General features: G+C 38.2%; 1 pseudogene; it reads right to left on the reverse strand.

Moving 5' to 3' along the window:
• Positions 1 to 18,164: 18,164 nt before the first annotated feature.
• On the reverse strand, positions 18,165 to 99,432 carry LOC149173954 (putative pentatricopeptide repeat-containing protein At1g26500; annotated as a pseudogene).
• Between the last annotated feature and the right edge of the window lie 44,747 nt (positions 99,433 to 144,179).

A 144,179-nucleotide genomic window follows, 5' to 3' on the forward strand; every position in this document is an offset into this window, starting at 1 on the left:
ATAGCAGCACCTAAATCTACCAGAACTCGTGAGATGATAGTTTTTCCAATCTGAACTGTAACAGTAGGATGTCTAGGGTCACCATATTTAACAGGGGGAGCTTTTCCGGTCATTAAGGCTGATAGATCACCCATAACATGAACTGTAAGGGGATCTTTAGCTTTCCTACCAGGTTTCTTGATACAAATATCCCTCATAGTTCTGGCATAGATTGGTACATCTCTTAATGCTTGTAAAAGTGGAATTTTAACATAAAGATTCTGTAATTCCCCCAAAAGGTTAAAAGAAGGTGGCTCAGGGGTTTTAGTTAAAGCTAAACGCTCAGGGAATGGTGGTTCAACAGTTTTAGCACCCTTGTTAGAGGGTGACTGTTCCTCCTTACGAGAATTATTTTTCTCAGTCTCTTCCTTATTAGAATCAGAAGAGGTAATGTCATCAATAATAGGTTCAACTATTTTCCTAGATCGTAAGTGGATATCATTGCACTACATAGGCTGGTTTTGAATATCAATAACTTGTACGGCTTTATTATTTGTGTTAGGATTCAGTTGTACTGGTAGCTGGGGTCTCATTGTTTGATTATTATGTGGAGCTCCTGATGGTAGGAGTGGTTGCTGAAACTAAGGAAATTGGTTTGGAAACGGGAGTTGCTGAACCCTCCAATTTGGATTCCATTGATTGAAATAAGGTTGCTATTGTGGGGGCCAAGAAGTCCACATTGTTGGATCTACAAAGGGAGGGTTTGGTTGTTGCATGGGTGGGTAACCCATTTGATTAAAGGGTGGGTATTGCATCTGGTTAAAGGGAGGGTAATTTGCTTGATTAAAAGAAGGGTAATTATTCAAATTATTATAAAATGGCATATTAGAGTTCATACCTTGTCCTCGTGGTTGCCATTGCCTTCTCTGTGTCAGCAAATAAACTGCTTCAGCTTCTTCTTCAGTTGGTTGCAATGCTGCCTTTATTCCTGGTAAAGAAGGGCATTGTTGTGTTTCATGATCCCTCTCACAAATGGTACAAATTGTTACTTTGTCCAATAGGCATTCCCTTAGTGGATGTTTTTCTCTGCATTTAGAACAGAAAATGGCCAAAGCAGCTTCTGCTTCTGCCTGTTTCTTCTTAGCCTGCAAGGTGTCAATCTGTGAAGCAAAAGAACTTAACATTTCAGTTTTAAATTCCTCAAGTAAATTACCTATTTCAACTCTTGTTTCTCCTCCACTAGCTGATTTTTGAACTCTTGAATATGTATTATCCTTGTTATTTGATATGTTCCTTGTAGCTCCTCTTGAACATCTTTTGCAAAGGTTAACAATTTCATCATATGATTCTTTAGATATGTCCCCTTTACCAAGCATGTTTAACATGTCTAGACAATCATCCCTCACCCCTTTCAATAATATTGTTTTAAGAATATCTTTACTTACATTAGGGTGATTGGATCTTTGCAAGTTATATTGCATCCTTTCCACAAAGTCCTCCAGATGCTCATCCTCCTTCTACACCATCTTAAATAATTCCTCCCTTTTTTCTCTTATCCGGTAGTAGTCTTGATATTTAGTCAAGAACTTCTCTTTCATTTATTTCCATGTCGTGATTACATGACCTCCCAGACTCATAAACCATATTAGTGCATTTCATTTTAATGTTGCTGGAAATAGCTTCAATTTCTAAGCATTAGTAACATAATCATAACTTCTACACAATATATCAAACTCAAAAAGAAACTCATCAGGATCTTTAGAAGATAAGCCATGGAAGTTAGATAAGGCTAAGAGTGGGATATTCTTCATGGGAGTTGCCCCTCTAGGAAGATCCCCAATAGGAAATCCCAAGGTAGAGAGAGAATTCTCCCCTCTTCCTTCCTATCTTCCATTATAGAATCCTTCATTATTCTCTTCCATTGGTTGTTCTCCTACTGCACTTGCTCTGTCTTCAATGTTTTCTGTTAGCTCCTCAACGTCTTTAATTGGTTCCTCAATGTCCTTAATGTCTTCAATTAGTTCCTCAATGTCCTCAACCGGCTCCTTAAAATCTTCTGCTGGTTTTTCAATTTCTTCTACAGTTTCCTCAACTTTTTCAGGACCCACAACTTCCTCTGTTTCGTAGTTTGTTCAGAGGGAGAATTGAGGCTTGGGCTTCCGAGAGCTCAGCATCTGAGAAGTTTCATACTTTGATATGATATCATCAATAAAGGTCTTTCTTCCTCCTCCTTTACCTTTGCCACTTGTATGGTTATTTTTCTTGCGTCCTCTCATGCATTTTTCATATTTAAAAGAAAAACATTAATGCTTTTAAAATCTACAATTGCCTTCCCCAGCAATGACGTCAAAATGTTGGTCACTTTAATTGTTGATTAATTCATACAACTAAGTGCTACATAAATTTTCAACCCAGGGAAGTCTGTTATTTCAAAGGCAACTATGCACTGTATGTGCTCAATCTCAAAAGCAGTAAAAGTTGTAGTAATAAGTATACTAGTCACACCTTGTTCTAAGCAAACTGAAGCTCTACTCTGAGTTACAGCAAAAACAATCTAATTATCAAAGAATGATTGATTTCATTAAAAAGAGAAATCTAATAAAAGGAGTCACTCTGCAAAAGAAAGCACTAGCTATGCTGTAACAAAGAATAGGACCCTATTCCCCAAGCAGGAACCTTCAGCACCTGTTTCTGATTACCATGCTTACCAACTCACTCTATAAACTTAATTGCCAATAAAACACTCACAGATTAACTGTAAATGAGTTCAAGAAAGTAATGTAGCAATCAATTGGAAAAACAGAGTTTAGCAATAACGCATGAGAAACATTCAGTAAACAAAACTTTAACAAGGTATGGATAGAAAACACACTTAACACACTGCAGAAATGTAATGGGTGAATCTTGTGATGAAGGTGGGCCCTGTCCTTCTCACAAGATTCCCTAGGAAACAGGAACTAGAAATAAATATTCAAAACAATATTTTATTCATCCATCAGTATGTCATGTTACAAAAAGATTCCAGTTCTTCAGCTAAAAACCTTCCCGCAGTCTGTCGATCCCCTTCTAATGTAGATGTCTCCTCTTTTTAAAGAGGAGACATCTATTACAATTGATTACATTATAAGTCCTATCTTTAACCCAATATACCAAAATAGGGTAATCAGTTTTCCCATTAACAAAATGTTGTTACAATGGTTATGGTAATGCTGACTTTGGAATGTGGTTGTTACAACCAGTGTAGCAGCTCCTTCGATGATATTCTTCTGTTGTTGTCAAATCTAGAATGCAAATCACGGTTGTTTTAGCAACGGGATTTGCACATTGTTCTAACTGTTACAGCAACATAACCTGTAATGATAACCCTGCAGTCTCCAGGCTGTTTCAGCAACATAGACTACAATGATAACTATTTCAGCAACTATCCAATTCAACGATTAACTATGAAGGTAATGTAATTATATGTAAAATAAATTAAACGTATAGTAATGAGAAGAAATATTGTATACCTTAGGAAAAATGGATTAAAGTCATAACATGGACTTTAGATATAGGTTGAAAAAGGATGACATAATAGCAAAATATATGGTCAAAAAGGGACAATGTAGGGTCCTAACAGTGTCGTTGATGTGGGATACATCAAGGCCCTCCTGCAACGAGTCGCTTCTTGTCAACATCAGCACATCATCCAAGAATTTGACTTAGAAACACCCCTTCAATACCTTGAGGCTTGCATACATCAATGGAAGGTTTCTTGCTTCCGACGATAGGTTGACATCACTAGCCTTCAATCGAAAGACTTTGTATGGTGTTCAACATCAAATCATTTATTCACACCGTGTGAAATTTACTATAGTACCTTGAGGGTCATTATCATTATCGGTGATTCCTCTCGCGTCTGTTAACGGCTTACATCATTGGCTGGTAATCAGATGATTTCTTTCCATGTTCAACTTCAGATCATCTCTTCACATGGATAGACTGTACTTGAGCGAAAGACTGAATGAGAATGAAGACCCCGGATCTAGTGTCATCCATCCAGGCTGCGATGTTTTCAGGAGTACTAAATCAAATGTATAATGGCCTTACATTCATGGTCATCCATTCATGGGTCTATATCTGTAGACGACTATATTTGTACATGTAATGAAAATTTATAAGTTGAGCATGGGTATGCCTTCCCTCAGCTAGCTCATGAGAAAAAATAAAATTATCATGATATTTGTATTGTAATTGATGCAGGTCACCTGCCGCTTTGAAACCTCCTCTCCACATGATAAAGCATTTCACTCGACATACATATTATCACTTCATTCTTTAGGGGGAAACTGTTATAGATCCATTTTGGCACATCAACCCCAATCTACAGATCAATACTATTAAAGCCCATTAAACCCTAATTCAGTTGTTGCATGCCCTAAAGAATTCAACCATCAGAATGCCTAGCTTCTTAAGAAGTTTCATGACCAAAATCATCCATAAACTACCTCTAAGAAGATCAGCGCAAGTATGCCTTCATTAAGGTGCGTTGTTGTTGGCTTGTTGGGGCCTGACCGAGGTTCAGAAGAGTTATTAGCCAAACGAATCCCACACTACCGGCCCTTTCAGCAACAGTCCGCAGAGCGCAGACTAAAGTCTCACCCAAGGTAGTAGGGGAGGGTGCTGGAACCAGGTTTCCGCACCCTTAGGATGTCTTGATGTGGTCTGGAGGGTTTGCGAATAGTTCTGTGGCCTCACGCCACTCTGTACTACCATCGAGATTCTGCATAGCTCCGCACAAATGCTCTTTCTTATTAATGAATTTATTACAGATCTGATCTCCTTCTTACAGCCTTTAAGCAAACATTTAATAATAAAACCCAGTGCGCACTATCAAAATTAAAAAAAAGGCAGTGCATAAATTCAGAACATAAGCAATAGATAGATTCGCAATAAAGCACACAATGTTTCAAAACTTCTTATCTTTATTTATCTTCTGTTGATACAACCAGATCTGCACTGCGCACTCAGCTGCAGGGGTTCGTGCACACAACTGCGGACTCTACCAAGCCTTTGCACACACAGCTGTAGAGCCTCTATCTATCTACCAACACCCTGGACTCGAACTTACAGACGCAGAAAGAGAATATTGCCTTCATAAACCCATAATCTTTAAGATCAAGACCAAAAACTGACTTCTACCCTTAGAGCCTCACTCTATTTATACACTTCCATGGTCTACGTACCATGGGCAGGCCGACTCACTTTCTATTTTCTTACATTATTTTTGGGCGGGAAACCCTTTGACTTGACTCATTACATTTCATGCTCCATGCACCTCACGAAGCTTTTACCATACTTTTACCCAAAATTATGGGCTTTGAACCACAAAACTGTTACGCAGGCCCTCCGCTACCCAACAGCTGCAATGCAAACCATACACTAATAGGGTGCTATGCAGCACACTTGGTCCCTCTTTGCCTGCACTGGGCAACTTTGAGAGAATTTCCATGAGGGTTTGAAATATTCCTTATCCATTGGATGCCTCTAGAAGTTTCTCAAGGCTATATGCTCCTTTGAGCTCGTATTTGGATGAGGAAGGGAGTTAAGGAACATCAATCCCTTATCCCTTCCTCCATGGAACTAAATTCTAAGTTTGGGAGGGCATTCATTATCACTATTTATGGCATAAATTCCTTCATTCACCTATAAAGAGACCACTCATCTAAGTGATCAGGGGCTGGAAATTATTGAATTATAGTGAGATGCTGTCCGTATGAGACTTGAGTTGATTTCAAGTATTGTAATGATGTCAAAATGTCTTTCTTGTTATGAGGAGAGGATGGGATTGAACTAGAGGAGTGATGTTGAATCGAGCAATGGGTTGTAACTCTTCCTTTTACTAATAAAGTGTTCAATGCTTTTTCCATATGCTTGTGTTACTCATTTATGCTTTCTTATGTGTGTCATGTACTTGATTCCATGCTATGTTTAATCAATAGATCATTATCATATGCTGTTATCAGTTGTTGTCCTCTGTCTGTGTGCAGGTACTCTTCAAGCGGATTAAGTACGAAGAGAAGAAACATAATTGATCAAGGGAGATAAGGAGTAAGCGAAAGCTACAAGTACTCTTCAAGCAGATTAAGTACGAAGAGGAGCGACAAAATTGATCAAGGGAGATAAGGAGTAAGTGAAAGCTACAAGTAGGCTTCTTTACCTCTTATTTAATCTGTTGATCATAGAAGAAGTAGAGAATGCTTTGCACTGTTGTTCTAGACTTAGCTACTAGTCTAGGGGTTTAAGCGTTTATCTATAGACACTAGAACTTTCCAAAACAGATATGGCCAAGGATCAGTCTACGGCCATGAATAGTTCGCACCTTATTATAGCCATCAGCTTAATTTTGTAATTTTGGTTGTTATTTTGTTTCAACCAAAAGGCTTGATTTGGAACGACTGTAATTTTTGGTTACATCCATAGGCCGAAGGGTTGTATAAAATGTATATTTCATATAGAACTAAGCTAGCAAGCGATAATGATAGCAGATCGTTGTAATTTCTGGTTTATTTGTAATTTCATTGTCATCCTCGTTCTGGGTTAGACTCGAGCTCAAATGTATATATTCTAATTAGAATTAATACACGGAATTGCATCATGATTTTCTCATTCTACGTTATAATTCTTCATTGATGTGTTGATAATGTGCTAAAGGTTTCTGTTTCCCAAAATGGGAAATGAGATGGTTGGCTAGGGCCCAGCCAACCCAGCTCGTTAAACCTCTTGCTTTGTTATCTTAAAGGTGTGTTAACTTTATTTATTTACAGAAGCATGGTTTGAATCTTGATTTCGTGCTTGCCTATGAATTTTGATTTATTTCATTAAAACAGTCAAGTGTGAATGGATCCGTTGTGTGAAAGTTAAATTAAATTGCTTCATATAATTTTTCTACTGGTTTGCTTTCACTTGGATCATGCAGATGAGATCCTTCCTGCACTAGTGCATGCAGGATCTTGCACCCTGGTTCGCTAGTTCATTTACAACAAATGTTTCATTCTTTTCCTTTTACATGATTTAATCCATTTCTGTGAAGCAAGCGTTTTTCATCTGAAGAAGGCATCTCTAATACTAAAAGTCAAATTCTTAAAGATTAAGGATAACTTTAGGAAATAGAAAAGGACATTGCTGCATATCTCAGTTTGTATTTTCACTTCATGAATTAAGGAAAAAGACTAGAAGTAATCTGGAATATTACAGTGAACCATTTTGAGTTATATTTGTTTACATGAAAAATCCCTTTGACTGAAGAAAGTTTGCTTTACTTTCATCTTAAGAGTTTATTTCTATTTTTGAGATTCAGTTGATTAAAGCATTCTTTTTGTGTGCAAGATTATTTCAGATTCTTCTCGCACTTGCAATTCTTTTTATAGTTAACATGCTCTTTTATTTTCCCAAAAGAAAATTGGAATATTTAGTGTAGGAAGCTTTGTTCTAGTACAAGGACTAGTGTCTTGTTATAGGAATAGAGTGCTCCAAGCCTTGAGGCTTAGAGTCCCTACAGGAAAATATAAGTCTTCAATATAAGTGAAAGTTATACTTCTCACATAAGTTTTGTACGTACACTAGTGCAAGCAGATTGCAACAGTACAAGAACGACCACTTAGTGTGAGAAGGAAAATCATTTAGAAGGCAGATCTTTTTAAGGGCCCACTTGTTAATCTTCCATCACCTACACTGACGATAAACATAGAGTTTCACTTTAGCAATTAAGATTGTTTACAGAAGTGTGAAAGTTCCTTTATTTTATTTCTTTTCAAATACATCCTTTTACATTCCAACACTAGAATTACTTTGGTGTTAATTGCCTTTGAGATTTTTCTGTTTAATTCTGCAAAGTTCCAATTGAGAAGTAGGAATAGAAATATGAAACGTTCATACAACTTCTGGAATTACTTGTGCTTCGTCTCTAAGTTTACAAAACCCCCGGATTGACAATTAAGTGTTGAAGGAGCTTTCTTAAGTGCAATTCCTACAACCAACATTTTGGCATTGTTGCCAGGGAGGCGATTTGAATTGGTAATAATTTTCCATTTTTGCAATAGGGGTAAGTCTACTATTATTTTTTTCTGCAGTGTGCTTCTATTGCTTGAAGGAATTTCTAGGTGTTAATTTATTTTTTGAATTGCAACATTTTATTGGAATTTTGTTTTGTCATTTTTTTGAAATGAATGCCTAAAAGAGGTAGGGGTCTAAAGCTCACTAGGGGACAAAGAAATACGGATAAATATAAAATCAAATCTCATATTGGGCCTTCTTTTACATGCAGAAAGTCCAAACAAACCTAGACTCATAATGCAGGAACAATATACTTGGCCTCTGGTAGGAGCGGTCCAAGTGTGACACAGCCCACAAAGGGAAAGAAGGGGACTATTGAAACCCATAGTCAGCCTTCTCATCCTATTGAGAGTGGTTCGCGTGGAGGAGAAACAATGGCATATCAGGAAGACCATGCAAAAGGAACTGGTGAACATCAGGTAAATGAGGAACAATCCACTTTTGGATTCCCAATTGTGGATCCTGATACACAAGTGCAAATGAAAAATAGTTCAACATCAGCTTTTCCTCATTTCTATGGTAAGGTACATGAAGACCCAGACTCTTTCTTCTTTGAGTTTGATATTTTGTGTAGAAGTTATGATTATTCATCTGATGCACAGAAGTTAAAGCTATTTCCTGCAACTCTCAAGAACACAACACTCCACTGGTTCATGGGACTAGGAGGAAACGATATATCTTCTTGGGAACAAATGAAGAGAGTGTTCTTGTCAAAATATTAGGAATATTGTAAAACTAGAGATATTCAAGATGAAATCTTTACTATTGTGCAAAATGATGATGAGACTCTAGAGGACTACTTGGAGAGATTCCTGTACATCCTCCAAAGGTCAAAGCACAAATTTGATCTAAGTACCATTAGAACCTTGTTCTTGCGTGGGATTACTGATGATGCTAGGAATAATCTAAATCTATTAGGACAAGGGATATTGCTCAAAAATATTTTGATCAAATCTGTGACTTGTGCAGGAAATTATCGAGGAACCAATATAGATCCGGTAAAGGAATTCGGAATAGAAATAAGAAAACTGAATCTATTGATGTTATGATTATTGGATTAGAAAACAAAATGAACAATATGAAAATTGAAATAATGAATATTATTAGTAAACAAATAGAATCTTGGAAGTTTAAGCAAAAAATTGTAGAGGAACAAGAGTCATTGTCAATTTTTTTGTCCAAAATGTAGAAAAAAACATCTTTTAAGAGAATGTCCTCTCAATGTTCAAGGAACTAATAAATGTGCAATTTGTATAGATAACCATGCCAAGGAAAAATGTCCCTCCATACATGGGCTGAAAGTTGTACTTGAAGGAGGACAACCTGAAGCCGAATCATTGCATGCTATGGGAGCATGAAGAAACTGGCCTCAGGAGAGTGTAGGTATGGCTATTGAACCTCCACTGCATTTTTTTGGTTATAATGAACATCCATATTCCTATCCTAACGCTAGTCACTCTCAACATTGGCAACATGGGAACCAATATCATTATGGACAACCCTCCCAATCTTTGCAACAAGGATGGAGAGGGCCAAACCATTCACACCATTTCTATCTTACACCTATGTAGTCATACCCACCTACATATGCACCTCACCCAATGCCACAACCATCATTAACTCAGCTAAGTCATCGAATGCCACCATTGCCTTTACCTCCGCCGTTTTGACCTCCTTAGCTACCTGACCAACCTTTACCCAATCCCAATAACAAAGTGGTACAAATGATCCACTCTGTAAACCCACTTTCCTCATCCAGATATCAGTCCATGCCATTTGGAGTCAATGATCTCCAATTGAGATTAGGGAAGATAGTAGCCTCAGAAAATCAAAAGTAGAAAGGGGATTACCAATGGGAAAGGTGAGGAGGAAACTCCTGGCCATTCTAAAAAATATGTCACCATCCAGGCTATCCCCATACCTTCTGAGCCTTTTCCATCTTCTTCCAACCAACCTCCCTATCCGGAGAGGTTAGTTGTGGAGAAGAATGACCCCATTCCTGAGTCTAGCCTGGCCTTTGAGCTTAGAAACCTTTTCATAAAGGTACCTTTGCTCAAATCTATTAAAGAGATCCTTATTTGCACAAAAATTATTAGGGAACTTTGTCTCAAGAAGCCAGGAAGGAGAAGATTAGAACCGCAAACCATCCAATTTGTTGTTAGAGCAACAGAGTTAATGATGGGATGTATGCACATGGAGAAATATATTGACCCCGAAAACCCTATTGTATTTGTTCAGATAGGTGATGTCCTTGTCTACAATGTAGTTATAGACCTGGGGGCGGCAATTAATGTTATGACTAAGAAAACCATGGATCAACTTGGATTGGTCCATATTCGTCCTACTTCCACTATGCTTGAACTAGCAGATAGATCTAAAATGAAGCTGGAAGGGGTGTTGGATGATGTAGTTGTTTCTTTAAACTCTTCGGAATACCCCGCAGACTTCATTGTGCTTCAACCAAATGATGCAGGAGCATCTAGACCTAGCCAACAATGTGATGGTGTGGTCACATGTTGTGGCTAATGAAAGTTTGGAGGAAGAATTGGTTATTTAAATTTTATTAATTTCAAATTATGTAAGTGGTTAATTTGTTGCCTAATTCTAAACAGAATTGGGAATAAAATGGCAAGTAATCCTCCCTGCGTGGAGATCAAGCCAATTAGCTATATTGATTAGTTAGAGTAGGATTTGGTTTCTTAAAATAAAGTGAACTCCTTCATTTGTGGAAGGAAACTGTTAGATAGAACATATATGTAATTTCCTTTCTTTTCTGAAAAGGAGAGTCGAGAGAGTCGAGAGAGACAGAGCGAGAGGATTCATGATGGAATTGTAAGCCTACGGGTAGATTAGGAATAGAGGCCACTAATTGAAGAATTAGGCCAAATAGGAAGGATTCAGGAGAGCAAAATAGTGTGTGGATTGTAATTGAAAAAAAGGTCTTTTAATTTGAGTAACCGGGCCAAGGCGATAATATGTAAGTATCTTATTATGAATGAATGATTGCTGTGTTTATGATTGATTATCGGGCCTGCGGAAACCCTTGTATGTTTTTAGATTCTTTGTGTTCAGGCCGACTGATTATTCCTTTGGTTTGTTGTGTTTAAATGCCTAAATCATGCGATTGATAGAATTCATGGCTTTATTTCAAATATCATTGTTTGATGTGGGTTGGCAAAGTCTTTTTACATAGATTTGGTCTCGCAAGCTAAAAACCTAAATTATACTAAGAATTGGCGCAAAACACAGTCGGATTTGAAATTTTATAAAGGGTGGCTTGTATATATATCGGGTCTAAAGACTGATCGAATCAGCGCATTGGAGTGGAAGGAGCTTGGCAAGTGAAGATTTCGATTGGCGACCGCGCGATTAAATCGTGTCCGTTAGATTGCGATCATCCGTGGTTGTTGGATTGCGGAAGCGGTTTTGTAACAATGTATGGTATTTCGGATGGCGGAAGGACTCTAAATGGTATTGAAGGTTAGACCCCCGATGCCATTCACCATTCGACACTGTAAACGGTATTGAAGGTTAGACCCCCAATCCCATTCACCATTCGACACGTGGCACGAGGGTGAATAGGGAAACTGCTTTATCGGATGGTTAATCCCCATGCTAATTGTCCACCTGAAATATGATATGGACCGTCAGATCCACTACGTGCAAATCGACGATGGAGAATTGATGACAGTTTAAATATTTGAATCAATGCTAACCGTTGGATCAGAGAAGGATTGAACGGTGGAGATCAGCCGATCGGAGATCGGTGATCGGAGCGCGCAATAGTAAGGTGATGGACCAAAGGAAAAACCCACCGATATATAGAAGTAGGCTTATAAATATGTGAGAACCGGTTATTTGTGTGGAGCGGGGTTTCCCAAGTATTTCATACATTTCTATGTATTTCAATAAAAAGTGTTGCCAGGGGTTTTTTTTAAAGGCTAAAAGCGATATAAACCATTCTCAATAGTGTAATGGTTCCAATAGTTCAAGTGGTCCCGATTTTAAAGAAAAAGCACCAAAATTATGCTTCTGATATATATATGTGGGCATGAAATTTAAAGGCTTATAAGGGTGAAATAGTCCTGATAAGGTGTGAGGGTGTAGTAGCCTTATGGTTGCATCATTTTTGGTATCAGAGCAGGAAAAGGGAAGAAAATTTCTTGCAAGAAGGATGTCTTGCTTATGAAATTTATGATATAAAAGGTATGAAAGTTGTAGCAGTTGAATGAATGGCAATGTTAGGCACAAGACTACAGCAATAAGACTGTAGAAGAACTTTTGGAATAGATAGGGACAAAGGAGTCCTTAAGAGAAGTAAGTGGAGCAACCAGAGAGGGAGGAAGAATGCTCAGTGCAAGTTCTAAAGAAAGAGGACTTGGAGACCAGGTAGAGGAGAAGCTTGGTGGGAAGATCAACTTAGAACAAATTTGATTGGTTGCAGGTGTAGAGCTCACATAGAAGAGAAGATGACTATGGAGAGTCATATGGAAGGTTCAGAAGAAGGCTACAAGATGGAGGAGAATAGTGCTCAAACAATTCATAGGAAACAAATGAGTCAAGTAGAGTTTGACAAGGAAATGGTTGAAATAAGAAAAGAACTCGATGTGTTAGTAATGTTGCTAGAGGAGAACTAAAGACAAGGTTGGTTCTTGAAGAGGAAGCCAGTGAAGTGGCCTAAGTTGCAAAGAAGGCTATAACAAGAACAAGTAAAGTGGTTGATGAAAAACCTCAGAGAAGTAGAGGCAGAAATGGAAGTTTCCATTTGTAGACTAGAACAAGGTGAAATGTTCGATGAAGGAGATCAACTAAAGATCCCATGAACTATTGGCATAGTTCAGAACAATTAGGAGATATGTTGACAAGGGAAGCAAATGAGGCAATGGAGCCTTGTGACTCTTATTCTCATAGTTTGTGTATGTTTGCAGGATATTTAGAGGATGATGGACAGTCTGGTGAAACTATCACAAATAGGAATGAAGCTCTTGAGGTGAAGTATGATGGAGGATGCCTTTTAGAGGAAGAAGGTGTTGATTTATTGCAACAGAAAGAGTTCATAGATGAAGTTCTGTTTGGGGTAAGACAATCAAATGAAGTTGATATGGACCAGAAGTCTAATGACAATGCCATAGTGGTATTACAAGGAGTTAAGAAAATTAATTTGTCTGATGAAATTGATGAAAGAACTTTGCAGTAGGACAGTGCATAAAACATGATAACTCAAGAGGATTGCTAGAAAAAGAATGAAGCTAAGAATGGAAGTTGTGATGAACTACTGGAGAGATTTCACATGGAATTATAATTCTTGGAAAGATTGCTCAAGGAACCTGAAGGAGAAATGAAGCTTTCAGAACTTGATAAAGAAAAGGATATGGTTACTATGCATGATAAGGATGGAATTTTTCTAACATTTATAGAGTTAAGTAAATGTTTAGACTCTTCAGTTAATGATGTGACTGCAGGTATGGAAGACAACATTAATAAATATGATGCTGAAATCAGAGAAATTGAGCTGAGATTATTTGAAGGTGAAATGGGAGATTAGTGACAACAAGGAAGTTATGTCCTTAGAGACATGAAGGAGACAGAAGAATTAATCCAGCAAGATAAAGATTGAAGGAACCAACAATTTAAAAGGGATGATTAGCAACATGACAATGAATTTGAGGAAGGCATTAGATTGTAGAAGTATAGCAATTGGCAGTAGAATGAAGAACAAGAGATTAGTCTGGCAGTACAAAGAAAGACAAGTGAAGACCAAAGATACAAATGGGGAATGAAGAAAAGAGTCAAGTGGAAGCTATTGCAATAGAGGTGGAATGACAAGTTTATGAATGAGTTCAGGGAAATTGAACAAATTCATATTGATTTGTTAGAGAAGGAGAGACTTAAAGGAATGGAGTCACAACAAAAAGGATCTGCTGCAATCCAGAAGATCTATGATCGAAGTTTGGTGCTTGGAGCATCAAAAGAGGATGAAAGGTATTGTATTTTGAAAACTAAAAGTTGTTGTGTGTTTACAGGTCATGTAAACTTGAGGGAAAATAAGCAATTGTTGGAAACTGTTATATTAACAGGTGAAGAGATGTTGAGGAGGATGGAGTGCGCAGGCACCGCAGGACTGTGCAAGGGTTTTAGATAACACTCTTTTATCACCGCAGGGAACCGGATAACTGCAAGCCATCACTGTAGCCCGATACCGTTACTGCCCGCGTACTCTTTGCCGACAATTATCTGTTCCTATCCCGTTTCCCAGCCATCTGTTGTTTTCGGGATGTCTTCCTCTGCAGGTATATTGGGAGAAACAATGGATTTGGAGGAGGTAGACTACACCAAAGACCCCCATCCCGACCGCATTATATTTGGTGGCCCTAACTTCGCATTTTCGGAAGCCGGCCCTGGTTACCAGTTAGATCTATTTCCGCCTAACACCTCTCTGGTGGTTACCTTGTCGGAGCACCAATCAGCATCCCTCCCAGGTGGGCACACTCAGTCTTCCTTGGCTCTAGATACACCCCCTCTTACACCTGGAACCCTACACATCCTATCTACTATTGCGCCTCCGTCGCTCCCTTTCGACCCCAATCCGCCCGGCATCTCCCTCCTCGCGGAGCCTACTGCAATCCCCCTTCCCCCGGCGGCCCCTAATCCAGTGGTTTCATTACTCTCGCCATCAAGATGTTTTGAGTCTCCGGTAGTTAGGGTTAGATCTACTCCCCCAGCCAACACACCGGATCCTCTTGCAGACCACCCATCTGCACCTCGTTTGCGGAAAAGGAAATCAAAGTGCATAAAATCAACCTCAAGGGACATCTCAATCTGGTTTGGAGAAACCTCTGCCATCGGGGAAGCAACAACCATGGCTCGCACCATACTGGTTGGCCATGTTCGTGGAAGGGTGTATTCGGCTGTTCGACTCACGCAATGGGTCAAGGAAATCTGGGGAGGGGTACTCCACGAACTACCAGAGGTACAAGTGTTACTTAGAGGCTGGTTTGCTCTACACTTTGCAAAGGAGGCCTACACTGACTTGGTGCTCGGCAAATACTGGCACATTGAGATGGCACCAGTCCTCCTAAAGAGATGGAGCCCTCTCTTTGATCCCAAGAGAGAACAAATCGAGGCTGGTCCATTATAGGTATGCTTGCCTGGTCTCCCTCTTCAATACTGGTGTGAGGAGGTATTCATTTGGATAGGAAATGCTCTGGGGACATATCTTGATCATGATAAAACCTTCGTGGAATTAAGGAACAGAACCCTCGCTCGCATACTAGTACACTTGGATACTCGCAAGGGGCTGGAGAAGAAAATTACTTTTCATTGGGGAAACTACACCAAGGTTCAAATATTGGACTATGAGGGGGTTCCCTTTCGATGCTGCTAATGCCACAAGGTTGGGCACCTATTTAAGGAATACCCCCTCAACAAGAAGGCAGATGATACCCCCACTGCACCTACTGTACTCTCCAAGATTGCTGTACAGGAAAATCAGCGCACTCCTGCACCTGGTCTGGCGCCCTCAGCCTAACAAGCAGTGGTTGCAACTCACTGCTCGCCCTCGCCACCAGTCACCAAATCATGGGCAGCAGCAGAAGCCGCAAAAGCTTCGGGTACATCTCTATCCTCTCCTTTCTCTTGTAATTCTCTTTGCTCCTCCTTGAATGTACCATCTATATCTGTTGCACATTTCTCATTTCCATTCTCTCCTGTCATGGCTCCACCTGCCCCATCCTTGCACTCCCTACCTTTGCCCTCTTCATCTCCCTCCTCACCTCGGGAGTCAAAGGCTCATCACTATAACCTTTGTCCTCGCATATTAACCCGTGATCCCCCTCTGCATTCTGGTTTGGGACTTGTCATCCCTGAATCTACCCACTTGACATCTCTGGGGAGAAAATCTGACCTTTCTAAGGCTATCCGATGTGCTGGAGCTGAAGTAGCCTCCGGCTGTCAATCTACTCTAGATGGGGTTCTTAGAGCAGCGAACACCCCTGCCAGCTTTCCCCCATGAAGTGCCTCTCCTTTAACTGCAGAGGTTTGGCTAGTGCCTCAAAGAACTAGCCTTGCGAAGACTTTTCGAGATTATTCCTATTGAAATCATTCTACCTCAAGAGACTCTTGGCCCGACTGATCTCATCTCTGATTCCTTAACCTCTATGTGCCCGGGGTGGATATTTTTGTCCATAGACTCCACTGGACGATCTGGAGGTCTGGCTATTGGGTACAACCCAAAATCCATTAATGTTACAACATCCTGGGGAGGCTGAGGGTATATGGATATTGACCTTTATTCTGCAGAGCTGGGAACCAGCCTTCAGGTAATTAACATATATGGTCCTTGTCAGCAAAGGGAACAGTTCTGGCAACATCTGCTTGGACTTTCTATATTATCAAAGGAGAATATCATCATTGGAGGAGACCTTAATTTCTCACTAGGCTTTGGTGAATCCTGGGGATCCATGGCACATGTCGACTCAATCACTGGCTATATGACTGATCTACTGGAAAGGCACAATCTGATAGATGTCCCTATGAACAAACCTCTACCCACATGGCGGAATAGAAGGGTGGGCGAGGCGGCCCTAGCTCACAGACTGGATAGATTCATCATGAAAGGATCCCTTATCCAGCAACTGCATCAATATAAAAAATGGGTTGGAGCTGGTGGCATATCGGACCACTCCCCGGTATACTTGGAGATCTCGGGCCCTATTCAAAAACCAAAAGCCCCCTACAAATTTAATCACATATGGCTATAGGACCCATCTTATATTCGAATAGTCTCGAACTTCTGGGCTATGAATCCGATTGACAGATCAGACTCATTAGCAAAAGGATTTTTCTCCAATCTAGCCTAGCTAAAGCATCTGTCCATTAAATGGGCCAAAGAGAAGTATCAGAAGGAAAATACAGCTCTACTAAACATAGAAAACAAGCTTTGCACACTAATGGATGAAAAAGGTCTGGGGTTTGCTATGGCAGAAGATAAATCCCACCTGGTGGAACTCGAAAGACAAAAGTCTCAGATATTAAAAGATAGAGAGGAATCTATCCGTTTGCACAGCATAGCTATATGGTTAAAGGCAAGGGATGATAACACATGGTTTTTCACAATTACGCACAAGGCAGGAAGGTCACCAATACTATATGGAGCATGTCGAATCCAGAAGGAGGTGTGGCTGATACATTTAGCAAGCTCTCTCACCTGGGATCAACACACTTCAGGAATCTTTATAAAAACCCTCCAGGCTCGACACTTGCTGACATTATAAATATTGCTGGTCATTTCCCCAGATTTGTAAATGGGGACGAAGCAGAGACTCTCTTTGATCCTGTGACTTCTGGGGAGCTTGAGGGCACTTTAAAATGGTTCAAAAAGGATAAAATCCCAGGTCTGGATGGTTGGACCATCGAATTCTACCTTGCATTCTACGAGCTGCTCAGCCATGATCTGCTAAGGGTAGTGGAGGAATGTCGGGTATCCGTAACAATGTATAATGCTATCAACTCGACATTTATAGCCCTCATTCCCAAATCGGACTCCCCATCCTCTTTCGATGATTACAGACCCATCTCACTTATACTTGGGATACTGGATTAAGCCTGTCAATCAGAAGATTGCTGATTGGACATGGCTAGTATCAAAACTGGAGAAGAGGCTAAAAATTTGGAGTCACAGATACCTATCAAGAGCTGGCAGGCTTTTTCTGGTTAAATCTGTCCTTGAGGCCACTCCCGTATATTGGATGGCACTTACCTGGATACCTAAAAACATCTTGACCAGGCTTCACCAAATATGCAACAGATTTCTATGGAATGGGAACCAAGAAAAGAGGATATTTGCCTGGGTGGCCTAGAAAAGGATAGTTGTTCCAAAGAAATGGGGAGGCTGGGGTTTGAAAGACCTGCCTCTCTTCGCTCAGGCACTTGCTGCCAAAATGGGGTGGACATTGATCACAGGACAAAATCTTTGGACAAGCATCACATATCATAAATATATTTGGCCAATGAATATCATGGAATGGATTCGACTCCCAAATTGGCCCAAAACTGGCATCTCAACAGTCTGGAAGGCGCTTCTTTATAACAGATTACAATGATGTGCCAGAACCACTCAACCTCGAGCCAGAAGGCCCCGTGACCCACCTCTCATAGATAAGAATACCCCATGGGCATTCTTTGACGGCGTAGCCCAAGAGCAGGGATGCGGGGACGGATTTATTCTATACATAAACGAACAGCACTATTATAAAGTCTGAATGGGTTTGGGGACTGGCTCAAACAATTATGCTGAGCTCATTACACTCCGTCACCTCATGCATTTCTCATTGGGTCATAACTGCATGAACATTCATATTTTCGGCGATTCAAAGATCATCATAGACTGGTTTAATGCTACAACTGCATGCCACACTCACACACTCACCATAATACTGGATGAAATGAATATCATGAAGGTACATTTTAATGATATTACTTGTAATCATATTTACAGGGAACACAACAGCAGTGCTGACGAACTATCCAAGGCGGCCACGACACCACCCCGAGGAGAGTGGATGATCCAGGAGCAGTGAGGGTCTAATGCTTTTCAATATTATCATCGGCCATACATAGACCCTCAATACTACAAGGTGGAAAGCCCATGAACTGAATATCTGATATAAATTGTACAATTTTTTTTATTACATTTTGACGAAAAGTATAAAATTGGCCCTGCGTGGCAATATGTATATAAAACAAAAGGAACAAAATGATCATCCTGTGTAATGAACTGGTTATCTATGCTGATATATCTGTTATCTATTTTGCTGAGCCATTAGGCTAACAGACTATAACATATGCATCTTGATGCATCTACAATATGTAATTTTTCAAAGTTTAATGAAAGATTACGATTTTTCCAGGGGAAAAAAAAACAGGTGAAGAGATGCTACTCACAGTCATATGTGGAATAATGAGAGAAGTTACAGCCAAGTGAAGGAAGATGTCCAGTCATATGGCATTCAAAGGATAAGTCAAAACGAGGATGGCAAAGGAATGTTTGGAAAGCAAGAGATCCATTCATATGAACATAGAACAAAGAGTTTTCTCAGGAAAACTAATAAAGCTAATACAAACCCAGTGGAGAATCTTATGGTGTATTCAGGAAGTGGAAGTCAACTAGAAGAATTGATGATGAAATTATTTGAGGAGATCTTGGTGTTTCATAGTTTTGAAACTAATATTTTGTGTGTAAATGTAGGATACACTGAAGTAAGGCAACTGTTTAGTGTTGTCATAAGTAAAGGGAAAAGCAAAGATATGAATTTTGAGAAGTTAAAGGAAGGAAATTCAAATACAGAGGAAAGAGTAGCTATTAAACATAGTTGTAGTGAATTATGCAGATATTGGACAACTATTGAGGATTAACGTCAAAGGAGAACAACTACTGAAGGTTGATATAGAAGAATTTGTAGATATTAAATAGTTATTGAAGATTATTGACGTTGAAGAAAGCCAGAGTAAAGGACTATATGGAAAAGAACTTGCCAGAAATGTTGGCATAATGAGGAAATGAGGTAAAGCATTTGTGATTAATGAATTGATTGATTCTGGTAAAGATTTATATGAAGGAACAAGGCAATATGAAGTCAATTTGAAACAAGGAGTTGATTCTGAAGATTAGATTGAAGTAAGGAAGGATGAGATTAGAATGTCTCAGAAAGATGGAATGATGTTGAAATTACAGTATGAAACTGTTGAACTAGAGATGAGCTCAAGAGATGATAGTAACAAGAATACTATTGTACAACAGGGGGTTATTGATAAGAAGAGGTTGAAGATGACATTTTAGAAGCAAGAAAATATGATGCCATGATACTTAAGGGTGCAGAGATTAAGTTACTAGAAGAAGAGGTATTCCAAATACCTAAGCAAGAAGGAACAATTCTTAGTTTTAAAGAAATCTGTGGAGTTGCAGGTATACTGAGAATTGAAGTAAGAAGTGGTGAATCCATGAATGAGAAACCAGACGAAGGAACTAGAATTATTGCAAGGGATCAATGGAGAAAGAAAGAATTTGTACGTTTTAGAAATGTATTGGTATAGGGATTATGATGTTCTTATGCAAGAACACATCCAGTTGCAGGAGGATAGTATTCATCATGTGAGAAGTGAAGTGGAAAAAGAAATTAATGAGTTGTAGGAACTCATACAACAACATTCCAATAAACTAAATAGAGGACAAAAGAAGGAAGGAATATTGGCTGGAAAGAATGACACAGGTGAAGGTAATGATAAGATGCAAATTAAATTGTGGAAGTCTGACAAGATGATGAACAAAAAGCAGTAAGATATATGAAAAAGACAGCAGCAGACAGTGAGAGCATATCTAATGGGACAATACAACATAAAGTATGGAGATCGAGAGAACAACAAACAACAACAGTAACCAAGGACAGACTACTGAACAAAGTATGGGATCTAGGAGGACACAGATCAGAAGCACATGATCAGGAGATCATGATTATTTTTAACCTTGGGAGTTTGATGTAGGAGCATCTAGACCTAGCTAGCAATGTGATGGTGTGGTCACATGTTGTGGCTAATGAAAGTTTGGAGGAATTTAAATTGTATTAATTTCAAATTATGTAAGTGGTCAATTTGTTGCCTAATTCTGAACATAAGTGGGAATAAAATGGAAAGTGATCCTCCCTACATGGAGATCAAGTCAATTATCTATATTGATTAGTTAGAGTAGGATTTGGTTTCTTAAAATATAGTGAACTCCTTTATTTTTGGAAGGAAACTGTTAGATAGAAAATATATGTAATTTCCTTTCTTTTCTGAAAAGGAGAGTCAAGAGAGTCGAGAGAGACAAAGAGAGAGGATTCATGATGGAATTGTAAGCCTACGGGTAGATTAGGAACATAGGCCACTAATTGAAGAATCAGGGCAAAGAGGAAGGATTCAAGAGAGCATAATAGTGTGTGGATTGTAATTGAAATAAAGGTCTTTTAATTTGTGTAACCGGGCCAAGGAAAGACTCTGTAAGTATCTTATTATGAATGAATGATTGTTGTGTTTATGATTGATTATTGGGCCTGTAGAAACCCTTGTATGTTTTCAGATTATTTGTGTTCAGGCTGGGTGATTATTCCTTTGGTTTGTTATGTTTAAATGCCTAAATCACGTGATTCATAGAAGTCATGGCTTTATTTTAAATATCACTGTTTGATGCAAGTCGGCGAAGTCTTTTTACATAGTTTTGGTCTCACAATCTAAAAACCCGAATTACACTAAGAATTGGTGCGAAACATAGTCGGATTTGAAATCTGGACTTGAAGTTTTATAAATGGTGGCTTATATCCATATCGGGTCTGAAAGACTAATCGGATCGACACATTGGAGCAAAAGGAGCCTACCAAGTGGACATTGCGATTGGCAATTGTGCGATTAAATCATGTCTGTTAGATTGCGATCATCTGTTGCTGTTGGATCGTGAAAGCGATTTTGTAACAGTGATCAGGGGCTCATGTCCCAAGTGTCGTAAAATTATCAAAAATGAAAGTGATTAGAACTAGTTCAAACCTGAATGACTGGAAAGAGCTCGTCCTCTTGATTCTGGCGCCATGAACGGTTCGAAAAATGGTCTCTGCATGAGGAAGTTATACCAAAAAGAAGAATTGCCCAATAGCATTGAAATTTTGAATTTTTTCAAAAAATTTAAAATAGAATATTCCTTGGAATAATCCTTTTGGGCATCCAATTGGAGGGCACCACGTGGCCCCAATTTCACAAGACTTTGGCATATTTAAATGGTTTTTAGAGGCACGGGGAATCAAACCCACCACTTCCTGTAAAACAATACACAGCTTTACCAATGCACCAACGCAGAAGGACTTGAAAGGCTTGCGGGGCAAAGTTTATAAGAAGTTTAAATAATGTTTAAAGGTGGGCCAAAATGGGGCTAGCCCTTAATGGCCAGCCCCCACTCATGAAACCATAGCCCTGAACCAAGGGCTTAACACCTTCCGTTGGCGGTTAATACATAACCGAAAATTTAATGCTAAAGCTAGAGTTTGGTCACATTTATGCAGAAACCAATGGTAAACAAACAGTTCAACCGAAAGTTCAGGCTCAAACTCCGAGATAAACCCAAAACCGTTGGGAAACAGTCACATGCACTTAAATGGAACTAACAGTTAGCGCTCAATTCACGGTTAGTCTGGTGGAGATTTTGGCGGAGGCGACAAATTTGGCGGTCCCACCATATTTGGTGGGCCTATCTGGCCCTCTGACTTTAGCTAATTGGATTCTTTTCAGGGGAAATAGGCAGTGCAATGAATGAGCCATAACTTTGGCTAGGAAAGTCCTTTTTGGAAGATTTTTTTACTTTTATTTTGACTATTCATATGATTTTTAAGCCATTGGCACAGGTTAGAGAGCAATCAAAGGTCGCTTGTAGGTTTTTTGCTGCGTGGAAGTTCCAGGAGCCACTAGGGTCCAACATATGGGAGCTGTATAGGGTTGCAGGTACCCATTGGATGAGAACCAGTAGCCATTCCTGACTGATTTGAGCGTTCCGAATCCATTTTTATAATCCATTTCATCTGTTAAGGCTTGTATTCAGTTGTACAATCATTTTGAGCTTTTAATCAAATCGAGGACATGCCCATTTGGGAGCCTTGGACCCGATAGATGTAGCCCAGGAGGGTTGAACTATGTCGTCATATGCTATTGCATCTGTGGTTGAGTTTTTTTTCTTCAGAACAAATCTGTTTTAGTATGTTAAATAGATAAATGAATTAATTCTACTACACATAAAAGGGTCATAAACAGCTGAAAAACTCATTGGTTTTTAACTGCAAGACATGTACATCATTTAAATATGTATGTTTACTGAATTGAATACCTTGCTAAGCATTTACAAGTAGTTCCATATTCAAATCAAGTTGGTATTAGAGCTATGTTGTTGTTTATTTGTATCAAAAGTAGTCAAATAAACTATAGACAGAGCGTGAAATGAGCCAGGTAGCCTTCGAAATGCTCTTTTTATACAATTGCAAAGTAGATAAACTCTCTTTCAGTCAATCTTTGGTGTAGTTGTCTTTTAATTGTTTTGTGCAAATATCTTCTAATTGTCTTGCAAGTATTGATGCTTACCAGGCTGAGACTTAAGAGAGGAGAAGGACATTTGACTAGAGCATGAGAGAATCCTCATTCAAGGAGGACCAGAGAGCCATCACCTCCACCTTCAATTTCACCCTCAAGAGTCTCAGCAAAAGCTTCAAGAATTTCTGAACAAGAAGGAGAAATTCCTGCAGACATGGATCCAAAAGAAGAAGAAAGCGTCTTCAGAAAGGCTTTCTTGGACCTTACTGAAATGGTGAGAATATTGTATCAAGAAAGAAATGAGAAACTGGCTAGAGAAGGGTCCAAACATCCACATGAAGGAGAGGGCTCTTTAGGAGGTAAGAAGGATGATGATCATTCCAAGAAAGGACATGGAGGAAATGGTGATCCACCACCCCCATCATCACCTTCTTCTTCTTCATCCTCATCTTCTTCTTCAACGCATAAGCATAGATCCTTTGGAAAAGGTCCCTTTTTGAAGCTTGATGTGAAATTCGAATTACCTATGTTTAATGGTGAAGTGAATGTAGAAAAGCTTGACAACTGGATTAGGCAGTTGGAAGTTTACTTGAGGATCCAGAATATGCATGATGATGCCACAAAGATTCAGTTGGCTTCTTTGAGAATGGATGGAGCAACATTAGTTTGGTGGGAGGCCAAGACCAAAGAGGAAATCAAGAAATTTGGTAAGGTTACCTTAACATGGACTGAGTTTCTTTTAGCCATTAAGGAACAATTCTATCCTCTTGCTCACATGCAGTAAGCCATCATGAACTGGCAAAATTTCAGATAGCTCAAGGGTCAGAGTGTACAAGACTATACCCAAGAATTTAGGAGAAGAGCTCTCTTGTTAGGGGTAGATTTACAGACCCAAGAAACTCTGCTGAAATACATAGGTGGCTTGCATAGCTACCTTAAACACACTATCTTGATGTTTAATCCTACTAGCCTGGATGAGGCTTGTGTCCAAGCTACCCATTTAGAGGCTAGAAACAAGCCCCCCAAGGGGAAAACTAAAGAGAAAACCTCTAAGGGAAAGGTTTAAAAGAATGCATCTGTCAAATAGGAGAGTGAGAAAGTGATCTGTAAACATTGTTCTAAACCAGGCGATGAGGAGAAAAACTGTTGGAAATTACATACTAAGAAAAGACCTCAATTTAACAAATCCAAAGGGAAACAGAAAACTGTTGCTACTACATCTACACCACAAGATTTAGGGGATGATTCAGGTGATGAGACCAAAATTGCAGCCATGGGTTTGAAAAACTTGAAGGGAAAAGAAATTGAAACTCAAGCCAGCACTAGTACCTCAAACTATCATGTAAAAGCTCCTAGTGAGGAAGAAAGAATAGAACTGTTTCATGTGAGGGTAATTTCAAAACATACTAAAATTGACACACTATTTGATAGTGGGTCACAAGCAAACCTTATATCAGAGGACTTGGTCAAGCAGCTTAAACTTGAGACCATTCCACATCCGAAGCCATATCCACTTGGATGGATTTGCAAGGATGAAAATTTACAAGTTTCAAGAAAATGCACATTGCGCTTTGCAATTACTGCACATTTTATTGACACAGTTGAACTTGATGTGGTACCTTTTGATATAGCAGGAATTGTTTTGGGAAGTCCTTACCTGTTTGATAGGAAAGCTATCTTTCATCGCCATGAAAACAAATATCATCTTTTCAAAGATGGCAAGGATTTCATTGTTAGAGCTCATCGCAAGAAGAAAAATATAGCGATGGTGAAAACAAGACAGGTAAAAAGGTTGGTCAATTCAAGTAAGATTTTTTTTCTTCTTATGATTAAGCCCAAGGTTGACATGCATCAAGAGTCATTTGACAATTGTGATCCAAAACTTAAATCAGATTTGTGATGTAGTTGATGCATATCATGAGATGTTTTAGGAGCCAACAGGTTTTCCTCCTAAGAGGGAGATTCAGCATGAAATCCATTTGCATCCAGATTGTCCTCTTCCAAACACAGGCATGTACTGCATATCTGTCATGGAGAATGCTGAAATCAAGAAGCAAATCAAGGACTTGTTGGACAAGGGTTTCATAAGGCCAAGTACTTCGCCATGTGGGTCACCGATTGTATGTTAGGTAAACTTGACTCAGGATAGAGTAAAAGTTGACCAGGTTAAACAATGATGGTTTTGGGGCACATGGTATTGTGCACCCATGGTATTCTACTCATGGTATTATATGTAATGGAGCTTATAAAAGGCTGGAAGGACTTCATTGTAATGCAAGACCTAGAGGTGAGCGGTGAAGGGTCACTTGGTTGGATTGGCCAGGGTTTTGGCCAATGCTAATGAGATCTTATTAGGTTGGGTTTTTCCCTGGATTTGGGGTTTTCCCGGATAAACATTTGTGTGTATGTGTTTATGATTGTTGCTAGTTATTTCTTATATATATTCCTCTCGGTAATTATTTATGTTATGTAGTAAATTTCTTAACATTGTATTGATTGGAAAGAAAGATGACACTTGGCATATGTGTGTTGATTTCAGGGCCTTGAACAAGATAACGGTAAAGAACCCCACTCCCAAGGATAGATTATTTGATAGATCAGCTGAAAGATGCTCGATATTTCACTAAGTTAGACTTGTACAGTGGATATCATTAAGTAAGAATTGAAGAAAGCGACATATGGAAGACAACCTTTAAAACCAAACAAGGACTCTTTGAGTGGCTTGTGATTCCATTTGGTTTGTGCAATGCACCTGTAACTTTCATGCGGGTAACGGATGATGTCTTGCGTCCTTTTCTTGATGATTTTGTTATTGTCTACTTAGATGACATCTTAATTTTCAGCAAGTCTAGAGAAGATCATGTCATGCATGTTAGGAAAGTACTTGATGTTTTGAAGAAGAATCAGTTGTTTCTTAAAATGTCAAAGTGGGAATTTGGAAAGACTTCTTTGGTTTATTTGGGACACATGGTAGGAGGAAGTGCTTTGAGGATAGATCTTACTAAAATAGAGGCTATTGTGAATTGGCCTACTCCCAAATCCATTACAGAGGTAAGAAATGTTTTGGGTGCAGCTCAATATTGGAGTTAGTTCATCTCTAACTTCTCTTCTATAACAGCTCCTATGCATGGAGTGACAAGTGTGAAGCGTGCTTTCCAATGGGGAGGCAAGCAGAAAAAATCTTTTAAATCTTTGAAAGAGAAGATTAGTTCAGCTCTGATCCTTACATTACTAGATTTGAGACAACCATTTGAGATACAAACCGATGCTAGTGATTATGCCATGGGTGCAGTTCTTCTACAACATGGTAAGCCTATTGCTTTTCATTTTGAAACTTTTAATGGTGTTGTTGTAAACTATCCAACTTATGATAAGGAGTTGTATGCGTTGGTACAAAGCGTCAAAAAGTGGAAACACTATTTGATGGGCAAAGAAACTGTTATACATATTGACCATCAGCCCTTACAGTACTTGCAATAACAAAGCAAGTTACAACAATCACGACACTTCAGATGGATGGGCTTCTTGCAAAAGTTCCATTTGGTAATAAGGTACAAGAAAGGTACTTTGAATAACGTTGTTGATATGCTTTCAAGGCCTATTATTGGTGTTGTTACTTTACTTAATAATGATTCCATTGTACATGATAGTTACATAGAACAGTATGCATCTGATGATGACTTTAAAGATGTGTATGCTAACTTGAGTAAAGGGAATCATGTAGAGGAAAATGACTATCACATGCATAAAAATTTGTTTCATTTGGGCAAGTTGTGTATACCACAGGGGGAGAGAATAAGTGTCATAAGAGAAGCTCATTCTTCTCTTATTGCCGGCCATTTTGGTGTAATCAAAACAGTTGCACATCTATAGAGGTATTGCTATTGGCCTCGCATGGTAGATTCTATTTCAAGGTTCATAAGAGGATGTTCATTATGTGCTACAAGCAAGCCTAGTAATAGGAAGCTTGGTTTGTATACTCCTTTGCCGGTACCTTCTAGACCATGGGAGAGTATCTCTATGGATTTTGTAGGAGGTTTTCCAAAATCTAGAAAGCAGCATGATTATCTATATGTAGTAGTTGATTGTTTCAGAAAAATGTGTATACTTATGCCTTGTAAGAAAACTATAACTGCTGAACAAACTGCTGAATTATTTTTTCATCATCTATGGATTCACTTTGGTTTGCCTACTTCCATTATTAGTGACAGGGATTCCAGATTTGTGGGGAATTTTTGGTCCAACCTATGGGAGATAATGGACACAAAGTTGAAGAAATGTACTGCTTTCCATCTGCAAACAGATGGACAAACCAAAGTTGTGAACAAAACCATTGTGAACCTCTTGAGAGGATATTGCAGCAAGCATCCCAAGCTTTGGGATGAACATTTTCACTACATACAACATGCTTACAACCATGCCAAGCACTCTTCCACAAACACCTCACCATTTGAAGCTTGTTTTGGTTACTTGCCAAAATCACCTCTTGATTTCATTCTTAAGAAAGATGTCGCCATTGAGGGACATAGTGATATTGAAAAAGCTCGTTCATTCATTGAAAGAATTTAGCAAGTACATCAGAAAATTCAAGAACAACTTGAGAAGAGTCAAGGCAAGTACAAGGAAAGACACGACAAGCATAGAGTCGATCACAAGTTTCAAGAAGGGGATGAGGTATGGCTGTACATTAGTAAGGAAAGAATGCAAGGAGAAGGTAAAATGCTGAAGCCTATCCATTATGGTCGATTCAAAATCCTCAAGAAAGTTGGAAATAATGCTTTTCAATTAGATTTGCCTTCCTACATGCAAATGTATTTTGTTGTCAATGTGGAGAACTTACATTTGTTTGAACCTCCTTTGATTGCTAATCATGAGAGTGTTGTTCAGTTGCCATCTATAGAAGATTTCTCACCAAAATTCTTAGATGAGCTTAAAGAATATACAATCCTTGACAGAAGGACATGCACTTCAAGGAGGGGCAATGTAGATTATGTTCGGGTTGGTCTCAAAGGTAGCAAACCAAACAAGGCAAAGTGGATGGAGGTGGACAGAATGAGGGAGTTATACCCTCACCTCTTTAATAGGTAATTAAAGGCTTTTGGGGTCCAAAAGCTTCCCAATGAGGAGGCATGATCAAGGGTTCATGTCCCAAGTGTCATAAAATGCTCATAAATGAAAGTTCTTAGAACTGGTTCAAACCTAAACGACTGGAAAGAGCTCATCCTCCTAATTTCGGTTCTATGAATGGTTCGAAAAACTGTCTCCGTATGAGGAAGTTATGCCAAAAAGAAGAATTTCCCAATAACACCGAAATTTTGAATTTTTTCAAAAAAATTTAAAATAGAATATTCCCAGGAATATTTCTTTTGGGCATCTAATGGGAGGGAACCACATGGCAAGCTTGAAGGCCGCCACATGGCCCGAAGTTCACAAGACTTTGCCATATATAAAAGGTTTGTGGAGGTGAGGGAATCGAACCCACAACCTCCCATGAAACAATACACAACTTTACCAATGCACCAATGTGGAAGGACTTGAAAGGCTTGCGGGACAAAGTGTATATGAAGTTTAAATAATGTTTAAAGGCGGGCCCAAAGGGGGCTAGCCCCCACTCATGAGACCATAGCCCTGAACCAAGGGCTTAACACCTTCCGTTGGCGGTTAATACATAACAGAAAATTTAATGCTAAAGCTAGAGTTTGGTCAAATTTATGTGGAAACCAATGGTAAACAAACAGTTCAACCGAAAGTTCGGGCTCAAACTCTGAGATAAACCCAAAACCACCGGGAAACGGTCAAATGCACTTAAATGGAACTAACAGTTAGTGATAAAGTCACAGTTATTTTGGCGGATATTTTGGCGGAGGTGACAAATTTGGCAGGCCTATCTGGCCCTCTAACTTTAGCTAACTGGAGTCTTTTCAGGGGAAACAGGTAGTTCAACGAATGAGCCATAACTTTGGCTAGGAAAGTCCTTTTTGGACGAATGTTTTTTTGATTTTGACTATTCAAATGATTTTGAAGCCATTGGCATAGGTTAGAGAGCAACCAGAGATCGTTTGCAAGTGTTTTTGCTCCATTGAAGTTCTAGGAGCCACTAGGGCCCAACATTGTGGGAGCTGTATAGGGTTGCAAGTACCCATTGGATGAGAACCAGTAGTCATTCCTAACTGATTTGAGCTTTCTGAATCCATTTTTATAGTCCATTTCACCTATTAAGGCTTGTATTCAGTTGTACAATCATTTTGAGCTTTTAATCAATTCAAGGACATGCCCATTTAGAAGCCTTGGACTCGACAGATGTATCCCAAGAGGGGTGACCTGTGACATCATATGCTATTGCATCTGTGGTTGAGTTTTTTTTTCAGAACAAATCTATTTTAGTATGTTAAACAGAGAAATGAATTAATTCTACTACTCATAAAAGGTCATAAACAACTGAAAAAATCATTGGTTTTTAACTGCAAGACATGTACATAATTTAAATATGTATGTTTACTGAATTTAATACCTTGATAAGCATTTACAAGTAGTTCCATATTTAGATCAAACAGTGTATGGTATTTCAGATGGCATAAGGACTATAAACGGTATTGAAGGTTAGACCCCCGATCCCATTCACTATTCGACACGTGGCACAAGGGTGAATAGGGAAATTGCTTTGTTGGATGGTTAATCCCCATGTTAATTGTCCACCTGAAATACGATATGGACCATCAGATCTGCTATGCGCAGATTGACGGTGGAGAATTGGCGACAGTTTAAATATTCGAATTGATGATGACCATTGGATCAGAGATGTATGGAATGGTGGAGATCAGCCGATTAGAGATCGATGATCGGAGTGTCCAATGGGAAGGTGATGGACCAAAGGATGGACCTGCCGATATAGAGAAGCGGGCTTATAAATATTTGAGATCCGATTATTTGTGTGGAGTGGGGTTTCCTGGGTATTTCCTGCATTTCTATGTATTTCAATAAAAATTGTTTCCGGGGTTTTTTTTTAAGGATAAAAGTGATATAAACCATTCCCAAGAGTGTAATGGTTCTGATAGTTCAAGTGGTCTCGATTTTAATGAAAAAGTACCAAAATTACGCTTCCGATATAGATATGTGGGCATGAAATTTAAAGGCTTATAAGGGTGAAATAGTCCTGATAAGGTGTGAGGGTGTAGCAACCTTATGGTTGCATCACCAAAGAATCCTGTGGTAGGACATCCCTTGATCTTGGGATGACCATGGCTTTCTACGGCCGATGCTTATATTGGATGTCGTTCTGGGGACATGTATATTTCCCATGGAGATTCTAGGAAGAAGGTCACCTTGTATCCACCCACTATATCCATTCAGGAGCTCTGAGACACTTTATTCTTAGACTACAGTAGTGATGAGGAGACTTAGCCTGTTTCCTTGATACATCAGAATGTTGAGTTCTCGCAGGAGGATGAGATTCAAGACTTCCTGAACAATCTAGACACCATGCCCAATTTTGAGTCATTTAGTCAGATTTTTAGTCTATATTTTCAGGAAAGTCATGAATCTCTACCTCCATTTCCACCATCTATAGAAACACCTCTGTGTACTCTTGAGCCTAATACCACTCTTGTTGAGATTAGTCCAGGCAAATCCTTGCATATCAATTCAAACTTGGATTCATTCCAACAAGAGAAACTTGTGAATTTGTTGCAAAACCATCTTGATTCCTTTGCATAGGGCTATGAAGATATGAAATACATCCCTCCTGAAACTTGTATCCACTGTTATCACTCCAAAATTTCCTTTGAAAAATTAGCAAAAAAAGGAAATAACAGAGGTAACCACAAACCACTTTTGGACATCAAGACCTAGCCTTCCTGATGCTCAGAGAGGGCTCTCTTTATTATTTAACTTTGTTTTAGTTAATAAATTTTAGGCTAGTTATGGTTGCAATTGAGTTTTGCTTTGAATTTGGGTGGTGGGATCACTTACTTAGATGAACATAGGTTTTCTTTTGCCATTGGGCTATGGAGTCATAGGTCAGACAAACAAGACTGGATCAAGGTTCTAAAAGACAGTGTCTGTAAGGTAAGATATGTGAGTTTTTTTAGATATCAAGGGTTGGATGGTGAAGTGGCTTTAATCTGATCCAGGGAGAAATTAAGGGTTCCCTAGGCCGGATTATGGAAGGAATGAAAGAGGTCAACGGGGATGGGAGAGCAATTAAGGATTCTCAGATCTGGGTATCAGAGGAAAACATGTAAATGATTAACTATGAAAAACAAAGTGTACTTAAACAAATTATGAGTGATATTTCCAGTTAATATATTCAAATTTAGAAATAGTTAAGTTTATGTAAAACATAAGAAAGGTAACAAAATCACATAAAGAAGATACTTCACTACAAATAACTCATCTCATGAATCCTGCAGTTCAATGCTTTTATTACTTGCTCTAGTATGTTGATTTGAAAATGGTATAATCACCCTTAGGTTCAATATCAAAATAACTCTACAAATGTATACAAATCCACACAAAATACTTCAAATGAAGAAGAATTTATACAAATTCTAAACTGAAATATCTTTAAAAAAATATCAAGATTGGTTTTACAAATATCTCAAACTGTTTTACATTAATAAAACTTAAATTAAGGACACTCAAAACTAATGAATCTATTTGGCACTATATTTATGGATTTATGGTGAGAAATAAGAGAAATTCAAATTTGATAGCAACTCTTAATTGATGATGAGGCTTCCAAGTCACTAACTACCTCCTTCCTTTGTGCATTCTGCCCCAGAAATTCTGCAAACGTAGGGTCCAATGATACCTTTGTATATCTCAATTCGAAATAGATATATAAAACTAAAAAGATGTTATTGTAGATAAGTATTTTATTGATATAAACCTCTTTCCGTTTCCAAAAATTTAGCTCCAGCTGTTCACAATATTCTTCGCAAAAAGTTGTCAAAAACAGGACTTCACATAGTTCGAAAAATAGGTTGTGACGATATGCATGTATCTCCGTTTTTATAATACCTGTGTAAAAAGTGAGATACGTTTTTGTAGATTAGCCTTTTAGGAACACCAAGCTCCTCTAGTTTCTCAAAATTAATCTTGGATGGGCCACAATTATTTCTGCAAGATTATGACTTAAACATGAAATTTATGGAAAATGTACCATTCCTGCTCTGATTTCATATTTTAACCTTAATTTTCTTTTAACTATTTTTACCTTTACTTTGGATAAACTTCATTATTTCTGGTGAATGTGTCTTCATCTCTATTTAACCCTTACTTCCTCCATGTTTACTTTTATTGTTTACCTTGATTGCTCTGTTTTTCATCTATCTTCACTTTGACATGAATTTATTTTATCTGTATGCTTTGTAACTGTCTTCCATGCTATTTGTCTTCTCACTGATTGCTTTTATTCACTGATGATTTATCTTTTTCCTTTTACTGTGCTTTTTTGACTTTCACTGTAACCTTTTCACTTTTACTATACATTTTCAAATGAGAGGGCCATTCTGGTTTTTTCTCAAAATACCCAGAAATTGGTAAATTGGCTTGCAAATTGGTTTGAATTGTGATTGCAGAGGGTACAGTGGCTGCAGACATGAACTGGATGCTCAAATTGGGTGTCCAAAGCTTCTTCGGGCGGTAGACGGCAGTGAATTTTGGTCACGATGCTCAAGGTGTCGCAAACGTATTGTTGAGGTCTTACAAAAAAATAAGCGAAAGAGGACGAAATGGGGCTTCTTGGCCTTTTAAATGGCAACAGTTATATTTTGGCAGGGAAAGTATTTTATGAACAATGAACATTTTCACATTGGGCGGGGAGGCAGTTTTGGAGACCATCGCACCACTTTTGGCAGGCGGGCAGTATTTCCCCAAGGGAATCTCACGTGCTCTCGGGCTGATAAAGGTCGGAGAGGGAGTGAGCGCGATATGGATGCGCATCGTCAGATCTAGGGGTGAGATATTTGACGGGTGTCACACTGTGAAGCTGCACAGAGGGAAATCAGGGTGAAGATTTGCAGGGTTTTCTTTAACGGCACCAAGGGTTGGTGGGTTAATAGGTTTATGTTGGGGAAATATGAAGTGGGGAGTTAATTTAAACAATGCGGGGGATGAAACTATAGTTTATAATTAAATTGGGGTTTGGATATTATATATGAAGGAGTTATTTAATATGGGAAAAAGGTATATCGGGGAGCTAATACATTAGGTTAGTACGTTAATATGAAATGAATGCGCGGAATGTAAAATATAGTAAGCATAATGTAAAATATGATGCTTGGCTTGAATTTATTCATTGCGGTGGCCCAATATCAACATTTAACACTTATACTTAGGATAAAAGCATTTTTTGTGGGTTTTTGAGTATTTTGAATGAGAGAGGAATGAGTTAAGGGGGTTTTACCTTTCCTAGGTAAAATGTGTTTTAAACTTAGGAAAAGGGGATTTTGTAGGGTAAAATGAGTGATGTAAAGGGAAAAAGGTTGTTTTCATGAATGAGAACGGTTTCAATAAGGTGGAATCCACTACTTGATGTCCATGAGTCATTAAGTCGAGGGTCCGGTCCCACCAAAAGTTAGAGAAATGCTCTGAGTCTTTATGACTGAAGGATTTTAGTACTCAAGCACATTGTGGGGAGGGAAAATAGTAATATGCCAAATGATGTTTATCCATGATTGTAAAAATTCCTTGTACCTACCCATCTGCTATTTTAACATTTTATTCCTTATTTACATGCGTGCATTTGAGCTTGCAAACCCGTATCCATTTTTCTTTGAAACGGGAAACTAACTAATTCAAACCTTATTTCATCCAAGAGCTCAGGTTAAATTGTTGAGCTCCCTATCATTCTCTATTTTAACTATTGATCTACCAAGATTAAACTGTTTGGCTAAATCTTTATTCTCTATCTATCAACATTAAATTTAAAGCATGAAAAGTCAAGATTAAGTTGTTTGACTTATTATGGATTATGGTATTTTAAACAAGGTACACATAATCATTATTTGCGGAAAAATTAAAATAGTAGTGCCATTTGAATTTGCACACTCTCATGATCTATTTTTATCTTTTCTTGCGCGGTTCATATTTTTCACTTTTTTTTTTTTATCTTTGTTTCTTTTTGTCCTTTGATTGCTCTTTTAGGACATACCCTCTTTATATTTTTTAATTTGGGAATACATTTGCAGAAAGCAAAGGTATGTACAATATTATAATACTGACCATAGTCAATTCAAATTATGAATCCTATTATTATAGGACCCTAATAGTGGCTCCACATGGGGATGTCATTTCCTTGTGAGATGTTAAGAACATCATCGAATAGTAGCTTGATCCATTGGGCCAATCACAAGCATGTATATTCTTTGTTGTATAATCTCCATGACTGAAACTCTTGAACTAAAAATACACCCTTTTCTGCAAACTGAAATTTGATCTGAAACTGAAAGAAGGTATTGCAATTCTCAAACCAAACTAATAGATCATCAAGATCTTTAGGACCTTCTTTTCAAGCTTCAACTTCTAATGAATTATTTCATAACTTGTTGAAAACTGAAAACTAAAATAAACTGAATTCCTACCTACTTACTCTAATCAGTTGTTCAACTGCTGGTTAGGTAAAATGAAATAGCCAATGCAACCATTCAAGCATTATGTAATTTGATGTATTTTGCTACATTTGCTTGTTTGTGATCAAAACTGAGATTCTAAAACCAATTATAACCTTGTCAACAAATGAGAAGATAAGGAAATACTTGATTTCCTTTGTTGACTCTAGAAACTGTACAAAAGGATATTCCAAGATATATACACTAATGTTTAACTAATCTAAGCAATTGTACTATTGTTCTGGATGGCCTCCATGTCATGAAAGTGAAATGTCATTTTCATCTTTATCACCCTATAGATTTTCAGATAAGCTTTGTGATGATATTTCTACTGATTGAAATGTCTATCTGGTGAAACCTTTATCATCTTGATTTTGAATCTCATAGTTAGTTAATGGAGAAAAATTTTGATTGCATTCATCATCTAACATATCAGCTATTAGATCATAAAATGCATGGAAGGATTGCTGCATGCTATTCATCCTTTTGTTTGGAGATATTATACCATATTTCCTTTAAAAACTGAAATGATTCAAAACATACTGGTAGAGAACTTTCTTATGTCATCTGATTAAATGTCTCAATAGAAGTTAATAACTACACTTGTGAAACTGAAGAATCCTGATTAAGATTTTCGTTGTCTTCTTTGTCGTTAATATCAATACCTAAAGACTACTAAATTTTTATTCCTTTAAAGTTTTCTCTGATGAACTGAAATGAAGCAAAACAAAGAGGCAAAAAAGCTTCACTTATTTCCAAATTTGCTACACTTTCTTCCTCACTTTCATAGTTGATATGAATAAGATGATAATTATTTTCAAGCTGCTGAAACTGAATTTCTTTATTTCCCAAACTAGTTTCTGATTTCTCTGTAAAGTTAGTTTGGATGTGAATAACATAATTATCATCATACTGATCATATTTAGGAAAATCATTAAAAGAAGTAATGTCATCAAACATACACATTAGATCAGTAGATTGCTCCTCCACATATTGCTCTATAAATCTATCTTCTGATCTATGGTAGTTGGAATTAGTAGGAATTTGTTCATGGCTATCAACCTCTTATTTTTGTGAAATAAATCTGTCATGGTGATTTTGAACAAAAAAATTATCTTTCATGATGATCTTCTATATCCTTTCCTCTATTTTTCTTACCAAAATGTCGAGTTTTACCTCTGCAATGTTGTTCTTCTCCACTCCTGCTTTCAACTTTTCTCTTCTAATTTGCAGATTAACTTCTACATCTACTGCAATGTTCTGCATCTGTTCTAGTGTTGATGGGTTTCTTTCTCTTAGACGAAATTATATCTCTGGATCAAATGCTTTTGGATAATGAAAGAGAGCTAAATTAGGAGGAGGTCTTATATTTGATGGCATTGAATAATAGATTTGATTAAATCTGTTAGAAAATTGTTGTATTGTTTCATTTGGCTATCTTTTTAACTGATTATATTCTTCTATGATCACAAAAAGATTGACTTTGATTATCCATCTATCAAGGAAAAATTTGACAAACTGTTGGAAATTTGAGATGCTTGCAATAGGTAGATTCTTGAACCAACTCTTTACTCTACTTTGCAAAGAGAGAGAAAAAAGTCTGATTCTAACATCATCTTCATCAATCTCAAATAAGTCCAGATAATTCTCAAAACCTTGAATATGTTTTTGGGCAGTGATTTTACCATCTTCTCCATCAAACTTAGGGAGATACTTGTAATAATTGTTACGGAAAACATGGAGTGTAGGAGGTAAGATGAGTGGCTTATACCTATCAAGAACTTTCCAAGGTACAGGAATATGTACAGGGATTGTAAGATCATTCTTAATTATTTGAGATTTCTTGATTGGAAAATGATCATCATAAGATTCAGAAGAATGTTGCTCAAATGTGTAAGGAGATTTTATATTTACAATTTTCAAAGGAAAATAATTAAAAACTAATCTAAGATCTTCTCTAAAATACAATATACATTGAAAAACCTTCTTGATGAGAAAAAACATGATGTCTTGGATAACAATCCAAGTTAGAAACCTGATCTTCCCATATTTTTATTTCAGGTTCATTCCTCTAGTGGACTCTTGATTGTCAAATTGATTTGGAGTCACCAGGTGGATGATTTTAACCTTTGTGTGTCTGATCACTGTCCACCATCATAGATCAAATCTGAACTTGTAAAATATTTCTGAAGATAATGTTAGTCATCCCCAGTATGGTCACCATTATGTTATCACTCCAAAATTTCCTTTGTAAAATTAGAAAAATAAGGAAATAATAGAGGTAACCACAAACCACTTTTGGAGATCAGGACCTAGCCTTCCTGATGCTCAGAGAGGGATCTCTCTTTATAATTTAACTTTGTTTTAGTTAATAAATTTTAGGCTAGTTATGGTTGCACTTAAGTTTTGTTTTGAATTTGGGTGGTGGGATCACTTACTTAGATGAACAAAGGTTTGCTTTTGCCATTGGGCTATGGAGTCATAGGTCAGACAACCAAGACTAGATGAAGGTTCTAAAAGATAGTGTCTGCAGGGCAAGATAGGTGAGTTTTTGCAGATCTCAAGGGCTGGATGGTGAAGTGGCTTCTAATCAGATCCAGGGAGCAATTAAGGGTTCCCTAGTCCAGATTATCTAAGGAATGAAAGAGCTCAACCGAGATGGGAGAGCAATTAAGGATTCTCAGATCCGGGTATTAGAGGAAAGCATGTAAATGACTAGCTGTGCAAAGCAGAGTGTACTTAAAGAAATTCTGAGTGATATTTCCAATTAATACATTCAAATTTAGAAACAGTTAAGTTTATGAGAAACATAAGAAAGGTAACAAAATCACATAAAGAAGATACTTCACTGCAAATAGCTCATCTCATGAATCCTGCAGTTCAATGCTTTTATTACTTGCTCCAGTATGTTGAATTGAAAATGTTACAATCACCCTTAGGTTCAATATCAAAATAACTCTGCAAATGTATAGAAATCCACACAAAACACTTCAAATGAAGAAGTATTTATACAAATTTTAAACTGAAATATCTTGAAAAAATATCAAGATTGGTTTTACAAATATCTCAAACTGTTTTACATTAATAGAACTTAAATAAAGGACACTCAAAACTAATGAATCTATTTGGCACTATATTTATGGATTTATGGTGACAAATAAGATAAATTCGAATTTGATAGCAACTCTTAATTGATGATGAGGCTTCCAAGTCACTAACTACCTCCTTCCTTTGTGCATTCTGCCCTAGAAATTCTACAAAAGTAGGGTCTAGTGATACCTTTGTATATCTCAATTCGAAATAGATATGTAAAAAGTAAAAGAGGTTATTGTAGATAAGTATGTTATTGAGATAAATCTATTTCAGTTTCCCAAAATTCAGCTCCATATGTTCACAATATTCTCTGCAAAAAGATGTCAAAAATAGGACTTCCCACAATCCGAAAACTAGGATGTAAAGATATGCATTTATCTCCCTTTTTGTAATACCTGTGTAAATAGTGATATAGGTTTTTGGATATTGGAATTTTAGGAGCACAAACCTCCTCCCATTTCTCAAAATTCATCTTGGATTGGCCGCAACAGTTTTTGCAAAATTATGACTTAAACAAGAAATTTCTAGAAAATGTACCATTCCTGCTCTGATTTCATCTTTTAACCTTAATTTTATTTTAACTGTTTTTACCTTTACTTTGGATAAGCTTCATTATTGCTGGTGTAAGTGTCTTCATCTTTGTTTAACCCTTACTACCTTCATCTTTACTTTTATTTTTTACCTTGATTCCTCTGTTTTTTCATCTATCTTCACTTTGACATGAATTTATTTTATTTGTATCCTTTGTAACTGTCTTCCATGCTATTTGTCTTCCCGCTGGCTGCTTTTATTCAATTTGATTTTTCAATCTAATACTCTTTCATCTGGCTGATTTATCTTTTTCCTTTTACTGTTCTTTTTTTACTTTCACTATAACCTTTTGACTTTTACTGTACATTTTCAAATGAGATGGCCATTCTGATTTTTTCTCTATATATCTGGAAATTGGTGAATTAGCGTGCAAATTGGTTTGAATGGCGATTGCAAAGGGTACGGTGGCTACAAAAATGAACTGGATGCTCAAATAGGGTGTCCAGAGCTTCTTCAGGCGGTAGATGGCAGTGAATTTTGGTCGCAGAGGCTCAGGGTGTCGCAAACGTATTGCTGAGGTCTTACAGAAAAAAACAAGCGAAAAAGGATGAAATGGAGCTTCTCGGCCTTTTAAAGGGAAACAGTTATATTTTGGTGGGGAAAGTATTTTATGAACAGTGGATGTTTTTCGCATTTGGCCGGGAGGCAGTTTTGGAGGCCATCGCACTGCTTTTAGTAGGCGGGCAATATTTCCCTGAGGGAACGTGATCTATGCCAGAGGCTGACACATAGCAAAATCGGGCCTGAGAAAACCACGAATATCACGTGCTCTTGAGCTAATAAAGTTCGAAGAGGGAGTGAGCGCGATATGGATGTGCGTCATCAGATCTGGGGGTGAGAGATCTAACGACTGTCGCGCGGTGAAGCTGCATGGAGGGAAATCAGGGTGAATATTTGCGGGGTTTTCTTTAACGGCACCAAAGGTTGGTGGGTTAATAGGTTTATGTTGGGGAAATATGAAGTGGGGAGTTAATTTAAACAATGCGAGGGATGAAATTATAGTTTATAATTAAATCAGGGTTTGGATATAATATATGAAGGAGTTATTTAATACGAGAAAAAGGTATATCGAGGAGCTAATACATTAGGTTAGTACGTTAATATGAAATGAATGCGCGGAATGTAAAATATAGTAAGCATAATGTAAAATATGATGTTTGGCTTGAATTTCTTCACTGTGGTGGCCCAATATCAACATTTAACACTTATACTTAGGATAAAAGCTTTTTTTGTGGGTTTTTGAGTATTTTGAATGAGAAGGGAATATGTTAAGGGGGTTTTACCTTTCCTAGGTAAAATGTGTTTTAAACTTATGAAAAGGGGATTTTGTAGGGTAAAATGAGTTATGTAAAGGGAAAAGGGTCTTTTCATGAATGAGAAGGGTTTCAATAAGGTGGAATCCAATACTTGATGTCCATGAGCCATTAAGCTGAGGGTTCGGTCCCACCAAAAGTCAGAGAAATGCTCTGAGCCTTTATGGCTGAAGGATTTTAGTACTGGAACACATTGTGGGGAGGGAAAATAGTAATATTCTAGATGATGTTTATCCATGATTGTAGAAATTGCTTGTACCTACCCATCTACTATTTTAACATTTTATTCCTTATTTACATGGGTGCATTTGAGCTTGCAAACCCTTATTCATTTTTGTTTGAAACAAGAAACTAACTAATTGATCTAGACTTAACCAGGAATGCAACAAATTACAGAGATAACCATAAACACAGATATGCAGTAGAAATAATACTTCACTTCATTAATGTAAAATACTGAAATATGCTTACAAACAGTAATGGAAATAAACCAGCTAGGGCAATGGTAGCTTATCTCTGAGAAGAGATGTGGTGGCTACATGCCTCTGAACTGTCTTACAATGAGGCTCGAAGGCCTATTTATTGTTGAGAAACAATGGAAAACCCTTAACATTCCAAAACCTAACCCTAGAAGATGAAACGCCAAACTGTGGGCCCCGTTTCGGTAAATTGGTACATCAACTTCCCGGGGTCGTAACTTTGGCATACGATCTCCGTTTGATGTGTACAATAGCTCGTTAGAAAGATCTATCCGAGCACTACCACTTTGGGAGGCAACATTGATTTGTGGACCCATGTTTCCCCAGATTTCCCAAAAAACGTCGTTTAGGGGCTCAAAATGGCTCTGGAAGTTTAGGACCCGAAAAACTGCTAAAAATAGTAAGTTGTGCTACAATTAAGGAAACTGAAAATGCTGAGAGAAACAATGGTGGGGGTCCAGGTGGACTTGGCAGGTGGCCACCAAGATCCACCTGGATCACTAATTCAAACCTTATTTCATCCAATAGCTCAGGTTAAACTGTTAAGCTCCCTATCATTCTCTATTTTAACTATTGATCTGCCAAGATTAAACTATTTGGCTAGATCTTTATTCTCTATCTATCAACATTAAATTTAAAGCATGAAAAGTCAAGATTAAGCTATTTGACTTATCATGGATTATGGTATCTTAAACAAGCTACACATAATCATTATTTGCTGAAAACGTAAAATAGTAGTGGCATTTGAATTTGCACACTTTCACTTTCATGGAGAGCGACTTGTTCGACAACCCCAAAGGTGTATGAACCCAACTCTAAGAGATGTTGTAAAGGAATAATTGAAAAAGCTCTTAGATGTTGATTTTATCTATCCTATTTCTTACAACCAGTGGGTCTCTCCATTGGTATTAGTCCCGAAAAAAGATGGGAGATGGTGCATTTGTATTGACTATAGAGAATTGAACAAAGCCACTCTCAAGCATTACATCCCCCTTCCTTTCATCGACCAGGTACTCGATACCCTTGCTGGTAAGGAGTACTTTTCTTTCCTAGATGGATTTAGCGGTTATAACCAGATACAGATTGCACCTGAGGATCAAGAAAAACCAACTTTTACATGTCCATGGGGTACCTGTCCATTTTTACTAACCATGAGTGTGTGGAAATCTATATGGATGACTTTTCTGTGTTTGGTGATTCATTTCAGGAAGCCCTCAAAAGTCTAGAAAAGGTGCTTCTTCACTGCCAAGAATCTCATCTTGCCTTGAGTGACAAAAAATGTAGATTAATGTGTAAGGAGGGAGTGGTTCTTGGCCATGTTATTTCTGACAAAGGTATCCAGGTTGACCCTGCAAAAATAGAAATTATTTTGAGTCTTCTTGTACCCAAAACTCAAAGGGAAGTGAGAGGTTCTATAGGACATGTGGGCTACTATAGGATATTCATTGAGAATTATCAAGGATATCTACCCCCATTTTCCAACTTTTGGCTAAATATAGTGAGTTTTCTTTGTCCACAACTTTCCAATAGTCCTTTAAGACATTGAAGGAAAAACTAGTTTAGGCACCAGTTTTGAGAGGACCAAACTAGTCCCTACCATTTCATATTTCCTCTGATGCCTTAGATACTACTATTGGCATAGCTTTAGGACAAGAAGAAGACAAATAATCTTATGCTATTTATTTCATTAGTAAAAACTTGTCACCCGCTGAACTAAATTATACGGTTACTGAGAAAGAGTTTTTGGCTATAATTTTTTCCATTAATAAATTTAGACATTATATTATAGGATATGAAGTCTTTGTGCATACTGACCATTCCACAATAAGATATTTGATGAATAAACCATTTACTAGTGGTAGAGTGACTAGGTGGTTATTATTGTTACAGGAATTTAATATTACCATTATTAATATACTAAGAAAATCTAATGTAGTAGCAGATTATCTTTTAAGATTAAATAATCCCGGTGAAGCAATTCTTGCTGATGATGATTTTCCTAATGAACATCTTTTTGTTGTGTCGACAAAATCCCCATGGTTTTCTGACATAGCTAGCTATTTATTCACTAGAAAATTACCACCGCACTTATCTGGTCGTGAAAAGCGAAATATCATACAGAAAAGTGTTTTATATTCCTAGATTCAAGGAGACCTCTTTTACACTAGAGTGGATCTTATTATCTGTAGATATGTAAGAGAGGAAGAAGTGTTTGATATTTTAAAATCTACCCATGATTAACCTTGCGAAGGTCACTTCACTGATAAGCGGACTGCATACAAAGTGTTACGAGTTGGCTATTTTTGGCCCTCCTTGTTGAAGGATGCCAAACAATATGTCAAGCAATGTGACAGCTGTTAGCGAATTGGCCAACCAAATCAAACCAATGAAATGCCTTTTGAAAAATGGGCCACTGATTTTGTAGGACCAATAAATCCAACATCATTAAATAAAAAACATATCTAGGATTGTACATATTTCGTTACGAAATGGGTAGAGGCTAAAGTTGTTTCTTTTGCTACTGAAAGAGTTGTTGTTGATTTTCTTTTTACTAAAATATTTACTAGATTTGGTGTGCGTAGAGAAATTTTTTCTAACAATGGACCACAGTTTATTTCGTATCTGGTACAGGGTGTGATGGAGCAGTACGAAATTTGGCACAGGAAATCTACATCGTATCACCCGCAAGCAAATGGTCAGGTGGAGTCCACAAACAAAGTGATTGAGTCCATCCTCACAAAGATAGTAAATATTCATAGAAAGGATTGGGCTGACAAATTACCAGAAGCCTTGTGGGCATACTAAACCACTTGGAGGAACAACACAGGACACACACCATATGAGTTGGTGTACGGGAAACAAGTCCTCTTGCTGCTAGAATTCCATATCAAGACTTTCAGGACTGCAGTCCAATTGGGGATAGATCTTTCTAAAGCACAACAGCAGCTTATTCTACAGTTGAATGAGTTAGATGAATTCCAAAGGGATGTTGTTCAGCAGAACATCTTGGTTCAACAACATCGCTATTAGAAAATTATATATTACGGAGCAATGGAATGCATAAAATATTGCAGAAATATAAACACAGAAAACGCACAAAACAAGAGAGACACAGATATATGTGGTTCACCCAGTTTGGGCTACGTCCACCCCGAACAGCCAGTCCTTCCTTTCTATTATCCAGCAAAATGAAGAGACACAACCTACAGCAAATCTGCTGTAATATCCTCTGTTTTCTCTCACAGTCTCACCTCTCTGTTTCTCGCTCATAGAATACACATCTATCACACAACCTCAAATACAATACCCTCATACAAAGAGAGGGGTTGCCTTCTAGGGAAAAAAACCCTAAACTAAACATAAGTTCTACCGTCAGATCATCCGCCTAATGAACGGCCCAGATTGACTAGAAATTACTATACTTTTACAAGGCAATTTTACAGTTTTTTTTAGCTTCGGGGGCACTGCGCCCGAAATCCCTCGCCAGGGGGGGGCTCCCAAAGGTCGCAGCCGCCCCCCCTGGACCCCCCCTGCAGCGAATATTTTACGGGCGGCGTTGCCGCCCCCATTTCGAACTGGGGTCCTATGTGGCGATACCTTTGAATATAGAAGATAATCAGGCTCCACACCCAACAATCGCAAGAAGTGGCATGGAAAGTCTATCCATAAGAAGCAATTCCAACCAGGTGATTGAGTACTCCTTTACGATTCTAGATTCAAATATTTTAAAGGGAAATTCCGTACACGCTGGATGGGACCTTACGAGGTGGTCAAAGTGTTTGAAAATGGAGCGGTAGAAATTAAAACTATTAATGAATGGAATTTTCTGTTCCTGGTAAATGGGCATAGATTGAAGGTGTATTTTCAGCCCCTTACTAAAGGAGATCCTATGTAGCAAGTACAAAAAAAATATGAAAAGGAGTTGGCAGGTGGCAACAACAACCTGTTGAAGATTTGATTCTTTCTTTCTTTTCCTCATGGGATTAAAATAAAATTGACAAAAATAAAAAGTATAAATTTTTTCCTGTAAATGAAAATTAGTTGAGTGACATGATTGTAGAAGGATCAACCTGAAAACCAACATGCTAGTAGGAAGATCAAAATTTCAATAAAAAGGGAATGTTACTTGATTTTTAGATATGCTAGCTGTCACCAAGAAGAAGCAGGTTCAAGGAACCCAACCCTTACCCAAGTTTGGGATAACTAGCATGGAATTTTTTACCCAAGGAATGCTTAATTCCTGTTGCAATTACTTTTTTTGGCACCAATGCAAGCAGATCTTGAAGATAAAATTCTGCCTTTCTTCTATTTTCCTGTTTCGTAATTCCCACTATTTTTATTTTCTGAATCCCATAATGAATTACCCTCCTTTTTCTTCTAAGAGAATTATCCCTATCCGATTTCATAAAATCCCTCTTTTCCCCTTGAAATTTTTTCCCACATCCCATTCTCATTTATCCCCCTTGGTAGTATTATTCTTGGAATCCCTGTTATGACATTCCTTCCCATTCTGAAAATTACCCCTTCCCACTTCTTTGTTCCCTCATGGATCGATTTCAGGATCTGATATAGTTAGATCAAAAGGTATGCTCAAGAAACACCAAAGAATGGTGAATAAAACTTCTCTTGTATGTTCAGGAAATTTTAAAAGAAAAGTCCAACCAAAGAACTAAATTTTATCTGAATTTTTAATTATTATCCCCTCTTTCTTCGATGCTACATAAATCCCTCGTGCAGGAATACACATGATTGGTGCAGGCATGTTCAGTGCAAGCATGTTGCAATGCAGGTAGGATCAGTCCAAGCATGATTAGTGAAGGCACACAAACATAGTGCAAAGAATTGTTTAAACATAGTACATAAGCACTTGATGCAGAACGTTTATTGAGAAATTTCCATTTTTATTCCTGCTGATGAATAACTACCACAATGATAGATCATAGCCAAAGTACACCTTATGTGAATTATGAAGCAACCATGGATAGTACAAACCCACCTGAAAACATACACTCACCTCTATTGAAAAGATCCTCCATCACTCGCTCATGATAGCCTTACCTCATAATCCGATCCCCCAAGACCGTTACACTGCCATCGCAAAAATTGCAGCCTCCAATTATCATTGCCTGTCATATTAGATTGACACATGTGTGCATCCGTCTTGAAGGGGATATGTTAATGTTTGAATGTGATTGGATGGAAGTGATCAACAAGACAGTGGAACAGCAGAATCCCCATCATAAAATTCTCGGCAGCTCCATTGCACTCTGCAGTGTGAAATATTTCTAGGAATGTGACAGAGAATTGAGGTGAATTCAACACAGAGATGGTGCCCGTGAGACATGAACCGTAATTTGTGAAGGAGATAAATCAGAAAACCGAGTATCGAGGCAATCTTGCACTATTGCAAGAATTAGGATTTCTCCCATTTTTGTAGAAAGTTGACAGGTTCGATACAGTCGTGGCTCTGGGATTTGCATGGATATTTGAGGAAGGCCCGAGCTAAAGTAGGATCACTAAAATTTGAGGTCACGGAGGAATATATAGCAAGAGCTATAGGCTTGTCAACCACTGGTGAAAAATGGTTCAAAAAGGAGAGGATCGAAAGGAAAAGATGCACCGATTTGTGGTCGATCGAGAGCTCAAAGTCAATTGGGAGAAAGGGCTTCTGCAAAGCGCCATGATTGGAAAATGGTGAGACCTCCTATACATATTACAAAAAATTTTGACCCGCGAGGGATGTTACACATTAAAGTTCGTGTACCATATCAGGTTGTTGCTACATTTTGAATCAGGGAAATGCATCAATTTCCCTTATTACCTACTCTGAAATTTAGAGAAAATGGCGAAAGGAGTGTAGGATGGGATTGCCAGTTAGGTCACAGATAAACTATACCATCACGAGCTCATTGCAATCCTGGTCAAGAAGGAGCTAGAGGCTAAGGGAATAACCTAGGAGGCGTTCTTGAAAGAATTTTGGGAAAGACGTGTAGGGGAGTCAGCTAGAAAAAGTGTAGGCAAGAAGAGAAAAGCTGAGACGAAAAGTAAGGACAAAAGGGTGCAAGTAGAGGAGAAATTTCTTGAAGAAACCTCATCCTCAAAAAAAATAAGAACAACCAGGACCTCGACGAGGAGAAGGAATGTCTCTTTGGGGACAAGTTAGGCTCAATCGAGCTCCCCGATTTTGATTGACGAGACACCCCAGGCTTCACCTGGAGATCATAACCTCTCAGTTCTCACAGATGCAGTAGCCCACACAGTGGGGAATGAAGAAGATGTAGAGAAGGAGGATGACATACCCTTGTCGACCTTCATTCATAAATTGAAGAAGAAAAGAATGACAACAAGTGCAAGTAAAAATCTTGCAGAGGGTTAGGTAGATGACGAGCCACAGCACATAGAATCCCTTGAGAATTTTGATGAACAAGGTAATAAAGCCCTCGACAATTTTGATGAAGAGGGTACTAAAGCCCTCGACAATTTTGATGAACACGGTACTGAAGCCCCTAGAAAATTGAAGGAATAGGGTACTAAAGCCCTTAACGAGGTGAAAGAATAGGGTACTAAATCTCCTACGAAGTTGGATGTATAGGGCATTGAAACCCCTGATGAGTTAGATGCATAGGGGGATGAAACCCTCGATGACCTGGAAGCCCCTGGAACTAAAACCCTTCATGATATTATAATGTAGACACTAGATGGCCAAGATGACTTTGATCTTGGCAAAAATGGTACATGTTTTGAATCAGTTGCAAAGAAAGTGCTCGCACTAAATAAGATGGAAACAAAGACCTCTACCCTCTATCTCAATAACTGGATTGTAGAGCTCGAGCAACAATTCACAACTTGGAGGCATTAAACCAAGTCATGAAGGAGCAGACCTGGCAGAAGCAAGGCAAGATAGAGTTGCAAGAATAGGTCAAAGAACAGAAACATCAAGTGAAGATATGGAAGTTTCAGGCTTCTAAATGCTACAAGTGCCTCAAGAAAGTGACCAAACAACTTAAGAAAGCCCGAGGAAAGAAGACGAAGGTAGTGAAGGCAGGAATCAGTATCCAAGTGCAGGATTGAAAGATGGCTTCCTATGTGAAGATTTTTGCAGCAGCTAAAGGTTGTTTGAGGACACACAACAGCTTAGGGATGGGAGGATGTTGGTAGGCCAAAATGCCCCATTTTTATCCCCTTCCTATCACAAAACCACAATCATTAACCTTTGTTTTTCTACATAAACCTCCTCATTGCCGCACTAGTCTAAGAATACTATCTATTCCTACATAAACTTCATATTTCATGTTTAAGGATTATTAGGTGCTTAATTAATCATTTTAAATATATTTCATGCCTTTAAATATTTCTTGTAACTTATATTTACTTTCCTAAAGTATTTGATAAGTTAAAGTATTAATCGTTATGCTAGCTTGATCTAGTGCAGGTAGATTATTGCATCGCTAACAACTATTTGTTCCGTGATCTCTGTAACAGTTTGATCACTTCAAGTGGGGATATTGGTCCATGTCGTCCAGTTCAGTTGCGGTCATACGAAGTTGAACTCAAAGTGAAGGACAATTAGGAATATGGCCGAGGATTAGTCTACGGCCACGAATAGTTCGCACCTTATTATAACCATTGGCTTAATTTTGTAATTTTGGTTGTTATTTTGTTTCAGCCAGAAGGCTTGATTTGGAACAACTATAATTTTTGGTTATGGCCATAGGCCAAAGGGTTGTATAAAATGTAGATTTCATATATAAATAAGCTAGAAAGCAATAGCAATAGAAGATCGTTGTAATTTCGTTGTTGCCCTTGTTCTAGGCTAGACTCGAGCTCAAATGTATATTTGCTAATCATAATTAATACAAGGAACCACACCATGATTTTCTCATTCTATGTTATAATTCTTCATTGATGTGTTGATAACGTGCTGAAGGTTTTTGTTTCCTAAAACGGGAAACGAGATGGTTGGCTAGGGCCTAGCCAACCCAATTCATTTACCCTCTTTCTTTGTTATCTTAAAAGTCTGTTAACTTTATTTATTTATAGAAGCGTGGTATGAACCTTGATTTCGTGCTTGCCTATGAATTTTGATTTATTTCATTAAAACAGTCAAGAGTGAACGAATCTGTTGTGTGAAAGTTACATTAAATTGCTTCATATAATGTTTTTGTTGGTTTTCTTTCTCTTGGATCGTGCAGATGAAATCCTTCCTGCTCTAGTGCATGTAGGATCTTGCCTGGTTCACTAGTTCATTTACAACAAATGTTTCATTCTTTTCCTTTTACATGATTTAATCCATTTCTGTGAAGCAAGCGTTTATCATCTGAAGAAGGCATCGCTAATACTAAAATTCAAATTCTTGAAGATTAAGGATAACTTAAGGAAATAGAAAAGGGCATTGCTGCATATCTCAATTTGTATTTTCACTTCACGAATTAAGGAAAAAGACTAGAATTAATCTGGAATATTATAGTGAACCATTTCGAGTTATATATGTTTACATGCAAAACCCCTTTGACTGAAGAAAGTTTTCCTTACTTTCATCATAAGAGTTTATTTCTGTTTTTGAGATTAATTCAGTTAAAACATTCTTTTCGTGTGTAATATTATTTCAGATTCTACTCGCACTTTCAATTCTTTTTTTTTATAGTTAACATGCTCTTTTATTTTCCCAAAAGAAAATTGGAATATTTGGTGTAGGAAGCTTTGTTTTGGTATGAGGACTAGTGTCTTGTTATAGGAATAGAGTGCTCCAAGCCTTGAGGCTTAGAGCCCCTACAGGGAAATATAAGTCTTTAGTATAAGTGCAAGTTATACTTCTCACATAAGTTTTGTACCTGCACTAGTGCAAGAGTACAGGAACGACCACTTAGTGTGAGAAGGAAAATCATTTAGAAGGCAGATATTTTCAAGGGACCACTTGTTAAACTGTCATCACCTATACTGAGGATAAACATAGAGTTTCACTTCAGAAATTAAGATTTTTTATAGCTGTGTCAAAGTTCCTTCATTTGATTTCTTCACAAATGCATTCTTTTACATTCCAGCCCTATAATTACTTTGGTGTTAATTTCCTTTGAGATTTTTCTGTTTAATTCTGCAAAGTTCTAGTTGAGAAGTAGGAATATAAATAGGAAAAGTTCATACCACTTTTGGCATTTTGCTTCGTCTCTAATTTTACGAAACCCCCGGGTTGACAATTAAGTGTTGAAGGAGCTTGCTTAAGTACAGTTCCTACACTCAACAGTCTTTTTGAGTGATTCCACTTGGAATGGGGACCTAAGACATCCTAGTTAATAAAAAAATTTGTCCCATCCAATTTGGATTTTATTTTCTTGGTCATTCCATGAATTATAATTTCTTATAGTAAATTTGTAACATCTTGTAGTAAATTAGGGGATCTTGTAGGAAATCCTATAGCATCCTATAGGAAAGCCTATTTTGAGCCCAAATTGAGAAAAATAATCATTGAAGTTGGGATTAGGCCTCTACTTGACCTCCATGCCATCAAGCCCATTTTAACCATCTTGCTTCAGACTTGCCTCCCCTGCTAGATGTCAAGGAAATATTAGCATTTGCATTTATAAAGCAAAAAGATTTAAAAAATGAGTTCTTTTATATTTACACATGCACACAGAAGTTAGTACTCTCTAGATCAGATTTCATGCTCAGTTAGTTTAAATCATCACATGTGATAAATAGGGTTAAGCTAGGTTTCTTTCACATTTAATTCATGATCTTTATGCAATTAGAATAGGTTTCTTTCCTTGTACTTTCTTTCTTGCAATAGGTTAAGGTTCCATTTCGAACATTTCATTTTTTGCAATTAGTTTAGGATTTGACTTCAGTACATGCACTCCATTACATCATGACAACAAAGGAAGGACACATTGTATGCTGAACATATAGTCTTGATACCTCTTAAGTTTGTACAAACCTCAGGTTGATAATTAAAGTTGGTAGCCTTGGGAGTTGCAACATTCTTGTTGCAATACCGAGGCTCATCACCCATTGTGGGACATTTTTACCCAATAGTGTCCTTTGATTACCATGAGAATTCTATGATCAGTATGACGATTTTGAGGCAGGAATATGCCTTGGTTTTTTGGACCTGCCGATGTGAGGAAACCTTACCAAGGGAAGGGTTGCCCAAGGGACTATGTAGAAGAGAAGGGGATGCCTGTGGAACCTATAAGGCATGTGACTACATGGAAGGGGGTGACCGGATTACCTATATGACTGTGTAGAGGATAACAAAAGGTTAGGGATGGATTTGTTTTATTCAATTAGAATTTCCATATGGAATTAGATGCATATTGGGAGTGTGCCATGGAACAATGAGTCGGTAACTATTCACTAACAGACAAGTAGCGTAGGATCATAACACTGGAAATTGGATGAAGATTTGATTTTGGAAGTGGATTATGGACTTCTTGAGAAGGAGGTGAATCCTGGTACTACTTTTGAGGGTGGAGGTGTGAGCCTCTGGATTCCCTTGTTGATTAATATGGGCATCATATCCTTTTATTTGTTGGTTAAAGTAAATGTGCATATGTGTATATGTGTATATTATTGTAAATATTGTATTGAGATGGATTTATAAATCTCCATAGGTAGTATGCATATTTGTTGGTTGAATAAAATGTGCATAAGTATATGCATTTGTTGTTGTAAATACCGAAATGAGCTATGTTATAAAGATCTAGTATGCAGCATGTTGTCATGGATTTCAGCAGATGTCATTGTGAATATTGCAACAAGTTGTGTTATAAAGCTCCATGGGCAGTATGTTTTTCTTTCTAGTGCGCTTGCTGGTTGTAGGTATCATTGGACATCGAGGACAATGTTCCCCCAAGGGGTAGGGTTCTATAACAACCCCAGTTAAAAATTAGGATGAATGGTGGGAAAAACATCCTAGTGGGTGTCCATTTGGTTCATTATGGCTAAAGGAAATTGGGAAAGGAAATGGAAAGGAAAGAGGCATTATTTGTCATTTATTTATGAAAATAATGGAAATTAGGAGAAAATGAAGGTGAAAGGTCACAGGTTTCATGTGAGGAGGAAAATGAAGGAAGATAATGGAAAATGAAGAAAATAGAGGCCTCATTAATAAAAATTCTTTTGAGGATGAGTTCACAAGTTGTTTTTAGTGTTAAATTTTGTGAATTCAATTTTTGGAGCTCTCATTATATTCTCTCTCATACTCTTCGAAATGGAGTTTTCTTGGAGCACTCTTGGAGGAGTGTGGCATACTTATGATTTGGAACAAGAAGGTAAAGGAAAAGTAGGAAAGCACAATGGGACATCGAGATCAACAACTACAATAGGTTTTTCTTGTAGATACCGAGTTGCATGTATAATTTCCTTGCTATTTTTGGCATGAATGTCACATGCATGTGGTTTCTTGGTTGTGGTCTATCATTGAAATTGAGGATTTCCTAGATTGATAAAGGTTTTCCCTAGCTTTTTCATTTCCTAGATAGTAATGGTCTTGTGGGTTTATCTTTTATTTATGGTTGGTGCTCATGTTCCTTAGTTGTGGGTTGAGTTACTAGTTCTCGGAGACTTGGTTGGACAAACGCTCTGGAAGCCCTGTAACAGCTGGGGTTGAGTTACTAGTTCTAGAAGCCTTGGTTGTAAAAATGCTCCAAAGGTTGAGTTACTAGTCCTCAAAGGCCTAGTTGGAAAAACTCTCTGGAACCCGACAACAAGTGTGGGTTGAGTTACTAGTACTAGAATCCTTGGTTGGAACAAACTCTTTAGAGCCCTAAACGACCTGGGTAGAGACCAATATGGTCATAGTTAGTGATGCCGACCATGAAGTGGAATCATTGGTTGAGGGTTGAGGTGGATTGGCCTCTAGAAGCCTTGTTTTGGTTTTGCTTGGTTTATTCCACAAGATCCCACATTCATGCTTGGAATATGGCACGGGGGTGACTGGTTGAAAAAATTATTTGGTTCAACCTAGTCTATGGTAGGGTGCTACATGGAAGTCCCTAACTTGGTTGGCATTTTCATATATTAAGAAGAGGTATTTTCTATTGTGATCTATGAGCATATGTATTGATTATGATGGTGACATGATGGTGGAGTTTCCATGGTTTATATGTTGGTTAGTAGTGGTTTATATGTTGTATATTGTTTATGGCTCTCCACATGTTTGATGAATATGTGATTGGTTATTGAATGCATAAAATAATAGATGTTATTTTAGCTAATATGAGATGGAATTACACCTTCTTGATGATTCTCAGATAAGTATGAGACCCATATGTTCATATGTGTATTTATGACATGTAGATTTCATGTTCATGATATGTTTGACAAAATAACTGTCATGGATAGGCATTTTTAGGTCAAGTTATTGTCTAAGATTTTTATGGAAGGAGTTGTCCTTGTGTCATTCATGGTTCTAAAAAATTTCATTAAGTTCTAGGCAGAGTTATGGATCCTAGCCTTAAAAGTGTCTTAAATCCCGAGGTCAAAGCATAAAAATGGGTGAAAAATACTACAATCGCTCCCTTGTAGGCATCATGCGTGCGACTAGAGGGTTTCAGTCGAAATCAAGCAGTGTAGTGCCACCCTCTGGAATATTACGAAACTAAAAAAAAAGATGTTTAACTCAAGGTTTGGGCACCTAGAAGAGTGGTCTAGCCATTAGTGGTCCTGTAGCACCTAATAGGTAAGTTATTAAGGTGTTTGGTTTGTCGATTCCACTTCCTTAAGGTGATCTAGGAGGCTGAATCATATAATAGTTACTCTTTATCACATTTTTACCCTAGTAGGTCAGTAACTTGGGTAGGTGTGGGAGGAGGGTGTTGTTAGGTTCCTATACCAATAGGAGTCATAATTTTGAATGACTATGGTGAAAACTTGTAATATTGTACACACATTTGCTTTTTGCAAATGTTTTCCATATTAAAAAATAGAAAAATGTAAAGAGGGTATGTCCTAAAAGTATAATCAATGGACAAAAAGAATGAAAAAGGTCAAAAAATGAAAATATATGAACGCCAAAAGATAAAAAGAGACCATGAAAGTGTGCAAGTCAAAATGCCACTACTATTTACTTTTTATGCATAATAAATGAGTGTGTGAAGCTTGTTACTCATGCCACAATCCATGATAGTCAAAATGTTTAAACTTGGCTATTTCATGTTTTAAATTTTATGTTTATAGTTAGAGAATAAAATCTGACCAAATAGTATAATCTTGGCAAATCATTAGATAGATAGAGTAAATAAAAGGAGCTCGTTAGGTTAATCTGAGCCCTTGCATGATATAAGGTTAGAATTAGATAGTTTACTTTGTAAAGAAAGGGAAAATATTGATAAGGGTTTTCTAGCCTAAACGCACCCTAATAAAGTGAAGAAAAAATGGTAGGATGAGTAAGTGGGTAAGTAGTAGAAAGGTTGCAGAAATATCATGCGATTATGCAAAAACACTTATGTCATTATCTTAAATACAAATTTCAAAAATGTGTAAGTAGTGGACAAAGTAAAAACAATGGTTCACAATATGGTTTATTTAACACCACCATCATTCATTTTAACCCCTATAACACTCAGTAATTTTCCTTTCATAAATAAAACTATAGTTCTTTAAGTCAAAGAGGCTCATATCATTTCTCTGACTTCTGGTGGGACCGGAACCTCGGCTTGATGACTTAAGAAGGAAAGGTGTTAAATTCCCTTCCAATTCATTCATCCCCCTCACAAAACCCCTTTTCCTAAGGTTAAAATTCTTTTTGCCTAGGAAAACCCCATGATAAACATATTTTATGCAAAAAACCCATCAAATGCATTTATCCTAAGTACTAAGTGTATGGAAAGCACATAATGTGCATATACCTAAGTACAACACCCCTTCTGCTCATTTCACCTCGTATTAACTTTTTTGATTAAATATATAAAATCCCCAAAAAACCCATTAACCTGTATATATTTAACCCATTTATATAAAATAACCCATCCCCTTAGTTTAGTTATAAACTATATGATTACCCCATATCCCAAAAAAAATATTTAAATCCTGCCCACAGTCCTTAATCCTGTATTAAGGCACCCCGATGAGATTAAGTGTTAATCTAATCCTATAAAATCGGTGATTAGACCCATAGGCCCTCCGCAAACGTTATGTGTAAATCACCGTGCGACTTCATCTCCCGGCCACAGTTGATCGTCCTTTCCCCACATCCAATAGCCCAAGTCCGAATTGACCTGGCCTGATGTCTGCCCTTTACCCGCCTAATAAGGTGGTTTTCCTCCCGACCCCTATTTCTACGTGTCAAACGATGAATGGAATCGGGCGACCTCTCCCGAAAACCACTTCCCTCTCAAAAGCGGTGTAATGCCCCCATTAAACCACCTTCCCATATAACGAAAAAAACTGCCCACTGTTCATCAATTAATGAACCCGCCAAAATCAACGATTTTCCTATATAAGCCCAATTACCCCTCTTTTCACTCTTTTTGCACATTTTCCATCTGAGAACTTAGAAAGCTATTGTGCCCCTGCAAACGGCAAATTTGCTCACAAACCTCCACCATTGCTCCAGAAATGCTGCAGACAGCCCAGCTCATTCATCTGTTCGCACTAGAACTGTACGGACCTCTGTAGCCTCCATCAACCACCATTTATAGTCAATTTGGCCTAATTCCAAGTATTTAACCGTGGAAAACCAACTTCATTGTCAAATTCCAAGTAAATTCACCCTCGTAACATTGTTAATTAAGTGAAAAAACATCAAATTTAATTTGATTTTTACACTCTAAGCCATAACCAATCTGCAAAACCGTCATTGCCCTAAAAACTTTGAATTACCTACCACACTCAAATCCACAAGAACTGAATATGGCTCCCCCAGTTGCAATGGACGTAAGGCCCATCTCTACACCTCACTTAGACCTGGACCACCTTCCTTTAGCTCATAAATATTTCCAAATAAAAGATACCACTACAATAGAGCCCCTGCTCAAAGTACATTGCCAAAGTATGGACATATACCTTATCCATGCTGATGAAATTGGCCTATGGGAGTCAAATTTTCCCAAGTACCAGTTCCCCCAAGTTCACATATTTCCAAAAATTGTCCATATGTGTTATGCATGCTACGTCCCCAGCCACAAAAACATAATGTCTATGACCATAAGGTCCTCTTCACCATCACAGCTAAGTCCATAAATGAAATTTTGCAACTCCAACCAGGGCCAAACCTAACTCCCCTCTCAATTGGAGACCTATTGGACCAATATCCCAAGCTTAGTTCAACAAAATTGGCCCAATTGTTCCAAACCTTCATAAGAGAAGAAAAACACATCCCTAAGGATTCCCCTCCATATGTAGCTACTATTTTTTCCCCATGGGGACAAAACATTGTAGCCATGATATCCTGTTTTTTGGGGTACACCACTAGTGAATACATTGACGAGTTAATCCTTGCCTTCATGTCCATCAACACTCCAGGACAATCTCCTGCTGTCATTTATGACTATGCCCAATTTATAGTTGATAGGATGCATGAACAATTCCTTAGAATAAGCAATGAAAGAGTTTTCAACTATTCATCAGTATTATATCATATGTTCTTGTATTATCAACATGATAAGTTCCCATTTACCCTTCAGAAGCTTGACACCAAGGGCCAACCCAGATCTATAATCTTTTGGACCCCACTTTTTCATGAGTCTGGATCACCATATACTTTCTCAGACTTTATAGATTCTTTTGTACATCCCATCATGACTATACTCACTGGTAATCCTCCACTTAGGATAAGCCTAGAAATAAAGAGAGTCCTCCAACTTTCCAAGCAGTCCAAAGTGGGTGATTGGTACCTTTATCAGAACCATACAGTAATCAAAATATATGGTTTCATTCTTGCACCATACAAGCTACCAAGATACCTCCCAATGAGGTTTTTGCATTAGAATACTATAGACAAATAATCAATGCAGATGAAGTAAACTTTTTCAATCCTAAGGAGGCATTTTCAAAATAAAAGATCAATATGGTCCCTTCATATGCAATTCCATAGAGGCAGGCAAAGAGGCCCTAATTCTGTAGAGAATGAAGTTTCAAAGGAGTTTTGTTTGGAGATATGACTCTTTGGAATTCATTACCAAGAAGAGACAAAAGGTCAAGCTAGTACCCTTCATTCACCATCCCATACCTAAAATAGAAGCCTATGCCAACCAAACAGAATGGGTAGAAGGTACCCTAATGAACCAAGACAGCACCAGGGTAGACATAGAGAATACTCTCATTGATCTAGAAAGACAACTTGATGAGGGTTCTTTCCTGTAGGTATCAGAGCAATGAGACCAGCTAGAGACAACCATGAGTACCCCTCCAGTTATGCAGACTCCTCAAAATGAAGATAAGAACCTAAAGAGAAGTAGGGAGGAGGCCACTACATCATCAATAGAAACCTGATACACTCAGCCAGAAACAAGCCGAGAAAAAAGGCAGAAAATGGATCCTGTCTTTGAACAAGAGGATATAGAGGGCTTGGCTGAGGTCACAAACACAAAAGGAAACAGAAGCAGGACTACCACTCCATCTGAATGCATGCAAGAGCCTTCCACATCACAAACTCATATGTTGGAAAGGTAGCTTAGTGTGGAAGTCTCTTCATTTAGCAGGCCTGCTGACAAGGACTAGGACATCAAGGAAAGATACAAAGAAATCAAAGCAAGAAATGAGAGGCTTAAGGCCCAAAATTATGCTCAATATCTAAAGTTGACTCCTACCAATAAAAAAAGTCTAATGTTAGCCTTCGACATTAAAGAGGGGAAGCTAGAGATGTCATTCATCAAACCTATAGCATCAACAGCCAAAGACAACCTCTGATTTCAAAAAGGTAGACTTTGAAGTGTTGGTAAGGGATATCCATCCCATAGACCAGGTTGAACTACATAAACAAGCTGGAGAAATGATATACCCCACCCTGACAGGTAAATCCATAACTGCTCACTAGCTACAAAACTCTGTAAACAACATTTCAGCACAATTTTAGTTAGAGAAGGCCTCCTCACAGGCCAAAGGTACCACGATCAAGTCCTTAGAGGACTTAGTGATTGAATTGGGACATGATACCAAGGATATAAATTCCATAGAATAGCTTATTAAAAAGAAGAACGATGATATAGTTGCATTGAAGAAACATCTAAAAACAACTTAGCTGCAACATCCATAAACATTGGAAGTCCTGGAAGCCCAGCAGGGGCACGAAGAACTCATGGACTTAGTCTTAACGCTGAACGATCAACTAAAAGAGACAGAAAAGGAATTGGATGCTTTAATCTAATTAAAATAAGAAGATGTGGCCACTTCTTCAACAAATATTATCCCTACAGTCTCCACAACAGTGCCATCCACACTAGCAGCATCTTTGGCACCTACAGCTCCACTTGCAATAGCCTTGCCAACAACAACAAAACCTACATCAGCAGCAGGTGCATCAGGAGAGAAAGCAACAGAACTAGTCAAAGCCATGGAAGAGATGTCTATCCAGGCTACATAAATGAACAGGCTGAGAGAAAAGGTGGCAAGTTTGGAAACTGACTACAAACTTGCCCAACTTAAACAAAAGGAAGAAGCACAAAAGGCCCAAAGGATGAGTGAAAGGATTAAAATCTTAGAGAAAGACTTGACACTGGAGAAACCCCTAGGGCAAACCAAGGAAATGTTGTGGGCCAATATCATTGACTTCGTCAAGGATATTTGGCCCTCAATTCAAGTTATTTTTGAACAAATAGAGTTAGTAAAGATAGCTACAGAAGCTATCCAGAAAGTGAAGGAGGAGTTGGGAGATAAGCCAGAGGATGCCAATAGACTCATCCACTTTCTTAATAGCAAGAATAGATATGAGCTCCATGAGCTAAATATAGAAGATAGGACTGCAACCATTTTAGAAATAAGGAAGGTCCTTTCCAAAAGGAACCTTATGCTTAACTTAGAAGAAAAGTGCCACAATATGCAAGTAGCCATTGATAGGTTCATGGCTAAATTCCAGATTTTGAGGGAGAAAGGTTTGCCCAGTCCTATGGTTATCAATGACAAACTCATGATACGGTTGGACTATGATACCAGACTCAACAATTGGAAAAGGAACAAGCAAGAACTTCATCCATAAAAGCATTGCCAATAGGCAAAGTTTTGTACAAAACATTTGAAAACTTGCTTTTCCTAGAGCATGAGATCAAGCATTTATTCCTCACCAAGCCTAATTTTTCTAAATATACTGAAGCTGATGAAATATACAAGAGAATGATGAATGTAAAATTACTTAATGCAGAATGGTGGGAGACAATAACTAATTTACTGTGATAAATTTATAGCAAAAAGTTAATGCACAGTAAAAACAGAACGACCAGGTAAAACAGGTAAAAACAAAACATCAGGGTCAAAGAGTATCAGCTGAAAGGTAAAATTTAAAGAAGACTCCAGCGTGAAACACTACAACAACAAGCCAGCATAAAAGATTACACTTCAACGATAAAGGCCAACACAACCATAATAAAAAGGACAGCATGAAACAGTTCAATAGCTGTCTCTATCTTCTTGCAAGAAGATATTTGTATTTCCTAGATTAAATCTCAAGTTGTTTTTAGATATTTTGTAGTAATTTTTTGTATAAATACTTCATCAATCGAAGTATGTAGGGTGGATTCCGAAACATTTCTATAGACTTCTTCTTCTTAAGTATGAAATTCTATTGTATCAATCACTGGATCAGCTAGCTGGATCAAGGAATAAAGATCAAATATTTCATTGGATTCTTGTGTAAAGAAAAGTTCAAATAAGTATTCTCTCACATTCAATGTTATTTTTCTTTAAGTTTTTCCACAACCTTACTTGTATCTCTAAAAATCTGAATGCTATAGCATGGAATGATATCTCAGAAATTTCTTAGCTGCACTCTGTTTTGACTGTTATACATACTGAATGTTTTCTTCACTAATCTAAGTTAAGGAATTCTTGATTGCTCCTTAGTTTAGGTAGTTCCTTGTGGTCTATAGTAAAGGATTCTTAATTTCCCTTTATTCATGATTATCCTCTGTTCTTCATTTTAACCCTGGTCTGAGAATTCCTAAGTGCTCTCTCACCCTGGTTAGGATCATTTCACCCATTTGACCTAAAGATTTGCACTTCACTTTGCTAGCCTACCGTGTGAACATTCCCTTTAATGAATTGATCTGGTTCTACTATCCATTTGTTGACTCCATAGCCCAATGGCTTAAAGACCTTTCTCTATCCATATGTTCCAAGAATTCCACCGCCCAAACTTCAATTCAAAACCAAAACCCCATTGAACATTAAGAACTAGCCTAAAATCCCAGTAAAACAAAGCTAAATTTTATAGAGAGAGCCCTCTCTGAGTCATAGGTTGGCTAGAGCCTATACTTAAAAGATTGGTTTTTGGTTACCTCAGTCTCTTCCTTCTTCTAATAACTTCTAAGGAAAATTCTGAGTGATAACAGGTGTTACAATTTTGGGGATCATCTTCATCCTCTCCTTGTTTCGCTACGTTGTAGCACTCTTAGAACTCCCGCTCTTGCTATAGATGTCAATGTGAAGAGCATAATGGACCGTTCCCCAACATTAGTGTTTCCTTGTAGTGAATTTATTTTGTCACAACACCTTTAATGCTTCACCCAACATTTGATCTTCAGCTTCAAAACTAAATGTGGTCCTGAAATTTTGTGTCATTTCATTATAATCATGTGTTCCTTTGCGTACTTTCAACTCAATATACTAGTTAGCTGGAATGGTGTCCCAAGTGTGTATGAATTCATGCACCCACTCCTTCTGTGGCACTCCCCTTGGTCCATGCTACAAGACACTACTTTAGGTGTGTCTAGGGGCAGTCCATGCATGAATAACTATCCCAAGGGACCTTAGAGTTGGTATTGAATGTAACCTTGAGTAGTTTCTTACAATCTTCCATCTCGTGACTTGTTCTTTATGTGTTACTCACCATCTGGTCAGGGTTGCATACAATTCAATTGATAGTGTGGGAATCCTCTAACACTCATGTATCTATTCCTCATATTCTTGTACAAAAATATCTTCTTAGGTCAACCCATCAAAGTGAGGTAGGTTATGAACCTCATTTCCTATCCAGCGCACCATCCTCATGATGTGTGTGCATCTCCACATACTAACCTCATGCAGTTGGTTCTTCCAATTTTCCAAGGCTTCCTCTAAATCAAAGGCAAGATATCTAATGTTACACCGGCTCATCACTCCACCAGTTATGGGATTTACATATTCTTCCCATCAAGCGGTAACATTATAAATGTTATCTAGCTCCTCTTGACAAATCTCAACCCTAACTAATTTGACGTCTCAATCTCCTTCACATGGGTCCAATGGTGTTATAACTCAAATATCTCCACCCTAAAAAATAATTTGTCTTTTATTTAAATTAATAATTACCTGGTTATCAAAACCCCAATCGATCCCTAACACAATAGGATATGGATCATTGTCGTCAATGATCTCAATGACTTCAAAATATATGGTGCTTGACACCCCGTCAATGTCTATCATCACTCCTATCATTCACCCAACAAGAAATATCTAAATTTGGTTCGCAAACTGAAGTCGAATTAGAGACCAAGTCGATTTTGGCTTCCCCATCATCTCCCACATGCTTTTTGGTAAGATATTTACATCTGACCCCAATTTGAAGATGATGTTATCCATCTCGTATTCCCTGATATGTGCACCAAATTGAAACTATTGACTGGTTCTCTTCCTATGAACCACTTGGTTTATTGTGCATGGCGAAGTTCATGCAATTTTCACCTCAAGCCTATTAGCACACTGCTCCACCATCTTCTTGAATGTTTCCAGAGCTTGGGGATCTCTTTCCAACTCTAAACAACTTTGCAGTAGAATTTGAACTAGATCGATTATTGTCCACTTCTATTTGCTTATCACATCATCATATATCTTTGATGAATGCTTCGCACCTAACCTCCATCCTATCCCATTCCAACACAACCATATCTTGTCTGGCCTCCTTATATGAAGTTTTCTCCTCAAAAAGGTCGAATTTCAGAGGTGGTTTAGGTGATCTCCTTACCCATTATGGTTGTGATGTCTAGGGTTTTGTATAATCTAATCCTTTCTTGACACCTCCCTAAGTCACTGCACCAACCCATTGTTGGGTCTTGTGAGGTTCAATAACTATCATTTGCACATTGGGTCCCTTGTTTTCCTGCCACTTAGCCATCAAATATGGGCAGTTCTTAGTCAGATGGTTTAATGATTTGCAATAGATGCAACCGCAGTAGGATTTATTGTAGTCTCGCGCCATATGCCCCTATTTCCCACAACTATAACAAACTATTTTCTTTTTCCTTGGCCACATCCTCCTCTTCCCTTACCAATTACTCTAGTTCCTTTAATCGCCATGCCTCGTCCTCAACCTCGTTGATTGTACTTTCCACCCTAGTTATACCCATTTTGGTTGAATCCAATTGTCATAGCCTCTATCACTTTAGTTCCCTGCTCCCAAAACAAGTCAAAAGTGTGTTCATGCATTAACTCTAGTTCGTGAAAATGATGAATATCATGCCCTACATATTTACAAAAGTTGCAAAAAAGGTGTGGGTTATAGCCTTATATTTTTTCATCATCGCACAACTCGCTGGTATGTGGCCCCACACTCAACAGATCTCACATCACATTCCTCTTCCTTGCACAAGTGTATTCACTATGTTAGTCGCCATGTAATTGGTCAATAACTTGCATTCATTTCTGTGGTGACCCTTTGTCTAAAATATTGCACCTCTATCTCATGCTGACAACTAAAGCCAAGGCATACCTTTAAGTAAATGGGAATGGGGTCGTATTCAGGATGGTAATCCTACACCAAATGGTGTGAGGTCTAGTTGGGACCTTATATCAGGGAGATCCCCTGTATGTTGGTGGTATTCAACGCCATAAAAAATTTCTTAAGAACCAATCCATATATACATGGTCTTCATACTCAAGAGCTCTACACATGATCCTCCTTCTCTGCCATTCTTGTACATGGTCAGAAAGGAAGGTGGCAGAAGTTTGAATAAAATAGGTCAAGCATTCAGTACTTTTATGTCATATAGGAGATGTAACTAGAAATATGAAAGAAAATCTTTTGCGAGAGTCACAAAGGTAGAATGAGAGACATGCAGTTGGTCCACATACCATTTGACAACCACTCCAGTTAGGGTGTGTTGGAAGAGACGAAGGCAAGTGGAGTCTTTGATAATGGAATTTGATGAAAACCTCATGTGAAAAGAGAAAACATGATTGGTGGGTTGTTATAGACCATTTTGTCACATCTCATCAATAGGCCTACAAACTAGATCAATCAACATCCATGAACACCTTTTCATAATTCCTATGCCAAGCCTTAAGGATGACTCTCCCAAATCCTTGAGTTTATGGGTTTAACCCTCAAATTAGTTCTTTTAAGGCCTAGCACACCCTAGCCCTTTAGAGACATGCGTTTAGTAGTAGGTTGCCTAGTTTTGCACCAATGTTGATCAACAACAGGTTTTCCCTTGTTGGGCATGCACTAATTCTAGAAATTCAGGAAAATTAAAAAAAACCTAAAGCTTCCTCTTCCATAAGATTTCAGGTGTTGTTTCAACCATTTACCTTGGATATGAATTTTGAATCCTATCTGATCCTACCTTGGAGATTTATACACTTATCCCTTGAACTCATCCTCCCCTCCTAAGTGGATCTCAAATATATATTAGGAAATGGATAATAATTCCTAAACTACCACACTCTCCTATAAATATATAGCCATCTACAACATCATGGTTGTCTTTTGGAGACTGGTCATGCCCTCATGCTACTGCCTTGGACCTAAGAGAGTCATCATCTTCATGCATTAGGGTGAAATTGAGGTGTGCTTTGTGACAAGGAAGGAAAACTCAAGCTCAGAAGATCTCTACAAGATAAACTTCTATTTTGGTTGTAAAATCTCTCCTTTTCATATTAATACAAAGAGTATATCGTTTTCCTATATGTGTTATGTTATGTTTACATTAATATGTTTCAATGCTTTACTAGTCCATTGAATAGAATGATTGGATAATAATACATAGATGTCGTAGGTATTTGGCTTTTGGTTTCTTGTATGTGTAGGTTCTAATTATAGTGATCGAAGCTATGATTGGAGCTTACAGGCCAAGAGGAGAGAAGAGCTTGCGACGAATCCCAAGTAAACCTCTTTCCATTTTCCAATTTCTCCAACGAGAACTTTATATTATTTTGTTTTTGTTGTTCTAGACCAGTCCAGTAGGTCTACGAAAGATACTTTTGTCCAAAATTGTAAATTATGCATAACAAATTAGTGACTCCACTCGGGATGATTTATTTCCCTTATTTGTTTCCTTGACCTTAGCGCTTGTTACACCTCTTGAATAGACCTCCAATGCCCCACTCAATATGAATTGACACTAGGAAGACCTTTCATTGAGCTTCATTTGATTTTTTATGTCAGAAATTGGCTTTTCCTTAATCAAAACTCCCATTGGTTGGCTGACGAAGTGTTCGAGTGCACCCTAGCACTCTTTGCACCTATGTTGTAGAGCATTAGTAGCCTATCTGCACCTGAACTGACACTTGTTTCACTCAAAAAATTTCCTTTTCATGTGTTTCTCTCTAATTAACTTTGTTCTAGTTGGTCCTCCTTATGTCCCTAAGTGTGTCTTGGTCTCTTAGAAACCTCCATCTTGTTTTGTTTTTGTTTTTAGTGCCTTTGATAAGACTTTTTTTAGATTTTATTTCGTTCTTATCAATTAGGTCATGAGAAAATTGATTGCTTAATCATTGGATTACTTGAAGGAATTGGTGTTTTAGTCATCATTTTGAATAGTTTCTTTTATCGGTTATTAGACAAATATCTTATTTTTCATCTAAAAATTAAGTGGAATCGAAAAGAAAAATCTTATGCATCATGCATTACATCTAAGGTTTTGAGTGTGAAATTGAAAATAGGAACAATTGAATTAGGGAAATTGTTTCACGTATTGTTTATTTCATCTTTTATGTTCCATATTATTTGTTCTCTTCCCTCCCATATATAGATTTTCATTGAAAAGAAAAGCTTCATTTCATCATGCTAGCTTTCATTTTTAGTATATTCAGGTGAAATTTGTGGTGAGCCTTGAAAATTGAAACTTAAATCAAGATAAACTTTAAAATTTACTGAATCAATCTTAAGGAGAATTTGTAACATTAACACAAACATCAAGAGGTCTGGGCTAGATATGTGTTCTAGCATCTATAAACATAGGAGTTGTCGTTTTCTGTTAGTGTTTCATTCTGGGGGTGATATCCCATTCCACATATGTAAGCATATTAGAATATTCTCCACATACCTCTAGGTATATTGGATGTCTCTCCACACATTAAATGTGTATGGGAATGCTCTCATCATGCGGCTACACATTAGACAACACTAACATGGACTACACTTCCATGCACTATCGAGTATATTTTAGAAGTCCACCATATGTTGCTATCCTCACCATAGGTAACTGAGTCAGACGCCTTGTACACTGTGATACACTGAACACAACATTTGAGGAGATTGTCTGCCCGTACATAAATCATTGGTTCTCCAAGGTTGTATTTGTAGTTCACAGTTGCTTGGTAAACCTTTATTCCTAGTTTACCCTCTTTGATTTTTTTTTTGTATTAATTGTTAAAAATTATTATTCCGACATGGAAGAACAAAACCCTTTACTCTTTCGTTCACGTAGAATGAAAAATATGCATCCTCTTCCACCAAAGGCAACTCCTGGCCATCTTCAGAAGCATAAGAAGGAGCTGACTACTGAATCTAGTACTTCAGGAGCTATTACTTTTGGTTCTCCATCCAAGATATATCCCAAAGAATCATCTTTTCCTGTGAGTACAAAGCTTGGTATTACCTCTCCATTGCCTTGTGAGTCCAACACAGTCGAAACAGAAGTACCAAAAATCTTATTACCTGAGGTCATTTAACCTGACTATATTGAATCAGAGACAACACAACCTGATGTTATACAACCTAAGGTACCTCAGTTATGTACAACTATTACTTTAGGACCTTCCTCTTCTTTTCCTCTGTCTCATATTAAACCTAAAATTATATATCTTGGACTTTACGGTGAACCATTTCCACCTATTCTTGTGAGTATCAAAGAGATTCCATAGGAAGAGCCTCGGTCGTCCTCTCCTATTCAAGTATGGGCTCATTTTTATCAGGTCCATCCTTTTCCTTATCCTAATAATCCATTTCAACCTAGTTTGTCTGGTTCTTTTCCTTTCAACTCACCCTTCACTTTCCCTTGACAATATTATTTGGGACAGATAACCATGACTGAATCTAGTATGGTTTCTCAACCTGTACCTACTACCATGGCTGAGGCAACCCAAGTTGAAACCTCATCCATGTTTGAAACATCACCAGAGATAATTTGTATGGTGGCCCATTTGTCTCGCCTAGTTACCAATATTTATCTAGTACCTTCTCTAGTGCAACATCTAGTCCATGGACCTCAGCCATGTCATCTACATCTAGAATTCCATCTAACACTTCTTTAATGAGCGTTACAAAGTCTACTCATATTCCTCCATCTACACCTAAAATTCTGCAACAAGATGGTCCTTATGTTAGTGGGTATAGACACCTACAATAGGTCAATCCACCTCTTGGGAACCCTCCTCTTAGAGGGTGGTTTCCTCCGTATTATCCTCCTTTTTCGGTAGGGGGGGGAACATATTGTAGGGACATTTCCATCCTCTAAAGTTATTTCTCAACCTCATATGAGCCCCCCACCTTCGAGAATGGATGCTAATGTTTGGCAACCTACCACACCTATACAACCTGGTTCGGTTGTGGCTTCATCTTTAGTCTCTCAACCTGTTCCACCTACATCTTAGATCCATGTACAACAACCTATATCTCAACCAATTCTATCTCAACCTATCTTAGGTTTCACATCTATATTAACCTATTATGTCGGTATCTGGAACATCTCAAGACATTTATAGCCAACCTTTTCAAGGTACCCTACAATCACAATAGTTTGGATAGGCCATTCCTAAAACTCAAATGGGTCAGAGTCTGTATGGTATGGCACAAGAACAACCTAACCAACCTTATGTTGGGATGATGAAAAATCCCACATGGAAATAATATAAACTGTATCAACGTATCCCTCAAATGTTTTGTTAGTGTCAGTATCTTCATCCCTCCATCGGTGATCAAATTCTCTTGTTGCATTGCATGTTAGGTGTCTCACTCGATCATCTGCATTCCATTAGGGTCATGGATCATCTGATGGTAGTGGCATATTATACATTTTCCCTCATGTTATTTACCTGTTGGATCATTTTCATACATTGATCCGGATCTTGGGAGGAGGCCCCCAAGATTTGAAATATTGAAATGGATCTTGGGGTAGAGACCCCCAAGATCTGAAAAAACTTGAATTTCCATAAGAAAAATAGGAGAATTCCCAATAAACAAAACCACAAACAAACTTTTATTTAAAATAGTAATGCTTGATAAACCAGCTAGGGCGATGGTAGCTTATCTCTGAGAAGAGATGTGCAGCTATATGCCTCTGAACTGTAAAGGCTACATTGTGGCGGACAATCTAACCTTTTACAAAATGTGATTTGTTACTTATAGTATTTTTTAGTTACAATACCATGGGTCAATTCCATGGGTGAATGAATACCATGGGTGGATTTTACAATACCACGGGCGAATGCCATTTACAATACCATGGGTAAATTCCATGGGTCGATGAAAAATATGGGTGGATGAGTACCATGGGTTGATGCCATTTTCCATTCAGATCATTCCTCCCTCCTTAAGAAGCAATGGTTCCCATTGCGTAAAGTTCCCTTCTGCGAAGCCTTTGTTGAATATGAAGAGCCACTGAAGATAAGGGTTTTATGTGGTTAACCCAAAACCCTAATAAACGAAGATCCGAGGATAGAGATACCCTGTAATGCTTGTGACCAACTGTGATTCTGATAGTGTGTGGCCTAGCAAATGGACTTCGATGACAAGGATTTTATGCGGTTGACCCATAACCATGATGTTGGTTGCTGATGAAGTAGCAGGTGCCTACATAGCCTAGGGTGGGAGGGCACGTCTCCAAATAACCTAAGCCGAATGCTGCTATGTTGAAACTGATGAATGTGAAGTAGGTGTCTAATAAGTGGAGTGGGAGGGCACATCTCTAATGGAACCAGCTCCGAATGCACATTATTAAAATGGACATAATTCAGCCAATATAACTTAGAATATTTATTATAACCTATTTTTGGAAGTAGAAGGATCATTTTTCATCTTCCCATGAGTTGGAAATCCTTATCTGGATACTCTGAGATCACAGATTCGCGCTGCAACAGTTCTGACGTCACAAAAATTCTGATAAAATAACTGATTTTAAATCAGCGATATCTCCCACATCCGAACTCCGATACGACCCATTTTTTTTTGAAATTGGGTGATTTTTTGAGAGGAATCTAGATATGGTATTTGTTTTTGTAAATTTTCTACAAAAATTTCAGATCTGATCTGCAAAGTCGCCACCCAAAAAAAAATCCTGCAAAAAAATGAAAAAAGAAAATTTCTTCCTGCTTGACCCAAGAAAATGCTTTGTGGAGGTTGTAGCACATGCCTGAAGTTTGTTGAAAATTTTGAAACTGAAATATGCATCAAACCCTCATTCCCATGAAATTATAACCTGCTCTGATACCACTAATCCAGATCTTGGGAGGAGGCCTCCAAGATCTGAAAGATTGAAATGGATCTTGGGGTAGAGACCCCCAAGATCTGAAAAACTTGAATTTCCATAAGAAAAATAGGAGAATGCCCAATAAACAAAACCACAAAGAAACTTTTATTTAAAATAGTAATGCTTGATAAACCAGCTAGGGCGATGGTAGCTTATCTCTGAGAAGAGATGTGCAGCTACATGCCTCTGAACTGTAAAGGCTACATTGTGGCAGACAATCTGTCCTTTTACAAAATGTGACTTGTTACTTATAGTATTTTTTAGTTACAATACCACGAGTCAATTCCATGGGTGAATGAATACGATGGGTGGATTTTACAATACCACGGGCGAATGCCATTTACAATACCATGGGTAAATTCCACGGGTCGATGAACAATATGGGTGGATGAGTACCATGGGTTTATGCCATTTTCCATTTGGATCATACATCTAGATCATCTGCAGTCATTTTTTGTCTTTAAATCTGTAAAAGCCATTTTTAGGGTTTTAGGTCTCATTAGGTCTAGGGTTTTGTCAATAAGGTCTTGTCAACACTCAATAACGGTTAGCAGGCGCATGAGGAGGTCAAATAAATTCCCAGCAACAATAATTTCCATTATCACATTCTCAGTGATTGATTTTTCCTCAAAACCCTGTTTTGAGGAAAAACATAGTTTTTTATGTTTCATATACAAATTTGATGTAATTTCATTTTTTCCATATGTAATAATTTCAGAGCAGTGCTAGTCACTTTGCCAAGTCTCTGCAACTCCACCACCTACAAAAGAAACAAAAAATCAAAGCATTCATTCCATCAAAGGAAAAAAGTAAAGCAAACTGCTCAAACACAGAGTTTTTAAAGCAAGTGAAAATCAAACATTAGGAAAGTGGGTTTTCTTGAATGAAAAAATAAAAGCCATGGCTATATAAAGTTTTTTCAAATGAAAGGAGGCTCATTTGTGTCCACAAAGTGAAGAGAGCAAGTGCATTTCAATTTTTAAAGGCCAAGAGAGAGATTTTATGTTTGAAGGGTGAAAATCAGTGGCGCGGCACACCTGGGTTAGAGCGCGGCACACACATCCAGCGTGGCACACCTACCAGTATTTCACAGCGTATATTTACAACGCACCGAGACAGCGTAGCGCACCTGTGAGGTGGCGCGGCGCATAGGACTACAGCACTCAAAATCACTCACAACTTCCTCCAAATGTTCAAAATTGCTAAATTCCTCATTATCCAAGTAAGTTAACACTCCTTCATGGCCAATGAATGAGTTTGTCTTAGTTTTTATGATGATTTAATGGGAAAAAATTGAAACCATAGCTCCTTGCATTGCTTGTTAAAACAATTGCATAGGGTTTACATATTGTATTTTTTGGTGCTAAATCCCACCCTTGCCATTTTCATTCCCTCACTTCATTTTCTCCCTCCCTTTTCATTCATATTTACCCATTCCATATTCCCCATATCCCTAAACTACTAACCCTAAATCCCTAATCCCACTATCCCAAACCCTAGTCAAATATCCCCAAACCCTAATTGCTATCCCAAACCCTAAATATCATCCCCTAAACCCTTCTATTCCCTAAAAACCTATCAGCAACATTCCCAAACCCCTCATACACATTCCCTCCACAGTCCCTCATACATTCATATCTTTGGTAGCAAAAACCTATTGACACCATAAAATCTCTTCATACTCATCTAAGAAAACTCAAACATTGGCAAACATGGAGTCAGATTCTTCCTATGACAGAAATGAGGAAACAGTCAGTGACTCTTCTAGAGAAATTCATGCACCAAGGAGGCCTCATAAGAGTGGAAAACATAACCAGGAGGAGCCTACTTCACTTGCCGAGCTTTTGGCATGTCCTCTTGCTGTCACATGATTCCAATACCAATCTTGTTATCAATTTTGTGAGATGGTGGAGAGAGTCAAATACCACCATGAGCTGGCCAGACTGTTTATGTTCCATCTTCATAATGGCCAAGTCACTTTGGCAGGTGTGACATTCACCTTGACACCTGAGACTATTGCTCAAGCAACCGATATTCCAAATGTAGGTGAGCAGTGGCATAAGGGGTAGCTGGTAGAAAGAGATCATTATGAGCCTTACATCAAGGCTGGTTTTCAGAGACAAATCAGTAGAGTCTTCCCATTCAGATGCCTACATCACACATATTCTCCCTTGATGAAACTCATAATTAAATATTTCAGCTGTGAGGGCAGATTTTCTCGTCTGTACACCTATCATATCAGATTGTTGATGCACTTTACTAGGGTGAGGATGATGAACCTCCCCTATTTCATTTGCCGAAATATTGAGAATATAACCACATTAGTGCAAAGTAAGCCTCATCATCAGTAGTATAACAACATCTATCACTTTTCACTAATCAAAATTGTGGTTTTGCATCAGCTTGGTTTACTGAATGTGTCATGGGATGATTTCATTTCGCATGAGGTATTTACAGGTCCTCAAGTTCCCTCGGTAGTTTTTCATGAGGCAGGAGAGCCTTCACATCAGCAGGAGGTTCATGAGACACAAACCACTAGTGTGCCAATGTTTGTCACATACCAAAAGGGCACTAGGAGATTGTTTGCAGCAGCAAACGAGTACTATCTCCACCTATGGTGGAAGGGGTCTCATTTCCTCCATCAGCAGAGCAGGTACAGGACAAGGTTAAGAAGCCCTTGCATGATGAGGGACCTTTAGGAGGTCAAAAGGAAAATTTCATCCTCATTCAGGATTATGACACCGATTTGAGCTCAAAGCTCAAAGAGATCATTCGAGAGCAGCGAGATGACATTCAGCATTTGTCTCTCAATCTGGAAAGAGCCAAGTGGATAATCAACTATTTGGAGTAGAGGAACAAGTAGCTAGAGGATCAGCAAACCATCATGGAGCTCAAAAACATGAAGGCAAAACGACAAGCTGCCAAGAGGAGGAAAACCAAGTTGACAACACTTGAACAAGAAATTCAAGCTGATCGTGAATCTTGGCTCGAAATGACAAACACACACTTAGAGAATATGCTGGAGAAGGCCAACAGAGAGAAAAACATGTTTAGGAACATGGCATACCACTACTTGTCAAGAAACATGGTGTGCAAAGCGAGAATCAAGATTTTGAAGGCCAAGTTGAAGAAAGCCACGAGGAAGAGAAAAGAGCAAGATAGACTCCAGATCTTGGCTAAGGCTTCCTTAGCCCAACACAGCACCTGATGAGGAACACTCAGCCCAAATTTCAAGAAATTTGGGAAATGTTTTGCAAATTTTGAAAATTTGGCCTAAAAAACAGGTTTTTCTACCTGGTGCGCTGCGCCACCTGGTGTGCGCTTTTTCTAGAGACCTCATTTTGAGGAAAACTCAGCATTTTTGGATTCCTCATGGAAAAATATGAATGCCCTCACATGGCCAAGAAATTTTGATAGATTTTGAGCTTTCAAAAAGGTAAAAAACACCTCAAAAATTACCTTTCTGCCCCTTTTTGGACACACAGGAAGCAATGTTTGGAGAACTCATATTTGGAGGGGCAAATTGAGACCAAATTCAGAAATTCCACTTGTTCTGGAAAGTAGATAGACAAACCTTTCCAACGAGCCCACTTGGAGAAAATCTGGTGAATGGGAAGGCCTCCAAAAGTAGATCCAACGTAGTGTGGCGCACAAGATCAGGAGTGCGGTGCACAGGATAAAATTTTCTCATTTTGGCCAAAAAACTCTGTTTTTCACCTAGTTTCTTCACAATTTGACTTTTCTCTTGCTAATAGTCAAACTAATGATGTAATTTAATGTGACTTGATGGATTTTGATGTAATTATGCTAAATTTTCACTCATAGAGGTAGATTCATCATGAAAAAGTAGTTTGCAACTGAATGAATCAACTTCCTAGGTTTTAGAGGCATGCGGTTCCACTGCCTACTTTTCAGTTCTTAGTTTAGATCTTGTTGAAACAGCTCCTAAACTCATGAATTCGACCCCTAAAGCCTAGCATGAGTTGTTTGATGCCTATATCTATTATTTTCTCAGTCATTTGTAAAGGTTAGACTCTTGTGAATGCTTTGAGCATTATTGTACACTCATTTCAGCAGTTTGGCTAAGGAATAGACCAGGGTTTGCAGCACTTTACAGGATTCTTGTGGAAACTTGATTTGGTATTCTGTTTCCTTCTATAATTACAATTTTACATGTGTTTTATGTATTCCACCATCTCTCTTTGCTCATCTTAACTAAATCAAACAAGGATAAAGGTAGAATTCATTGGAGTTGCAGTGCTCTACCTATGGTTTGTTTAGTTATTTATGTTTTCAATTGTTTGAAGAGGATCCTTGAGACTTTCATGCCCTCTGCAACTTCTCACCAGTCTAAAATCTCTCCATCTCACTCAATTTGAAGTACTAGACCATTTTCCTACCTCGCCCCATAGAGATCTCTGCAAGACTGTGTCCATTCCCTGGATCCAAATCTGTCTTTCACAATTGAGCCAGCAAAAAAAAAATTAAATTCATTCAAACTCCTTAGTTTACATATCTAGCCTAAAATCAGTCTTTACATTAGTCATCTCAAGCTTTATTGGCCATCTTTTCCTTAGATTGACAAGGAGAGAGTCCTCTTCCGACCTAGTAGGGCTAGCTACCAGGTTAAGCGTGGTTTGATGTTACCCTAGATCTTGCCTTTCTCAGCCTGAGGTAGATTTAGGTCATAACATGTTTTACAATCAAAAAATCCAAACTCATACATTTCAACCTTTACTAAGGTTATGTGTATATTGGTTATGAAAATCCTCCCTATCCTAAGACACGTATACCTATTGCTCAAGCTATCCCATCTTATCTAGGGTATCCTCCATCAAACCTCAACAGGTAATTGTGATTTGTAGAAACAATTGAAATACTAGATCTGACTAGGCTCATCAATGATCTTATAGCCCAATCTCCTTGGTCGTTAGTTATTCCTATGAAGTTTCCCAGTGATATTCCTAAATTCAATGGAAGTCCTAGAGAATACCCATCCAAGCACGTGATGATTTATCATTTGTGGTGTTCTTCAAACTCCCTCAATGATGACTCTATTAATTTTGATATTTTTCAATGTACAGTAACCGGTACGATAGAAAAATGGTATATTCAATTACCATATAAGACAACTGAAAGAGGCCCATAGAGAGATCTTTGAACTCAAGCAACAAGATGAAATGATGAGAATGAAATGGAGTGATCTTATGAACATCTATCAACCAGCCATGAATGATGTCAAATATATGTTGAGAAGATCCCTTCCACTTCACAGGAAAATGAAGAATGTATGTAGGAGAAACCTATTGAGGAAAGAACTAAGAGCCACCAAACAAAGGTTAAAGGAATTGCAAGAGAAATATAGGGGAATATTAGACCTATTGGTTGAGGCAGCCAAAATCTGAATGTTGGAAGGGGTGAAGTAACACAGTTTTGTTTTTTGGATTTTACCTAAAAAGTATGCTTGTTTATAGGGTTGGGGTTCTAGGTGATATTGTTTTGCACAAATTTCCCCTAGTGGCCACATCTAGTCAGAACTCTGAAGCTATTTTGAAGAAGCAGCTTTGTAGCATTTTGTGCCCTAGCTAGCATTAGGGTTTTTGATGTGAAGTTGGACATTTTACATTTTTGGTCAAAGGATGATGGAATGGGGTATATAGCATGGTCATTACAGTGTCAACATCATCATAAGTGGGTGAAACTTGTCTACAAACATCCTTGACCACTTAAACTATAAAAAGAAGATGGTGTTGTGCTTCTGAGACAGGCGCTGCATTTTTGGCTACATGAGGATTTGTCAGAGTTTGAGGTTTTGTATGGTAAAGGAAAGCTTATAAAGGGGAAGGTGTCCATATGCAGGTTTATTTGCAGGTGTTGGAGCTATCAATCAGCTCAGGAACCGATCGGAAGCATCTCAACCATCAAGTGTTGCACTGCGTTTTTGTAGTTCTGTAAGTTTAGGAGTTTGTGCAGCGCTAGGCACTGCGTTTCTAGACATAGTTACTTTTGAGCAACTTATCTTAGTCTAAACATGATGTAATTTGTTTTTTTAGGTGTTATTAATTGTAATAAAACATTTTCACACTCACAAGCTCAATTTGGGGCTGAGGAATTAATGTAAAGTGCTTAGAAAAGATTTAGTTATGTAGTCCCTAGTTTTAGGCAGTTAGTTCTATTTTCCTTGCAGAAGTTAGAAACAACAATCCAAATGAGGAATTTGACCCCTAGAGGTCAAAACTAACTCATTTTTGTCTATTTATGATGTGAATGTAATTGAGAAAATGGTTGGTAATATTGGAGAGAAAGAGACTTGTGTATGTGATATCTTTTCTGAAATTTTTGCTAGTGAATGAAAGACAAAAGGTGATTTGCAGGGATTCTTGTGTCAGATCTTGATGGTGTTGTGATTCTTTCATGTTGTAAGTTTGTCTTATGTTTTTTACATCTCTTGAATGTATGTATTCATGCTTGGAAGAACCAGATCTTTAGCTTAGAATTCATCTAAAAGGTGCTCTGACTTAGTTTTACCAAGTGATCTATGTTTTCTTCTTAAAACAACATTCAAAATTTATCTACAGTTTGATACTCTTTGTGTTGTTTCCATTTTTTCTCACACTCACCCTCATACAATGAATGAATTTCAACACCAATATTGCCTACCTTGCCTCTATGGAAAATCCCTTTCTCTCTTCATCTTATCACTGGAAAAATAAACAATTTGACATGACTCCATGCCCATTAGATTTGTCGCCTTTCTTACCAGCAAACCTTTCAAAATCAGACCTTATTGAGCAATATACCTAGACTCATATCATATTATTTGAACAACCCATGTGAGAGAGCCCTATCCAAGGCTAGAAGGGCTAGATTCTAGCCTAAAAGTGGTCTGTGGTTACCTCTGTTATCCTTTTTTAACCCTAGAATGTGGAGTGACCTCTCTGCTATCTATCATTTTCGTTTTCTTTGCAATAATTTTCTTCTTATTCCAATGCATACAAGAAAATGTCATGTACAAAAAGTAGTTCCAACATTGTCATCTCAACTTGGATCTGAAAATGCATCCCATCCAGGTGTTTGGTTAAAAATTATTCTTTTGACCGATGCATTTTCATAGTAACAAACCCAATCCCCTATCCTAACATTGAGGTAACAAGGTACTCCAAACACTTTCCAAAGTTCTCTGATACTATATTGTAATTATTAATGTACTTAATTCCATAATTAAATTGTAATCAACATCATAACATAGAATTTATAGTCAAATAGGGTCTAGCTACAGAAGATACATTTCCTATCACAAATTTGTCCACTACCCATGGGCACATTCGGAAATTTCAACACATACACCATATTTCTTGCTCATATAGGAAATACTAACAGTTGATTCATGGAAAACACAACAAAATTTGTATCTACTAGTTTTCCATGGAAATTAATTACATGTTTTCATGGTTTGGGTATCTTCTGTGATACCCACAATGTCTATTACATCCATATGGAATAGCTAGAGATCAAATTAGATAACATATCCATAATCATGCCACCATCATTAGAAATCATAGTTGTAACAACCTCAAAATATTCATATAAATATTTGTGATCTATCCTAGAGTGCACTCTTGAATCTAATGCTAATTCTAGACTTGTAATTTCCCTATTAAACACATAATATTTTAACAAAGTAGAGCCACATGTATTAATATTCAACAACTAAATTACTTATTTGATTTAATGGATATAGTTCAAAAAATAGGTCTAGGGAAGTTTTGTCCTCCTAGCCATAGGCACTAACTCATATTGTTGAAACCTCCACGCTAAGCAATGCAAAAACAAGAGTGAATTGACTGGATATGGCTTCCCCATTTAGCTCAACATCTAAACAAATCATAAGCAAATAATTAACCTGTTATCCCATTATTGCTATAGAAGTTCGATTTACGAGTCTCTTTTCCTGCTCCACCCTGAACAACACATGGAATAGGATCCCCTTATTTGATAAACAGATCCTTAGGCTATCCCATTTCTCTCCAATGCCTCAGTATAGGTTGGTGTTGAAGCCTCGAAATTCACCACAACAACATTGGGGGATGACCACCCGGTCTGGAACTTAAAGCAGCTCCTTTTGCCATTTGAAATGGTTGTTCTGATTGGTTCAATTAGGTTCAGTTACCTTCTCTCAATTCCCAATGGCTTAAAATATGACTTTCATCCACCAATGGAGAAGAGACATTAGATCATCCCTCTTGCTGATCAGGCAAGAAAGTGATCCTTAAAATGATCTAGGGCTCAATCAAGCCACAATTAAAGTTTGTCTCTTTGGGAAGACGATTTATAAGAATGAAAAATTAAATCTAAATGCAAACTTTTTCTATAATTCAAGCAAAAGGAACTAAATCCTAATCCTACCTCAATTAGGTAGATATAGCTCTAACCCAACTAAGAGCAAAATATTTGAATGATTGAGATTTAAATATGTATGGCCTATGATGAATATCAAGTTAACGAAATAGTTCAATTAACTGACATTATGAATACCAAGTGACATTCTATTAAGAGACCTATTGACTGAAATAATCAACCAACAAAATTTAGAAAGTAGTTCACAAAATGATATTGATTGTTAAATCAGTAATTCGAATAATTAAACAATAATATGAGGAAATAGTTCACAACATATCATTATTTGTTAAATAAATATTAAAAGACAGATTTATGAGTAAATAGTTACTCAGAAATCATAATTCAACCCATAAGAGGAGAGATAAATAATAACATATGATTGAGAAAAATTACTCATACCAACAATAGTGCACAAATATGAATAGAATGACACATTCCCGCCATCATAAAATGAAACTAGTATTTGAAATAGTAGTATTAGAAATACCAATTTATTGAATCCATTTCTCTGGCTTTGGTCTCCAACAGTCCTTTACATAACTTGAACTTTTGTTGTTACAACAAGAGCTACAGAAGTGAAAACTCTGCCTATCATGCATAATTCAGAATGCAAAAGAAAAATCCTCAATAATCCATAGATCTGAGATTTTCTCTCCTCCCACCTACAATTTTAAATTCTTATTACACAAGTTCTTTTAGATTTCCATAATTGCAGAGGAGAGAAGCCCTATATTACATTCTATAATCTGTTATTTATAATAGTTTCCAAAGAATTCTTAACAAGAAAGTTTGTTGAAGAAGAAATCTGTTTAATCAATTTTCATTGGCTCAAACTTCCATTCTTCTATTTTTGGAGCCTTCTCATTGATTGAGATTCTTTTCTCTTCATCTCTTCAACTGCTTTCCTGCAAAACAAATCAAAATAAAATAAAAATACAAAAATAAAATCAAAATGATAAATCTAGAATTAAAAGAAATCCAATCAAATTCAATTAAATAAATAATTGAAAAGGAAATCTTATATTTCTATTAATGTATATGATGATTTAATTATCCAATAATCTTATTGACAAATGAGTCTGCACTCAGAAGAAGTCGTGGGAAAATAAGAATGTAGAAAATAAAACTCAGAAAATTGATTTAGTTAAAGATTCGGAGCCTAATCTTATGCTGGATTTTAGACCCAATAAATGATCAAATATGGGAATAAAACCACTTCACAAATATTCTCCACAATTTTATCTTTCCAATGAGTCATCCTGGGCCTCATTTGGTCAAGTAAAACTCCATTTATGAGCTTCTGAGGTTGGTATATTAAAATTGTCAGAATTCTGGAAATTCTATTACTTCAACTAAAAATATGAATTTTTTTATTAAATTTTAATCATAAATTAGATTAAAGTTATTCTTTAATTAATGCTAATTTAATTGAAAAATTAATTAAGTTGCAAAATTTAATTAATACATTAAAATTTTAATTAAAATATAATTATATTATATTAATAGTATAATCCAATTATATTAACATTATAACATAATATAATATAATATTATAATTAAAATATATTATATTATAATAAAAATATAATATATTAATTATATTATTCATAAATTATATTAACATTTCATATTAATCATACATGAAATGGGAATGGAGGGATAAGGTAATGGAGGTGAGTGGAGTGTGAGGTGGGGTGACGTGAGGGTGAGCGAGATGGAGGAGAAACAAAAATTTTATATTAAAAAAATTTAACCCCACATAATCTCAAATCGCACCATGGAAATTTTTTTAATACAAGCACATAAAAAAACAATTTTATTTCCGATATGTGATTTGTGATGTATCGCATCACAGATTTTGATTGCAATTTTTGGATTTCTAAAATCGCAATTTTTGGATCACATTTCTTTCTTAGATCGGGATTTTGGAAGGAAGGAAGTGATATGAAGTGGGGCCCACATGGAATTAATAATCCTACAAATTTTTCTATAAACACTTTGCAATTTTGAGAATTTGGTCTTGGCAATTTGTTTTAAAATAATAAATTGGAGTAAATTACCAAGATTCTAAAACACGTTTTCATCCGTTGTATGATTTAACTGGGTCATTTTGTAGGACCGATAGTGAAAAAATGAAAGAATATTAGTAAAACTAAATAAGAGTTAATATTTACAATTAATGACTATTGAACTTAATTACCTATGAAAAATCAAAATTTTATACATTTATTTACATTTTTAGTCCACGCGAGAAAATGATCAAACTTCAAAGGAGTGTCATTTACAAGCCAGTTGGCCAAATGAGTCGAAACAAGTATCGATGGAAAGCTTGTGAAAAATCAGATTCAATGAAACAATCAAAACATAAATTTGATGAAAATGATAAAATGATAAAATTGTAAGACAATTAATTTAAATGAAAATCATAAAAGATACTTAGCCAAAAATTAATGGAAATGGTCCCTATTATTTGAAATAATGGGGGATTGTTGGGTTTTCCCTACAACAATGGCGACATGGTGGGAAGAACCAATTATCTTTGGTTAAATATAACGAAATTTGATTTACCAAAAGGTTAAAAATAATGGAAATCACAAAATCGTCTAACATTAAAACATTTCCATAGGTCCCACATATAGATTAAGCAATATGAGTTTGTACAGATAAGTACTTAGAACAGAGTCATGTAAAATTCATGAATCCAAATTTAGGAAAATTTATTTTAAAACTACCTCAAATGAAAAATAGAAGAAGGTACAGATAGGAGTTTTTGATAAAGCATATATCCATTTTATGATTGTCTCTAACATCTCTTCACTGCTAGCGAGTCTAAACAGTACCCCAACGAAGTTGTCTTTTATGCCATACAAGCCTAGTCCCACTGCTAGCATGCGTCCATAACCCCGAGGAGTTTACTTGTATTTCCTATGCTTCCTCGTTTATCACTATTTTGATAAGCGCATTTTGCAAGCTTGTAGTTTACATTGTATTTGAGTGAAATATGTGGATGGTAATAAAGATTTATGTTTAATGGACATAATATTTTCATAATGTTTACTCTAAATTCTTTCCTTGAAACTATCAATCAAATTTTTTTATATGGAGATGTGGGAGGGATTCATTGTATTAAACTCAAATCAATTCTTTCCTTGAAAAAGTAAACTCAACCACCTAAAAGGAATGTGTGTTCCTCCATGAAAAGGATTTAAAGCTAGAGGAATTATGGTTCCATAAGGATATGTCTTTAATGATAAATGAAATTCAATGATATAGGCACAGTTAAGATTTCCCCATGTATTTCAACCGTTGTTGAACAAGAAAGTTCCTTTCCCATATATCATGGTAGAGTCATCAAAATAAAAACAAAACCAAAAAAAAAGAAAAAGAATTCCTACGCTGAAGTAAGAAAAAAAATCAACAATCAAAAATAAAAATGAAGAAGGTGAAAGGTGAAAGAAAAATCCAAATTTTTAAAAGATAAACTCCAACAAGACAGTTTATACCAATGTCTCAACAAGACGAAATAAAAGAAAATAATTATGTGAATGTTCATTCTTTTGTTGAGATTTAGGTAAATTTTATCTTGCAAAGTTATAAGCATTTTGGCTTCCAATAACAATGATGATTAAATTCAGATACAACAAAAAAATTTATGTCTGGTGTCAATTGTTTTGTTTCAAAGAATCATCTTAACCATTTTCTAACAAAAGAAATTCTTAAAGAAACAAACTAAAGGTTCAGAAACTCCCTAGTGTAGTTGATTTGATGAGGATCATCACTGAACAAAGGAGATTGAATTCCAAATCTGATTTGGTGGAAGCGTGAGAAGTTTTATGAAGAGCTACAAAATAGAGTTTTATATTAGCAAAAATGAAAAAAAAAACTAAAACCAAAAGTAAATAAATGAAAGTGGGCACATGGAACTTACCATTTGGATAATTGCATTCAGTCTTACCTGAGAGGTATAATTTTATCCAACAAAAGATAACTTCTTCCTTTAATTAGAATTAAAATGATGAAGTTGAATTGACTCAAATATTATTGACCCACAATCATCACTTATTAAATCTAAACTAAAACAAGCAAAAAATAGAACAAAACAATGTTTCATGTTCCAGGAATCTGAAGTGAACTGAATTTATCAGAGATGAGAATGTAAATTTGCTCTTTAATAAATCATAGTGATAAATTCTCTCTTTCATTTCGTTGTTTTGATTTTGTATTAGCCCCATTATTTTGAAGTTGATTTGAAATCCGAAATAATATATCAATTATATATATGAATATCATTTGAATCTTTAAATGATAAGTATGGAGTGAATATCAAAATTTGAAATAAAAGAGATTTCCAAATGAATTAATCATGATCTATTACTTTTACCTATTCCAGATTTTCCACGAATTGCTACATTACCATAGTGGATGCTCAAGAGTGCCTTTGTAATAAATGAAGATGTTTTATAAAATATGGTTGATATAATAAAATTTGCATCCAATAACGAGTCATAGGAAAAAATTTAAATGAACCACAAGTGATAAATTATTTCATTAGCCAAGAAAATTGTCGAGAAGAGTAAAAGAGGTCCATGTGCGTATATCATGAAGAATATATATCCCTTTAGTCAGAAAGTCATCCATATGATTGAATTCTTGGATTTCACAAAGTTATGATTGAAACGCATCTAAGTTGTTGGTCATCATGATAACATTAAAGTAGCATACATTTTCAAATATAATGGAACAAGACGTCACGTCATCATAGTGAATTTTTCCTTTGATAGATGTAATGGATATGATAGTGGTAAAAGGAAATGTGAGGCTCAAAGAAGTAAATCTTGGAATTTGTTTTTAAATGCTTCTGATATAATACAAATCCAAGAGTCTACAAATTTGAAATCCTGAGAAAAGTCTAGAAAAATGTTAAGTAGCAGATTAGGATTTCAAATTTCATCAGTTAGAGGCTCTGAGTCCCTTTGGAAGAAATGAATATGACTAAAGGGAAACAATTTGGTAATTGTGATGCAATGGTTCAACTTTATCTTCGCAATTTGAATATTTGGAACACACATATATAAACTCATAGATAAGATCATTTTTTGTAAGTGTTTTGTGAAAAAATTTCCTCCATTTGTAGCAAATTCAAATTTTGTAATAAGCGTAAGAATTTGATTCCATTTTTAACGATGAGAGACATAATATGATCATTTACCCATAACATAAATTTCTGAGTTTCTGCGCATATGAGAGTTATCAGAGAAAAGTATCGACAAAATATTATAGCTGTATTTTTTGAGACATACGATATTATGAATTTATGATAGGCCTTGATTAAAGATACGAGAAAAAATGTATATTGTAGGTCTTTTATCGGAGTTTCAATATTGGGTTTACAAAAGGAGAAGAACTGATTGAATTTCGCGATATGAAAATTGCGATATGACAAGTGGGAAGTTATATGGGGGATCTTCTATCGCAGGTTACCTACGAGGAATGCTTATGATAAAATGCTATGAGATGGGTGATACGGTATGGAGGATGCGATATCATTAAAAGTTTTATCGGAGATCGGAGGTAATGGGGTTATCGCAAGATCGAAGATATTTGGTCCAATTTTATTTGAAAACCTCCAATATGCAATTTGCGATATGTGACGTGGAATCTTTGTGGGACCGACTTTGGGCTTGATAAGAGATCAGTGAATGGATGATTTAAATCGTTGATACGCCAGTGTGCGATGTAAAATGGATGCGATAGTTTTATTAAATGAATTCAATCTCTTATCGGATCCAGGATATCAGAACTTTTAAATGTATGTCCCAATTGAAATTGTGATTTTATAAGCAGATGCGATATATTTTGAAATTGAATTTAAATGTGGTATTGGGTCCAGGATGTCAGAAATTTTAAAATATGTGCTTCAACTAAAATTGTGATTTATAAACAGATGCGATATCTTTTAGCACTAGAATTAAATGTGGCATCGAGTCCAGAATTTTGTGGATATCGCAATACTTCAGTTGATGTTTTATATGAAATGTCCCGACATTAGGATGCTCTAATAATGACATATGGCAATATGAAGAGATTGGGACATTTTACTCTATCGAAAATAGAAGTGTCCAACTCAATTTTTACTTTCTATAAAAACTTCATTCAATAATTTGATTAACCATCGGATTATTCGATCGAAGGAAGATGTTATCGTGGTTTTCTCATGAGGAGATTTGTGATATTATAATGATCCAACATGAATTTCCCAATAATGTATTTAAAAGTCTAAACGGAATTTTAATGAAATATAAGGAAAATTAATGAAGCCTCAAATTTTGACAAGACAACTAATACTTCCTTGAGCATCCTGTAGATTTGAAATAGTTACATGCTTGTTTCAAGTCTCCAAAATCAAAGTGATCAAGACCTACAAAAATAAACAGAACATAAATAGGCAATAAATCATGAAAAATAAAATCAAACAATAGATGAAGATGAACCTTTAATATTCATGCCTGGAAGAAAATTGACTATAAATTTTACCTCATGAATCTTCAATTTCTCCCATGTTCAGTATCATCTACTTAATTGATTTTAAAAAATATTAAGTAATGAGTTTTCATTAAATTTTATCCACCTCCAATTTACATAAGAATACAGGAGTGGTGAAAATGAGCTTCTTTTCAGAAATACTTATGAATCCAAAATTGTTAAGATGTAGAAAATTCTTGGAATTTCTTCATGTATGATCATCGTGATAATTTTTTTGCGAAGTAAGACAATGAAGTGCTTTTCACAAATGTGTATGATCAAAGAGATTCTAAAATATTATAAGCTTCTTTTTCAGAAAATGAAAGGGAATGCTTGTAAGAAGTCAGATTCATTACTTGCTTTATTGAAATCTGAAATAATGAAATAGGTGCTAACAGAAAAGAAATCTAATCTAAATTAATCTATTCTTACTTCTAACTTAATTAAGGAAACATGACTGACTTCCAATGTAACCACTCTCTCATGTTAATTCCTTCATGTATGTACAGATCAATCATTAGTAACAAAAATATAAATAAAATTACACTAAGGAAAATAAATCTGAAAGCATAATGTACAGTTATTGCTAATATATTATTTACAATTAATTTCTCTTGAAATGTCCTTCCCAGTTGAATTTCAATTGGATCATAGAAATATGAATGGATTTCCACTATTGATTGGGAGATGTTCAAAAGAGAATATGACAGGCCATATCATGAGAATGAGTTTTTAGATATAATGGCATACATAAAATTGTTAGTGTTATGTACAAGTGTTAAACTATTAATAATCTTCTTGTTATCACTCAGGTTGTCCCTTTTGACTCCTAAATGGATACGGCCGAGGTAACCACAAACCAACTTTGGACTGCAGGCCCTAGCCTACCTGCAGTCAGAGAGGGCTCTCTCTTTATGATTTAGCTTTGTTGAAAAGGGATGATTTTAGGCTAGATATGATGCATAGGGGTTTTGATTGAGTTTTGGTGGGAAAACTGACACTTTCAGGTAGAGAGGCAGAGTATAGTCTGAATCTTTCAAGCCATTGGGCGTGGAGTCGAGGAGGGGAACTGCCGGTGTATTTCCTTAATAACAGTGAGGGAACATGGAGCAAGATAGGTGAGGTTGAAACAATTTTCAGGTTTAAGGGATGGACTGAATGCTAAAGAAAGAGAGGCAGTTAAGAATCTCTCCAACAGATTAGCAGAGAAAATAACAGGGCGCTACCTAGGGGCAGTTAAGAATCCCTAGACAATTGGCCAACACAGGTGAATTGGGGTAAACATGAGCCGGGAGGAATTCAATGTTCATAACCAATTCTTTTAGAGGAAAACATCAAGAAACAACAGAGATTGAGCATAGAGAGTATTTAAACTAATTCTAGGCTATTCCTTTTTTCTGCTATTTAGATAATGGCAAACACATAAACAGAGATAAGAGGCACTTATTGCTTCAGGCCACAGCGCAGGAATTCCATCTTCAACTCTTCAACATTCATCAACAACAGACAGTTCGCTCTCCAAGCTTTAAGCAATCTTTGATTACAGAAAAATTCAGGTATACACAACTAGTCTCTAGTGAAAATTATCAATTAACCAACCCTTAAAACTATACAGAGGGTGGTATATATAGGGAAAAAATTCTCTGCAGAGTTCCTTTATTACATCTTGACCTAATTAGGTCATAAAAAATGACTACTTGACCTAATCCTATCCTGAAATAAATACAAAAAATATCTCGGGCCGTGCTCAGGGCCGATGTATCAAAACTGAATAAATGATGATGTCCTTGGTGGCTTGCTGCAGTGTTTTCTGCAATAAATGAGTATGGGTTTCTGCTTCCTTTTTGTCCTGGTGCTTTGAATGCCTTAATGGTGATTTGAAGGCAAGGATGGGCTGATGCTTATTGATTTGAATTTCTGGGGGCTTCATCAATGTTCAGGTGCCTCGAGCCCCTAAAAAATCTCAACTGATACTCTCTGGCGTCTTTTCTTCCATTGATACTCTTTGACAAAATCTGGATTGCTGATCTGATATGCTACGGGTCTAATCACCAGTAAATGGCCGATGTTCGGCCTCTGTATCATCTGGAATTGTATTCTGATCCTTTTGGTATGATCTGTGAAGAAAATGGATCATTTTTGCGCCTTTTCGGGCTTCCTGGGGCCGCATGATGAGAAGATTCCTTAAAGATTCCCTGAAGATTCTCCATTTCGGCCTAAAAAATCCTGCGATGAGTGATTTGCGCAAATCGCTCATCAAAAACTGCCTCAGAATTCGATTCTGGGGCTCTGAAGTGCGACTTTTGCACCTCTGCACCCAAAAAAAGTGCTGATGACGTCAGCATTGTACGGTGGGTGACGTCAGCAGGGCGACGTGGCGAGATGACGTCAGCATGACGTCATCACATACGGACGATGACGTGGCAGGTACGGTGGCGGGGACACGTGGCAGTGACGTGGCAGGAGGCCACACAGGTGGATGACTCGACGCGGTGACTGGGCAGGGGAGTGACGTGGGCATGTGACTGTGCAGGGGGTGACGTAGGCGGTGACGTCACCAGGCAGGAGGCGGTAAGCGGTATGTGGCGCACCGCTTTTCGGGGATGGTGGTTTCGGAGGGAGGGGCTCCGTCACAGCCCAGCGCTTGACGCATGGCAGGAGTACGGCGGTAATACCGCCCATCTCCCGGACGCTAAGGCTCGGTCGGTTTGGGGATGGGGCGGCCCGCCCACCGTCGATCTGCGGGGCTGTGGATCGGACGGCTGGCCGCGGACCCAAAGGGACGGTGGGTTAGCGGGTGGGAAAATTCACAGGAATATTCCAAATTTGATATATCGCGGCGGTGGGTTTAAACATATGGAATCGGGTTTATGTGGGTTTTTACAAGCGCGGGCTTAATACTTACGCACAGAAACTTTGGGTTAGGGGCGGAATATGGGTTTTTTACAGCGTTAGGGTGAAATTTAACAAGGGGAAAAGTGAAAACATGGGTTTTTTTTTTGGGGTTTTTTTTTTTTAGGGGTTTTTTGGTTTAGGGAAGAGGTTATTATTCTGACCAGATGTCAGAGTAATCCCTGGACACTGATGGGCTAAAAACAATCCCAGATGGACTGTGCTTTCCCTGACTTAGTAAAAATATGGCTATGTTGCCAGGGGGGAATATTTACATAAGGGGATTTATATAGATGATTAAAATAGGGGAAAGGGGAAAATTGTTAGGGAGTTTATATAATAAAGTTAAAATTTAATATGGAGATGAAAAGAGGGTGCTAAGGTGTGAGACCTTAGGCCATTTTGGGGAAAAGAAGACTCACAAACACTGAGTGAGCAATCCTTGAGTGAAGCAGATGTTCACCAAGGCATATGTCATGGAGATGATGAAACTGAGAGGCTCAAGCAGATCTTGACCTCTTGGGGGATGTTAGTAAGTGACTTTGGGGTGATGAGAAGAAGGGAGAGGTTAGTGAATTCCAGCTTGAGTACCTCCAATTGAAAAACTGCCTCAAACCGAAAAATGGATTGCGTATCAAAATTGGAACACAGCAGTGGCACTTAGACTAGCATACTCTTATGGACACTTCTTTGGCCATCTGTAGCAAATATGGAGCATTGCAGCATGCATAGTACGACATATTTGGCATGTAAAAATGTCGATCATGAAAGATGATTAACCTGCTGCAGCAGGAGGCTAACAGTGGCTCCACTTGGGGATGGCTTTTCCTTGTGAAAAGCCAAGAACAGCAGGTCAGACTGCCTTGTATTCAATTGTTGCTGTGTTCTGCAAATTTCCCTTGGCTGGCTGCCTTATTGATCCTACCTACCCTAACCAGTACTTACTTTGCTGTTAGGTGAAGTGAAATAGCCAATGCAGCCACTTAAGCAATAAAATCATGAGTGGGCTTTGCTGCTTGTGCTTGCTAGTGAGACCACCTGAGATTTTGCAATTTGTTATGGTTTTGTCAATCTTTGAGAAAATCAGGAAGCTACTGACCTCCTTTGCGGTGTTTAAATACTGTACAAAACTGTCCTGCAACATATATATACAATTTCTAGGCTGAATTAAAGAACTGTACAAAGGTTCAGGATCGCTACCATGCCTTGGAGTCGAGAGGTCATCGACAACTCGATACTGAGCCTTGCAGCCTGTTAATGGCGAAGAGCACTAATCTCTTTCATCATTATGCCTGCCAGTGGATAGGTCATTCAGAACTTGCAGAGGTGCTTGTAATTTATTACAATCTGGATCGAATAGGACTTGACTGATCTGTGCAGGCTGGTGGTCTTCTTCTTCTTTGAACAACTCAGATGGCTGAAAAAAAAGAGGCAGGGGATCCACTTGGATCATTTGGTCATATGCTGCTGCTTCTTGGTCTACCTCAATCTGATATTCAATGGCTCTTTGGGGCTGCAAAACTAGAGGCAATACCTTTGGAACAATATCTTGATTAACCTCCAGACGGTCAATAGCAACACGCAGTGACACTTGATCATATACAGCATGATAGTTATCCTTGATAAATTGAAAAGATTCAAAACAAAAGGGTAAATTTCCTTCACTGAAATCAACACACTCTGCGTTTTCTTCCTTTTCTTCATAGCTGAGATGGGCATGTTGATCATTGGGTTCAGGTTGCTGAACCTGAACACTGCTTCCTGCCAAAATAGGATTTGATTCCTCTGCAAGGCTGATTTGGTCATTAGGCTCATAATCATCATCATACAGATCATATTTGGGTAGACAGTTGAAAGAAGAGAAGCTATTATATTCACACAGTATATCAGGAGACTGCTCCATTATGTATGGCTGGATGAATATGTCATATGTTTTGTGGCAGGTTTGTTCGTGAATGTCACTACTTTCCTGTTGCAAAACAGATCTGTTCTGGTGCTCTGAACATTCCACTTTCATTGTGATCAGCTGCATCATTTCCTCTGTCCTTTGTAACACGCTATGAAATCTTTCTTCTTGCTCTGCTTTGCGCTGTTCTTCCCTCCTTCTTAGATTTGCCTCCACGTCCACAGCTATGTCCTGCATCTGTTTCAAAGTGGACGGGAATCTTTCTCTTAAACAGAATTCCATCTTTGTGTCAAATGCTCTAGGATATTGCAATAGAGCTAGATCAAGGGGGGGTCTTATATTTAAAGGCATGGACTGATAAACTTGATTGAATCTGTCTGAAAACTGCTGAACAGATTCATCTGGATGACTTTCTAAATGATTGTATTCTTCGATGAGCACAAAGAGATTACCTCTAATCATCCATCTATCAAGGAAAAGCTTGGCACACTGCTAAAACTTAGAGATGCTCGCCTCAGGCAACGCTTTAAACCAAGTCCTAGCTTCGCTTTGCAAAGAAAGGGCAAATAGTCTAAGACTGACATCTTCATCTTCCACTTCAAATGTATTAAGATAATCTTCAAAATCCTAGATATGTTTCTGGGCAGTAATACCATTCTCTCCATCAAATCTAGGGAGATATTCAGGATGATTTGCCAGCAGAGGAACAAGTACAGGAGGCAAAATGAGCGGCTTATATCTTTCAGGAACTTTACGAGGCATGGGAGTATGTACAGGAACTAGAAGACTGGGCTCTATTTTTGGTTCCTCCTTGGCTGTATGATGATCTTCAACAGCATTTGAAAGTTGCTGCTCTGATGTGCAAGGAGGCTTTTCAACAACTTTTTCCAAAGGAAAAACACAAAAATCTGACATAAAATCATTTTTAAAGTACAATATGCACAGCAAAATCTGGTGCAAGAGAAAGAACATGATTTCTTGGATGATAGTCCAAGTCAAGAGCCTGATCTGCTTATATAATTCCTTCGGGTTCATTTCTCCAACGGAGTCTTTATTATGAGGATGATGTGGAGTCGCCAGGTGGATGAATCAACCTTGAAGTGCCTGATCTCTGTCCACCGTCATAGATCAGAGCCGAACATGAAAAGCCCTGAAGAAAAGGAACACTTTCTCCAGAAAACGAGGCGAACTAGTCAAAATTGAGGATTTACACTAATAAACACATGATTCATTCCCCAGCGGAGTCGCCATTATGTTATCACTCAGGTTGTCCCTTTTGACTCCTAAAGGGATACGGCCGAGGTAACCACAAACCAACTTTGGACTGCAGGCCCTAGCCTACCTGCAGTCAAAGAGGGCTCTCTCTTTATGATTTAGCTTTGTTGAAAAGGGATGATTTTAGGCTAGATATGATGCATAGGGGTTTTGATTGAGTTTTGTTGGGAAAACTGACACTTTCAGGTAGAGAGGCAGAGTATAGTCTGAATCTTTCAAGCCATTGGGCGTGGAGTCGAGGAGGGGAACTGCCGGTGTATTTCCTTAATAACAGTGAGGGAACATGGAGCAAGATAGGTGAGGTTGAAACAATTTTCAGGTTTAAGGGATGGACTGAATGCTAAATAAAGAGAGGCAGTTAAGAATCTCTCCAACAGATTAGCAGAGAAAATAACAGGGCGCTACCTAGGGGCAGTTAAGAATCCCTAGACAATTGGCCAACACAGGTGAATTGGGGTAAACATGAGCCGGGAGGAATTCAATGTTCATAACCAATTCTTTTAGAGGAAAACATCAAGAAACAACAGAGATTGAGCATAGAGAGTATTTAAACTAATTCTAGGCTATTCCTTTTTTCTGCTATTTAGATAATGGAAAACACATAAACAGAGATAAGAGGCACTTATTGCTTGAGACCGCAGCGCAGGAATTCCATCTTCAACATTCATCAACAACAGACAGTTCGCTCTCCAAGATTTAAGCAATCTTTGATTACAGAAAAATTCAGGTATACACAACTAGTCTCTAGTGAAAATTATTAATTAACCAACCCTTAAAACTATACAGAGGGTGGTATATATAGGGAAAAAATTCTCTGCAGAGTTCCTTTATTACATCTTGACCTAAATAGGTCATAAAAAATGACTACTTGACCTAATCCTATCCTGAAATAAATACAAAAAATATCTCGGGCCGTGCTCAGGGCCGATGTATCAAAACTGAATAAATGATGCTGTCCTTGGTGGCTTGCTGCAGTGTTTTCTGCAATAAATGAGTATGGGTTTCTGCTTCCTTGCTGTCCTGGTGCTTTGAGTGCCTTAATGGTGATTTGAAGGCAAGGATGGGCTGATGCTTATTGATTTGAATTTCTTGGGGCTTCATCAATGTTCAGGTGCCTCGAGCCCCTAAAAAATCTTGACTAATACTCTTTGGCGTCTTTTCTTCCACTGATACTCTCTGACAAAATCTGGACTGCTGATCTGATATGTTGCGGGTCTAATCACCAGTAAATGGCCGCTGTTCAGCCTCTGTATCATTTGGAATTGTCTTCTGATCCTTTTGGTATGCTCTGTGAAGAAAACAGATCATTTTTGGGCCTTTTCGGGCTTCCTGGGGCCGCATGATGAGAAGATTCCTTAAAGATTCCCTGAAGATTCTCCATTTTGGCCTAAAAAATCCTGCGATCGCTCATCAAAAACTGCCTCAGAATTCGATTTCGAGGCTCCGAAGTGCGACTTTTGCGCCTCTGCGCCCAAAAAAAGTGCTGATGACATTAGCATGACGTCAGCATTGTACGGCAGGTGACGTCAGCAGGGCAACGTGGCGGGATGACGTCATCACATACGGACGATGACGTGGCAGGTACAGTGGCGGGGACACGTGGCAGTGACGTGGCAGGAGGCCATGCAGGCGAATGACTCGACGCGGTGACTGGGCAGGGGAGTGACGTGGGCATGTGACTGTGCAGGGGGTGACGTAGGCAGTGACGTCACCAGGCAGGAGGCGGTAAGCGGTATGTGGCGCACCGCTTTTCGGGGATGGCGGTTTCGGAGGGAGGGGATCCGCCACAGCCCAGCGCTTGATGCGTGGCGGGAGTACGGCGGTAATACCGCCCATCTCCTGGACACTAAGGTTCGGGTGGTTCGGGGATGGGGCGGCCCGCCCACCATCGATCTACGGGGCTGTGGATCGGACGGCTGGCCGCGGACGCGAAGGGACGGCGGGTTAGCGGGTGGGAATATTCACAGGAATATTCCAAATTTGATATATCGCGGCGGTGGGTTTAAACATAGGGAATCAGGTTTATGTGGGTTTTTACAGCCGCGGGCTTAATACTTATGCACAGAAACTTTGGGTTAGGGGCGGAATATGGGTTTTTTACAGCGTTAGGGTGAAATTTAACAAGGGGAAAAGTGAAAACATGGGTTTTTTTTTTAGGGGTTTTTTTGTTTAGGGAAGAGGTTATTATTCTGACCAGATGTCATAGTAATCCCTGGACACGGATGGGCTAAAAACAATCCCAGATGGACTGTGCTTTCCCTGACTTAGTAAAAATATGGCTATGTTGCCAGGGGGGAATATTTACATAAGGGGATTTATATAGATGATTAAAATAGGGGAAAGGGGAAAATTGTTAGGGAGTTTATATAATAAAGTTAAAAGTTAATATGGAGATGAAAAGAGGGCGCTAAGGTGTGAGACCTTAGGCCATTTTGGGGAAAAGAAGACTCACAAACACTGAGTGAGCAATCCTTGAGTGAAGCAGATGTTCACCAAGGCATATGTCATGGAGATGATGAAACTGAGAGGCTCAAGCAAATCTTGACCTATTGGGGGATGTTTGTAAGTGACTTTGGGGTGATGAGAAGAAGGGAGAGGTTAGTGAATTCCAGCCTGAGTACCTCCAACTGAAAAATTGCCTCAAACCAAAAAATGGATTTCTTATCAAAATTGGAACACAGAAGTGGCACTTAGACTAGCATACTCTTATGGACACTTCTTTGGCCATCTGTAGCAAATATGGAGCATTGCAGCATGCATAGTACGACATATTTGGCATGTAAAAATGTCGATCATGAAAGATGATTAACCTGCTGCAGCAGGAGGCTAACACTTCTGTGAAGGAAAACTTTCCAAATATTTTTCAAAGGGGTCCATGAAAAATGGATGAAAATCTGTTAGATAGAGTGGAATATTATTAATTGAATTAGATTGTTGGTCATATTTTGAAAATACAATCTCTTATTGACACTACCTTTGAGAAGGTATAAGTAATCGATAAGGAATGACATTAGTTGAAATTGGAAGAAAAATAGCTCTTGATGTTCACAATTAGAATTTGAAACTTCATTTTCTCATTCAAATGACACATCAATTGAGTGTTCAATACTGAGCTTCTTAATATGATAGCGCAAATTATCTAAAAATTAAAAATTAAAAACAGAAAACAAATCTGAATTTAAACAAAATAAGTGAAGGAAAAATAATAAAATCAAATCATAGTTTGCACTAGTGTTACAAATATTGTAACAACACAATTGGAATTGATTTAAAACAATTTTCTTTTCACAAGACTTAGTCAAAGTAATAGAATTTGAATGATTTTTAATACCAAGTTGTGAATTAGAAAGAGAATCATGACTATGAATAGGAATGAGAGCTTGATTGTCATATAAATCATAGATTGGAAAGTTTTCTCAAATGATGAAATCATGAGTATGATTAATTATTTGAAAATGAGAACTATTTGAAACAATTTCTGAATTAGATTGTTCTTCATTTTCACATGTGATCTGACTTTGATCATTAGGATTCAATAGTGAAGTAAACAAATCAATGTCCTCAATGTCAAAGTAACTATCATAAATGACCTCACGACATTCATTAGAATTCCCGTCGATCTTATCCAATGTATCAAAACAAGGAATATAAAGAACATGTTCATTAATGTGAGAAGAATGATCAATAATTAATTATCTATCTTGATAAAAACTAATTAGCAATTCGTTAATATCAGCCTCTTTGTTTTCTGAAATATCATAAATATTGAGAAGGGATAAATTACTATCAGCAAAAATATCAGGATAAAGGGAAAAATGAGAATCAGAAGCAATGGATTTAAAAGTGTCTTTATTTGAGAAATCTTGTGCATTCTGCTCATGGTAAATTTAAGATTTAAGATCATTCATTTGTGTACTTGTGCTTTCTTGAAAAAAATTTCTTTGTTGTTCTGAATTTGACATTTGTTTACCATAAAATAATTCAAACATTTGTACAACAAGTTGCGCGTTATTGGGAATTTTAATCGCTTCTTGTACTTGTTGATTTATGCTATGATATTTTGAATCTGACGCGCACTAATTTTCATATTTAGAAGTAGTATTTTCTTCAAGATTATTGCTAGTATCTTCTTGCATTTGAATAGTAAAACTTTCCAAGCTTTGTGATTCAGACTCACTGACATGTGAAGGGGCATCCCAATTACTATCAACACTGTAGGAAGTGTGCACTAAATGAAGGAATCGTTTGTACATAATAGAGGCCACTTCATCATCATTTTTTTCATCTTCATATTGGAATTCTCAATTGTGTTAATGTAATTGGAAGAAGTTTGAGCAAAGCTTGAAATAATTTCACATGGATTATGAATGAGAGAAAGAGAGAAAATATGTTCATAGTAATCTAATAATTCATATTCTGTAGGTTTTTCTTCAATTTTAAATTTCAAACAATTTAAATGAAACCTGGTGGTAAAATCAATCAAATATTCATTTTTGAATCTCTATAAATCTTCAAAATCGCCACATACCTATTCGTAGTTATAGCCATCAAATTTACAAAGGAACATTGTAACAAATTGATCCCAACTATGAATTGAGGCAAATGGAAGCAATTGACACCAGCTTCAGGCTTTTTCCAAGAATGTAAAAGTAAAAATCGTGCATAAAATACCTTCATCAATTCCTTGAAGAGTAGAATTTGAAAATTTTGAATGAATTGTAAAGCATGATTAAATGTAGAAGCATTCCTCTTACCATTAAACTTTACCTGAGACAAGAGTCTTACCACTTCTAGTGGAGTATTGGAAGATGCAAGTTCGCGGATACAAATCCAAATTAGAAGTTTAAGAGGAGCCATTGTGATTTAAATAAAATGTTAGAATTCAAAGATTCCAATAGAAAATAAGTTTCAGATCCTGCTTCTAGCTCCAAAAATGTTGAAGCCTTGGAATTCACTGCAACAACATTAGGGGATGACCACCTGGTCTGGACCTTAAAGTAGCACCTTTTCGACTTGGAATGGTGGTTCCAACTAGTTCAACTAGGTCCAGTTACCTTCTCTCAATTTCCAATGGCTTAAAATATGACTTTCGTCCACCAATGGAGAAAATACATAAGATCAGCTCTCTTATTGATCATGAAAGAAAGTGATCCTTAAGTTAATCTGGGGCTCAGCCAAGTGACAACTAAAGTTTTCCTCCTTGGGAAGAGGACTTATAAGAATGAAAAATTAAATCTAAATGCAAACTCATTCTATAATGCAAGAAAAAGGAACTAAATCCTAATCCTATCTCAATTAGGCAGATATAGATCTAACCCAACTGAGAGAAAGATATTTGAATGATTGGGATTTACAGATGTCTGGCTTATGATGAATATCAAGCTAAAAAAATAGTTCAATTAACTAACATTACGAATACCAAGTCACATTATATTAAGAGACCTATTGACTGAAATAATCAACCAACAAAATTTAGGAAGTAGTTCACAAAATGATATTAATTGTTAAATCAGTAATTCAAATAATTAAACAATAATATAAAAAAATAGTTCACAACATATCATTATTTTTTAAATCAATATTAAAAGATAGATTTATGAGTAAATAGTTACTCAGAAATCATAATTCAACTCATAAGAGCAGAGATAAATAATAACATATGATTGAGACAAATTACTCATACCAACAATAGTGCACAAACATGAATAAAATGACACATTCCTACCATCATAAAATGAAACTAGTATTTAAAACAATATTATTAGAAATACCAATTTATTGAATCCACTTCTCTAGCTCTAGTCTCCAATAGTCATTTACATTTCTTGAACTTCTGTTGTTATAGCAAGAGCTGCAGAAGTGCAAACTATGCCCATCATACATAAGTTAGAATGCAAAAGAAAAATCCTCAATAATCCATAGATCTGAGATTTTCTCTCCTCCCACCTACCACTCTAAATTCCTATTATAGAAGTGCTTTTAGAATTCTAGAATTGTAAAGGAGAGAAGCCCTATATTACATTCTACAATATGCTATTTATAATAGTTTCAAAAGAATTCTTAACAAGAAAGTTTGTTGAAGAAGAAATATGTTTAATCAATTTTCATTAGCTCAAAATTCCATTCTTCTATTGCTGGAGCCTTCTCATTGATTGAGATTATTTTATCTTCATCTCTTCAACTATTTTCCTGTAAAACAAATCAAAACAAAATTAAAATACAAAAATAAAATCAAAATGCTAAATCTGGAATTTAAAGAAATCCAATCAAATTCAATTAAATAAATAATTGAAAAGGAAATATGAGTTTTCTATTGATGTCTATGATGATTTAATTAGCCAAGGAGATTATTAATGAATGAGTCTGGACTCAGAAGAAGTTGTGGGCAAATAAAAATGTAGAAAATAAAACTCAAAAAATTGATTTAATTAAAAATTCGGAGTCTGATATTCTACTGGATTTTAGACCCAGTAAATGATTAAATTTGAAATTTAAACCACTTCAAAAATATTCTCCACGGTTTTATATTTCCAATGAGCCATCATGTGCTTCATTTGGCCAAGTAAAACTCTATTTATGAGTCTTTGAAGTTGGTATATTAAAATTGCCAAAACTCTGAAAATTTTGTTGTTTGGGCTAAAAATCTGAATTTTTTGATTAAATTTTAATCCTAAATTAGGTTAAAGTTATTATTTAATTAATGTTAATTTAATTAAAAAATAATTAAGTTAGAAAATTTAATTAATAAATTAAAATTTTAATTAAAATATAATTATATTATATTAATATTACAAAAACAATATATTATAATTATAATATAATATTATAATTAAAATATAATATATTAACTATATGGTTTACAAATTATATTAACATTTCATATTAATCATATGTGAAATGGGGAATGGAGGGATAAGGAGTATGGAGGGATAAGGGAATGGAGGTGAGTGGAGTGTGAGGTGGGGTGACGTAATGGTGAGTGAGGTGGAAGTACCGGAGGCATAAGGAGAAAGAAAAAATTTATATTAAAAAATTTTAACCCTTGAATAATCTCAAATTGCGCCATCGCATTTCTTTAATACAAGCGCATAAAAAAACAAATTTATTTGCGATATGTAATTTGCGACGTATTGCAATTGCAATATCGCATCGCAATTTTAAAATTGCAATTTTTGGATCGCATTTTTTCCTTAGATCAGGATTTTGCAAGGTAGGAAGTGATATGAAGTGGGCCTCACGTGGAATTAATAATCCTACAAATTAGACTATAGCCACTTTGCAATTTTGAGAATCTGGTCTTGGAAATATGTTTTAAAATAATAAATTGAAGTTACCAAGATTCTGAAACACGTTTTCATCCATTGTATGATTTAGTTTGGTCATTTTGTAGGACCGTTAGTGAAAAAATGAAATAATATTAGTAAAACTAAAAAATAGTTAATATTTAAAATGAATGACTATTGAACTTAATTAGCTACGAAAAATCAAAATTTTATACATTTATTTACATTTTTAGTCCAGGCGAGAAAACAATCAAACTTCAAAGGAGTGTCATTTACAAACCGGTTGACCAAATGAGTCGAAACAAGTATCGATAGAAACCTTGTGAAAAGTCAGAGTCAATGAAACAATCAAAACAAAAATATAACAAAAATGAAAAAATGTTAAAATTGTAAGACAATTAACTTAAATGAAAATCATAAAAGATGCTTGCCAAAAATTAATGGAAAAGGTCCCTATTATTTGAACTAATGGGGGGTGTTGGGTTTTCCTTACAACAGTTGGCCATGGAATTTATATTGTTCAAATCATGGAATATAATCAACTATTACTTATTTATTACCCATAAACTCCATCATGGCTTCTATATTCATTCATGGAAGTGAATCTATAGCAACATACTCAACCTTGGCACAATACATTCTGAGCACTAGCATACCCAACCACAACTCAACCATCAAAATATGAATTATTTTCTCAAAGGTGGAACAAATTCCTTCCCTAAGCCTTTAATGAAGATTACACATCCACCTATAATAAGCTTGAGAAAATAATGTAGAGTCACGAAACACGAAAGGAAGAGGAAATAATTTGGTAATGACCCTTGCCAACCAATAAGATATTATTAATTTATGACTCCCTAATTCATCACTCGTTGGTCCATTTCCCTAGTTGTTTTTTTAGGAGATCTAGTATGTGCACATTTTATTCTTATGTTATTATTATTTTATGAAAACCACAATATAACAAAATGGTAAATCACCTACCAACTTACCACATACTCATTATTCTTAGGCTCAGATGGGACATTACATTCATTCTAATTTGCAGTGTTTTCCACTGCTCTGTATACTTCCAGTGATAAGACCTATTTTTATAAATTATAAAATTCCCTTAATAGGACCTGATCATTGTTTGAGTGTTGGAATTTGATCGTGAGTATTTTTTCCCAAAATTTGATTTTCTCCTTGGCTTGACTCGCTTTATTTTCTGCAAAGGGGTCCAACCATAAGGCTAGATGGTAACTATATTTTCCATGTCACAAAACTACTCAAGCTATTGAACCTAACTATTAATGAATCTGAACTCAAACTACCTAGAAATTTTGATTCATCTAACTTCACTGCTGCTCCTTATGTTTATATAGTTTCTAGGAATATCTTCATTGAGTCATGTTCTCTAGTTCAAATAGCGTCAAAACTCACTTATCCATCATCAAAATCATCAAGATCATAATCTCCTATCTATGGTCAATAAACCTTTATAAAATTGATCAACCATATACCTTATGTCTCCAATGACCCACATCCGTCATCTTCTCCAACCAAAAAATACCCTCTTAGTCACACCCATTCTTTGACGATACCAACCTGATTTAGAAACAACTAATTTCCTTCATGTCTTTCCATATATGAAGTTTCCCTATTCTTTCAGTTGCAATGAAAAACAAATAGATAAACATTTTGTTTTACACAACCAATGCTAGAGAGCTAAGGAAAGTTGAAAAAATAAGGTAACGATTGTAGAAAGATCAAAAACTCTAATTCCTTATCATATTGCACCAAAAAAATATAAAAAAATTCAAAACAAAAGAAATTTACCCTAATATTGATGCATTAGATCCAAAAATCATGCTACATATGAGAACATTACATTGAAGGTTAATAGCGGAAAGAATCTACCCATTTGGGTTTAAATCAAAATCTTGCCTCTGTTGTGATTTTAAGGAGAACTATTTACATATAGCAATGTTTGCTAATGATACAACATGTCTACATATAAATATGGTTTTTATGATATTCTAAAACTGATTGGATTTCATGAATCTACTCCTAAAAAGTACACTGAAACCTGAAACTCCATTTCCATGGGAATCAGACCCACTTAACCTAACAAGATGTAATAATCCTCAAATTTCTCCCTAAATAAAGCACTGCTGTAAAATCTAATCATCTAACATAATAGTTTTCCCTTAATATCTATCCATATTTTCACAATATCTAGCTTGGATGGGAAAACATAGCACAAAATACAAGACATGTACAAGGCCCCTAATATCAAAGATGGTGGCAAAGGTCTAACCGAACCATTTACTCAAAATACGTCTTATTTTGAACCTTTTTTTCATCTTCTATGAGCACCTAAGGAACACGTCTGATATATCTAACTTTCCCGCATGCTTCATCTTCATTGCAAGTTCTTTAAATATATCAGGTCTACCTACTTTTTAAAAATTAGTGAGGAATTTTTCATAGTCAAAACACAGAGCCTTCTTACCTTTTTAACTCACGCTTTCTATATAGGCACAAGCCTCTTCACATTTTCCTTCCCTAATCATCCCTCCAATGAACACAATGTAAGAATTAACATCAAGACAACAACCATTCTAATCCATTTGACCCATATAGTGAAACCCATCTTAGAGTTCCTTGCATGGAAATACAATTTCATCATCATGTTGTAGGTGTGAATAGTAGGTTGAAACCCACATTGGCTCATTTCCTGAAAAATTTTAGTGGCTTCACCTGGTTTGTGCAGGACCATCATCACTTTGTTTAGAACATTGTAAGTCCAATAGTCATGACGAATCCCTTTATCTTTCATCTCCTGTAATAACCCATAATCTTTATCCAAATTCTTCTTATTTCCATAACAAGTGCTTAAACATATGTAAACAATAGAATCAAATGGGAAGCCATGTTCCTGCATTTCAGCAAAGAATTTTGAGGCTTCTTCTATCCTCTGTAATTTGGAAAGGGCACAAATAAAAATAGTGTAGATTTTAGAAATAGGATAAGAGCCATTGCTTTTCATTAATTAGAAGAGATTTGGAGTCTCCTCCTTATTCCAACCCTTTAAGAGAGCCCCCAACATAATGTTGTGGGTGACAAGATCATGTTTGAATACTTTATCAACCATCTCATTCCAGATTTTGCCTACCTCTATGAGATTCTTTGCCTCGCACCATCCTGATATAAGTATGGTATAATTCTTTGCATTGGGACAAAATCTTCCCCTTGTTCTTTTGAACAACATTTGGGCTTCCTTTGCTAGTTTTTATACCAAATTCCAAATAAACCAAGTAGACTCATTGCTTCCTTTTGGGATTTTTATTCCTCAAACAAGTATTTCTTTTTTTATACCAAATTCCAAATAAACCATAGACACTATTAAATTTCTTGAAATCCTACAAGTAATTGACATCAAAATAATACCCTAGAAGGCATCAAGAATTGAACATTTGGCCTCATTAAATCACCTCGATATTACATCAATAATGGAGCAAATCTCAAGAATAATAAACTTCCAATGGGGACTCTAATTTATATTTGATTATGGTCAAGAAGCTTCAACATTAACTCCAATGGAAATTTGATTAGAAGGATGAATCATTGTCATTTATCCAATCAAACATAGACATATATTTAGGAGTTTCTTTTACACTCCTACTTTGTATAACATTGGTTGCAATATAGTCCCATTGAGCTAGTTTTGTGGTCATTTTTTGTACAAGAATAGAATTACCTATCTCACCCCACGGGTGGAAACAAACTATTAAATTTCATATTTCCAACTAATTATTTAGATAAATTGTAATAATATGAAAATTCTATTCACATCCATGCATTTCAATAGTCTAGTCTACAAAGTGGCAACATCATAAGAAGGAAACACAATCATTTCCTCACAAGGAAACTACATAGATACATATATAAAACAAAGAAAAAATACCCCGTGGCCTTATTAATTGTAAAGGAGTCGAAATGAATTTTATAATAGAAGCCTATGGAAAATTCAAAATAGATAAGCACAATGAGGTTTATCATAAGAATTTGATAAGTAAGGAACAAAATTTCCAATTGGAAACTCTCATTTCACTATTAGTAAGGCACCACATGTTGTCCTTGAACATTTTATTGGCCCAGATTCTAGATTTCGAGACAGATTCTTGAAAACTTACACCAACTATTGTATAATATCCATAAGAGAATTCAAAAAATATTGTTGTCTTATAGTAGCACATTCTTGATCTCGATAAGATGCAAGTTCTCTTTTCTCTTGACCATTATTTGAACATGGAGAACCACCCCTTGAAGAACATGGAGTTCCTTGAGCAATAGTTGAATCTTGAGTGCTTATGGCTACCCAATATTTTGACAATGATTGATCATTGCCTCGTTGATGCAAATTTCCTTGCATATATTAAAGAACATGAAAAAACAAGATGAGAACCTCTCCAAAGCATGAATGAGTTTTAGAAATAAAGTGGGCATTCAAATTCATTTCATCCATGCCCAATGTGCACAACACATTACTAAATGCACCCAAGTCCCTATCTTTCATCACATCTATGTCCAACATGTGCCATTAGTAATGCAGCTGCATTACCTGGTGTGTTAAAAAAACAAAAAATCTAAGCATGCATCTATTATTATTAAGCCATGTCACTAATTTTAGCATCACCATATAAGACACTTTCCTCTATTGAGCACTGGTTTGACACTATTGTTTAAAAATAACTTACTCCTCCATCTTCCAAAGCAATGGATGTCACTATTGCAGCTTCCATGACCCATGATAATTAATCTTGTCCTCTCATTGAATTTGGTGATCTATCTCCACTCATGACTATGAGAGTGTACTCACATATGGAAGGGGAATCCTATGGCCATATGACCAATGTCGTTGTGGGTAGTCTGGAAAAACAATGAAACTGTCAAAAATCTAGAAATTGTTTTTAACATAAAATGCCATAGTAGACATGAGAGGTTGTTTGGATGAAACCCACTTGATCTGCATGAACTACCAAGATGTCTTCTCCCATTGACTCATTCATTTCCTCATTTGATTTTAAATATTGGGTGGGCTTCCAGTGAAAAATTAGCCTAACAACATGACAATAGGTTGAGGTGCGGAAGTAACTTTAACGTAACTAGAGAATTTTAATTAGTCAACACATTAGGCCTGCAGCCTAAAGAATGTAATTATTAAGAAACCAAAGATATATCCTTAGAACCTTTGTCTTGGGAAAACAAATTTCAAGACTATTGGAGAGATTAGAAGCCGTTTCCAACCTACAATATTGAATTCCGACGAATTCAGTATGAGGAACATAAAAATATATCTGGATCTGAAATTTTAACAATAGCATTTAAAGAATCATCCCCCTTCTAACAACACATTTGTTCACCTTTGAGACCCCAACAAAACTCACCATTTTGTGAGTTGGAAGATATTGTTCCTGACCAAGAAAGAAAACTTCCAGTCACATATATTGGCATTTAAGTGAAGGGTGTTGTAAGATTGTTACTTGTCTTAAAGGTGTTGTTGGAGATGAAATCAAGATATAATGCAAATCCCTTTTAAGACAAAAATTGGTAGAATTATCCCCCTTCTAACAAGGGATTATTTCATCTTGAGACCTTCAAAACTTAATGTGTGATCATGATGAGGTAAAATATTTTTCCTAACAAGAAAGTTATGCTTCCAGTAACATGGATTGACATTGAAGTGTCATAAGAATGCTATGTCCTCATCCTTGTTCATTTAGAGGTCTTGTTGGAGACAGACACAAGAAATAATTAGAAACTACAAGAAATTGGATGCTAGAAATCTTAACTGTGTGTTTTTGTGCCTTCACCTAGCTTGCATTTGCATCAATTGGCATTACAAAACCAGAAATATTGGGAGTTTAGAACTTTTTGTATCATTGCACATATTTCATGAAATGTTGAAGTATGCTTAAGAATTAATAATTCCAAATAAGTAAGTAAGTAAATTTATTAATGTCCAACTGATGACCACAGAAATAGGTCAATGGGACTAAAGAAGAGTACAGTCAGTATGACTACAATGTGGGAGTGCAAGCACATCTCTTAAAAAAATGCTAAAAACTAACATATAGAGAGAAAGAAACTAGTGGTAGTGTTGTCGTGACACATATATAAGAGACCGTGTTTTAATACAAAATACTCAATAATTTGTGGCACAATACAAAATAATAATGGCCTGCTAAAAAGGAATGAGTGAGATGGTAAGATCTGGCAATGGAGCTAGGGATGTCAAGGTAAAATTCCAAATATATGTACTAAAGGTAGCACAAATTTTGGAATATACATTTGATCACTGAAAAAGGTATATAGAAACCCTATGTCAAATGTATTGACAAATAGATTTGAGAATTTAATTAAGGATAAGAAATATCAAAAAGTGAAACTTCAAAAAATCGATCTTAATTGAGATCAAATTTTTAAATAAGAATTTAATTATTGAAAAAGGTATACAAAAAAAAGTTAAAAACATAGCTAGTTTACTGAAAAATAGATTTTTAATTTCATATTTTATAAGAGATTACCGTAGGTTGCAAAGTCAAATCCCCCTCACCCACCCAAAAGCACTTATAAGCCTTGGCCCTCTAGTGAATGTGTTTTCCTAGAAGTCATTTGGGGTCAATAGGGAAGGAGGGAATTTCTTAACAATGTACTTCATGTTTTGTAAGGATTATAAAATCCAATTTTCAAATATCTTAAGCCCCAAATTAATTTTCGAAAATTTGAATTCTACCTCCAACTGTTGGTTAAACTATTCAACAATTCTATAAAAATTGTCTTCTAAGTTTCCTAAAATTTATCTAGAATATTTTACCTCATCATGCAACATCTCTCTCATTCTAGAATGTACTCAAACCTTTTCACTAGATGACAACTGGAGAAATTTTAAACTGGAATGTGATGATTTTAAGCCACAATACTGAGGGAAGAATAAAATTTTTACCACTCAATTTGTAAGAGTGTGGTCAAATGTTTTTCTCTTATTCCTAATTTTCTGAGGAAAATTATGAAGCACCATCTTGATTTGAAGTTCCTTTCTTGAATCATTTATTGTTTTTCTAGCTATTTCCTAGAATAATTTCCCAAGCCCATTGTAGGTTTTAACCTTGTACAAAAATTACCTGCATACGAATTCTAAGAACATAAAATAAATAATGGCGAGAGCATAAAACATAAAACAGATATGCGCAGATATTTTCCCATGGATCCTAAAATAGGGACTACCAGATTGATTTTTCTCTATATTCCTTTCAATATAAAACCATTGTGCCCAAAACCATGTGCGAAATCCATGCATAAAACCATAGGTAGGTTCGTCCACCTAATACTACTGTCCCCCTTGTGACCCCTCGACAGTGCTCAGCGCAACGTACAGGGGGGGTTGCCCCCCCGTGTGGGTTATTTGTGGAAAGAATATAACACAACCCAACATTCTCGCACTTCTTTTTTCTTTCCACATGAGAGCTTAGTCATTGATCCAGCCCTGCAATGCCCATTGTTTCTCTACACCAAGAGAACATCTCAGTGCTCACAGAGTTTGTCAATGCATCTGCAGTATTCTTTAAAGTGTCCACCTTTACTGGAAACACCTTTTTTTCCTCAACCATATCCCTCACAAATTGATATTGAACATCAATGTGTTTTGTCTTTGAATGATAAGAAAGTTTCTTTGCCAAGAAAATTGCACTTTGGCTATCATAATCTATCCTTATAGCTCATTGTACTAACCCCATACTTGAACACAATATTTGCAACCAAACTACTTCATTTCTTTCCTAAGTGGCTACCATGTATTCTACCTCTGTAGTCAAAAGTGCCACTACAGACTATCTCTTACTCATCCAATTGACTGCACCTCCAAATAACTTAAACACATACCCACTTGTAGATCTTCTTTGATCGAGATCTCCAACCTAGTCTACATCAACAAAGCCACAGATGTCCAAAACTTTGTCTAATCCTAATATTCCTTGGTAGCACAAAGCATAATCACTAGTGCCATGCAAATACCTGAAAACCCGCTTCACTACTCTCAAATGCTCCTTCCCTGGTTTTGACATAAAACTGCTCAATACTCCCACTGCATGTGCAATGTCTGGTCTAGTATAGACCATTGCATACATCAGGCTACTGACTACACTTGCATATGGAACATGGGATATGTCCTCTTCCTCTTCTTGTGTCTTGGGACATTGTTCAATAGATAACTTTACGCCTACAGGAATAGGAACCTTCACTGGTTTACTATCCTGCATATTAAACCTCTATAGTATTGTCTCAACATACTTCCTCTAGTTTAACTAGAGCTTCCTCTTTTCCCGATCTCATTTAATTTCCATGCCCAGAATATAGTTTGCAACACCAATATCTTTCATGTTGAATTTGGAGGAAAATTGGGTCTTGAAATCCTGGATAATTTCTTTGGCATTTCCAACTAGCTACATATCATCCACATACAAGACCAGATAAATAACATGGTCAACAATTAAATTAAAATACACACAATGATATTCTTTGCTTCTAGTGAAGCCAAGCCCCCTATAAATGTATCAAATTTTTGATACCACATCCTTGGTGACTATTTTAACCCATAGATAGACTTTTTTAACTTTCATACCAATTCTTTATAACCCTTGACCACAAAGCCTTCAGGTTGCTTCATGTAGATCTCTTATTCCAGATCCCTGTGAAGAAATGATGTCTTCACATCCATCTGCTCTACCTCAAAATCAAAATAAACAACAACATATTAAAGTAATCTAATAGAAGCTACCTTGGCAATAGGAGAAAATATATCACCAAAATCAATTCCAGACACCTGGGAATAACCTTTTTCTACCAACCAAGCTTTGTATTTCTCCACCTTTCCTTCTACATTCATCTTCTTCTTGAACATCCATTTTCTACCAATGGGTTTCCTTCTAGCTGGCAACTCCACCAAATCCCAAGCCTCATTTTTGTGCAAAGATGCTATTTCATCAACCATGGCCTCTTTCCAGAGTTTTCCACACTTTGAATCTACTCCTTCTCTCACAGTTCTAGGATCATCATCACTAATAGATAAAGAAAAATTTGAATAGAAAGTAGATGGACTATACCTTTTTGGTTGCCTTCTTTCTCAAACTGATCTTCTCATAGCCGGAGTTTGTGGCTCTTCATCTTTTGATTTATCTTTTGTTGTAGAGTCTGATTCTTCTCACTTTATCTCAAACTCTATCTTCTCAAGTTCCTTTGGCAGGACTTCACAATTAATAACATCTTTCACCTCTCTAAACACCACATCTCGGTTGTACACAACCTTCCTTGTTTCTGGGTTCGAAAGATTATAACCTTTTAAACCATCCTTATACCCAAAATATATGCACTTTTCAAATTTACTATCTAACTTCGTTATTTTCTCCTTTGGAACATGTACATATGAATCACATCCAAATACCCTCATATGTGAAAGAGAAGGCTTCTTACAAGTCCATACCTCTTGTGGAGTCTTATCCTCCAACACTGATAAAGGTGATCTGTTGACCAGGCAACATGCAGTCTCCACCACCTCTGCCCAAAATTCATGTCCTAACCCAACACCAATGAGCATGCTTCTTGCCCTTTCCATCAATGTCTTGTTCATTCTTTCAGCAAATCCATTTTTCTCAGGTGTGTATGGAGTAGTCTTATGCCATGCTATACCACACTTCTTACAGAACTCTTCAAATTCCTTCTTGCAAACCTGTCCATCATTATCTGTCATCAACACCTTTATCTTCTTCTTTGTCTGGTTTTCCATCAGAGCCTTAAATTATTTAAACCTGTCAAAGACTTCAGATTTATTTCGGAGGAAATGTATCCATGTATTCCTTGAGAAGTCATCTATAAATGATATTGTTGACGGCGCTAGACCCATCAAAATTCAGGGGATCACCCCGGTATGAAGTCCCAACTAGACCTCACACCATTTGGTGTGGGAGTCCCATTTGGTATGATGGCCCGGTTGCCATTGTATTAAGGATTTTCGTCAACTCTTACTTGTCAGCACAGGAGAGTGGTTCGCTTTGTCTTCAAGAAGTGAGGTTCACGTGCCTGGTGAGTGTAAGTGTAGTTGTGTCAATGTTTCTTTCACTGTGAAGGGGAAAAGGTGAAGGTAAGTTCAAAGTTGAAAGGGATCAGTCCCAACTCGGCTAGGAACACACAACATAAAGGACATACACAGCTTATGGTGGAGCAGTCCACTCAGATGCGGAAGTCACAACATACAAGGTAAGATAACATGTACAACACTCACAGATCAGTCCGAGATTAGTGCAACGGTTGTGACATCAAGGTTCATGTGAAAGTTCTGTCTGATGTTTGGTAGAGCAGTCAACACGGATGGGAAAGCATTGACAACATATACAACACATTTCCATTAATAGATTATGCATTACAACAAATGAATCAGTTCAAATGTAGACCTCATGATTAGAGAAACATGCATTACAAGTGTTAAATATGAGTCTTACAACAAATACAATACATGTGTGAAAACATGTTGGCCTGTTGATAGGCTTCTGAATTAAGCAAAAGTTCCAAGACACATCGTTACACCATACATCACCAACCCCATTAGCGGGGTGTTGGAGCCACTACTTACTCCTCAAAGAAAAGGATTACAGACTCTCTTGGCTATGTTGGAGGAGCTGAGGTGAAAAGTCCTTTCATGTACAAAGGAGGGGGGTATTTATAGCCAAGGGTAAAACTGACCCTTGTGGTTTTTCAACTACCCTCATGATCATTCGACTTCCATGAATTTCTAACTTACATGACTCTATGCTCAACAAGTGGGTCTCTTGGACATCCACGTTACATCACATTAATTGACAACAAGACCATAGTAGAGATTTGGGAAACATGACTCATGACTTGACTCGACATGACTTGACATGACAATGTTGGTACATCCGTGTTGCTACTGGAGAGCATGTGGAGTGTTATAGACATTTTTGGGCACTACAAACCCAATCATAAATGTCCATAAACCAAGGGCTCTTAAGTCCCTAAAAGTGTTGTTCCAACCTATAAAAGAACAAGGTCAACTGATTACATCTTCTCCCAGAAGTTTTCCATGAAAAACTGCTCAGAACTGGTCAAAACTGGACCATCTCACCTGCTCCATGGTCAAAGTGCGCTGCATCCCACCTAAATACACACAGGAGGTGCGATGCATATTGAAAAGCCCTTCTATGGGGTGCGATGGGCGAGAGTGGACAAATGGTAGGGTCAATCTGCAAGGTGGAGGATCATGGAATCTTCTAGAAGCTTCTCCTGTGACACTTGCCTCTCTGCATTCACCCAGGGATGAGCAAGAGATCATCAATCTCCAAGTGGAATCAAGAACTATCAGAGAGAGGACACTAATCAAATCTCAAAAGCTGACTCACTCCCCTTGCAAACATCTATATATGGATCCCTCATCCCAGAGATCCAGAGGCTGGAATTTGGTATCTTGTAAGGAAGTGTTGCTGGTTTCTTGGTGCAATATCATAGTGTTGGGTGATCTAAGCTTTTCATGAGGTGAAGAAGGGCTTTCTTGCTGAGAGGATGATGCTGGGTCAGAACAATTGGTTGTAATCCTCTTTGTTATTTCTTGATTATCAATAAAGCTATTCAAGTTTTCCTCCACATTCTTGTATGATTGATGATATATGCATTTATGTGGTCAATATATATTTGGTCCTATATTGTTTATGATATGAGATCTATGTTCTTGGATAGTGTTATGCTGCTTTGATTCTATAGGTGCTCTTTGAAGCTGGGTAGATGAAGAAGCGAGTGGCAAAGATCTATCAGAAGGGAGAGGAATCAAGCAAGGAACCAAGCGCAAGACAGAGGTTGGTCTCCTTTATTCCCCTCTTATCTATTTCTCATAAAGGAAAACGAAAGTAGTTTTAGTTTGTTTGTTTCTAAGGTAGCTACCAGCCTTAGTGGGACTAGCAGTGCTGCATAGACACTAGATTTCTCGATAACAAAATGGTGACTCCACTGGGGATCGAATAGATTGTTTGTTTATCTACATTTGTTTACTTTATAAACTTACAGATGGAGCCTGAAGTTAAGCCAGCTAGCCTTCGAACTGCATTTTCTATGCAAGTGCAAAGTAGATCAATGCTGCTTCAGTCTATTTCCGGGTTTTGTTTATGAACTAAACAAGTGATTTACAAGCTCTCTAATTTTCCTTGTGGTGGCTCTAGTAACCTCTTTAGATCTACCCCTGTGATTGATTTACTGATTACCACTTGCTCAGCCTAAATCCTTGAACTGAGCTGCAAATTGTGACCCGGAACCAAGTTAAAGTCTTGTCCCTGGTCCAGCGCACTGTCTCTTCTGTGAATTCTCGATGCATCGCACTTCCTGAGTGTAGTAGGTGCGCTGATCAGACAAGGCCTTTCCTGCTCCTAGATCTTGGTTTCTGTGTTCACTCTTTCAAGAGTTTTGCTGCCTGTAGTCAGTACACCTCTGTTGAAACCCCCTTCCTTGCCATTATTCCACCTCCATTGTGCAAAGAACTGTAAATGTTTTTATGTATTTTGAGGCATTGTCAGTTCTCTTTTACAAAGAAGTAGCGTAATTGTACTGTCACTTCTTGATTTGAAAGTGTCGCAAGTGTCGTTTTCAGTCATAAAAGAGAATCTGATTGTTCTTGATAGTCGATTACATTGTTACTCTTGTATTTGATTTGAATTAGTAGTTTTTCAAGTGTCGAAAGCAAGTTTTCAATTCCAAATCGCAAAGTGTCGTCATTGCTTCATTTTGTCTTGAAAAGAAACTTGTTAGTAATGTCGCTTTGAAAAATAATTCAGATTTGTGCTTAGCTTTCTTTTTATCATTCACACATTAAGAAGGCTGAAAACAAATACATGCATGTGCATTTGCATTTAGACTGTTTGTTGGTTTGATTTAGGACAGTGCATATAGTGTGTGCTCTCTGCTCTATGTTGAAAGAATATCATCTCTCTTTCCTTAGTAGCAAGGATTTTCATTGCAAAAAGAAGATTAAACGACTGTTTATCATCTTAGATTGCATTTTAGGAATTATACATCTACATCATGCAGTGAACATGAAAGGCAAATTTCTTAAGAAAGATCAACTGTAAAATAAACTTAATAAATCTAAAAACGCTTTGGAACCTAACGCACAACGTTTAGAAGTCTAGGCTAGAGATGTATTCCGGCGTCGTAAAGCCTAGTAACTGTTGTTTTCATTGTTGGTTGGGTGATTCCTCCACTTTGAGATGATAAGTGCCAGTACGAACTTGTGCTCCCACGTATCGTCAAGTATATATTGGGAGACCACAACAAGCTTTATCCTTTATCCATAGGAAGCCGTGTCTGCCGCCCAGTCGATTGCAATGCACTGAACACAACATTCGGGAAGATTGACTACCGTACCGTAAAAAGTATTCTACAGTTTTGCAATTGGTTTGGTAATACCTCTGTCTAGATTTCCAGAGCAGTCTCTTTCATTCCTTTCCAAACTCCTTAAAGGAAAAGGTCCATCTGAGCACTTGTCACTTCAGGCTCATTAAAAATCGAATGCGACTAGAGTCATCTTTTGTTTTTCTCGACTCTTAAAAATTGAAAAAGCAAGTTGTGTCAAAGCGTCTAAAATTCATCTAATTCGGAAACATACTTCCCCTTGATTTTTAGTTGATCGAGAAATCCGCAATCATGGAAGAAACTCAATTGAAACCCCATCGTTCGCAAAGGCTTACGAGTCAACCGTCTTTGTCTCCAGAATTGAAACTGTTACGGACAAAGCAAACTCGTTTAATCGGTTCCAAATCCCCTGGTAAAGTTAGAACAAGTGTTCCAACACCATCGGAGACTCCGGTTACTCCAAACATTTCTAGTATCCCTGCCTTTACAGAAGAAGTTCAGCAGCCATAGAAGGATAGTAGAACTGATCCTAGTGTGAAGGTAAACACTTGTATTACTGAACCAGCTCCATCTACAGCTGATTCGGAAGGTGTTATTCCCCAAACATCAGTCGCTGCAGATTTTATACCTTCTTCGACACCAGCAATATTTTACGAACTTGACGATCTACCTCTTCCACCTGGTCTGATTGCTATAGAAGAGATTGTGGAGGATCCTCCATCTAGTACTCCATCGCGATTTGGATTAGGGATCACTATGTATCCTTCTTCATTAGAAATTAGTCTACCGTCATCGGAAGCTCCTGTAGAATCGCTAGGCAATCTTTTGGATAGACTAGAAATGTCTAAACAACTGTCGACATCTAGGACTGTGTCATCCGACACAGCGACGAGAGAACTTCCTGCTGTCACTCCAACAATGTTCGTCGGCATACCATCTGTCCCAACCAGCTCTCAATCGCTAGAAGGGGCCCACTCAGGGGCTATTTCGACAGTATGGTATGTTCCTATTTGTTCATCTGGAATAGTATCCGGGAACTCTTATGATGAGTCTCAGCAAATTGATCCTTCAGGATGTCAATTTGGGAAGTTCGGTTCTCAAGGACAAACAATTCCTTTGAGTGCCAGATTACTGCCGTATGTGGGGCAATATACCCTTTCATTGTCTCCTCCGGGGGGACAACCATACGTGAGTTCACAACAAAATTCATGTTATGCTGGAATTACATCTAGCGGTTGGGTGCCAATACTGCCTCAACAACCAAGAGTTGTATATTCGATGCAACAATGTTTACCTATGTCAAATATACCAACTACATCGGCTATTGTGACGGTGTCGCAAGTACAAGCATTGCCTGTTGTATGCCAACCTCAGGTTTATCAGGTTGTAATGCAACAGCCTCTTGTCCCTGTGACTCAACCACAATCGCCAACTAGTGGAATGACACAGGCCCAAACGGGTACAATTACCCCTCATCTTGGTCAAACAGTCAGTATTGGACAATGGCACATGGATTCGAAACCATGGCTGGTGCAATACCAACAACTGCAATTCCAACAAGTATACCAAGGATCTGAGCAACAAATCTTTGCAAATAGTGGGCAGCCGTATATTCAAAACGGTCAAAATCAACCATTCTACAATGGTTATGCCCATCAACCTTACCAAAGTTACCAGCATCAAATGCATTATGCTGGTATGAAAAGACCAACTGCTCAGGCCATTCCATCCTATCCTAGATATGCTTCGCCAAACCTGAATCAATAGTTACCCTTCATGGCAACTTTAGAGTTACCAGATCTAAATCGGCTAACGAACGATCCAATTGCTTACACCCCTTGGTGGCCAGCGATTCCGCATAAAATTCCTTCAGATATTCCTAAATTTAATGGAAATCCGGGTGAAGATCCGTCGAATCATGTGATGATATTTCATCTGTGGTGTTCATCAAACACCCTAAACGATGATTCGATTAGGCTTCACCTTTTTCAGAGGACGTTAACTGGTCCGATAGCAAAGTGGTATATCAAGTTACCCAGAGCTTCGTTTGACAACTTCAGTGCCCTAGCCACAACCTTTTTAACCCATTTTCAGTTACCGATAAGAAACGAAACGGGAACAGAACTTCTTACCAATTTCAAGCAAACAACGGCCACTCACATATCCGATCATATTCATGAGTGGCGACATCGTCGTAGAATGGTAAAAGCGTATGTTCCTGATCAGCTTTTAGCTTAATGGTTTATTAAGTCATTATTACCTTCCATTACAGAAGATGTGGCAAAAGGAGGAGTCGTCACTGAAGAGCAAGTTAGTGCTCGTGCGCAATATTTAGACTTGATCTATACTCAGTCTCGCACGATCTACGATAAAATCCCTGACGCTCCTAGACCAGAATTTTCTGTCCCTCCTCCTCCTAAATCGAACAATGACTCTCATGCCGGCGATGGCGTGATTGGTACGACAGACACGAAATCGACAAAGGCTACATCTAAAAAGGCCCATAAGATTTCTAGTCAAAATGAAAAAGAAGAACTTCTCACCTCGGAAGTAAATGCCATCTCGACTAATAAAGGCAAAGAAACCAAGCAACCAGGAGGCAAGAAGAAAAACAAAGGGAAGAAGAAGAAACAAGAGGAATCATCACCTGAAAATTCTTCTGCAAACCCTCCTGGAGATAGGAAACCAAAAATTCCATGCTTAATATGTGATGAGGATCATTGGACAAGAGATTGTCCATATAAAGCTGAGCTTAGAAAATTCTTAAAGAATTCAAAAACCTCGGCGGTATTGACTGATCCGTTTCCAAATCCAGGGACAAATCTGGTTGCTAGTGAAAATGCTTCCCCATCCCAAGTGCTGATGTTGTCAGTTTGGAAACAGCAAAATGATGCTTTGATATCGACAAGGAATAAATATTATAGGAATCCACAGCTATCGAACAACAAGGATAAAGATCAACCTAGTAGTTCGACAAAAACTTCGACAGAAGTTGCGCCACCCATCATTCCAGAGCTAACAATAAAACCGCCAAAGGGAGTAGTACACAAGTCAACATTTAATCCTCGTGCCAGAGCAGCACAACATTATAACATAGTGGAAGATCTGGCCCAATCGCCATCTGCTATGTCGACACTTAAAGTACTATAAAATTTCCCATCCCAAAAGCAAGCTTTATTATCAACTATAGGTGGGATAGACCCAAAGGATTCTAATCTTGTGTCCTTTAATCACAAAGGATATGATCCTCAGTTACCAGCTCAACTAGCTTTCCTCATTCAGGTGAAATCCCTCAACAAAACTGTTCATAGAACAATTATTGATGAGGGGGCATCTACATGTATTATGTCAATGAGTTGCTGGAAAACTTTAGGATCTCCAACCTTGTCACAGTCTTCGACGACATTAAAAGCATTTGACGGACGAACATATACCTCGTATGGTATTCTAAGTAACTTGCAAGTTGAACTAGGGGGGAAAACAGTAGAAATAGATGTCAAAGTAGTCGACGGAAACCTCGATTACAACATCCTACTGGGAAGCCCGTGGATATATGCTATGGCTGCGGTTGTGTTGACCTACTTTAGGAAGATTTGCATTTCCTTTTTAAGGAGGAATTACAATCATTGACCAACAAACATTTCTCCCCAATAGTTCCCAAGTTACGGGAAGCATTCTGATGATCCATGGAAGCCCCCATTCACTTCAAAATATCGGAGTAGGCCTACTAAAAGACCCTATATTAATGGGGACTTTTTCCCTCCCGCCTCCAATCAACCTGGCGGAAGTGGCGATGGTAGGAACCTGCAACATGATATCTTCGACTCAAAAGATCTCAGGAAACGATATTAACATGGATCACCCGTAGGTATTACCTCCAAGCCCAATAGAAATATTGTAGCAATCAATGTTTTCAGCATGGGAGGAAAACCCGAGTCAACGCTCATCAAGCGTTTGGATAGATAGGTCTAAGGAATATGGCACCACTTCAGATCCTTGGTCGCAAGTGCATTACACCGATGAAGGAATTATTCAGTCAATGATAATTGAAGGGGCGCCATGGGAAGATTACCACCATCGTTCCCATCTTTCGGATTGTCAAGAAGATACTCCTGATGACCTTCATCATCCTTCAGTTTTTGATTTCCTATCAAATACTGTAAACACGGTGGATTCTGAGCGAAACGTGTCCAATATTGAAGAGACTATAGCCATAAATATCTCAACCAAAACGAATGTTGTAGAGAATATTTATGTTAGCAAATGTTGTTCTCCTTCAGAACTGGAAATATATAATGCTCTTTTTCGCAAATTCAGAGATGTCTTTGCTTGGTCATATGATGAAATGCCAGGCATTGACTCAAGTATAGTTGAACATGAAATCAAGATGTATCCAGATGTCAAAGCGGTACGACAACGACTACGGCAGGTGCACCCCAAGAAAGCCACTGCCATCAAGGCAGAAGTTGAGAAACTTCTCCATGCTGGTTTATTTACCCGGTTCCTCTAACTGATTGGGTATCGAACATTGTTCCTGTGATGAAAAAACAAGGAACGATTAGAGTGTGCGTTGATTATAGGGATGTAAATCAAGCTTGTCCAAAGACAACTACCCTACACCCTTTATTGACCAGATAATTGATGAATGCGCCGGATGTGAAATCTTTTCATTCATGGATGGATTCTCCGGGTATAATCAAATAAATATTTGCCCACAGGACCAGTCAAAGACTGCATTTATTTGTCCGTGGGGCACATTTGCATATCGCAAATTACCCTTTGGTTTAAATAACGCAGGGGCAACATTTCAGAGGGCGATGAATTATTCCTTCCATGACATCAAAAACATCGTTCAACCATATCTCAACGACCTTCCGGCTCATTCGCGAAAGCGGACCGATCATCCGCAGCATTTGAGAGCGATATTTCTACGTTGCCGAAACTTCAAGATATGACTCAATCCACACAAATGTGTGTTCTGTGTCAATTCTAGTCATTTGCTAGGCTTTGTAGTCTCAAAAGACGGGATTCGTCTCGACCCATGTAAGGTTCAGGCAATTATAAATTTGCCTCCACCTTCAAATTTGCTTCAGATTCAGAAACTCCAAGGGAAAGCCAACATTTTGAGGAGGTTCATTTCAAATTATGCCGAACTTGCTAAAGGTTATACAAGTCTATTGAGAAAGGAAGTGCCCTTCGTCTGGGATCAGGTCGCGCAAGCTTCCTTTGATGCTTTAAAAGAATCCCTAATGAAAGCATCATTAATGTACGCTCCTGATTATCAAAAAGACTTTAACCTGTATCTGGCTGCAGCGGATACAACCATCGCAATGGTTTTAGTTCAAGAAGACAACGGAATTGAACATCCTATATATTATTTGAGTAGGAACTTAAATGATATAGAAAGCAAGTATTCCTATGTTGAAAAGCTGGCTCTCGCAGCTGTTCAAGCGATACAGAGATTTCAACACTATGTCCTCTTTCGAAAAACTACCATTTTGTCAGATTGCAACCCCATGACTTATATATTGTCGCGACAGTTGCTGGGGGCAAATATTCAAAATGGATAGCAATTCTCCAAGAGTTTGATCTAGAATTCGTAAAATCCAAATCAAAGAAATCCCTAGTTTTCACGGAATTACTATGCGATCTCCCATCGTCGTCCAACGATGAAACATCTAAAGAAACCATCGTGGTTGAATCTTTGTTTATGATATCTTCAAGCAATCCGTGGTATGGAGATATAATCATCTATCTCCAAACCCAAAAATATAGGTCTAATACTTCTCGCTCGGAACAAAAATGTATTCGATACCAATCAAAAGACTACATTATCGTCGGTGATAGACTTTACCATCGTGGTGTCGATATAGTTCTGAGGAGGTGTCTCACCCATGAGGAGGCCGAAAAAGTCTTGAATGATTGCCATTCAGGCATGTGTGGAGGGCATCAATCTCGTTACGCTACAGCGCAAAAATTTTTACGAGCAGGATACTTCTGGCCAACAATGTTCAAAGATTGCATAACCGCAGTCAGAATTTTCCATGCATGTCAAATTTTCAATAGCAAAACCAGAAAACCACCCGCACCTCTACAACTGATAGTTGTTGTTGGGCCATTCGCCAAATGGGGCATTGATTTCATGACATGTAACCCCACCTCGACTGGGGGGCATGGGTATATCATAGTCGCAGTAGACTGTTTTACCAAATGGGCCGAGGCGATGCCTACATTAGATAACATTGGTGAAACAGCTGCCCTTTTCTTTTTCAATCATGTAGTCGCCAGATTCGGCGTTCCACAGGCTATAGTCACAGATCATGGATCTTATTTTCACAATCAAATGATGGTCGAATTGGCTGCCAAATTAGGGTTGTCCCACGACAGCTCTACTCCATATTACCCGCAGGCCAATGGACAAGTTGAAGCAATCAACAAAGTCCTGAAGCGGATGCTGCAAAGGATGATTGGAGTCCACAAAAGGAGTTGCCACCTAATCTTGTACTCAGCCTTGTGGGCATACCGAACATCGGTAAGAAATTCAACCGGGTTTACACCTTTTCAATTGGTGTATGGCCTAGAAGCAATCTTACCAGTTCAATGTGAAATCTCGTCCCTCAAACTCGCAGTCGACAAGAATGTCAAACCCCATGTCTTCTCAGAAGGTGACTTGGTTTTACTTTATGACCAGGAATCTGACAAATTGGGAGCAGGTAAGTTCAAGTCTTTATGGATGGGCCCCTATATTGTTAAGCGAGTGTTAGCAAAAGGAGCCTATGACTTAATGGATTATCACGAGATTCCACTAGTGCAACCCTATAACGGGTTGTACCTTAAGTGTTACTACGCATGATTCAGTGTGGTAACCTATATGCTTTTGTTACATTTTTGTTTTCGCTAAGAGTAATTATTTTGGTCAAATAATCCATTTTTTACATTTTTCGCAGATGTCGAACCTATTGGAATCTTTTGTTGGATATGCCGATGGGGCGAGTCGTAGTTCGCGGAACCTATCTTCTGCGGCCTGGGCCATTTTTGATCCAAGCGGCGAGTTAGTAAGTTTCAGAGGGGTATGTATTGGTCGGTCAACAAATAACATCGATGAATATAGCGCGTTGATATAACTTCTCTCTAATGCCATCACACATGGCATAAGCCGACTTGTCGTCAAGCTAGACTCACAGCTCGTCATACTACAACTCACTGGTATCTACTCCATCCGAAATCCAGCTATCTATCACATGTTCCTAAAGGTCAAGATTTTGGAAAGACAATTTGATTTTATTCAATATCAGCATATTTCCAAAAACTTAAACACATTAACAAACTCATTGGCAAATTATGTGTTAGATAGACATTTGCAACATTTATAAAAAGGAGCATTTCATTAGTATTTGCATCAGGATCATGTAACTTAACCAAAATAAAACTCTGAAAATCAAAAATATATATATAATTGTTTATGGTTTACACATAATGTTCTGTAACGAAGACAAAATTGGTCAAATGACCCAAAACTCAAAACGCTAGGGGGCACCCTAGTCTAATGATGCTGGTGATAACAAGTCACTGCTTGTGCAATCATGCGTAAAAGCCTAGTCCACCGACTCAACACACCAGTAGTATGTCGCTGCAACCTCAGGGGCAGCTCGTCGGTCCTCATGTCCGGAATACCAAGAGTAAGGCCGTCGACCTGATCCTGCAATGCTGAAAGAGTCTCGACCACATAAAGGTCGCGAAGGATAGCCCTTCCCACACCCTCTCCAGCAGGCAGTACCAAATCCGGAACACCCCGGAAATCCATACCGGCATATGGATACTCAGAAAAAACCATCTCCTGACGGTTGAACCACTCACAAAAGGTATCAGAAAAGGAAATCTGGGACTGACCAACATGTCTGGCCATAAGGTCGACCCATCTCTGCATCCGTGGCTCAGTCAGTGAAGGTAAACCAAGTGAAACATACTGCGGCTGCATCAGCGAGATCTTTTCCAAGGCGAAAGCTGTCAAGATAGAACCATATCCAAATTTCTTCAATCTTCCATTTTTCACCTTGGTCATTTGTTCTTTCATCACAAAGAGTACTGCATCACACCAGTTGAACACCTTTGGTTCAAGGCATTCCAAGGCGTACTGCATATAAGACCTATTGGCCACGTGAAGTGCCGCACTACCAGCCAGTCTAGAAAAGGTGAACAGAATGGTCTTCAGGGAACTGTTAGTGACATCTCAGATAATGATCTTGCCGTCCTTACTCGGCTGAGATCCCTCTCTGCAATACCTGTGAATGTAATCTCTCACAGATTCACCCCCACGGGCCGAACCTGATTGTTATGATCTTAACCTGCAAAAAGATACCCAAATACATAATATGCGAAGAAAGATACCCAGAACATAGAATAGTGAGAGACAACAACAAATATTTTATTATTCAGAAAGCAATGTTCACTGGCCTCTTCGAGGGGGCAACCTCCAATAGAGCAGAGCTCGCTACAAAATAAGACACGATGCTCCTCGCAGGGAGTCTCTATCCTTTATATATGACTCATACATGCAATACCACGAATCAATACCATGGGTTTTATTAATACCATCTATCTAATACTACGGCCCATTTGCAACTAACTGTGGTGTCACACGGAATGAGTCGATCTTCCAATCCACTGCCATTAAATTCACGATGGAAAAAGAAGATAATGGTTGTCTTCCGTTCTTGGATGTTCTCATCTCTAAGAAGGTGGATGGTTCCTTTTCTCATCAGGTATTTAGAAAGAAGACGCATACTGAGCAATACTTGCATGCTTCTTCGCATCATTTCCCCGCTCAGAAGTTAGGGGTTCTTAGCACGCTTGCCACCCGTGCTGTAAGAATTTCGGATGAGGAGAGCCTGGAAACGGAGAAGGCTCATCTCCTAGATGTTTTTGAAAAGAATGGTTACAATAGGCGCCTTGGTCAAAAAGCCTTCCTCAGGGCCAAGAAGGAGCCTTCAATCCATAGGGTTCCTAAAGATCATATCATGGGTGTGAACCTTCCTTACATCCAGGGGACCACGGACAGGATTGCGAGGATTCTAAAGAAGTACGATGTGCCCGCAACTTTTAGACCTCTCAACACTATCCGGAGCTCCCTCAGGTCGGTGAAAGACCCGATTGACCCTAAGGACATGAAGGGCGTTTATATCATTCCCTGTTCCTGTGGGACCCCTTATATTGGTGAGACTGGTCGCTCTATCAACCAGCGGATTAGCGAGCATTCGGCTGACTTAAGGCATGGTAGGACCAAGTCCTCAGCCCTGGCTGAGCATGCAGAGAAGACTATGCATCATGTATGTATAGAGGAGGCTCAAGTCATTGCCAAAGTTGCGCAGTTTCACCATCGCAAATTTAGAGAGGCCCTGGAGATTGAAAAAAGGCCAAACAATCTTAATAGGGATGATGGCTGGAGGATTAGCAGTTGCTGGGTCCCAGCCTTGGCTTCCTAGCCTCCTCATTCCCCGGTTGTTAGGTCTTAGGGTTTCTGTCTTCCCTCTCCTTAAGTTTGTTTTTGGCGGGTTAGTCCTAGCATTATGGAGTGTTTGAGTTTTTATTACGTTATTAATTAATTTCGGGCTAATTAGTGTATTAACCTTATCCCGTTTATGATACTATTGGGTATATTTTAATTAGATTTGAATTTTTGTTTCCATAATGTCAATTGTCTATTTAATTCTACTATAACTCTTTTTAAACCATATAAGTAATAATTTAATTACCTAATGACAGAATTAACTTTAATAATTTTATTATTAAATACTGATTATTTATCTATTATAACTATCTTTTGCTTAATTATCTTACACCTAATATAACTAAAATTATATAGTTATATGTGAATTATTTTATTTACCTCACTAATAATACCGTTTATATAAATTAAATAAATAATTTACTTTTGCTATTATAATTATTAATTATAATTTTATATTTATTTATTTATTTAATAAATAAAAAATTAATTTTTATTATTTATATATTTAATAAATAAATAATTCATTATTTTATTTATATATCTATATATTTAGTTATCTCACCCCTAATATAACTAAACTTATATATTTATATATGATTTATTTACCTCACTAATAATACCATTTATATAAATGAAGTAAATAATTTACCTATGTTATTATATTTATTAATTTATATTTTTATATTTATTTTTAATAAATAAATAAATAAATAAAAATTATTATTATTTATATTTTATTGATTTAAATAAATAAGTATAAATTATTATTATTTATATATTTATATTTATTTAATAAATAAATAATTTATCATGACTTTATTTTATATTTATATATTAATCTCACACCTAATTTAACTAAATTTATATATATTTATTTATTTTTGATTTATTTATTATTATTTTATCATTGATATATGTATTTATTTCTTACCTAATATAACTAAATTTGACCTTGCTCCTGAAGTCAACCGTGGCTAGGTAACCGTTGGTGTCTCTGCTCTAGCTATTTAAACAGGCTAAGCTGGATCTGTTCTTCAACTTGTCCTGACGATGAACCACACTGGTTGGTTCGAAACGCGTCGACAAAAGATTGGTTATGTGATTTTGCCGAAGATTATCTAAACAATGTTATGGATCACAGAAGTCTAAATTCCTTACGATAGACCTTCCTAGAATCTAACGATATCTAGTGACAAGCAAGCCAATCAAAAACTATATTTCTCTAAATATGAAATTATAAACAAAGGCAAACAAGTGATTTAGGCCTACCTTGGGTCCAATGCAAGTTTGTGGAAGCCTCGCTCCTTTGATCCAAATGAGCTCCCTTGTAGCGAATCTGCAAATACAAACAAGCAAACAAATTAAGTAGCACCTGAAAAACCAATATCATAAAGCATACTTATCATGATGATCAAGGAATTCATGAAACAAATGACTTAAGACAATTTGTTGAGAAAAATGAATATGATTATATTAATTCAAATCAAAGAAGAACTTTACAACCTGTGCCTTGATGCTATACAAGCTCCTCCCAGGGTCCAATAAGAAGTCTCCTCTACTTTGACAAGTTTCACTCTCCTCCCAATGAAGCCAAAAGGTATGTGATCTCTCCTCTCAAGCTTAACTAGGAAGTCTCAATTCCACTAGCATTTACCCTCAAAAATGTTCAGCTTCTAACCTCTCTAGCAACCAGCCCAATGCCTTAATTTATAGTGCAATGGAGGGAAGTTACTAGGTCCTGCTTCGAAGGGATAAAGCACTCCTTCAAAGGGATAGCTCTTCTCATCAAGGGATTAGCTCCTTCTCTTTTGGGATGCATGAACCACCTAAGAGCGAACAATCCACGTCAAAATTCCTTCTAGAATCATCTAGAATTAACCCAAAGTGAGTTTTTTAGAATAAACTTGCGCCTTTTTGACTTTCACAGGGGTCCGCACCCACTCCTTTAGGGACAAAGCGGGCAGGTCTGCAGGTAATGTGAACAGGGGGTGCGGGACCGCAGGCAATAGTGAGAGAAAGTGTGGAACCAAAGCTTTGTTGATTTTCAATGTCTTACTCTCATTTTCAAAGCTTAACTTGAAGAGCTGAGGTCTGAGACTTGCTTAGGAGGACAGTACAAGTGATGATAGACCCATACTGACTGCAAATAGTCATGGTGACGATATTTTTGTGTAACAGATTGCCCCCTAAAGTGCGAAGTCTGTAGTAGATGAGGATTTCATTTATCATTTAGGAAGAGTGAAGTACTTTATCATTTCGAGGATCATCTTGTGGAGAGCCTGGTTGGAACCTGTAAAAACATTCAATGCAAAATATATATATGAGATCATATCATCGCTGAGGTAGGCATTCCCATACTCAGATCAAAACTGACTAGAAAACTAACTACTGCTCTGATATAGGAATGATCTTGTAATACATCACAAGTATAGACACATGTATACACAGTATGGACGCAGCCATCTGTTTATGAATAGTCCAAAATATAATGAATACAAAATTCCTCGCAGCCTGGATGCGGAAACTATATCCAGGGTCTTCATTTCTACTTCCCGAAACAGTACGATTCTATCCATGCAAATGAATGTGTTGGAGTCGAACATGGTAGAAACCACTTGATTAGCAGTCAATGATGTAAACTGTTAACAAGTGTGAGAGAAACCACCAGTAATGTCAATGGCTCTCAAAGTACCCAGTACAATGCATGAGATGTGAATAGATGTGTTGATGTCGAACATGTCACGGAGTTCTTTGATAGAAGGTCAATGATGCAACCTATAGTCGAAGGTGAGAAACCTGCCATTGAGACATGCAGATCCCAAGGTACTGACAATTTTTAGATCATCTTTCTAGATAATGAGCTGAAGTCGATAGAAAGCGATCCATCGTAGGCAAGCCTACAACACGAAATCATAGATCAAGTTGAAGAAATTTAGTTGCAAGGACTGACTCAGGGATGGTCAAGATGGATGACAGATTTTTGCAGATGAATGGCTTATTGGCACTGACCTCTTGAACACATAACGACACGGCAGATGCTTTGGTGACAATTGACCCAAAGTTAATACCCAGAAACCGGCTGAAGACTTTCAATGTGGTTTGATCAACTGTTAGGTAAAGGATTTCCCAACCGAGGTGAATGAAAGTGTCGTGTTCAAGAGTGGTTACAAAGTATGACAAACAGGCTCATTTTTCTCTCCTTTCCCCCACCATTTCTGGCAAGTACCTCTTTATTTTTGACAAGCTTGAGGAGGATAACATTTGCTTGATTATAAGCTCATCCTTCGGATGATTCCAACTTAGTTTAAATTCGAACCCTAAGAAGGAGTGGTTCATTCCTATTTGTAATTGAACAGGTCCTTTACTGTTAAATTTTAATGAGTCAAGTATAGGAGAAACTCGGCGTCTTTCAATTTTAGAGAGTCTTAACAAACTTAAGAAGACTCCAGGGTTAACCTTTTTCGTAAATTTGTGTCTCCCAAGCCCGAAAAAGTATAAAATAATACTTGAGAGAACCGCTTGATCTTTACGACCAAGGAGTACTTTTCGTAATTAGTGCCTTTGATCCGAAAAAGTAAAAAATCAATCAATGACACGTCGTTTTATAACCACTATCGAATTTGAAATGACAAAATTCGGCAACCTTTCATGTTTTTACGGTCAGGAAAAGAGCTGTAAGTGGACCGTATTTTTAGTTCCGTTTTAACGAGTTTAAAAAGAAAAACTCGGCAATCTTTTCATGTTTTAGGAGTCAGAAAAGAGCTTAAAGGTGACTAATGTTTTTTCGTCGAAAATGACCGATTTCGCCTGAAAAAATCCGTTATCCTAAACAAAAAATTCAAACATTACTCATACCTGTTTAAAATGGATAAAAATGCTACAAAAATTACCTTTCTAAAGTGAAACATAAACAAATTTACAATTCATTTATTCAAAAAACTTATAAAAAGGGCTTTCGTCAATGCATTTTTACCGTTTGAGATTTGGGTGAGAAAATAGTGCTTTTGGTCAGAAACTTCCCGTGAATATTGCGGAAAATCCATCCGTCGGAATCGAGTGCCGTCTCCTCCAGGTAATCCACATCATCCTACTCTTCAAATTCATCCATTTCAAATCATTTTTTAGGGTTTTATTTCATTTTTTAGAGGGTTTTTAGGCTAGAAACCCGCGCGCGGGGTCCCGCAGGCATAACACAGGCAGCCCGCAGACCCCGACTTTTTCTCAATGGGGAAAAAGTCAGGGGTCCACACCTGCCATGAAGGCAAGGTACGGACCCACGCACTGTCTCCCAGAGAGAGGGTGCGGTCCCCGCAGCAAGGGTTTTTAACCCTAAATTTCTCAAAATTTACCCAAATAATTCAATTTTTTGCATTCTAACTCACCTTTTTATTGGATGTAGAGTATACATCATGCTTGATTGGCAAGATCGGGAGCATGAGGACGTATATCTTGCCGCGTTAAATCACCAACCTTCGATCGATGCATTGAAGGCATGCGGCTTGTACAAATTCTGGGCCATACCTGGCATGAGGGCCCATGTGGACTTCTTGTAGTGGCTGGTAGACAGGTGGAGCATACAAGACCAGTGCTTCTTCATTGGTGGTCACCAGATTGAAATGGAGCCAGCAGACATATACTTTTTGACTGGATTGCCTAAGAGAGGCGAAGACTCGTCTCTATTCGTGACTAGGCCAGGTGGCCAATTTGTCGATAGCCTCCGGCTAGAGTTCTGCAACAACCAGACTAGAAACAAAGGGATAGACATCAAAACCATATCCCATCCTGAACTCATGGTGATCACGTTTACTGTTACCAGGCTCTGTGGGAGCGTCGCACTACATATAGCCACTGGATCCCAGATGCGGATGGCAGTCGACTGCTTTTGAGGCACCATTTTCAACTGGTGCGATGCTGTGTTGGCTAATGTAAAAGGCCAACTGACCAGAGCCAAGAACGGAAAACTGAAGACCTTTGGATATGGTGCTTTAGTTGTGAGCTTTGGTTAGAGAGGGTCCCAATGCTGGTCCCGTAGCACCTCACTGTTGGAGTTGGACTTCCTCGAGAGCCCAAACTGATGCGATGGGTTGCAGTTATGGCCCGTCATCCTGATGAGGGGATAGAGGTCATTCGATTCAAACCTGAGTATTTCCATTGGTTGGAAAACCAGGTTTTTACTATTCAGGACTTTCCTTATGCTGGGGTAGATTTTCGCAGTGACCCAGACATGGCTCTTCCACCAGGAGAGTAATGGGATGACTCAGGTAAAATCATTTTCAACATTTTCCTATTTTAATTTTTTTTTTAATCCCCTCCCAAAATTGATAGCAAAAGTTTCAAATGCAGATGTGGGTCCACAACGACCAGCCGCTCTCCGGCCTTACGAGAGGAAACAACCAGCTGCAGTGACACAAGCCACACAGGAAGAATCAGCAGAGACCTTGGCCGAATTGGAGAGCCATCTAGAGCGTTTGACAGGAGACATTCCAGAGACCGGCATAGATGACATTCCTCATCGACTACAGTGCTATGTGATTGGGGTCCCAGGACCTTTTAGGAGGTTCCTTTGTAAGGTGGCCCGTACAGTGGTTTCTTATCGAGATCATCACCAGTGATAGGATGATCACCTATTGTAGACACATATGACATTTTTGCTTTTTGTATATCATTTTTGCCGTTCATAAAGTGTTTTTCAACTTATGATCGAGGACGATGTATATTTTGACACACTCCTATATTATACTATATCACTATTACCGGCTTATCTTGTAAAACATGTTATGGAATGCTTTTAAATTTACATGTATAATTATTGCAAATGTCTACTTAACATTCGAGAAGCAATTGCATCTCCTAATGTATTTAAAGATCTCGGAATATGTTGATATTCAATATAATCAAATTCACGTTCCAAGAGACGCACCCTCAAAAATAATCTCAATAACACTGGATTTCTAATGGCATATACTCTATTAAGCTGTAATACAACGAGTTTAAAATCTAACCTCAATATCAAACTCCGAATCCCAAATGAAATAGATTCAGATAATAACTCAATCACTGCACTATACTCTGTAATGTTGTTTGTTGTTTGACCGAGGCTTACCCCATGCATAGACACCAACTCGTCAGAGGGCGAATAGATAACCCAAGCTGCGGAAGAAATGTTCCGTGTACTACGACAAGCACCATCAGCGAAACCAATGTATGTTTGGAGAGGCGTCGACATCTGCAATATCAAGAGTAAAACCAAGATAAGCAGGAATAATGACGAAACACACTCTCTAAGATAAGCAGACTTTTTAAACTAAAACGCACCAGCTAGAAAGAAAACTAACCTAACTGAAAATCTCCACACCCATATTTTAAGCATAATACCTCTTCAGGTAAAGACCATTTCTGGGTTTACCTAAAGAGTTCCAGACCATAAACTAGTTGGAAAGGAGTGAACCCTGTTGATGTTTTTACTAAGGTTCGATATGCCCAAAGCGCTGAAAATAACATCTTATGCCAATTCGACCAATGAATCCCAATGATTTGTCGGATCATGATGACTAAAACTTTGTTGATGGATTCAACCAGACCATTAGCTTGTGGATAATAAGGAGTTGAACTATCGTGACGCAAGCCAAGCTGGCCTGTAAGTTCAGTCATCATAACGTTTCGAAAATGACGCCCATGATCAGTGATAATCGCTTGTGGAACACCAAACCTAGAAATTATATGATTGAACATGAAAATCGCAGCTGTTTTGCCGTCTGCCTCAAATGTAGGCATCGCCTCTGCCCACTTGGTAAAATAATCAACCGCAAGGATGATATACGCATGCCCCCCGGCCGAGTGAGGGTTACATGTAATAAAATCGATACCCCATTTTGCAAATGGACCGATGGAAATTATAGGGTGGAGAGGAGCAGGTGGAGCACGCATCTTTCGATCAAAAATTTGGCAATTGTGGCATTTTCATACCGCGTTAATACAATCTTTAAACAAAGACGTCCAGAAGTAGCCAGCGTGCAATATCTTTTGGGCTGTGGCATACCCAGACATATGACCGCCACACACTCCAGAGTGGCAGTCATTTAGAACCCTTTCAGCTTCCTCATGTGTTAAACAACATCGAAAAACAGGGTCCGCCCAACGGCGATAAAGAGTATCTCAAATAATTCTGAATTGTTGGGACTAGAATCGTATTTTTCGACGTTCTGACCTTGAAATTTCTGGCCGAAAGGATTGGGTGTGGAGATAAACGATGATATCCCCATACCATGGATCTAAAGTGCTGATTAGAAATAAGGATTCATCTGCAATGGGCTCCTCCGCCACAGTTTCCGTGTCAGCACGCAGGAAGTCACACATTAACTCCGCAAAAACTAAAGATTTCTTCGACTTAGACTTTTCAAATTCCAAGTCGAACTCCTGTAGGATCACAATCCATTTGGATTAATTGCCCCCTAGCAATTGCTTGGTCAAAATATAGATCATAGGGTTGCAATCAGAAATTACCGTAGTTTTACGTAGTAAAATGTAGTGACGAAAACGTTGGACAGCTTGAACGGCTGCCAATGCCAATTTCTCCACATGTGAGTATTTTAGCTCAGTTGGATTTAATGTTCGACTAAGGTAATATATCACATGTTCAGTACCGAATTCATCTTCCTGAACTAACACCATTCCAATGGTGGAATGGGAAGCGGCGAGATACAGAAAGTAGTCCTGGTTGTAGTTGGGAGGATGCAATAACGGTGCATGGGTCAACGCGTGTTTTAGTGCATCAAAAGGTTTCTGAGCTATCTCATCCCAATAGAATGGAGTAGTCTGTTTCAACAACCGGGTAAAACCCTTTGTAATCTCGGCGTAGTTAGGAATGAATCGTCGTAAAAAGTTTGCTTTCCCTTGCAAACTTTGGAGTTGGCGAAGACTCGAAGGAGGAGGCAATTTGACAATAGCTTCAACCTTCAAGGGATCGACGTGAATGCCAGCTTTCGAAACAACAAACCCCAACAACTGACCTGTTTCTATACAGAAAACACACTTGTGTGGACTCAACCTAATCCGATAATGCCTACACCTCATAAAGGTTGCTCGTAAATGGATGAGATGATCATCTCGATGTAATGAATGAGCATGAAAATCATCGAGATAGGGTTGCACAATGTGCTTGATGTCATGAAACGCATAAGACATGGCCCTTTGAAAAGTTGCCCCGGCATTCTTGAGCCCAAAAGGTAATTTTCAATAAGCAAATGTTCCCCATGGACAAATGAAAGCCGTTTTTGGTTGATCGGCAGGTAGAATATTGATTTGATTGTATCCGGAAAAACCATCCATGAAGGAGAATATTTCGCTGCTGGCACAATCATCAATGATTTGATCAATATAGGGAGTTGGGTAATTGTCCTTTGGATAGGCTCGATTAATGTCCCTATAATCGATACATATTCTTATTGTCCCTTGCTTTTTGTTAATCGGAACAATATTCGATATCCAATCCATTAACGAAATCAGATAAATGAAACCTGCTTTAAGTAATTTTTCAACTTCTGCTTTTATAGCAGCAACTTTTCTTGGGTGAATCTGATGCAAACGTTGCCGGATGGGTTTAGCATCCGGGTAAGTTTTGATTTCATGAACAACAATTGCAGGGTCAATTCCTGGTATTTCCTCATATGACCAGGAAAACACGTTGCGGAATTCTTGAAATAGGGCCTTATATATTTGAATTTTATCTTCTGTACACGAGGCACCTATATGAATGTTTTCAACAATTCCAGGCTTAACCGAAATGTCAATAGGAATAGTTCGAGAAATGTTTCCCAAATTTAACTTTGAATCAGGATTTTTCATTGGATTTTGAGGTTCCTTGACATATTCAGTCGTAAAAATTGATGAAAAATCATTTTCAAAACGATCACTCTCGGGTAAAAATGAAGATCTATGATGGAGATCTTCCCATGGTAAATCATCGACACATAGGATTTCATGAATTTGCTCATCAGAGTGAACAAGTTTGGAAAATGTTGTTGAATCCGAGTTTGATGTGAAAAGTGATTCCTCATGGACCACATTCATTAAGTCAATTTTGGTTGAAGATGGGCCGGAAAACGACTGCACGGCCTGATACGCAATTTCATATGGACTCAAACGCATGGCATCACCAAATGAGTCTATCTCAGATTCAGAAGGTACGATCCAAGGATCATCATAAACAATGGTGTCTGACGAAATCATATGAATGGGTGCCAGAGAAGACGTTGCATTGATAGGAGGAAAAAGAAAAGTTCCCAGTAAACTGGCATCTTTGACTAGTCCTACTCCAACATCCTTATATGGGATAGTCGTTTTACCGACATGCTGAATACTTTCAGAAGAGGCTGGGTCGGATGAAAAGTAAGTCAGCTAGTCTATAGTTACGATCTTTCCATTATGAGGGAACTTTATAAGCTGGAAGACCGATGAAACGACAACTGTCATAGCATAAGACCAACTACGACCCAAGAGAAGGTTGTAATCTAGAGGGGCATCAACCACCTCCACATCTAGATTAACAGTTTTGCCTTCAACCCCTATAGGTAGATCCTGTAGAATGCCAAAAGGATGAAACCCACAGCCATAAAAGGCCTTTAGAATCATCAAGGATTGATTTAGAGAAGGATAACCAAGCGATCTCCAACACTGTATCGACATAATACACGTTGAGGCTCCCTCATCAATCACAGTCCTATAAATACGTCTGTTTTTTACTAACACTGGGATCTGGAAAGCCATTTGATGAGGTAAGTGCGGTGTACTATTTTCTAGATCGAAAATTATAAGGTTCGATTCCTGAACGTCAACAACTCCTATAGCCAACAATAGTAATTTACGTTGTGCTCGACATGATTGCAGCACTTCCAAAGCTGACATTGTTGAAGGTGAAACAGCTAAATCTTCAACAATGTTATAGTTCTGAGCCGCTCTCGCATGTGGATTAAAAGCTGACTTTCGAAGTATACCCTTGGCGGGCGGTTTGATTACTAAGTCTGGGTTAGGTTTCTCGATATGTAGTGGATCGGAACTAGGAGCTGAGGTTGATGGGTTAGAATGAGAAGATTCTGCTTCTTTACCATCAACAGGACTTTTACTACCATAATCATGCGATCGAGTCGCAATCCTAACATGGGACATCATTAATATGGGTTCTTCATTGGCATTTGAGGAAGAACCTATCATCTTACTGTCTTGACTTGGAAAAGGATCCTTCAAAACAGCAGGCATTTGGGAACCTTTGACAATTTTTGCAACCTCTGCACTATGAGGGCAGTCTCTTGTAAAATGCTCTTCATCACAAATGAGATAAGGATTCCACTTTTTCTGGTTTCTCTTTCGAATTTTTATCTATTTTATTTTCTTCTTCCCTTTCTTCTTACCACCGGATTTTGATTTGGCTGTAGATGACTCTACAACATGAATATCGGCGGAAATTTCCACAGAACAATCTCCTGTCGGGGAATCTGGCAAGGTTATGATAGGAGAAGAATTCTTGGAAGACTTCTTCTTACTTTTGGTATTAACCGTACCAATCATACCATCAGCGGCATGAGACCCTGAAGGAGCTACAGCGATTTGATTTTGCTTAGGAAGATCGGGATTTTCTCGTGTAACATACCTGACTGAGTATAAACTAAGTCAAGGTATTGTGCTTGAGCAATTACTTGCTCCTCAGTAACGACTCCGGCCTTAGCTACATCCTCAGTGATCTTAGCTACTGAACCAGAGATTCTAGGTTCGATCCCCAATGGAGTCGCCATTTTGTCACACGGAATGAGTCGATCTTGCGGACAAGATAGACCTTCCTAGAATCTAACGATATCTAGTGACAAGCAAGCCAATCAAAAACTATCTTTCTCTAAATATGCAATTATAAACAAAGGAAAACAAGTGATTTAGGCCTACCTTGGGTCCAATGCAAGTTTGTGGAAGCCTCTCTCCTTTGATCCAAATGAGCTCCCTTGTAGCCAATCTGCAAACACAAACAAGCAAACAAATTAAATAGCACCTGAAAAACTAATATCATAAAGCATACTTATCATGATGATCAAGGAATTCATGAAACAAATGACATAAGACAATTTGTTGAGAAAAATGAATCTGATTGTATTAATTCAAATCAAATAAGAACTTTACAACCTGTGCCTTGATGCTATACAAGCTCCTCCCAGGGTCCAACAAGAAGTCTCCTCTACTTTGACAAGTTTCACTCTCTTCCCAATGAAGACAAAAGGTGTGTGATCTCTCCTCTAAGCTTAACTAGGAAGTCTCAATTCCACCAGCATTTACCCTCAAAAATGTTTAGCTTCTAACCTCTCTAGCAACCAGCCCAATGCCTTAATTTATAGTGCAATGGAGGGAAGTTACTAGGTCCTCCTTCAAAGGGATAAAGCCCTCCTTCAAAGGGATAGCTCCTCTCATCAAGGGATTAGCTCCTTCTCTTTTTGGGATGCATGAACCACCTAAGAGCGAACAATCCACGTCAAAATTCCTTCTAGAATCATCTAGAATTAACCCAAAGTGAGTTTTTTAGAATAAACTTGTGCCTTTTTGACTTTCACAGGGGTCCGCACCCACTCCTTTAGGGACAGAGCGAGCAGGTCTGCAAGTAATGTGAACAGGGGGTGGGGGACCGCAGGCAACAGTGAGAGAAAGAACGGAACCAGAGCTTTGTTGATTTTCAATGTCTTTCTCTCATTTTCAAAGCTTCACTTGAAGAGCTGAGGTCTGAGACTTGCTTAGGAGGACAGTACGAGTGATGATAGACCCATACTGACTGCAAATAGTCATGGTGACGATATTTTTGTGTAACATGTGGTCCTGTCATTAATTGCGAGTTAACCACTTACAATTATTAATATGGGCTTTGTTGACTCTTGACTATGACTCGATCCCATTACATAAATAACGGGGTTAGGGTGGGACCCTAACATGCCCTCCCCCTTAAGACTAGCTTTGTCCTCAAGGCTAAAGCTTCGGAAACTACTAAAGAATAGTGGCTGGTTCCCAAGTTGCATCTTCCGGAGAGGTGTCTTTCCACTTGACGAGGACTTCCCTAATCATGTGGCCCCGCAGGTGCCTGTCTCATGTGTCTAGGAACTGTTCAAGTTGGAGCCAGATTGACCCTTCTTCGTCCAATTCAGGTAGACTAGTTTGAATTCTGCAATTGTTCCCAATCACTTCCTTGAGGCATGAAACATGGAAAACTGGATGGATTTTTGCAGTAGGTGGCAAAGCCAACTTGTAAGCCACTTCTCCAATGTGCTGAAGTACTTGATATGGTCCGTAGAATTTTGGGGATAGTTTCTGACAACCCTTGTCTTTGAGTGATGTTTGTTTATATGGTTGCAGCCTCAAAAAGACCTGATCCCCTTCTTGAAATTGGCACTCTGAGCGATGTTGGTCTACCTGTTGCTTCATGCGGTTTTGAGCCTGATGAAGATTCTCTCTAAGATGGGCAAGCATGGTTGTGCGGTGTTGTAGGAGTTGATCCACTGCTCGTACATTTGATCACCCCTTGATATAAGAAGTAGGGGAAGGAGGGAGTTGACCATATACTGCTTCATAAGGAGTCATTTTGGTGGTGGCATGATAGTTGGTGTTATACCACCATTCAGCCAGAGGTAACCACTGTACCCAAAGATGTTTCTTTTCTGAAGTGAAACACCTAAGGTAGGTTTCCAGACATTTGTTGACCACTTCAGTTTGACCATCCGTTTGCGGATGATAGGAAGTACTGAGTTTTAGTTGAGTGCCTTGTATCCTGAAGAGTTCCTGCCAAAAATTACTGGTGAAGATCGGGTCGCGATCGGACACAATAGAAGTGGGCATGCCATGCAATTTGAAGATCTGATCCATGAAAGATTGAGCGAACCAAGTTGGTGTAAACGGGTGGGGTAGGGGGTAGAAATGAGCATACTTCGAAATTCTGTCCACAACCACCATGATGACTGACTTGTTTCCTGACTTTGGAAGACCTGTAATGAAATCCATAGAAACCTCCATCCAAATTGATGCCGGGATGGGCAACGGTTGTAATGTGCCTGGTGTGTTGATGGTGTCCCCTTTGTGGCATTGACAGACATCGCATTCTGCTACGAAAGTAAGGATGTCCTTTTTCGTGCCTATCCAAAAAAATGATCTTCTGGTGCGAGCATACGTCTTCTGAAAGCCTGAATGTCCTGCAATGGGGGATGAGTGCAATTCTGCCAAAATGCGACTTTTGAGGGTGGATGTTGGTGCTATTACGACTCTGTCCCTGTAGCGAAGAATCTCATCCTACCACGAGTAGCCCTTGGTGGAATTTGGATCTACCTGCAATTGAGAAATGAGTTGGGAGAGCCTGGGATGTGAAAACCATTCCCTGCGAGCCTCTTCAATCCATTCTGGAATGGGGAGGGAAATTGCTAGCAGAGTACTTTCCTCCACAAATTGGCGAGATAATGCATCTGCTACACTATTGTCTTTCCATTTCTTGTAAATGATCTCATAATCATATCCTAGCATTTTGGCGAGCCATTTATTTTGTTGTGTGGAGGATAGGTGTTGCTCCAAAACATATTTAAGACTGTGATGATCTGTGCGGATTTGGAAACATCGCCCCAATAAGTAAGGTCGCCAGGTCTCTACTGCATGTAAGATGACCATCATTTCCTTCTCGTAGGTAGATTGGCCCAGATTCTTCCCACTTAGTTGTTGGCTTGTGAAGGCCAAAGGTCACCCTTCCTGCATTAAGACCGCCCCAATACCTGTACCTGAAGCATCATATTCAATGACAAAATATTTGGTGAAGTCAGGTAGTGCTAAGACTGGAGTGGAACACATGGCATTTTCTAGAGCTGTAAATGCCTGTTGTGCTTCCTCATTCCAGAAGAATGAATTTTTCTTCAAGAGTTGAGTGAGGGGCTTCGCTATGCGACCATAGTCACGGACAAATTTACGATAATAGCCTGTGAGACCCAAAAATCCTCTCAAGCTCTTCAAGTTCTTAGGTTGAGGCCAATCCTGCATTGCAGGAATCTTTTTGGGGTCCACCTTGACACCTTCACACCCCACAATGTGGCCCAAATACTCAACTTCTTCCATGCCAAATGAACACTTGGACATCTTGACAAATAATTTATGCTTGCGAAGCAGTTGCAAGAGTAGATCTACATGCTGAAGATGTGCGGCCCAAGTGCAACTATAGATGAGGATGTCATCGAAGAAGACAAGGACAAATTTCCTGAGATATGGTTTGAGAATGTGGTTCATAAGGTTCTGAAAGGTAGAGGGGGCATTACAAAGACCGAATGGCATGACCAAGAACTCATAATGGCGTTCATGAGTTCTGAAAGCAGTCTTTGGAATGTCGACTTCCTTCATACGAATTTGGTGGTAGCCCGAGCGAAGATCCAGCTTAGTGAAGAATTGAGCCCCATTGAGTTCATCCAGCAAATCGTCAACCACCGGAATGGGAAATTTATCTTTGACTGTCAACTTATTGAGGGCCCTGAAGTCTGGACACATCCGCCACCCGCCACCTTTCTTGAGCACCATGACCACCGGTGATGAATAAGGACTAATGCTGGGACGAATGACACCTACTTCCAAAAGTTCCTTGATTATTTTTTCTATTTCATTCTTTTGGGTGAACGGATATCTATATGGGTGCACATTTGGGGGTTGGTCCCCTAGAACCAAGGTGATGCTATGATCATGTTCCCCTCTCGAGGGTGGAAGCTCATGAGGCTTGTCAAAGACCGGCAGATGGTTATTTAAAATCTGTTGCATCTCAGGATGAATCGGCAGAGACTTGGTTTCGACTGCCTGGATGGCATTAAATTGAGCTATAACTCCATGATGGCCCTTTTTTAGCAATTTTTCCATCCTATGCGAGCTGATGATAGAGGGATCTCCCGCCTGGAGTTCACGGAGGGTATGTGTGGAGTTGTTCTGCTTAAAACTCATATATAACTCCTGGAAATCCATTGTGATTGGCCCAAGAGTGCAGAGCCATTTAGTGCCGAGGACAATGTCACATCCTCCCATGTGTATGGCAAACATGTTGGTTTTCAACTGATAATCCCCCATTTGAAGTTTGACATTTTCACAGCGGCCTTCACATTTCATTGTGCCACCATCCGCAATTTGGACTTGGAAGTTAGAAACTGCTCGTACAAAACAATGCACTGCTTCCACTACTTTTTGATGGATGAAATTATGTGTACTTCCACTATCAATCAAGACTAATACTGGGCGATGTTTAATAAAACCTATGATTTTGAGAGTTTGAGGTGAAGAAATCCCTACCAAAGCATGCAACGAAATAACTGGTTCGCCAGAGACATTGTCCTTTTGGTTGTCCTCTTCTAGCGCCTCATGTTCCTCAAGTGGTGGATCTTCCTCTGATGAGCTGTAGTCAGTGGCATCAATTTGAAAAAATTTTGGCTCCTTGCATTAATGACCTGGGGAGTATTTTTCATCACATTAGTAACATAATCCTTGCTTTCTTCTTTCAGCCATTTCTGCAGGTGACACCTTTTGGACCTTAAGTGTTTGAGTCGTGTTGGGAGCCTGTGGGGGGGGGACCTTTAGCGGAGAAAGTTGGGCGACTATACTAGGTTGCTAATGCACGTTCCACGTTATGAGCTACCTTGCAAGCCTCCGTCCATGTGGGAGGGTGGTGCAGTAGGACTTGGGCTTTTATGGCTTCTTTAAGACCACTGATAAAACATTCTGTGTAGAACACATCTGAGAGACCCCAAGTGCAGAAGGCTAAGGCTTCAAAGGCTGTAATATATTCATCCACTATGCCAGTCTGTCGGAGCTTAGTAAGACGACCCAAAAAATAAGATTCCTGGTCAAAGCGGTCTGTAAGAGCTTTTTTGAATTTGGTCCAAGCCCGAAAAGGTCCATTGCAACGTTGATGCCATTCCCACCATTGCCACCTTTCATTGTCCAAGTACATGCTCCCCACCATAAGCTGAGTCATCATCTAAGATGTTATTCAGATTGAAATACTACTCCATTTGTGCTATCCATGCTACTGTGTGAGAACCGTCAAATTTATGCATATCCAACTTGGGAGTCACTGACGGGATTGTTGGTGGGTGTGCCAGACGTGAGGAGAGTGGCTAGACTCACCCTCACTGTGTCCATTGCCATTATACTCCTCCTCGTGGGATTCCTCCTTACCCTTCGGGATTATGCTCGGGATCATGCTATTTAGTCGGTCAAGCTGAATTCGGAGGGATTGCAAGGATTCTTCAAGTTTGTCCATCCTTTCATTGGCCATAGCTTGAGCTCTAGTTTCTACCATGCACCGACCTGATGTTCTTGAAAATTGGGACCGCCTAAAAAAAAAAATTTCACTAAGAATTGAATGGTACCACCGTGCTCAACTCATCGTCCTAACGGAGTTTTACTCCTTCCTTATGAATACTGCAGTCGCCAAATCCTCAAAATGTCAATGCTGCCAAAAGTTTTGCGAAAATTATACCCCGGTATAGGAACCCCACACAACTACTCAAATCTGGTGGATCTAAGAGATGGCGGATCAGATATCTCTGGGCGGTGGAACAGACTACTGCTATGGATCTGATGGATCTAATAGATCGGAATGGCTAGTCTGGAACTGCGAGACTGATGTTTGCTGCTGCTCCACCTCTTTGCGCACTGATATGGCAGAGATGATGTGTGATCCCCAGATAGAAAAGGGAACTATGGTCTCGAGGAGTGTCAGGTGCTACAGATCGCAATATACATAAGGGTCTTACAGTAGTACTCGGCCCAATGTTTCAGGGCTCTAACTAAGGAGGATCAACTGTACCCTTAGCCATACAACCCGACTACCTTATCGTACGGGTGAGTAATCTCTCCGAGTGTTGTTCTCGGTGTACTGTAGCAGCAAGACAGCCAGCGGTTTATCTATGGCGAGGTTGTAGAGGAGCTAAGGGGCTTCCGATATACCCAGAAGGTACTTGGAAGACAGTTCGTACGCAGTTCCGTCTAATGTGTTACTACTCAAAGGCGTACCCACAGGGGTTACAAGGGAGTCCAACAAGCGTGACCACCTCTTGTATTTCCTGCGTGCATGCCTCCCCAAATCCGCAGGTTTATGCGCTCAACGACAGATCCCTTGGTTTAAAAACGTCGGAACACATCTCTAGCCAAAAAAAAAATTTGCTAAGAAATGGAGATCCCACTGGCCCTGGAAAGTGCTCTGATACAACTTGTTATGCTCTTAACCTGCAAAAAGATACCCAAATACAGAATATGAGAAGAAATATACCTAGAACATAGAATAGTGAGAGACAACAACAAATATTTTATTATTCAGAAAGCAATGTTCACTGGCCTCTTCGAGGGGGCAACCTCCAATAGAGCAGAGCTCGCTACAAAATAAGACACGATGCTCCTTGTAGGGAGTCTCTATCCTTTATATATGACTCATACATGCAATACCACAGATCAATACTATGGGTTTTATTAATACCATCTATCTAATACTATAGCCCATTTGCAACTAACTATGGTCTCGTCATTAATTGTGGGTTAACCACTTACAATTATTAATATGGGCTTTATTGACTCTTGACTATGACTCGATCCCATTACATAAATAAGGGGGTTAGGGTGGGACCCTAACACTGATAATGAGATAGGGGCACCCCGCCTCGATAAGCCGGTCAAAAAATAGATGTCCATGACAATAAAGGGGATAGATTTGCCCCTAATCTGGAACACCTGGGTGGTAGGATCCCATGCATCGAGAAAATATTGCAACAGATTGATTTGTTGTCTCATGCAAGAAATGCGGAAAAACTTGAACAGGCCACAGTTCCGCAATGCATTTACCGTAACCGGATCATGTAAATCAAGCATTTCCTCTTCTTCATGCTCACGTTCTCACCATGTAACAGGCATTTTGCTCCAATGAATCTCTGAAACAAACAAGAGAAGAGTCAAGATCCTGATTTGGTGAAAAAAAAGCAAAAATTTCCATGAAAAACTGTGCATAAATGGCCCTCTTTGCGCCCATCGCACCCCCAGCAGTGTTCTAGGTGGGATGCATGCTAACTGGCCAATGGCCAAGCCAGCATGCATCGCACCTTTCGATGTAGAAGAGGTGCGATGGAGCCAAGGCGAGTTTTTCAAACCCCAGAGGCTCAGAAAAACTAGAAAACATGCTCAAAATGCAAAAAGGAAAGGATGAAATTAAAGAGCTCAGGTTTAGCGCCTACCTGGTCCAGACGGCGCCGAGAATCATCCACAGAATCTCCTGGAATCATCTGGTGAAAATCAAGGGGGAAAGCACCTCCAAAGCTCCAACAAACCAAAGTTCAAATGAAATGGTAAAATGAGAGGTAAAAATCACTTTTAAATTACTTTTCACGTAATTCAAGTAAAATATTAGTGTTTTAACTCATTTTTCAAACGTATTGTTCGTTTCTAACTAGTTTGATGAAGCAATTGAGCAGGCAGCACAACCTCTGAAAGAACAAAGTTGTCAATGGTAAAATCAAGACAATCAATGACCATTATTTCGAGCAGTTTTAACGCGAAATTCAAGCTCGTTAAAAAATAAACATAAGCAATGAGCAAATGTTCCCCCAAAGTTTAAGCTCATTAAAAAATGAACCAATTTCCAATAAATAACCTTCGTGAATGTATTATCACCAGCCTTTGAAGCCTTGGTCGTGTTCTCATCATCACCTCCACTCTGTATTGGCTGATCATTCACCTCCATTATTTTGTTTACCCTTTTTGAGGAACAGCTGCGAAGAGTGATCCTGTTAGCCATCCTTATGACACTGCCGTGATTGGAAAATTCCAAACCTTACCTGGAATCAACTGCTACCCGAATTTATCACTCGTTCCTCAAAAAACGAGTCTCGTTTGAGCTCTTTTCAACTGACTCGTAAAATATGAAAAGATTGCGAGCCATTGACCTCTCCAGCTCGTTAAAGGAACTGGAAGTGCTATCCCTCCTTTAGATTTTAATCTTTTTGGACTTGAGGGATTATTACACAAAAAGATCGAGCGCTTGTTTTGTTCGGCTCGTTAAAAGTACCGAAAATTCATCCCTTTTGTATTGTTTTATACTTTTTCGGACTCAAGGGATTATATGACGAAAAAGGATTATTGGAGTTTTCTTTACGTCCCCTTTTTAGACTCTCTAAAATTCAAAAGGATCGAGTTATCCTTGTCGTTAAACCCGTTAAAACCGAATAGAGACAAACTTGTCCATACGGACAAGAACAAGTTTCACTATCGCTAGGCTCGTTAAAACATAGCGATGGGTTTGCCCGAAGGAAAAATTATAGAACAAGCATATGTTATCCTCCTCAAGCTTGACAAAAATAAAGAGGTACTGGTCAGCAATGACTGGGGAAAAATTGGGAAGAAAAATTGAAGAAACTTTATCGGTATCAAGTCGCTCTTGAACATGACACTTTCACTCCGCATCCGAGTCGGGTTGGGTTGTTCCATTCACTAGTCACATCACCATGGTTCCATCACACCATCCATATTTGGGGTTAATGATACCAATCCATCATGTCAGTGTCGCCGATATGTTCAAGAGAAGTCACTCAGAGAATTCATCTGTGTCTCACCCACTGCAATAAATTTACGCTCCATTCTTTCATGACCGCCACCCTGAACCTTATATCACCAGATCGTTTTCACCTCCATTAAAATCATTTGCTCCGTTCCATGTCATTGATGCGGGATTCACTAAGGCCCTCCTATGACGGATCGCTTCTTGTCGACATCAGCTCATTATCCAAGAAGTGGATCTAGGAACAACCCTTTCAGTACTTTGAAGCTTACATGCCTCAATGGCAAGTTTCTCACTTCCGGCGACAGGTTTACATCAGTGGCCTTCGACCAAAAGATTTTGCGTGGTGTTCGGCGCCAAGTTCCTTATTCACACCACGTGAATTGTACTGTAGTACCTTGTGGGTCATCATCATTATCGGTGATTCCTCTTGCGCCTGTTAACAGCTTACATCATTGGCTGGTAATCAGGCGATGTCTTTCCATGTTCGACTCCAGAACATCTCTCACATGGATCGACATGTACTTTGAGTGAAGATCGAACGAGATTGAAGACCCTGGATCTAGTTTCATCCATCTGGGCTGTGATATATATTCAGGAAAATAAAGACATCAAATGTACATCATTACTGCACAGATAATCATCCAACCTAAGGGATGATGGCTCTACCAAAATCATCAGTCTACACTCAGACGATTGTCTGTCTTATGTACATGAAAATGAATTTATAAAGTTGAGCATGGGAATGCCTGCCTCAGCTATATCATGAAAATATTATGAAGATAATGTATTGTATTGTATCTTATTACAGGTCACCTTCCAGCTTGAAAGAACTTCAGATCCTCATGATAAAGCATTTCACCCGACATCAACAGATTAACGACCTCATGCTTTAGGGGGAAAATGTTATAGACATTTTTGGGCACTGCAACCCCAGTCATAAATGTCCATAAACCAAGGGTTCTTAAGTCCCTAAAAGTGTTGTTCCAACCTCTAAAAGAACAAGGTCAACTAATTACATCTTCTCCCAGAAGTTCTCCATGAAAAACTGCTCAGAACTGGTCAAAACTGGACCATCTCATTTACTCCATGGTCAAAGTGCGTTGCATCCCACCTAAATACACACAGGAGGTGTGAAGCATCTTGAAAATCCCTTCTATAGGGTGTGATGGGCGAGAGTGGACAAATGGTAGGGTCAATCTGCAAGGTGGAGGATCATGGAATCTTCTAGAAACTTCTCCTGTGACACTTGCCTCTCTGCATTCACCCAGGGATGAGCAAGAGATCATCAATCTCCAAGTGGAATCAAGAACTATCAGAGAGAGGACACTAATCAAATCTCAAAAGTTGACTCACCCCCCTTGCAAACATCTATATATGGATCCCTCATCCCAGAGATCCAGAGGCTGGAATTTGGTATCTTGTAAGGAAGTGTTGCTAGTTTCTTGGTGCAATATCATAGTGTTGGGTGATCTAAGCTTTTCATGAGGTGAAGAAGGGCTTTCTTGCTAAGAGGATGATGTTGGGTCAGAACAATTGGTTGTAATCCTCTTTACTATTTCTTGATTATCAATAAAGCTATTCAAATTTTTCTCCACATTCTTGTATGATTGATGATATATTCATTTGTGTGGTCAATATATATTTGGTCCTATATTGTTTATGATAAGAGATCTATGTTCTTGGATAGTGTTATGCTGCTTTGATTCTATAGGTGCTCTTTGAAGCTGGGTAGATGAAGAAGCGAGTGGCAAAGATCTAGGAATCAAGAAAGGAACCAAGCACAAGATAGAGGTTGGTCTCCTTTATTCCCCTCTTATCTATTTCTCATAAAGGAAAACGAAGTAGTTTTAGTTTGTTTGTTTCTAAGGTAGCTACCAGCCTTAGTGGGACTAGAAGTTCTGCATAGACACTAGATTTCCTGATAACATGGAGCTACAATGCTACTAAGTGATGGATGTCTTAATGGTATATCATAGCTTCACCTCCGCATGGAAAAGTGTGCAGAGGCTTCAATGGTCCTTGGTTCGCTTGATGAAGCTCTAGCATGTTGTGCCTTGATTTCATGTTGAAAGGCTTGACAAGCTCACTTGTTCACGAAGGTGCATGTTCGTCACGTTCATTCGCTTCACATGCTTCATTTGTTCATCCATTTCGCATGCTTCGTTTGTTCGTTCGTTGGTGAACCTGTCCATATGCACGTGCTCCCTTCGTTCATCTCATTCGTCATCTTGACATGTTTGTTTATGTATGTGTACCTACAGTCACTCATGATGAGATGACATCAAATCCAAAACCTCCTAGTCTACCATGACACATGATCATTCAGATGCGGGTGACCAGGAGAGGCAGCAGGGTTAAGATGCGGGATGATGGCTCTGGGAAACTGCTGATGAAAATTGTGCAAGAGTCAATGAAGGATGGAGATAGACATTTTGATTCGACAGTGACTATTTGCAAGGTCTAGCTCAGCTAGGAGGAAAAATTGCACAAATTTTGGGAGGGACAGTTTAGGCTGCTTGAGGGCAGGGTAGGCATGCTCTACATGTTTTCTGGAACAAATAGTCAGCAGGGGCTGGATAACCAAATTTGCTCAATTTTCCAGAGGAATGAGTCCAGTTTCATGAAGGGTCAATAGGTAGGGATTGCACAATTTTTCTGGGGAACTTCCCGAGAGACTAGCAACCAGATCTACGTAATTCCCAAAGGTAACTTCCAGTTGGCTACTGGGTTCACTAGCAGCCAGAATTGCATAATTCCCAAAGGGAACTACTAGTTGGCTGCTGAGGTCACTGGCAGCCAGACTTGTGCAATTCACATAGGGAACTGTCAGTTGGCTATTGGGGTCACAGGCAGCCAGACTTTCCCAATTCCCATAGGGAACTGCCAGTTGGCTGTTGGGGTCACTGGCAGCCAGATCTGTGCAATTCCTGGATGGAACTTCCAGTTGGCTGCTCAATCACTGTAGCAGAAACTACACAATTCCTTAAGGGAATAGGTAGTCTACTGTTGGCTGGGAAAATTTCATTAAGGCTGGGAGGCCGGCCTGTTGATCATCTCTGCACAATTTCTGAGATGAGTTGATTAATGGGCAGCGAGAGGCCTGCTCATGAGCACTACAGAATTTCTGAGATGAACAGCCGATCGACTGTCTGGGTGGCTAGCATGAGTGCTGATTGAATTGCTTGCGGGCAACATAACTTGAAATAACTAGCTTGGTGCTTTTCCGTTGTTCTAGTTAACAGTCGATCGAGCCTAAAGTAGGATGATGGTCTGACTATTAGTGAGGAGTTTGGTCGTCAGAAAAAATGACTAAGTGTGTGAATAGTCTAAAGATGCATAGGTGATCATATGGATACACAATCACATGAATTGATGACGAAACGACCAAACCATCCAGAAAGACAGGTTTAACATGACTGACCGACGGTGCAAGTGACAAGCATGACACTTGCAATTGATCGTTCATGATCAAGATGATGCTTGCGCGATAGTGAATGTGACTTTGTGTGTGAGTGTGACAGATGCTTTCATGGTGAACACAACAAACACATACGAAGCAAAGACTTTGAGCATAACCAAAACACAGTCGCAAGCATGACTTAGACATGAACATGCAGAGACTTGAGTGCAATGAACAAGAAAGGCAAATGTAGAGACCCACACGAGCTCATAGAGTGAACCTGAGTGTGTGTAGTCATCAAGTGAAACTCTCCAAGGGAGGCTTTGAAATTGGTGCAGGCCAAAATTTTGGAGGGTGGTTGTAGCCGCTACAACACTTGGTGACACACTCGTAGAACTCCAACTTCTCTATTTCGGTTCATGGCTAGCATAGGGCCTTGGTTTCTCGGGAAGTATTGAATTTCTATGCAAGTTACATCAGTTTCCCCACTTACCCCATCGACATACATGGTTCACCCTTTGCCAACTCAGTTAAACACAATCAAAATTTTCTCTTAGATCTCAGTGTTTCGAATCCGGGAAGGGTAGTTTAGTTCACGTGTTGAAGATTCTCAGAGTATAAGTTTTCATCTTTGGTTTTGCTTCGCTGCCAGCAAGCCTGGAAAGTACCCCAGTGGAGTCCCGTAGGAACACACACATTTCTCCACAGCCAACGAGCCTGGTCAGTACCCCAATGGAGTTGCATGCTTCACCTCTTTGTGTAGGAAGCCTTTCTCTTCTTTCGCCTTTGTATTTTTTAAGAGAACTATGCATAGGGACTTATTTGTTTTTTGGGCAGAAGAGGGATCCTGACTTATTGAGAGTAGAAGAGGTTGTTCCTTTAGAGATGAATGTAATACCTCTGACATAGGTTTTCTCCTTTAGATTTTTCCCCTTCTTCGTTTCTACTAATTGGATTAGTTTCAACGCACAGAGCAGAAGGTTGAGTACAGGCATGGGGCTTCCCATGGCAAACACAGGTTCATGGTTGGACCAAAGATTCCCTTACAGATGGTTTTTATTTTCCGTTAAGACTTCATTGGCCGAAGGTTGTAACCAACAAAGAGAAAATGGAGACAAGACTAGCCAAGTGCTGCAGCGTCACTAGCCTCTTCAAATTTTAGCCACATACTCTATTCAAAAGTCGAACGTAGTAGTTGGCAACACTTATTTCCGGAAACAAAAATAGTAACATATCAAACAAACAAAATGCACAAGAACAAAAATAGTAAGTAGGATAAAACAAAGCAAAAGCAAAGATAATGAGAAAAACAAACTGAATGAAAGCAACAAGAAGCAAGCAGACTATGTACATGGCACGAGCGTGGCCCAGCCTATTGGAAATAATGCTTGAGATCTTGGTCATTGACGGGAAGGTTGTCAATCCTACCTTTGAGTGATCGCAAATGATACGTGTGTGGGCCAAGCTTCTTGTGAACTGTGTACGGGCCAATCCACAGGGACTAGAACTTCGTATGTTTGCCTTTTCCTTCATGGGTTTTATCCCATTTCAGGACTAAGTCATCCACATCGAAGCTAGATTTCCCTACAGACTTCTTATCGAACTACCTCTTTATATGGTTCTGGTGGAGCATGGATTTTTCTTTTTCTTTCATCTTTTCTTCCTAGAGTTTATGGAGAGCATCCATCCTACATCGAACTAGCTGGCAAGGCTTGCCTTGGGATTCATGGGAAAGCTGAAGAGTGGGCAAGTAGATATTTGGTGGGAGGTTGGCTTCTTTACCGTAGACCAGGAAGTACAATGAGGTGTTCAGAGAGAGCTTAGGTGTTACATCGTCATCCCATAGTGCATTTGTCAGGGCAGTATGCCAGTTACGCTATTCAGAGAAAACAGTCTTCTTGATTA

Source organism: Pinus tabuliformis, chromosome 4_1 (assembly GCF_031772625.1).
Source record: "Pinus tabuliformis cultivar Carrire ecotype Pingquan chromosome 4_1, CPIR1, whole genome shotgun sequence".
Lineage (NCBI taxonomy): Eukaryota > Viridiplantae > Streptophyta > Pinopsida > Pinales > Pinaceae > Pinus > Pinus tabuliformis.